The sequence below is a fragment of the Marmota monax genome, unplaced genomic scaffold, assembly GCF_021218885.2.
Source record: "Marmota monax isolate L192 unplaced genomic scaffold, Marmota_monax_Labrador192_F-V1.1 WCK01_AAM20220418_F8-fsc00120, whole genome shotgun sequence".
NCBI lineage: Eukaryota > Metazoa > Chordata > Mammalia > Rodentia > Sciuridae > Marmota > Marmota monax.
Genome location: NW_026694424.1, coordinates 1,531,856 through 1,651,218, shown reverse-complemented (window position 1 = coordinate 1,651,218; position 119,363 = coordinate 1,531,856). Strand labels below are relative to the sequence as shown.

Below are 119,363 nucleotides of genomic sequence, written 5' to 3'. Positions count from 1 at the left end.
AATTACAATTATTTTTTTCAGGAATTTGCTTAGAAGCAATTATTTATTACGTTTTTGCAGATGTGTTTACCTCCTTCCAAAGTGCTTTAAAAAGCTAATTGCCTGCTTTGCTATAATAGAAATGGCTGCCTCTTGTTTTAGCTCTATATTGGTTTTCCCCCCTATTCAATGGTTCCATGACAGATATCACTTTGCCATGATATAAATATTCTTTGTGTGAAGAGTTTTTCCATCTGTGGTGAGGAAGGAAATTTCCTTGGAAATCTGAAGTAAACAAGGACTTCATATCATATAACCCGATTACACTTTTTGTTGACCATCAACATGAGAAGAGTTAGAGGTATCATTGTTTAGCCATTTGGGGTCCAATAACTTTTATACCATAAGTTCTTTGTAGATCTATGATCTCATTTACTTTAAAAAATAATCAGAAACAGTAGTTAAAGAGTCGTCCTTTCCTTACTTTACAGCTGAGGAAATTGCTAAAAAACATTAATTGACATTTTCAAAGTAAAAAAAAAAAACAATGGCCACTGAGCCAGGCATGGCACTGCACACCTGTAATCCCAGAGACTCAGGAGGCTGAGGCAGGCAGATTGCAAGTTCAAAACCAGCCGAAGCAATTTAGCAGGTGTTAGGCAACTAAGTAAGGCCCTGTCTCTAAGTAAAATACGAAAAAGGGCTGGGGATGTGTCTCAGAGGTTGAGTGTCCTTGAGCTCAATCTCCAGTAACAACAACAACAAAAAAAATAGAATTGGTGACGGAGCTAATATGAGAAACAAATCTTCATACAGATAAAGGTTTATATGCTTGCAAATTTAAAATATATGGAAACTACAAAATTGCATATGAAGCTTATACATATAATAGAATTTTAAATGAAAATACATATATGTAAAGAAGAAATAGTGCCAGTAAAACACATTTTATGAAGTCACATATCTACTATGTCCTAGGTTTACAAAGATGAGCAGCCATGGTCCTCGCCACAGTGAAACTAATGATTTAATGAGAGAGAAAACTGCTTATCAAATAAAGACAAAAATATATAGCAACACATCGTGAAAAGGGTGAACAATAAACAAGATGCTGTGAATGGCATTTAATAGTATAAATGATGGAAGTTAATTAGGCTGAAAACAAATATGTTTAGGAATTAACAAGGTGAAGATGATGACGTATAAAGTCCTGGAAGATTTTTCTTTAATGTTTCTCTATACATCCTGAATCTCCAAATTTCCACAAAACACATATTACGTTGCTAGTCAGAAATAATGCACAGAAATTGTTTTGTATAACAACCTTGCTTGACATCAAATTCTGTCCTATCAGACCAACCCTCTCAGCACAAGCAACTCTAAAAGCTAAAATTAAAAAAAAAAAAATCCAAGAAAAAAAATATTTTAGCAACTAAGAAAATGAAAGAATAAAATCCATTAAGACAAATTTCCTGCCATTTTTCTTTTTAAAGAATGTTCTAATCTATAAGTAAAGTGGCTGAGAAGACTGTAAAAAGTGAAGTGTCAGGGGAGATAAAAATTTCTCAGAAAAACATTTGGTTGTAAAGCAATTCACCAAATATGATACAAGAAATAGATCATCTATATAAACCTGTTTCTATTAAATAGAATCTATATTTAATTAAGTCTTAAACTTTCTACCATCTGAAAGATGAAGAAACACTTCCAACTTTGGAAGCATAATCTTAATATTAAATGTTGACAAACCTTCTTCAAGAATGGAAAATTATAGGCTGTTATGGTTTGGATCTGAGGTGTTCCCCAAAAGCTAACCTGTGAAACAATGCAAGAAGGTTCAGGGGAAAAATTATTGGATTGACCCAATCAGTCTTGACCCAACCAATGGTTTAATCCTCCTGATAGGGATTAACTGAGTGGTAACTGAAGTGGTAGAGTCTGGCTGAAGGAGGTGGGGATTGGGGCATGGCTTTGGGTATATATTTGTATCTGTGGATTGAAGTCTCTCTCTCTCTGCTTTCTGATGTGTGCTGCTTCCTTCTGATATACTCTCCTGCCATGATGCTCCGTGTCACCTTGATCCCTGAGGAATGGAGCCAGCCTTCTGTGGACTAAGACCTCTGAAACCATGAGCCCTCAAATAAACTTTTCCTCCTCTACAATTTTGCTAGTTGGGTCTTTAAGTCACAGCAGCGAAAAAAACTGACTAAAATCTAGCCAATCTCTCATAAACACAGTCACAAAACCACTAAAGATACATTTGCAATTTAAACAGATATTCCCAAACTGAATTTATTCTCAAAAGGTAATGGTTGTTTGAAGAATATTCTAAAAATACCTGACCTTTCTTCTTCAAAATTGTCAATGTTTTGAATGACAATGAAAATTTAGGAAATTCCTCTCTATATTAAAAGAGATAAAGCATCATTGTAACTAAATGAAAAATGTGATCCTGAGCTGAACCTGGACTGGAGAGAAAAACAAATCAACAAAGATATGATAAAACAACTAGCAATATTGAAATATGAACAATATTGACTGTATAATAAGTGAAAACATTGTCAATTGTTAAAATTTCTAAAATGATTACTGTATTTGGATCAAGATTAGACTATGTATATAAGCTGTGAAATTCCTGCTATGGAATCTTTATTATTTTGCATGCCTCTATTAAAAGAAAAAAATACTAAAAATTTAGTTATAGACCTAATTGGCTTTTATTTGTGATTCATGTATAGTGTCAGCCCCCACTGCATACAGCAGAATGAGACCTGCCACTGGGCAATAAGCCGAAGGATCAGTTTTTCAAGTTGAAAACAAGAAAATAGAACAAGTTGGGGGGAAACCTGGTTAACATTAGGTTATTCCAGTTCATTTTTTTTTTTGTAAAGGATCAATCAAAAGGGACTTTCTTATTTATGCTGATGAAGGTAAATTGGAATCTCACAGTTTTCAGGAAAAAAAAAACTTGTCTGTTTTGCTATCTGCTTACTTAAAGTTTCCGTTTGATTGTGTGGCCTTTTGCATGAATGATACCATTTTGATTTGGTCTGGTCTGTTGGAGCCGTCTGCTAGAGCTCAGTCCAAAACAATAACCTTCCATAATTTTTATCACATCTAAGCTAAGAGAATATTGTTTTTATTAAAATAAACTACTTTCCATTCTACCTTCAACTTACCAATTAGAAAATTTGGAGATCATAAGATTACACAAGAACAATTAGGCATATATCATGATGCCAAGAAAAGGTTTGTGAGACCTTCTTTTCAATGTGGCACCATGTGAAGGTAGCCCATCCTAGCCATTGTGAGAGTTTTGCATGGTGAGCTGGCACAAGGGCTTTTGCACCCACCCAGGCTGCTGTATAATGGTTGTTCCCTGCTGGTTTTCTTATGAATTACTCTGGAGAGAAAATTCATTTTTATTCAGGCATAGTTTCACTCAACCATCTAGTCTTTGTAGAATAATAAAAGCACAGTTTTTTGACTCTAATTCTCTAGCATTTTTTATTATGTTTTGTTTTATTGCCTTCTCTGGCATATATCACCCTGGTCCTGGGACCTAGAAGGTATAATCCCTAAATGTCAGCTATAGGAGAAGCCATAGAAACCAAAGCATTTGTTTATTACAGTAGTGCTCAAGGCAAGTTTGGTTTCAGTCTAAATGTAAATCTTTCTCTCACAGAAATATAAACTGTATTCTTTATATCTGGGATCCAAATAAATTAGAAGACTCATTTTACAACAGAAATTCAAAAGAACTTAAGCATGTTTAAAGTGCTTACGATGGGGAAGGAAGCTAGGGAAAGTATCTGGTTAAATACACATAGTTGAGAGATCAAATTTATATCCATTAAAAAGGCTTCATGAATTTCTACTGAACATAATAATTGGGCATATGACCTTATTTCATCCATCTCTCATTACAACGTGCAGAATAAAGTGTTATAAACCCAAGGTAACCAGTGAACAGAGGAATTCTCAGTATACATAACATTTCAACAATTTTGGAGAAATAGAAAGCAGCAGGAGAAATGGAACATGACTTACAACAGCAGAGGAAGCTAAATGCTGAAAGGCATTCAGCAGCAAGTACTAAAATGAGCCAGTTTTCACCTACAGAATCCTGTAGAGGCCAAGAACTCAAAGGACCAAGTTACCTCAAGTCAGTTACCTCCCCATCTTCTTCCAGCAGGAAATAGCTGGGAACATCAGATCCTCCTCAAAGAACCAAGAGCATCAGAAATGGTGAATAGGAAGATATTCATAAATGAACTATTTATCCTTTCCATTTATTTTTTTCTCCTTTTCATTTCTTTAAAATACATATGATAGTTTAAATCATATTCTCAACCTGTATGATTATCCCCAAGAAGACATTTTTAATTTTATTTTTTTTCCATATTTGTATTGGTGCATTACAGTTGTACATAATGATGGGGTTTGTTGTTATGTGTTAATACATGCATATCAATTTAAATTGGCCAACATCACTCCCCAGCAAGCCCCCATCCACCCACTGCCTTCCACCCCCTGGTTCCCTCCCTGTACTGATCTCCCTTTCCCAAGGAGACTTTTTAGAGAGTCTTTCCCCCTAACCACTCCACCTTCTCTCATGAAATATATCTTTATACTTAAAGTATATTGTGCATTTGTCTATATGTTGTCTCTATAGCTGGCTTTATACATTAAAACAAAAATGTATAGAGCCTACATTTTTTGTACAATGCAGGAGTTAGAATAACTTTTTCAATGTTGAAAGTTAAATTGGAAAAACTAAAAAACTATTATCATGTAACTTAATTTTGTAACTGCACGATTATTTCTGAGCAATTTTTAATGTCACTTATTTACTTACATATAGTAATGTTTAAGATCAATATTTAAAGTAGTAACATATAAATACAGTGACAGCTTCCCAAACGTAAGTTTTACAAAAGTATTATAATTTTAAAATTAAATGTCTCAAGAACTATTTTAGGGAACTTATTATTTAACTTTTGTTTCATAAGAGAATAACTTGTAATTATGAGTGGCTAGATATCCATTTGGTTATTGTTGACATTATTATACTAGAACTTGACTTATTGATGGACCAAATAACTTGTTGAGACTTGAATAATTCTTCTAAATAACTGTGGGATAACTCCCAATAAAACTATTTTTGTTTAATTCTCTAAACCTGTCACACACAAAAACATTAAGGATCAAGCACAAAACATCTCCAAGATATCTAGTGCTGACCAATAGACAGAAGTAAGTGAACTCTTGCAATATGCCTTCAAGATTAAACAAAAGAAAAAGCAATATGCTCAACATAGTTTTATAGCATTGACCTCATATCCATTTTGTGTATTTTCCAGGGACTCAATGTCTCTCTTGTAACACCTAAGAAAACTCAACAGGAGAAATTAAATTTTACAAAGTGAGATTATATAAAGTAGGGTTGAGCTTTACAGGAACACAAACATTATAATACCTAAGAATTTTTCACCACCAATTTCACAACCAATTTCTGTCCTCTTGAGGGAAGTACCATTCTTATGAATGCATTGCTTAAAGCAAAAGCTCTAACAATATATTGTAGAGTTTACATGACATCTGTAGCATAAATGCCTAAGATCAAAATAAATCCAAGTAGCAAGTATTAAGAAATATGAAGATAAGAAAAAGAAAGGAAGAAAACCAGCTGTAATGTGCAAGCAACTGGTGGACTGAAATAGTAGCTTTGGTTTGTTGCATGAATCTTGTGTTGCTATTTTTTAAAACCTTCATAAATTCATTAGTTTAAATAAAATTAATATTTTAATGAAACATTAAAATAAAACTACTGAGGATGCATATTAGATCCGTGTTCTTCTTTAATCTAGTTTATATAAAGACCTTATTTCTGATTTTATACAAAACATAATCAGTCTATTTGAGACCAATAAGCACGCCAGGATGTCTTGAGGTGACTTGGAGATACTGAAAGACAATAAAAAAGCAAAGTAGGCAAGTTCTACCAGAATGCAAAATACCTCTAATTCCTTTTCTACCAATTATTTATTGTGTTCCATTGACTAATTGCTTAAATGCCCAGGGCCTTAAATTCTATTTTATTAATAATATGTTACTTGCATAAAAATGGGGCCTAAACACCAAAGCTTTCTCTTCCTTTCTAGCAGGAAAAAAAATAATTCTATAACTCTCAGTCTAATCTGTCTCTCCCTACTTCTATTCCCTTTTTATCCAGTAGATCCCAGATCAAATGTTTGTCTTCCACCCTTTCCTGGCCTCTAATTCTAATTATACCCTTCACACTTTCTCACAGCACCCTATTATTTTTATGGCACACATCTAGCTTATAATGTATTTTTGGTATTTGTTTAATAAAATCAGATTTGCCTAGTATACTGTAAGCATGCTCTTGAGATCACGAATAATGTTTATTTTATTCACAATTAAATTCAGGTTTTATAATGAACCTAAAAACCAGACTTTTGAAATACTTCCTGTTTGAGGGTGGAAAATAGATTGAGTTCATTTTCAACTTTAAGATCAAATTTTCAAAGACAGATAAGAGAAAGTGGCTTTTATCCAGACATAAAAAGATCAACACAGCTAAATGAACAATTACATTTCTGCAAGCACTGGAAAAACATATCATCTTATATGTGAGATTAGAGAAAAATGTTTTTAAATAAAAAATTTTTAAAAGATGACATAAAAGTGGAAAGGTATCTGTTAGGGAAGGAGAATAGATCCAGGGAAGAGAGCATTAGAGAGGATAGTGGGCACATTATAATCATATATGGAAATGTCACAATGAAACCCATTTATTTGTACAATTAAGATGCACAAATAATTATAATAAAGAAGTCAGGAAACCTAATTCAACAGAAGTTGAATTTTTGTTACAAAATTGCTTCTTTCATCATTTATAAAAATACTCTTCATCGTGTTTAGTTATTTAAAAAACTGTCCTTCACAAACACTTTATAATGTGTTCCTTTTCTTTCATTTCCCTCTCTTCTTTGGCTATAGTCCTGGTTATTTGTAGAAGAATGATTTGTGAGAACTGCTGTCTTTCACTGCTGAATTAGATGTGCTGAACACAAGCTGTTAATGGGATTGTCAGACTTCCAAGCATTTGACTTAGACAATCTCCCTCCTTGAAAAACTTGAAAAGAAAAATGCTATTTCTTTGTGTAATCCACATCTCAAAGAGAAGGTCTGTTTTCTCTCTCACTGCTTTTCACCCTTAAATCACTTGTTAAAACTTGGAGTTGTTCTCATGCCCCAACCCAACACTATTTCCTTTGCCTCGCAGCCATAAACCTAGCTGAGACTCCAGTAATCTCTGACCTGAGCTGAAGTCTTCCTTCTTTCCTTGCTTCAGGTTTTGCCCTCTGCCCAGAAGATCACATTACTTGCTATCACCAGCTTCCAGTAGTTTTCCACAGCCTCAGAATTCAAAATAATAATAATAAAAAAAATCTTCCCTCAAAGCACTTTGTCAGAGGTATTTCAAAGACTCTGCATCTCCCTTCAATTGCTTTTATTGCTTCATTTATTAGCTACTCACAACCCAAAGAATGAACTGTTCAATACAGCTCTCTCCAAGTTCTCTCAACAGTCAGACCTGACCTTAGAATGGCCTTTCCTTCTCAGCCTCCTTTCATCCATAGTATAGACTGATCCTGGTGATCCTACCCGAAGGAACCTGACCTTATTTGGAAGCATGATTTTTAGCTCCCTCTTTCCATACTGCTCTAGGAGGTAAAGCATTTTTAGTAGATATTAATTTATCATATTAATTTCTGCAATTGCTGGTGGCAGCATGAAACTCATAGAGAGAAGGCAGTGTGCACCCTTGACGTAATTGTCTGCAGGGCTCAGGGTTGACATCAGCCCAGATAAATGGTCTAGATGAAGTGGACAGTATCCATTCCTGTTGAACAGTGCTATGTACAGTTGAGAAAGTGTTGGAATGTTTCTGAAATTATTTTTATATATATTTTTAAATCACAAAACTTATTTGTGGATTACTTGTTTTACAGTAGCACAAGTATAATAAAAATATTATAAGCAAAAAAAAAGATAATTTCACTCATGGAATGATGGGATATAAGGGAAAGAACTCCAGGGCTTCATGAGGGACATTTGCATTCTCTGGGGCCCCTGGTCTCAAATCTATATATTTTTTCAAGTCCCATCTCATTCTTTCTCTCTGTAGAATGGCCTTCTGCCTCTCCTTGCAAGTGGATTAATCAAGCTCTGTATTATGTTTATCTAGAGTCTGTGAGTCTCACTCATAAAATACAGTCCACCCACACCCAATCCAAACCCCTCATCCTTGTTGAAGGGACAGAATTGTGAGATCTGAAACCAACTAAGCAGATCCTGTAGGGTCAGATTTTCTGGGATCACACTGAACAGTTTTTCTCCAAGAAAGCAAAGGACTAAGAGAAACTAAAGGCAGAAAGAATAACCTATATTTTAAAAAGGCACAATATTTAAATAAATATTAAAGAAATGCTTCCAAAACATCATATAATTGGCTTAGATATTTTCTTATTTTCTGTCCTCTCACTCCAATAGATTATAAATTTCATAAAAGGAGGATTTTTTCCTACATTATTTTGTTTATTACTTCAGGACCTGTAACAGTGCCTTGTAGTAAATTTTTGTAGAATGAGTGAATACAAACCTCTGGACAATAATAATGGTAGTAATTATAGTGACTACCACCTAAAAACAAGGGAATGAGTGTCCAGGTGTACAAGAATGGTTTTAATTTCTGTGGTAGATTTTTGTAAACTTTCAGAACCTCTTGCTTTATTTTTCTATTGAACTATCACTTTTAAATGAAGTTCTTGAAAGAACTAACCAAAATTATTAATTTTTGAATATTCAGGGCTAGCATAATGCATAGCACATAATGTTTGAATATTTATGAACTAACTAAATGAACGAATCAAGATACTTTTACTCCTATGGCATTTTTAAAGCCATAAGGTGCTACCCATATTAGATATTAGACTGTTCTTGTCAACCTAGTGAAAGTTTAGAAAAATTATCTTGGTAACAATATTCACGATGCATAGGACAAAAGAAAATGAAGAAGTACAGTAGGACCAGTAGCAGTGGCATACACCTGTAATCCCAGTGGCTCAGGTGGCTGAGACAGGAGGATCCTGAGTTCAAAACCAGCCCCAGCAACTTGACAAGGTGCTAAGAAAATCAGTGAGACCCTTTCTCTAAAAAAAAATGAAAAAAAAAAAGAAAAATGAAAAAAAGGGATGGGGATGTGGTTCAGTGGGTAAGTGCCCTTGAGTTCAATCTTCAGTATGAAGATGAAGATGAAGAAGAAGAAGAAGAGGAGGAGGAGGAGGAGGAGGAGGAGGAGGAGGAAGAAGAAGCTGACCCTGGAGTATAGATAAGACCCATCTGACCTTAGTGAACATTTTTTCCTTGCTTCTACCAGAAGGCTCTAAGGTAGCATCTCTTCTAGGTTTCTCTATAAATCCTAGCTGGGGTAAAACTTGCATAGATTTGCCTTGTTTTGATTCTCAAACTAGATTTGAATTACTGTCTATGTTAGATCAGTTCTGAAACAGAAGGCTGCTATTCTTTGGATCTGGGAGGTTCCCTAAAGGCCTGTGTGTAAAAATCTTGGTCCCCAGGATAGCATTACTATGAGATGATAGAGTGGTTGAGTGAGATTTTTCAGGAGGTACTGACTGAGTCAGAGAGGTTATGCCTTTGAAAGGATTGTGGTCTTTTCCTTTACTTTCTCCCCAGCTTGTGATGTGATTGGTTTTGCTTCACCACATGCTCCTTCTATGATGAACTGCTTCACCACAGACCCAAGGCAATGGAATTAATTGATCATAAACTAGAACATTCAAAACTCTGAACCAAAATAAATCTCTCATTATAATTTACCTCAGGTATTTTATTATAGTAACAGAAAGAAGACTAACACAGAGCCTACATAGAAGTTTATTTTTAATTCCAATGAATTGTCAAAGGATTTATTACATCTAATATTATCATTTTGTTCAAAATTCAACAGATATACAAATAAAAGTAATTCTTTAAATAGTCTGCTGCCAAAACGATTGTTGTCTCTTATGCCAAGCCAACATGGTAAAAGTTGGCTAAGGGTATATGTGTTTAGACATATTGTAGAATTCAGCAATTTTCCTACAAAGTCATTATATGTATACAACTGAATTCAATAAATATTTGTACAATTTTGTGTTAATCAAATATGAAAATTAATATTATTTTGGCCTTATCATTAAGGAACTTTGAATCTATTAGATGGAGTAAAAGATAATAGGTAATATGCAATGATCATAATACTGGGAAATAATCAATGTTCTCCCAAAAGAAGCTATATAAATTTCAAGGATGGAAGAATCACATGGCATTTCATCTCAAGAGTGAAAGTACTTATGGATTATAAAAAAAAAAAATGTTTGAAAATGAAACCTTTGGAATGGAATGTGAAGAAGAGATATATAATTCACTAATATTTCAAAAATTGGAAAAACAAAAGAAAAATATTTAAGAAAGAGATATAATGGTAGGAGAAACTATAGCCAATTTTGAGGACCAACAAGTTATGTGCTTTTTCCCAGATGGTAGAGTATGCAAAAGAAAGGAGAAAAAAATAAGTCTAAAGAAGTTATCATAGAACCAAATTTCTAAGGGTTTCAAATAATTGATATTGGGATGCTGTTACTAATTTGGTGTCTTCCTTAAAAGAATAATGTTGAGATTTTGTGTAGGGTTTAACAACTTAGAGGTGATATACAAAGTGAATAAGCTGGAAAAGTAGGTTAGGAGGGGATGCAGGAGTCCAAAGGCTCAGATGGCAGTTAAGCCTCTGGTACAATCTTCAAGGTGTGAGTGAGTTCATAGGGGCTGGAGTGGGGCTGGAGTCACAGACATGGTAGTAAGACAGCAAAGATGAGGAATGCATAAACAAGGGCGACTCAGAAATAAACAAGATTTAGCATCTAAAAGGAGAAGAGAAATAGGGGGGGAAATGATACAATCACTGTGATACAGTTTGGATATTATTAATAAGCATTAGAAAACTGAGACCAGCAAACTAAGAAACAATCCACACAAAGGTGATTCATGAACCCATGGAAGTAGATGAAGTCACTAACTAAAGAAAAGAGACTGAAGTTAGAATCCCACATGGGTGTAAGGAAAGAATAATAGATGGAAGCCAAAGAGGAGTTTTCTCAGTGTTCAGATAACTGCAAGCCTTATATAGTGTCTAGGAAGCCAGTGGTGAATTGAGAAGATGTCATCCAGTTAAGCAATTAGGGAGTTAATGGTGATAATTAAGAGAGTTCATGTAGGCTGCTTATTCTTTTAACCCATATTGCAAAAAGTGAACTGAATGAGGAGTAGATAGCAAGACGTTAAATGCAGTTTATTTATTCTATTTAGAGTACACCTCTAATAATTTTAATAATAAAGAAAAAAGAGCATGGTAGCCTGAGGTCCAAAGCAGATTCTATTTCCTCCATATTTGACAGCATGCACAGTGTGTATATATACTGCCAGAAGTGAAATAGTTTAAATTTTCCATTTCACTTTATCTATTTGCTTATCAACTGACAAAGTACACTCTGTGGGTTTTTGAAATAAATGGGGTCATTAGCCTTGGTTCTAATGAGAATTGATAGTATTTTGTTGCTGTAATAAACAGTTGACATACAAATACTTAGCATGTGAAAAGGCCTTCAGATAGTCAGAAGCTTCCACTGTTTATTATCTTATATTTAGTGTTATTTTCTTGGCAGAAAATATCATTTGGATGTGATTCTATCATCATTAGAAGAGGAATACTGGCTTGTAACAGACTCCATATTCTCCTTCTGGAAAAAATGATAATTGCTCCATCTTAACTTTCCCTGTCCTGGCCCTAATATCCTTCTGCACTCTTTTGCTCCTTTACAATTATAGCCGTTTTCTACTGGCTGGTCACCAGCAAATTTCCATGTTATGAAACTATAGGGTATTTTGTTTGAAAGAGTATTCCATGTCACCAGCCAACACTACAGAAGCCCTGTGGTTGCTGAAACAGCTCAGCTGGAAAACTTCATAGCGTGCTTGTTTCTCAGCAACACATATCCAAACGTTGTTTAGAGAGCGTTTATATTCTTTGCACACCCAGGGGCAGAACTCAGCACAGTTGCATACAAGTATTGGATTCCTAGTGCTGAAGCCCACTCTTTAGTCCCAAATAAAATCACCCCTACTTCCCAAAGCCAACTGGACACTGTGGTTGTATTTATCAGACCAGAATAACGTTTTCTGTATAGGACCAGCTAGTAAATATTTCAGGCCTTGCAGGCTAAATATAGTGTCTGTTGCAACTATTCCACTCTGTTGTGGTCCAAAAGCAGATAGGCTATAACTAATTGTGAGACTTTAATCCAATATGACATTATTTATGAAAACAGGCAGCAGGCTAGATTTGACTCACTGATTTGTAGTTTACAAACCCCTGCTCTAGGAAAGGCCTCATGAATGGGATATATTATTTAACTATTCTTGGCACCCAAGATGGGGAAACCAAATACATCATTGAAAAGATGCAATATTCACAGCTGATTCCTGGTCAGTTCTAGTATTTGGATCAGACATTTGTACTCCCTGTCAAAAACTTTGCCATACCATCTTCCATTCTTTCTGCCTGTGCTTTTCCTGTGCAGTGGCGTACCACTATCTCATTTCTCAGTCCTTCCCATGGCTCAGGTTAATCAGCAGCCCCATTTAGACTCATTCTACTGGCTGCTGACTTTGCATCTCTCTAGTGGAAATTATATTTCATATTTGTTTCTGTGGGTGTATAGAAACATGTTTTCTAATGAACTTGTATCCAGCAATCTAACTAAATTCATTTATTAATTCTAAGGCTTGTCTTTCAGTTCTTGTGAATTTTTTTTCCTAAACAATCATATTGTTTACAAATAATAAATTTTAAATCTCAATAAGTATGCTATAATAAAAAACAATACATGTGTTAATTAAATGGTCACATGTCTTTTGGTGAAAGGAAGGAAAAGCAATTATTCTGTAAGGTTTTTTAAAATAGTTTCAAAGATTTATTTTTTCTGTGGTAGCAAGTTTTTGCAATAACCTTGAATGTGAATATCCAGGACCCTGTATGATATATCATGCTTAGGGTTTCAGGGTTAAGTCCTGACTGGAATATTCACTTACAAAGTCCAAGTTTCAACATAATGTTTATTTTGGCAATGCCCTGGGTTATCGTTGGTCTCTGGGATACACAGTGCTACTTTGTATTCGCTAGCAATTGGGAAAGGAACCTTGTTTGGATTATCATAGAAACCCGCTTCACTGTGCATACCTATTATTTCCTCAGTTATTTGCAGATTAAGACCCTGGACCTCACAAACTCTATTTAAAGGTGAGTGACCTGATTATTTCATTTTTAATCTTAATATTTCAAAATCACAGATCATGATTTTAACAAACTCTTCCATGTATGAAAGTACATCACTCAAATGTACTTTCGTTCAAACGAAGAAATTACTTGTCTTTCTTTCAAACCAAGAAATTCCTTTGTTTAAATCTAAAACAAAAAAAACACCAAATGTTCATTTTTTTAAAATGTCCTCTCAGAGGACATTTGAGATCGAGTTTCTCTGTGAGTTAAACTACAGCTAAAAGTGAAGCAAACACATTCTTTAACCAAGGTCAATCGTGTGCCTAGACTCCCTAGCCTACTCTAGCAATGGTAAATATAATTTTTTGAGCCCCTGGGGCATGTACAAAAATAAAAATAGGAAATAAGAGATTTGAAAAGTTTACAAGAAGATGGACAGGAAGAACCCACAATTGGGAATAAACCAAAGCATCCTTTGAAATGTGTCAGGTTAGATGTGCTGAACTGCCTTGTGGACACATGGCTCATGTGAGTCAAAGACACCAGAAGCTAACAGGCTAGAATAAGGAGGACCTTCTTCTGAACTAGAATTCTCTACTGCTCACAAAGCCAGTTTCATGGTTGAATGAGATAACTGAATTTTAGAGAGTTCAGGAGGGGACAACAGAAATGAGAAGACTGCAGAATTGCTGCTCTTCTCCCACAGCCCTGAAGCCGAAGATGATTCCTAACTCTCCCTCCAGTCACTTAACATCTGATTCCTGTTGTATGACAATTGTAAACAAGTGGGTAAAATGCCAGCATGAACACTAGCTACCTCCAAAATATCTAGAGATATTAGAAATTAATAAATAAGGAAACATGTGGTGAGCTGTTTAAACAAAAAAAAAAACTTTTATTTGAATAAAAATTTTCCTAACACAAAACAATTTTTATCCATAACTACAAAGTATTTTTAAATGAAAAGCTATAAATAGCTCTTCTTTTTCACCTCATCAAGAAAGTTTTAATGTTACCATCTTAATTTATAATGTTTTCCAAATTGCCTCAGAATACTTATAACTAAAGAAGAGATCAAAATATCTTACATAGGTTCTGTTCTTGCAGTTTTTGATGATAATTGAAATAAAATCTACCTATACCTTCAAGCTTTTGTAAATTAAAACAGATAATATCTGATGAAAACTGAGAACTGATAATTTCTTCCAGTTCCACTCCTGCCAGTCATTTCCATGCTGACCACACATAAGCAACAACAACAACAAACATGAGTTTAGATTTTCTTTTTTTTATGAATATATTCTTTTTAAAATTCTAATTAGTTATACATGACCGTAGAATGCATTTTGACTCATCATACATAAATAGAGTATAACTTCTCATTCTTCTGCTTGTACATGATATAGAGTAACACATGTAATGTAATCATATATGCACATAGGGTAATAATGTCCACTTTATTCTACATTCCTTCCTACCTCCATATCCCTTGGCCTCCCTTCACTCCCCCCTCTGTCTAATCCAAACATTTTTCTTCCCTAGCCACGCCCAACCTTATTGTGAATTAGGAGCCACATATCAGAGACAACATTCAGCCTTTGGATTTTTGGTTTTAGCTTATTTTGCTTAGCAGGATATTCTCCAGCTCCATCCATTTACCAGCAAATGCCATAATTTCATTCTTCCTTAAGGTTGAGTAGTATTCTATTGTGTATATATACCACATTTTCTTTTATCTTTTCATCTGTTGAAGGGCACCTAGGTTGGTTCCATAGGTTAGCTATTGTGAATTGTGCTGCTATAAGCATTGATGTGGCTGCATCACTGTAGTATGCTGATTGTGAGTCCTTTGGATACATGCTGAGGAGTGGGATAACTGGCTCAAATGGTGGTTTCATTCCAAGTTTTCTGAGGAATCTCTATACCTCTTTCCATAGTGGTGCACCAATTTGCAGTCCCACCAGCAATGTATGAGGGTACCTTTTCCCCCACATCCTTGCCAACATTAATTGTTGCTTACGTTCTTGATAATTGTCATTCTGACTGGAGTGAGATGAAATCTCAGTATAGTTTTGATTTGAATTTCTCTAATTTCTAGAGATATGGAACATTTTTTTTCCATATGTTTGTTTACCAATTGCATTTTTTTCTGTGAAGTGTCTATTCAGGTCCTTAGTCTATTTATTGATTGGGTTATTTATTTATTTATTTATTTATTTTGGGGTGTTAAGTTTTTTGTTTATTTTTTTAGTTCTTTGTATACCCTGGATATTAATGCTCTATCTGAGATGCATGTGGTAAATATTTTCTCCCATTCTGTAGGTTCTCTCTTCACATTATTGATTGCTTCCTTTTCTGTGAAGAAGCTTTTTAGTCTGATTCCATCCCACTTATTGATTCTTGATTTTACCTCTTGTGCTTTAGGGTCTTGTTAAGGAAGTCAGTTCCTAAGCTGACCTGCTAACAATCTAAGTCTACTTTTTTCTTCTGTTAGGCACAGGATCTCTTGTTTTAGTGTCTAAGTTCTTGATCCACTTCAAGTTGACTTTTGTGCAGGGTAAGAGAAAGGGGTTTAATTTTATTTTGCTACCCATGGATTTTCAGTTGTTCCAGCACCATTTATTGAAGAGGCTATCTTTTCTCTAATGTATTTTTTGATACCTATGTCTAGTATGAGATAACTGTATATATGTGGGTTTGTCTCTGTCTTCTATTCTGTACCATTGGTCTATGTGTCTGTTTTGATACCAATACCATACCACTTTTGTTACTTTGGCTCTGTACTATAGTTTAAGGTCTAGTATTGTGATGCCTCCTGCTTCACTGTTCTTGCTAAGTATTGCTTTGGCTATTCTGGGTCTATTATATTTCCAACTGAATTTTGTGATTGCTTTTTCTTGTTTTATGAAGAGTGTCATTGGGATTTTAATAGGGATTACATTAAATCTGTATAATGCTTTTGGTAGTTTGGAGAATGTTAATTCTGCTTATCTGAGATCATGAGAGATCTTTCTGTCTTTAAACATCTTCTTCAATTTCTTTATTTAGTGTTCTGTAATTTTTTTGTAGAGGTCTTTCACCTCTTTTGTTAGATTACCAAATATTTTTTAGGATATTGTGAATGGAATGGTTTTCCTAATTTCTTTTGCAGTGGACTCATCACTGATATGTAGAAGTGCATTTGATTTATAAGTGTTGATTTTATATCCTGCTACTTTGCTGAATTCATTTATTAGTTCTAGAAGTGTTTTGGTGGTTTTTTTTTGAATATTCTAAATATGGAATCATGTCATTGGCAAATAGTAATAGTTTGAGTTCTTCTTTTCCTATTCATATCCCTTTAATTTCTTTCTTCTGTGTAATTGCTCTGGCCAGACTTTCAAGAACAATGTTGAATAAAAGTAGTGAAAGAGGTCATCCTTGTCTTGTTCCAGTTCTTAGAGGAAATATTTTCAATTTTTTTCCATTTAGAATGATGTTGGCCTTGGGTTTAGCATATATAGCTTTTAAAATGTTGAGGTATATTTCTACTATCCCTAGTTTTTCTAGTGTTTTGAGAACAAAGGGGTGTTATATTTTGTCAAATGTTTTTTCTGCATTTATCGTTATGATCATCTGATTCTTGTCTTTGAGTCTATTGATGTGATGTATTACATTTATTGATTTCCATAGGTTGAACCAACCTTCCATCCCTGGGATTAATCCCATTTGAATCTTTTTGATATGTTTTTGAATGCAATTTGCCATAATTTTATTGAGAATTTTTGCATCTATGTTCATCAGGGATTTTGGTCTAAAGTTTTCTTCCCTTTATGTGTCCTTACCTGGTTTTGGTATCTGGTTTTGTTATCAGGATGATATCACTAGCTTCATAGAATGAGTTGAATAGTTTCCTCTTTTTCTATTTAATGGAATAATTTGAGGAATACTGGTGTTAATTCTTCTTTGAAGGTCTTGTAAAACTAAGCTAAGAATCTATCTAGTCCTTGGCTTTTCTTAATTGGTAGGCTTTTGATGGCATCTTTTATTTCATTGTTTGAAATTGATCTGTTTAAAGGGTGTATGACCTACTGATTCAATTTGAGTAGGTCATATGTCTCTAGAAATTTGTTGATATTACAAGATTTTCTTTTTTATTGGAGTATAGACTTTCAAAATAATTTCTGATTATCTTCTGTATTTCAGTAGTGTCTGTTTTCATATTTCATTTTTCAGCATGAATTTTTAGTAATTTGAATTTTTCTCTTTCTCTTCATTAGCATGGCTAAGAGTTTATCAATTTTATTTATCTTTTCAAAGAACCAACTTTTTGTCAATATTTAGAGTTGTTTGTTGTTGTTGTTGTTGTTGTTATAATTTCATTGATTTCAGCTCTGTATTTAATTATTCCCTGTATTTAATTATTCTACTGCTTTTGGTGTTGATTTGTTCTTTCTCTAGGGCTTTGAGATGTAATGTTAGGTCATTTATTTATTGACTTTCTATTCTTTTAATGGATGAGCTTAATGCAATAAATTTTCCTCTTAGCACTACCTTCACAGTATCTCAGAGATTTTGATATATTGTATCAGTATTCTCATTTACCTCTAAGTATTTTTTATTTCATCCCTGATTTCTTCTGCTATCCATTTGTTATTCAATAGCATATTATTTAGTCTCTAGGCATTAAAATAGCTTCTATTTTTAAAATTTTATCATATCTAATTTCATTCCACTATAATCTGATAGTATTCAGAGTATTCTCTCTCTCTCTCTCTCTCTCTCTCTCTCTCTCTCTCTCTCTCTCTCTCTCTTTGTATTTGCTAAGAATTGCTTTGTGGCATAAGATATGGTCTATCTTAGAGGATTCATGTGCTACTGAGAAGAAAGTGTATTCACTTGTTAATGGATGAAATAGTCTATATATGTCTGTTAAGTCTAAATTATTGATTATATTATTTAGTTCTGTAGTTTTTGTGTGTGTGTGTGGTTTTTATTTGGAGGATCTATCCAGTAGTGAGAGAAGTGTATTAATGTCCCCCAGGATTATTGTACTGTGGTCTTTTTGGTTCTTGAAATTGAGAAGGATTTGTTTGATTTATGTATACGCTCCATTGTTTGGAGCATAGATATGTATGATTGTTATGTCTTGCTGATGTATAATTCCCTTAAGCAGTATGAAATGTCCTTATGAGTAACTTTGGCTTAAAGTCTATTATATCTGATATTAGGATAAAGTGTTTATGGTATTGCTTGTTTAGTCAATCCATGTGAGTGATATGTTTTTTCCCGTCTTTTAACTTTCCCGTCTTTGCCTGCTTGGTTTCTTTTCAGAATCTCTATCTCTTCACTGAAGTATTCTTTTACCTCCTGAATTTTCTCTCCAATTTCACTCCTTACATGGTCCTTTACTTCACAGAGCAGTTCAAGTATGTACATTCTAAACTCCTTCTCTGACATTTTTTCCACTGTGGTGTCATTGGTCTCTATTGTTGGTGCATCTTGGTTGGTTTGGGACGATTTGTTCCTTTGTTTTTTCATGCTATATATAGCCATAAACCAAATAGCCCCTCCTACGACACCTACAGTATTGTCCCAATAAACAGAAATGAAGTGCTTAGTTATTGTCTATGATAAAATCAGTGAGTTTGCAAAAGGGTTTACAATTTCAGATGGTGGACAAAGAAAGAACAGGAGTGGTGTAGGATGGGATGTTTATGAGGAAGGAAGAGAGAGGATAGAAGTAAAAAATTATAAGAGTGAAAGAGGGAATAATTGAGGTTGATTTTTAGCAGGAAAAGAGAGAATCAAGGGAAACAGATACATGAGAGAAATATATATAAAATAAAAAAAAATTTAAGTTTAAAAATAAAAAGAAAAAGGTACAAATGAAAGAATGAAAAACAAAACTGAAATATAATATTCAGACATCCCATTTTAGATATTTCCTGTGAGTCTCCAAACTAAGTGATACTGTGTTATAAAGCTGCCTGCCAAGTGGTATCAGTTACAGCACAAATGATGATAAATTCTTACTGGGTCACCTTAAGTACAATTTCAGGACACAGTCTGTTCTTGACCAAAACATCAGGTGGCACATAACTGATGCATGAAAAATAGTTGATTTCAAAAACAGTAGAAATGTGAGCAAAAAGAAAAGAGAAAAGAAAGATCTTGATGAAAAATTGAACAGTGTGTTTCTATTGGAGTTCAAGTTTCTCAGCTTCCTTTTGCAGCAGTCAGGTGCTATTGTCATCTGTTCTGCAACAGGGCGGATCAAGGCTGGGTGCCGTGACCTGTGGGCAGGCCACAAAGCTGCAAGTGATGGGCCCAAGGAGAGATTGGAGACTCTGGAGAGCTGGAGGGACCTATTGGGTTCTGGACTGGACTCAGGGAGTGGTGGACCCTGTACTGGGAAGGGAGGGAGCAGGGGACAAGGCTGTACTGGGTCCTGGCCAAGTGCTGGCCCTAGGTGGGCCCCAGGAACCTGGTGGGTGCTGGACAGGCTGGCTGGGCAAGCTGGAGGCAAAATGCCCTAATACCCTCTTCGAACCTTCTGACTTCTACCCACTGTAACTAGTCCCTCAGTCCCCAGGAGCCTCTGGGATCATGGAGCTGGGGAGAGCCCAGCTTTCTCCTGCTTCTAATCTGTTTTCATATAGGGTGAAGCGCAAAATCATGGATGTGGGTTTCCAGTTCCCTTAGGCTCTGTCACCCTGCAGTCTCAGGATGGATCCTGGATCTCGAACCAGTGGAGAGGCTTTTTGGGTTTTTTGTTTTTTGTTATTTAATATGTATCTTATTAATGAGTAAAATAGTCTCTGGATAGGCTAAGGCAGACAGGCCCTTCAGAATCAGGAATTTTCTCTTTAGACCTTGGGGAGATGTGTTATTCCTGCTGTTTGAGTTCTGGGTAGCTGAGCTAAGAGAAATGCTGCCTCACGCTAATCCATCATCTTGAGAACCCTGGTACTCTCATTTGAGTTTAGGTTTTCTTACTGAAAACTTTTCTGTATGAGAAGAACTTAATTTCAACAATGGGGGTGGTAAAGGCAGGATATCTCTAATGGGTCTAATGTTTGACAGAGAAGCTTCACATTGTTTAGGACCCTCAGCTCCCAAGGGCCCTGATAAAAGCCAGTGAGAAAAAGAAAAAAAAAACACTCAATCTGGAACTCAGGTTAGGTATTTAGGACTCACACCATTCAGTCTCATCTCAACCTAGATTCTTTCTGGTGATTCTTGACCCAGTCATTCTGGGATGCTGAGAAAAAACAGGACGTGAGTTGTTTACTAGGAAACCACAATCAGCAGGTGAGTAGAGTGATCTTTAGAGGAGATTCTCATTTTTATTATTGAAAAAGCTTAGGGGTGTAGCAGTTTATCTATGAGTTGGATGAAAAAGCTTGGATAAAAAGCATGAATGGTACTGGGAAGGGAGGGAGTAGGGGACCAGGAGACTCACAAGAAAAATATATAGGTCCCTCCACCCTCCCCAGACAGTGATAATGGTTTCTATTTCTATGTACTGTCCAGCAGCACAGAATGGACACTTAAATATGTATGGATTCCATTTTAAATTGAAGGACATATTCAGCCATATGCCAATCGATTTGGTTACTTTTATTCCATCATTTTTCTCTCAGCTTGTAGAAGACTTCAAAAAGGGTACTGATTTATTAATAAGAAATGCTCTCATTTCTGAGCATATTGGCAAAACACTTCTTATCTACCCTTGATATCTTGTTTTAAACCAAGATTTATGAAATGATTAACCCCATTTTATTTTTATCAAAGTATCCTTTCATCACAATTCAGAAACATAAACTAATCCTGTTAAAATGCAATCAGAAGCTCAGCCTCTAAGACACTTGAGGGAGCTATATATCCGTAGGGCAATTTGGCAGTATTAATAATTTGAAATTTATAAATCACTTGACTGAACCATTCTATTGCTAGCGATATACTTGCTGGCTCCATGGACATACAATAAGTGTATGCCAAGATATAAGTACCAAGATACTGCAGCATGTGTACTGAATGCCCACAGAAAGGATAATGATTAAATCCAATACATCATCCATAAGGTATAAAATATCCTATCATCTCCTTTTATATATATATATATATATATATATATATATATCCTATAAAAAAGAGGAAACAGTGATTATATGTGTGCAGACCTGATGACAGGTATACAAGAACCCAGGTTTTATTTCCACAACCACACACACACACACACACACACACATACACATTTTATTCTGTTTATAATTTTCAAATCTAGAGATGGATTTCCATTTGGTTGCCATTTGGTTGCATTGTAAGGTGTGTCAATTTTCTTCATACATTTCTATATTTTCAAAATACAATAACCAATATCAAATAAAAAATAGACTAAATGAATTATGTCTTTTAAAAATAAATCTGAATCTTGAGAAACCTAATTTTCCATTTTGATCCATGATTACTACAAACTAGTGATAAACCAGTCTTGCTGCATGCTGTCACTCTTGCAGAAGCAACAGGTGACTCCTGGACAGACAAGTCCAACCCTAAGGGCTATGAAATATGCACAGTCTGCTAGAAATTTTTAGACTAGTATTATGCTGAAGTGGCAAGAAGAATAGGCCCAAATTGCATGATTCCAACCTGTTTCTAAAATTTATCCTGGACTTACTGAATTCAGCAAATATTTTTATTCAATATATGCTATGTTTGCTTTCATTCTTTGAAATGCTGAAATGAACAAAAGGAATAGGATAGACCATCGTGGTGTTTGCATTCTGTTGAGGGAAGATAAAAGGAAGAGGAGACATATTTAAACTTAACTAATAATGTATTAAATGTAAATAAAATTAAATATAAATCATGTACTATATTAGAAGCAGATGTATAACAGAAAATAAAGCAGTAAAGGTACATAGGAAACACTAGTAAAAATTGCTGTTTCAAATACCATGGTCAGAAATCAGATTTTATTTGTAAGAAGCAAAGTAACTAAAGCTGTATTTCTAAATATTTTGCAAATAAATAGCCTTATTTAATATCAAAACATATTTTTATACATATTTAATGAAATTCTGATCAAAATCCCAATGGCATTCCTCAAAACATATTTTTAATCTTTATTTGCTATAAATTGGGAAACTCTTCATTTTTTTAATGCATGACTAACAGTTGCTATTAAATTTGTAACACCTTTTTTAATAAGTAACATTTTTATATTTTTCTGTTATTTTACAAATTATGTAAAATAAATATGTACAGTTATACACCACCTGCTGTTTTGGTCAAGAATGGACTGTGTCCTGGAATTGTATTTAAGAGGAAACAGTAATTATATGTGTGCAGACCTGGTGACAGGTATACAAGAATATATCACCATTTATGCTACAACTGATACCACTTGACAGGAAGGTTTACAATACAATATCACTTAGTTTGGAGACTCACAGGAAATATCTAAAAATTTTTATTTATATATTAATGCATATTACCATACTGATCATATTACCCAGTCCATACTATTAGAAGTATGCAAATAATGAAAGTTAATTTTGATGATGTCATGAACAGAACAAAATTGTAAGATGGAATCTGTTGCAAATAATCATAATTCTTTAAAAAAATAAAATTGGCTTTAAAATCATGCCAATAGTTCCTCAATAACTACAGAAGCTAAATGTACAGGCTCATGAAATTATTGTATGTCACTCTTTTTGGTTTTATTTCCATATTTTACTGATGCACTATACTTAAAAATAATAATGGGATTTGTTGTTGCATATTTATACATGCACAAAATAAAACAATATAATTTGGTCACTATCACTCCCTAGTATTTCTCCATTCCTGCCCAGGCTCCCCACTCCTGATCTCCTTCTTCTACTCTACTGGTCCTCCTATCTTCATTCATCAACACACACCTTGATTTTCCTTTCTCTTCTCTAGTTTCCACATATGAGAGAAAACATATGACTCTTGACTTTCTGAGTATATTTTATTTCACTTAACATAATGCCTTCAAGGTCCATCCATTTTCCTGAAAATGATATAATGTTATTCTTTTTGTAGCCTAGTAAAATTCTATTGTGCATATATATACCACATTTCTTAATCTATTCTTCCATGGATGGTGGTTCCATTCCTAGTATTTTGAGGAAACTCTATAGTGATTTCCATAGTCACTGTACTAATTTACAATCCCACCAACAGTCTAAAATTGTTCCTTTTACTTTGCATTCCCTCCAGCATTTATTATATTTGTATTTTTTCCGTATTTTTATTGGTACATTATAGTTGTACATAATGGTGGGATTCGTTGTTACATATTCATAATATTCACAATATAACAATATGATTTGGCCAATATCATTCCCCAGAATTTCCCCTTTCCTTCTATTCTAACCCTAGGGTCCCTTTCCTCTACTGATTTTCCTTCCATTTTCATGAGACACCCACCCCAACACACATACATTTTGGTTTTCCTTTTCCCTCTCTAGTTTCCACATAAGAGAGAAAACAAATGACCCTTGGCATTCTGATTTTGGCTTGTTTCACTTAATCTAATAGTATCAAGTTCCATTCATTTTCCTACAAGTAGCAAAAATTCCTTTTTTCTTTTTGTCTCTTTTTTCAATGAACATAGAATCACTTGATTGTATTAATATTTAAATATAGCAACCGTAAAACATAACAAAGTTGTCACATACAATATCACATTAACATTTATATGAAATAGAAAATATTACAAAATAACATTAAATAATACAAGAACAAAAGCTAAGTAAGATTTTATTTAATGTGATGAATGTGTTTTCCTGTTCAAAAGCTCCTTCCAGTCAGGAGCACAGAAGATAACACTATTTACATACCTATCGCACCATTCAGCCCATTTCTTCCTTTGATTTTAACTGGGTTAAATTGAAAACTCCAGCTCACACTAATTAGTTCTCATGAATAGTAGTAATAGCAGAATACTCCTTCTACCTAGCAAAGGAATATCTTCTGAAATGCTGATAAACTTAGGGTCTCAGGAGTGGGGATATAGCTCAGTTGGTAGAGTGCTTGCCAAACATCCACAAGGATCTGGGTTCAATCCCCAGCACCACCAGGAAAAACAAAGCAAAACAAAACAAAAAACCTAAGGTTTCATAATTGTTTGCCAGTATATATGAAGAACTAAGCTGCAGTAATTCATTTTCTTCTCCAGACACTAAGTTTAGCCCAATTTTTGCTTCAGGGTTTCAAAAAGCAAATAGATCTTTTTTTAATATTTATTTTTAGTTGTAGTTACACAGAATACCTTTATTTTATTTGTCTATTTTTATATGGTGCTGAGGATTGAACCCAGGGCTTCACACATACTGGGCAAGTACTCTACCACTGAGCCATAACCCCAGACCCCAAAAAAAGCAAATAGATTTTTTACCAACTGTTTTCCCTCAGGGTCTCAAATTTCTCTACTGGAAATAAATGGTTGAAAGTTTGAGATAGAGAGGTAAGAAACAACAATATCTCTAATTTAATTTCTTTCAAATTTCTTTCCTTAACAATATTCTCTTCAATATGTTGTAAAAACCTTGGGAACACATAGTAGCTTTTAAGCCTTGCATGCCATAACGATGTCTTTTGGAATGTTTGGATATATTCAGCATGTTGAAATACATCGTTGTTTTCTCCTATAATTTTAAACTCACCTCATTAAAAATGTCAAAAATATCATTTGAGTATGACAATTTTATTACCCAAATATCATCTTCAAAAAATTTGCTAAATTATTATTTTGAGGGGGAGGTGGGTACCAGGAATTGAACCCAGAGTCTCCTAACCACTGAGCCATATCCCCATCCCTTTTTATATTTTATTTTGAGACAGGGTCTTACTAAGTTGCTAGGGCATGGCTAAGTTGCTGAGGCTGGCTTTGAACTTGCCATTCTTCTGCCTCAGACTCCTAAAATGATGGGATTACAGACAGTTCTGTATCTCATTCCTGAGTTCATAAACCCTGGTTAATATTTTCACTTGAGAAAACCAACAAACTTTGGGATGATGCAGTACATGCATATGATTAGTTCCAATTATGAACAAACTGTCTCAAGAAGCTAGCTATTCAGTGAGCTTCCTTTAATAACATTAACAGCATTTACTGCATTTTCCAATTCTACCTTGAGACTCTAGCGGAATTTCTCTGGATGCTAAAGTTTCATGACTTATGAAACAATGATTCCACACAGCACCATTATTAGTAACTCCCAGCAACTTTTTAATTGCTCTGCTATGTTTTCCAGTTATTCTTGCTGCTCTATCACTTGTAATTACTTTATAGTTTTTCCAGTTGAATTTATATTGACCCACAATGCGCTTTCATATTTCTGTATCAAATTCACTTGGATGTGAGTTTAAATTTAAAAGATACAAAAAAATCCTTCGTAAAATCTAACATAAACTAGAAGGGCTGTGTAACTTCCAATATCAGTGTTTCCATCCAGCTGGATTGCAAAATTTATACCAGATTGTAACCAAATAATAAGTGTTGTCTCTAAATGTACTGCAATAGTCCAATTTCCAAGAGATATTGTGTTATCACTAAGTACAGGTTTTTTGTTTGTTTTGTTTTGTTTTCAGGTTCCATTACTTCCCCTTACCTTCCTCTCCTCCATCCCCCTATTTCCTTTACTCTATTGACTTTTTGCTATTTTCCTACAGCTCTTAAAAAAAAGTATTATGAATGTACATAATGCTGAGACTCACTGTGGCATATTCATATTTGTTATTCCCTTTTCTTGTCTCTCCTCCCTCCCCACCACCCCCCTCTTTCTCTTCCACTGACCTTCTATTTTGATGGAATCCTCCCACCCCCACTAATTTTCTCTCTTTTCCTTTAGACTGTCTTCTGCATAGGCATAGTTTTTAATTTATCAGCTGAATTATCATCAAAATTATAATATACCAAACATGCTGGAAGGACAATTTTCTTCAACAGTTGTCTGAACCTTTTCTTGATTGGTAAGAAAATATGATGACAATAAGATCTTCTCCCCATTAGCAGTAGGCCAATGAAGAAAAATTGTGTTGATATCTTTATGTCTTTTTTCTTCCTTGGAAATATTCAAGAGGCTTATATCAAATGTTCAGTATGCTGAGTTTCTAAGTATCTTTTTAATTTTGAAGGTTTTAAACTTTCATTTGCAAGAATATTATTACAAATAACACACTGAGGTCTATCATTCTCAAAAGGTTTTTCACATTTGATAAAACCATATTTTAAGTAATCTTCATTATAATATTTTGTACTTACTTTTTCCTTTTTGAAATGTGATTCAAATGAAGTTGAAGTTGGAAGATTACAGTCAATATTTTGCTCAGTATTGTCAACTTTTATAATTACAGATCCAGAACACATTTTCTATATATTTCATTCATTATCCTCTTTCTTTTTATAAAGACATGATCCATTTTAACAGTAATTTATTCTAGTTTGCATAAAGTATAATAATTGCTGCTAACTCAAAGAAAGAAAAAATATAGGTACCATCTTTCCAAAAAATGAACTCGAAGTTTGCAAATGAACTGAGTTGACTATCTCAGATTTTTCATCTCGCTGAGAGTCATGTTAATATCAAGCTGTACTGCACAACAGTATACTTGCTGTGAACACTAAGTGACAGCTGCAAGCAAAGGTAGCAAATCATCCCTTTGCCAATATATATTCTACTCATCCTATCCCTTCCATCAAATACTTTTCTTGTACATTAAAATGTACCTCCAAATTCCTTGAAACATGCACAATTTAGGCCAAGGGTCTACACAAAACTTTTGGATATTTTATATTTTATTTTATTTTAAAAAGTTGTTCATTATGATTCACAGAATTGATTTCATGAGTCATTAATGGGCCATGCATACGCTGCAGTACAATGCAGTGTTTGTTACTATAATTCTGTAATATGTCTCCAGCATTGATTATTTTTTAGTTCTGAGAAGAATGCCATTGATATGTTCATGAGGATGGCATTAAATCTGTGTATTGCTTTCGGTAATGTGGCCATTTTAATATTAATTCATCCTATCCATGAACAGAAGAGGTCTTTTCTTATTATAGTGTATTTTGCAATTTCTTTCTTCAGTATTCTATAATTTTCATTGTAGAGCTTTTTCATATCCTTCATTAATTTTATTTCTGGTATTTTATTTTGTGGGTGGAAGGGTATTATTGTGAATAGGATTGTTTTCCTGATTTGATTTCAACAAATTTATTATAGGTGTATAAGAAAACTATTGATTTTTTGTATGCTGATTTTGTATCCTGTAAGTCTATAACACTCCTAAATGTCATTTCTAATTCGAAAAGCTAATTTTTATTGAATGATGAATCTAAGCTAAGGATTGTTCTAAGCTTTCTTATTTAATTCTAACAAAAACTTTCCAAAAGAGGTAAAAGTATTATGTTGTAGATAATGAAACTGAGACAAAAAGAAGTTAGGTTGATGGCATTACTCTTTTTGAAGTGAGTGTCACTATATTAATCCAGCAATATTGTGTATATTTATATCTATAAACATGTAATCTGCATATATATATACACATCTGTATGTGTATATATATGTATGTATGTATGAATCCTGTTGCATTTTGCTAGCTATATGAAGATCCAATTGGCAATATTTGGGGGCATACATGGTTTTGCAAATAATTGACAGATGCTCATGTGTCTAGAGCACATAGTAGGGAACCACTGGTAGAGGTTTTCATTGGCATATATGGATCAGACTCTCTTGTGGCCTGGATTGTAGAGCTCCAGGCAGCTTGATGCTCCATTAACACAATAATTAGTGTTGCTGGAAATTCAGTGAAGGAATGCATGTCACCCAAGAACCAGGAGTCTTGAAGTATTCTCATTCTGTCTCAATCCTTTTCCTCCTCCTTGCACCTCATTTTCATCTCCATAATGAGAAGGAGTTTGACTTACAGGTTTTGAAGATCCATTCCAGCTATAATTTCTGTGACTCCATGCATAGTGGAGACAGACAGCGAACTCTGTTTAGCAGGTTTTTAGGATGCACAAAAGTAGCCCACGCTACTTTCCCCAGTACCCCAAAAATCATAAAGCGGAAATGTAATTATGGGTACTTCCCACATAAAATGAGCAGTCACTTTGAGAAAAAAAAATAAGATTACATAAATCTCTAACATTTTATGGAATGGAATGAGTTACAGATATTTACTACATACTCTGTCTTGTATTCTACCACTATAGTTCAAAGAAAGTTAATATAATATACTGGATCTTATAGCCATGGTAATCTCCACCCCCAAAAATCTTTAAAATCAAACTTGTACTCATAAGCACATGAATTTGTATGTTCATTTGCCTTAAGGAAGGTAGAAAATGCAAATGTTTCCTAAAATTACATTTGAGTCTGTGACTTAGAATGACTTGTAGTGTTATCCCCAACAAATATTGAATATGTATTACATTATTCCACCTCAGGGCCTGGAGGCTCTCAAGACATGGCCAGACACTTCATCTTCTATTTCATCCTGCTGACTGCGCTGATTGACAGAGCACAATGCTGCTTCTGTGATCACTACCCATGGACTCAGTGGTCCATTTGCTCAAAAACCTGCAATTCTGGAACCCAGAGAAGGCAGAGGTAGGTGTGAGTTATGTAGTTTTTATGTCCTGGGAGACCTTGAGGATGGAGAGAACAGTATCAGAGGTGCCACACTAAGATATAGGGAAAAATATATCTCAAACAAGAGCTGATAAATTTGAATGGAATTTGAAATCTTTTGCACATAAAGTTAAAACAAAGCCTACTTTTTTCATATTTTTATTTGTACTTGTTTTTATTCTTCCATATTTTTATTAACGCATTATAGTTTTTCATAATGGCGGGATTTGTTGTTTACATGTTCTTAAATGCACACAATGTAACAATATAATTTGGCCCAACATCACACCCCATTTCTTCCCCCTTTCCCTCCCTCCTCCCTTCTCTTGGTTCTTTTCTTCTATTCTATTGATCTCCCTTCAATTTTCATGAAATCCCTCCTAAAACCTTTCTTCACCTTTTCTTCTCTAGCTTCCATATATGACAGAAAACATAACAACCCCCCGACTTTCTAGATTTAGCTTATTTTGCTTAACATAATGTTTTCAACTTTCATCCACCCTCCTGTAAATGACATCATTTCGTTTTCCTTTGTGGCTGAATAAAGCTCCCATCATGTATATACAACATTTTCCTTATTCATTCATCTGTTGATGGACACTTAGGCTGGTTCTACAGTTTGGCTATTGTGAATTGTGAGCAAAGCCTACTTTTGTTCTCTCTATAAAAACAAAGGACACCAAAAAAGTTAATTAAGAATCTGTGTGATATCTTCAGTTGACTGACTTACTCAGAATTGCTTCGCAAGCTTTTTTCAAACAAAATTTAACTCTGCTTGCTTACAGTGAGTAAGTTAATTACAAAGAATTTTCTACTCATTAAACTGAGCCTAACAGGACCTCAGTTGAGCAGCACTGATTGTTGGCATACACAAGATGGCAAGAAAACTGTTACTTGATAGGATGTAGTATTTAGTCTTTTCACCAATTCATATTACCCACCCCTCATAATTTCTGTAATTCTGCTAAATGTTTCTGTACCATGGAGATGCTCACATGACTTGAGAGAGAAGGGCATATGGTTAATCTGTTTTAACTATTATAACACATTTTACAGACTTATTTTAGAAAGCTATTTTTACATATGTAGTGTGAATCTCATGAAAAGTACCAATTGACTTCCAATAAATCATTCACTAAGTGTATGAAAAAAGATTTGCTTATAATACTCTTCTACTCAAGAGTCCTTCAGGACCTCTCTACCTACCCAATAAAGTACAATATATGCCGTGCCTCTCAATCACACACTCCTTCCTGGATGGTCATACAAGCTTCTCACTCTCTCTTTCAGCTCTAATTTTGTCATTCCCTCTGAATACCTTACGTCTTCTATCTGGGGAATTCACATACATTAATCAAGATGTCTCTCCTGTCACTTTGTATTTAGATCTTCAGCCTCACATTATCCTGACCCTGTCTGAATCATTGTACTTACACAGTTTGTTTTCACCTTTTAAGAAATATACAGGGATTTTCTTTCCTGTCTTCTTTCTTTTCTTTTCCTTCCAGTCCTTTCCAGGAGATCTATCAGGCCAGCTTCATGAATGTGACCAGTACAGTGGCACAGACCCCCAAGCTTAGAATGGCTTCATGCTTGGCTACATGATCTGTCATCACTGTCTTGAAATTCTTTGCTTTGGAACAAGATATCTCTCTCTCTTTTTTTTTTTTTTTTCATTTTGTACTGGGCCTCAAAAATTCTGGAGCTGATCTGAGTTCCTAGTGTGTAAACCATAAATATGCCAACCTGCCCAAATTCCCATGAAAACTTGCTCTTCTTTTATTCTCTGTAATGTTCAATGACATTTTTTTTACAGAGTTAGGGCCAAAGTGAATAACTCTAAGCAAATTTTTTCCTTATTGTTGCAGACAAATAGTAGTAAATAATTACTATTGGGATAACTCATGTGACCAGCTTTGTACCAAAGAGGAGACCAGGCTATGTAACTTGCAAACATGTCCTATCAACTGCCTCTTGGGAGATTATGGGCCGTGGTCAGACTGTGACCCATGTATTCAAAAACAAGTAAGTAACGCATAGACTCACCCAGGATATCTGAATCACAACCCCGGTAGTTCTCTGATCCCTGATAGGTTTAACAACATAGAAATACTAAATTGCTTCAGATTCTAAAAATAAACTGTTCCACTACCCCTGGGAGAATTTTTTCATTTAGCAGTTTATTTTTGGAGGGGGTGGAAGAAGGGATTCACTTTATATGCCTTGCTGTCTTATGAATACCAAAAGGAAATTCCACTTCCAGGATTGCTCTTATTTTTATGCATATCTGAATTGCACTGCCTTTGCCTTCTGAGAATTTTGAAAGAGAAATCAGGTACAGATTCCAATCCAATGCTTCAAACTAACCAGGGGTGAGAGGAATGAATCAAAAGCCTGACTTTTTGCTCTACCTCTAAATCACCTCTCCCCGTAGGAAAGTCCCCCATTATGTTTATTGTTCCCAGCTGCAATATTTACCCACCTCATGCTCATTCCTGTAAGGGCATTGACCCATATGAACCCAGTCAGGGTCATGTGTGCTGAGTATGCACATTTTAGAGAAGAAAATGAAACTCATGTATGGAGCACACATTCTCTGAGAAAAACTATTCTGGGTCCCTTACATGTACCACTTTATTCAAACTTCACATCACATAATATTTTTCTACCCATTTTATAGAAGAGTAAGTTATAGCTCATTAAGGGTTAAATAAGTTGCCCAAGAATATATACCATTAATTAATGAAGCAGCTACATTTTGAACTTGAACTTTTCCATTGTCAAAGTCAATACTTGTTAGTCTTGTCATATTTCTATCCTTCCCTGACTCTCCATTTTACTACTCACCATTTAAAATCCTTTTAAAGTGTGGAGATTGTGTCAACCTTAGTTTCCATGGTGACTTCCTTATGCAAAAAGAACCTCAAAATCCTTTCATATCTCTCACCTCACAAAGTCTTTGAGATATAGAAGGACTCTTGTTATTGCTTGGAAGAATTTACTGTGCTCAAGAGATGCTCAGTAAACATTTGATGTTGATGCAATTTAGAATTATTATTTCAGACTTAAAGGAAGCTTTAGAAATCATTTTGCCCCACTTCTACATTTTACACGTCGGGAAACTGAGGTCCAAGAAGGTAGTGGTTTCCCTAAATATGCACAATAATGAAACTGCAGGAATTGCTAATAAAACTTAAGAAACACCACCACAGGAAGAATCACCACTGTAATTGGAAATGCATTTAGATGCATTTTGACCTTCGCCCTGCCTTGAAGTTACTTACAGTTTTCTCCTTTCCTTTTAGACTAAAGTTAGATCTGTCTTGCGTCCTAGTCAATTTGAGGGACAACCATGTACAGAGCCCCTGGTGACCTTCCAACCATGCATTCCATCTAAGCTCTGCCAAATTGAAGAGACTGACTGCAAGAATAAATTCCGCTGTGACAGTGGTAATGTACTTTTGTAAAATGTTCAGTCGCCATAAAAAAAATGACCTGACTAAATCAAAGCTAGTACAACTGACTACTTGTTTACCAAGTAGTAGTGCTAAGGCCCCTACAGAGAGAAGAATGGGAAAAAAATAAAGGCACATTTTTTAAAAAATTGGCTATTAATAAACACGACTGTATATAAGAATAATTGAAAAGAGGTAACAGATTAAAAATATTAATAGTTTATTAAGACAATAATATTGAAATATGTTAGAGGGATGACTTGAAATGATGTAGCAAATTTTCTAGATTGACTCAAAGGAAATTCCAGAAGACAAGATGAAAATGATTTGAATGATGGTAACATTATCTATAAGTCCAATCCTCTTCACATGCATGAAATCTGATATCTAAGTATCATATTATAATCAAATCTGGACTATATTAATCTTATGTATTCTTTTGTTAATTAACAGCTCTTTAATGGTTACCATTTTGAATATTCTACATCAGATTTCTGCAAACTTTTCAGTAAAGGACCAGATGGCAAATATTTTAGATTTGTAGGCCATATGGTCTATCTTGCTACCCCTCTGCTCTGGCACTGTAGCACCAAAGCTGTCCTTGACAGTATATAAACAAATGAGCATGGCCATGCTCCATTAAAATTTTATACAGAAACAGGTCAGTGTTAGCACAGGAGCCCTCATTCACTGACCTCCTGTCTAAACAGTCAATGTGAAGTTACAACTAAATTAGATATCAGATGAATGAACTCTATATCATTTCTATGTACTCTGGGATCTACTGAAAAGTAAAGTATTTATAACAAGATAGCAAATTTCAAATTCCTTAGAAAATTTACCCAAGAGCTTGGAACTAACCCTCCCCCCACAACCCCCACCGCCTGCTTAATAGTCCCTGCCTCTTGCCTTTAGCTTTGCCAACATTTCTGGATGTCAGGCAGAAATTCTGATGTCACACTTTCCCTTTATGCTACCCCAATTCTGGGAAATGAGAGTGGGATTTGGGTAGGGAAATATACATCATGTCTACATGAATAAGGTCATGTCACAAATTGACTTGAAGAGAAAAAACAAACAAAATTTTAATGACAATGGCTGAGGGTGATACAGATGAGAGCATTACATCCAGAATATTAACCAGGTTTCAACTGCATGAATATTTCGGTGAAATTGGCACAGTTGCATTAAAATAGTTTGGAAATAATAATCTAGTTTATATATATTATTAAATTAAACTATAGTTATACAATAATGATAGAATAATTATGTTATCTTTTTAATTTTTTAGTTGTAGATGGACACAATGCCTTTATTTTATTTATTTATTTTTATGTGTTGCTGAGGATGGAACCCACTGCCTCACACTTGCTAGGCAAGCGCTCTACCACTGAACCACAATCCCAGCCCCAATAATTATATTGTACATCATGTACCATATTGAAACTTTCATACATGTTTCCAGATCATCCCACATTTTGGGATGATGCGACAAATTGAGTTAAAATCAAGATTTAGAACTGAAGTACAATTATTTGAAGCTGTAAAGATGGTTTTTGCAACAAATAACCAGGAAAGGCTCCTTTATTACAGTAGATGTTATGAAATTCATTACAAAAGAGTTTTGAATAAGCCAAAAATATTCACAAGCTTGAGACGGCTTTTGATTTATCCATGAATCACCAGGACACAATGACTGATTTCAGAAAAGTTAGCCGTATAAGTACAGCTAGTTTCCAATTCACCAGTTATATGTCCATAGACATTTTTGATGGAAAACACACACATACACACACACACATACACACACACAAATATACACACACAACTCCAAACCCTGCATTATTGCATGTCTGTAGTATTTGGTAAGCAGATAATACCCAGAGCTACCTGCTGCCCAGACCCATTTACCCAGAACTTTTAGATGTCCCCACAGTCCAGCCACTGACTGGTTAGCTCTCAGCACAAGTATGGTTGATATCCTTTCTGATTTAGGGATTCCATGGCTTTTTGTCTTTAACTATTCCATTGTAGGTGATATGCTGTTGTATGGTCCTTTTAAAAACCCACTAATGCCACTGGGAATGAGAATGAGGGTTTGGATGGACAATTGTTTGCCTGACTTGGGATGTTATTTGGCCCTCACTTAACAAGAATTAGTTAAAACTAATACTCTATATTAAACAGACTCACCTTGTTTTATTTCCTCCCTCATTATCACTGTACAGACTATCCCATGAGTCCCCAAGATTAAATATATTATTTTAATGTACACATGGATTTTGAGAATTCTTCATAAGACTAATTCCCATGCCCTGTGAGCACTTCTCTCTCAAAGCCCTAATTTTAAGCATCAAAGACTAGAGAATTTGCAACTGATCAAAAAAAAAAAAAAAAAAAAACAGTGCAAGTATAGCGGGTTTTCGATTGACCAGCAATATGTTCATAGCTATTGATAAAACAGAACAAAATAAAACAACCCTGGTATTGCAGTAACAGAAATCAGTTCAAGTAGGCAGGAAACACCTGAACAACATCTAAAAGATTGCATATTTCCAAGGGTCAGTATATACAGTAATCAACCCCTATCCACAGTTTCACTTTCATGGTTTTAATTTCCCATGGTCAACCACAGTCCAAAAATACTAAAGGAAAAATTAAAGAAATAAACAATTTTTAAATTTTAAATTGCACAATTACATTTTATTCTGAATAGAGTGATGAAATCTTGTGCCATTACATTTTGTCCTGTCTGGGACATGAATCTTCCCTCTGTCTAGTATATTCACACTGTATACACTACCCACCCATTACTTTCAGTTATCAGATCAACTACCAACTCGTGGAAATTCTTGTGTTTACTAAATCATTAATAATGTACTCCAAAGCTCTACAGTAGTGGTGGAAATTCAGATATGTCAAAGAGAAACCATAAAGGGCTTCCTTTAAGTGAAAAGGCAAAAGTTCCTGACTTAAAGAACATTTTAAAATAGTAAGCTGAGGTCGCTAAGATCTAGGATAAGACTGAATCTACTATCGATCAAATTATGAAGTAGGAAAAAGAAACGTGTGCTGATTTGGCTTTCAGACCTCAAATTGCCAAAGTTATCGTCACAGTGTGTGTTAGCTGTTTAGTTAAGATGTAAAAGGCACTTTAGTTAATGTATAGGATTTGACACTATCATAGTTAATATATAGGATTTGACACTATCAGAAATTTCAGGCATTAGCACAGAGTCTTGAAACCTAATTCTCACATATTAAGAAGGCTGTATGTGCACATGCTAGCTAAGATATACTAACTCTATGAATCCTGTAATATTAAAACTGCCCTTCCTCTTTCCCTGCCTATAAGATCTATTTGTGACTTAGAATATCGGTTCCTTTCTGTGTTGTATTCCACTGAGTTTCATTCTCAGCTATGTCCCACTAAGACTATATTACTGCTGTCACATATTCCTAAACATCACTCAAGAGGTATTGCCGCAGTCTGGCTGGGCAAACTAACCCGGGGGGTGACGAGCAACTTGTGAAGATTGATACAGTGGGAGCCGCTTTATTGCAGGACAGCAGAGGTATATATACATAACTAATTACACACAGCTTATCTTAATTAACATAAACTAAATACAGCAGTCAACCAATAAGGAATCCAATGATTACACACAGCTTAACTTAATTGACATAACCTAGACACAGTAGTCAGTCATTAAGGAATCTCTATCATCTTAATGGCTCGCTGGCGTTACTCAGAAACCACTCCTCCTAGCATACTGCCAGGCGCCATCTTGACTTGGTTGTGGTCCTCATCAAGGTATCATCTTTCTTTCATTCCTATACTTGCTAATTGGCCCCTTTCAATATCAAATGAATAGATTTGCTTGTATTCTCCTGTATCCTATGCCCTAAGTACAAAGCTAGGCTAATAACAAACATAACCTGCATGAGTATCCTGACTTCTTCTTAATAAAATATCATGCTTTTATAAGGTGAAACTATACCAAAAATTAGATTCTTCTTAAATTTGTAAGTGCCAGGTTCAAAAAATTTTAAATCCAATGTAGATTCATTTTTCAAATGGAATCATCTCTGTTTCAAATTAAATCATCCATTCTGTTCTTTCCTTTAAAGCAAATTAAAGATACATTGTTGTGTGTGTGTGTGTGTGTGTGTGTGTGCTTTTTAGACGCCTCTTCCAGGTTATAGCTTGAGATTGACAGAAATTCAGTTTCATCTACATTTTCATTTTTGTATGATTATGCTTCTTGCAGGTATAATTATAATAATGGTCTGGACACAATGCAAGATCTTGAATAATCAAAGGAAAATAATTATTTTCATTACACCCTACTTTTTATGTGAAGATTATTAAATAAAAGTCTTGAAACTAAGTGCTTTTTGAGGAACCCCAGCTATCCCACTCCTTGGTATTTATTAAAAAAAAAAAAAAAAAAACCTAAACCCAGAATACTATAGTGATATAGGCTATAGGCATACCAATGTTTATAGCAGCTCAGATCACAATAGCCCAGTCATGGAACCAGCCCACGTGCCCATCAACAGATAAATGGATAAAGAAAATGTGGTATATATTCAAAATGCAGTTTTATTCAGCCATAAAGAATGAAATTGTGGCATTTTCTTGTAAATGGATGAAACTGGAGAATATCATGCTAAGTAAAATAAGGCAGACCCAAAAGGTAAGGGTCCAGATATTTTCTCTCCTGTGTAGAAGCTAGACCAAAATGAGGGGGAAAAGATGCTCAAGGAATCCCATTAAAATAGAAGGAAGATCAAAGGAGTCGAGGAAGTGGGTTAAGGGGGAGGAAGAAACAGTGGGAAAAGAGAGACTCTGCAGAACAAAACTGGCCAAATTGTACTCTGTACATATATTAATATAACAGTAAATTCCACCTTTATGTATATCTGTAAATCACCAATTAAAAATAAATAAATACATAATAAATAAATGGGAGAACAGCGGAGTAGAGGATGAGGAATAGGAAGTTGGAAAAGGGGAGGGAAAAAAGGAGGCACTGGGAACTGAAATGCAGCAACATTTCATGCATATATTATTATATCAAAATGAACCCACTATTATGTGTAGCTATAATGTACAACTAAAAATGTTTTTTAAAGAGACAGGAACACATCCCAATTCATACCACTACGCCAAGCAGAAGTGTCATAAGAAAATTATAAAACAATATCCTTCTTGATTGTGGATAAAAAAAATCTTCAGAAAACTGGCTCTAACAACATATAAATCAATTAGACCTCAATATATCATGCTAGTAAAATAAGGAAAAATATTTCAAAAATTTGATTGAACAGAATACCCAATTTCCCTAACCATTTTAGTCAAAAGAGTAATGCATAGCTATAGTGAGATTCCAATCACCATTTAAACTAGTCAACCAGATAATCATGAGTAAGGCATTTAATTTTTGCCAGTGATACCAGTAACAATGATACACAAAGCAAGAGACTAAAGGATAGGAAAGGGGTTTATCCATCATTGTAGCCAAGGCATTTTAATTTGCACAATATGCAGTTACTCACTGATTTCAAGGATCTTTATGAAAGTCAGCAAGACAAAAAGGGAAGGGAATTATCTGAGTTCATGGAGTTTGTATTATTTGTCAAACTCACTCAGATAACTTGCTGCCTCAGCACTTACTTTGTTACCATGGCACTTAAATTGTCCAAAAATATAATTTCAGATGATAAGTTACATGTATAAAAACAATTATATACAGTAATTATATCTAGGAAAATATACAGTAAGTCTATTTTATCAAATAAATAACAATTTACAGTGAAATAGTGACTTATTTAAAACACACAGATCCCAAGTGTGCAGTTTGATTTTAACAAATGTGCACACATTTGTTTACGACCATATAAACAACCCCCAGTGAAGATTTTGAAAGTTTCCATATGCTCACAAAGTTCCCCTCTTCCTTCTAGTCAATGCCCCACCTTATTCTTGTTCTTGAAAATCACACGGGAATTATACAGCTTGACTCTTATGTGTGCCTTCTTTTGCTCAACATAAATCTTTAGAGATTCAGCCATGTTATTCTTGGTACCAGTAGAGTGAATGAGTGAGTGCATGTGTGTGTGTAAAATAATATTTTTTTCAATAAAAAGAAAGACTCAAGCCAGATGTGGTGGTGCACACCTGTAATCTCAGCAACTTGGGAGACTGAGGCAGAAGAATTGCAAGTTCAAGGTCAGCCTCAGAAGATTAGCAAGGCACTAAGTAACTTGGTGAAACCCTGTCTCAAAATAAATAAAAAGGGCTGAGGATGTGGCTTAATGGTAAAATACCCCTGGATACTAAAACAAAAGAAGCAAAAAACCAGGGGCCCAGCTTTACCATCTGAATGAAAAGAAAATTCTGAACCTACGGGAAATTCTATTTCTATAGAGCATGATCTCTACAGCAGGTTCACCATGATGAGACTGCAGAATTACTTTTCTTTTTAAAAATAATGAGAACTGTTGGCAACTAAATCATTCTATGGAGACTCGTATAGACTCAAAATCTAAGGGAAAATATCAGTATATCACTCCCTTTCCATACGTACTAAACTGTTATGAAAAGTAATAAAAACTTCTGTCACCCTTCCCTTGAAATGTAAAATGTTTGTGTCTCAACTTAATACACACTTTCTTAAATGTGAATGTGTTACAACACTGTTGTGTGCTTTCCTTGACCAGGGCGATGTATTGCCAGCAAGTTAGAATGCAATGGAGAAAATGACTGTGGAGATAATTCAGATGAAAGGGACTGTGGAATAACAAAGGCGGTATGCCCACGGAAGTATAATCCCATCCCCAGTGTAGAGTTGATGGGCGCTGGGTATGTAACATTTTTTTATCATTTGGGGGAAAGGTATCTCAGAACAAGTGAGCTACAGGCAGCAGTGCAACAGTGAGCCACATCATTAGCCATCTTCCTCATTAACTTCTTACAACTTCCACCAGCCCTGTCTGATACTGTGTTATCTATCATGTTCAGGCAGCATGTGGTCCCAATCCTTACTGCTAGGGTATAAAATAATTTGGAAATGTTATGGGTTCTTTTTCTTGTTCTAATTCACACACATGTCTCTGAAAGCCCTGTTATGGATCAGGTAGATTAGCTGGAGACAAGCCAGTCTAGGAGTCACCAGCATGGAATCTTCAGACTAGGTCTTGAATAGATAAGTAACCACTTAAAAATACTAGGAGTAAATTGAGAAGGAGGGTATCAGAAAAGTCTGAATGAAAAGAAAATTCTGAACCTATTGGAAATTCTATTTCTATGGAACATGATCTCTACAGCAGGTTCACCATGATGAGATTGCAGAATTATGAGTGAGTATGTTGAGGTCACTCACTCATAATTAGGAGAGAAGTATAGTCAGTCCTTTGGTATAAGAAGCAAGCCCAAGAATCAATAACAGGAGACAAAGGCAGAAAGAAAGGAGTTGGGGAAACATAGAAAATATGAAAGAAAAAAAAAAGTAAAAGTAAAATTTTTATGAATATGACTAGGGATGCGTAGATAGGCCAATATAGTCTAAAGACAGAAGTTGAGACCATATGGTAATGTTTCAAATCTACCAAGTAGTAAATGGTGAAAACAGGATTCAAATCCAGACTTCAAAATTCAGGTTATTATTTCTTTCATTTCATGCTGATTCAGGAAAAAATCTGCTTAAAGACAGAAAAATACTGGGAAAATCTTCAAGAGACCACACAGCCCTGTGTTTGAATAGAGCCCAGAAATTCTAATTTTCCTGTTTCAGGAATATTCAGTCATGAAGGGCATTGGGAGTTTAGCAAGAATTTCCAAATTCATTAGGCTGAGCCAGTACTTTGGGATAGTTTAGGAGATAAAAGAGAAATCAGGGGAAACAGAAGAGTTGAGCCTTCGTTTGAATCATTAAAAAAAAAAAAAAATCAGTAAGGCCAGTCTCCAGTGCCCTCCATTCCCCCTTTCCATTTGGGCTGAGGGCGGGCAGGCTGCTATCAGCATCTATTGCTTCATACTGGACTTTAAAAATTTAAGTCTTCACTTATGTTTCCAGAGTTGCATAATATGAAATCTTGAGACCTGAAGAACAAACAGCCACAATTGTAAATACAACCTCATTTGATTTAGAATAAAAGCCGGAAGCCATTGACCAAACTCAGAGGCACCAGTAAAGGAAAGATATTAGTATGGAAGTAAGAGGAGCTGGGTTGTAGGCCTGGTGTTCCAGTAACTCACTACATTACAGCCAAGTTACTTAACATCTCTGGGCCTCAGTTTTCTCATCTGTATTTTGGAAGGTTACAAACTGATTTGAGTTTCTATTCTAAGAGTTTCTAATTACTGCTGAATTCACTGAGAGCACTTCAACATACCTTTTTTTTGTTTGTTTTTTTAATCAATGTGTAGAAATGATTTCCTTCTTTTCCTTTCTCTGGAAGAAATCCTCAGCCAAAAACTCCTACTAATAATCACATTTTCTAATATTCTTACTGGTGAAAGGAGACATTACAAACTTACCTCTTGTTCTGTGGGTCTAGACTCTGCAGTTACAGATGGGAAGAACCACATGCTATGTGTACTTTGGCAGGAGGACTGTGTGGCCTTCTGCCAACCTGAGAAGTTGTCCCAAGGATTCTCAGAAATGAGCAAAAACTGCTGGCTCAGGGACAGCCAGTCCTCTCCTTGCTCTGCAGGGACTGAGAATTAAGAGTTGCTTAACTGTAATTTCTTTCTCATCTGCTGGCCTTAGAATCTTTGCCTCCTCTCCTGCCCTGCCCCCGCACATTTCAATCCACAAAAGATATCCTAATGTGGCTGTTCCTTTTATACAATGACATCACTCCAAGAAAAATTTTAACAAAATATACCAAAATCCCTACATTGCCAACATTAGTCACCAGGTCCTACATCTGAATTAAGAATCTGGCAATAATAGTATGCTGTTTGTTTTTTTATCAGGCTCATTCAAGGTGCAAATATAAATGTACACATATTCGTGTGTATGTGTATGTGTAAATATGCATGTTTATATATGTATAATTTTTAGTTTATATATTTTTAATTAGTAGTAGAACCCTTGCCTAACATTTGTAAGGCCCTGTATTCAATCCCCAGCTCAGACAAAAATAAAAACTAAAAAAGTTACAAAGTAAACAGGCAAAGAAAATTAAATAAAAGCACTTGAGAAAGTAAAGGTATTACATATCACTATGTATTTGAAACATGAAAATATTTAAAGTCAACAGAAACATCTCAGAGGGGAGGGCAAGAGTGAAGCTAAAAACTGTTCCATAGTTAGCTCCCCAAAGATTCCGTGGGCAGGCCCTGATGGAGCCTCCTTCATCAGAATCCTATCTCCAGACTCTCTGCAGGTGGCTGCTAGCTTCATAGATTCCCCCCAACCTGGGAGCCACTTTCCTCAAATAACAAACAGAAGTGCATAGTATGAGGTCTTATAAGACCAAGAGTTCTTTTTTCCACATCAATTCCTCTTAACTTAGAAAATGCAAAAAATGAGTCTCAAGCACACTTGTGTCTGTCATGTGAATTTAAGCAGTTTGGAAAGTTCTTCCCAGATCAACTTCTCATACTTTCTCCTTCAAACACCCAGTGATAGAAATTCAAATATGAATGGAAGCACATCTCATGTTGTGCTTGCAGTTCCTGAATTGTGAGGTGCATCTTGAAGAACACAAAAGAATCGTTCCTTTTTTTAAAAAAAAATTAATTTATAATGCACATATTATACAATTCAGCCACTTAAAGTATAAAATTCAATAGTGCTTAGTGTAATCAAAGACATATGTAACTATCACAATATTATTTTAGAATATTTTCATACCTGTATTCATCCACACACACGTGCCCCTAAAAAAAACCCTCTGCACCTGTTTTCCAAAATGGTTGCATCATTTTACATTCACACTAGTTATGCTTGATTGAAATCTATTTCTCCAAATCTCCACCACAGTTCGTTTTCATCCATCTTTTTGATTACAGCCATGTAATCAAAATGCTGTGAAATGCTACCTCACATTGTGGTTTTGATTTGTATTTCTTGAATAACTAATAACATTGAGCATCTTTTCATGTACTCTTTGACAATTTACATGTCTTCTTTAAAGAAATATTCAGTTTTCTGATCCCTTACCGAATTTTTAACTGAATAATTTGATTTTTTATTATTGGTTTCTAAGAGATTTTATCTATTTTGAATACAAGATACTCAGCAGACATATGATTTTACGAATACTTTCTCCCACTGTGAGTTGTCTTTTCACTTTCTTAAAGGTGTCTTTGGAGCACAAAAACATTCAATTCTGATAAAGTTCAATATATTAATTTCTTCTTTTGTAGTATGTGCATTTAGTGTCATATCTGAGAAGGCCTTCTTCAATCTAAATTCACAAAGATTTAATCCTATGTTTACTTCTAAGAATTCTGTAGCTTTAACTCTAAAATTTGAGTTTCTGGTCTAGTTTGAATGAATTTTCCATATCATATGAGAAAGGGTTCCAACTTCATTTATGACTTGATATGACTTTCAAGCTGTCCCACCACTCTTTGTTAAAAATCAGTTTCACCTCATCAAGTTTTCTTGGCACTCTTGTTGAAAATCAACTGACTAAACATGTGGATTTATTTCTGGACTCTTAATTCTTCCCCATTGATTAATATGTCTGTCTTGACGCTAGTACCACACTCTCATGATTACTCTGGCTTTAAAGCAATCTTTCTACCAGGAAATGTGTTTCCTCAAAATTTGTCCTTCTTTCTCAAGATTGTTTTGGCTTTCTTGGATCTCCTATATTTTCAGTTGAATTTTAAGATTAGCTTATCAATTTTTAGAAAATAAAGGCAATTTGGATTTTGATAGGTAATATTTTGAATCTGTAAGTCAATATGGGAAGAACCTCCATTTTAACTAAAATCTTTTATCCCATGAATATGCAATGTCTTTCTATTTATTGAAATCCTATTTAGTATCTTTCAACAGTTTTTCATACTTTTAAGTATATAGATTTTAGGTTACATTTTAAAAATACATCCCTAGGATTTTATTTCTTTTAGATACTATTATAAATAGATTTTTTTTCTTAATTTTATTATTGGCATGTTCATCACTATTATATAGAAATATATTTGATTTTTTTAATATTCAATATTTTGAATAGTAATTCTGCTTATTTATGATGTTTATTGTGGAATTTCAGTACACACATACACTGTGTATTAATCAGATCTGGGTAATTGGCCTGTCTATCATCTCAGACATATAACATTTTTTTAGGCTAGGAACACTCAAAATCTTCTCTACTATTTTGAAATATTCAATTAGTTGTTGCGAACCATAGTTACCATATTGTGTTATAGAACATTAAAAGCTATTTCTTCTATACCACCATACTCCTGGACTCATTAACCATCCTTTCTCCATCCCTCTGTCCTCCTAGGCTCTGGTGACAGCTATTCTAGTTTCTCCTTCTTTGACATCAACTTTAGCAATCCCCATACAAATTAGAACACGTGGCATTTGCCTTTCTGTGCCTGCTTATTTTGCTTAACATAATAGCCTCCAGTTCCACCCATGTTTCTGCAAATGACAGAATTTTACTCTTGTGGCTGAATAATATTCCCTTGTGCAAATGTACCATATTTTCTTTGTTCATTCATCGGTCAGTAGACACATGAGTTGATTCTATATATTTGCTATTATGAATGGGACTCCAATAAACATGTGACTGCAGTATTTCTTTGACACACTATTTCAATTCCTTTAAATATATGCTCCACAATGGGATTGATTTATGATGTGATAGTTCTATTTCTAGTTTTTTCAGGAACCTCCATATTGTTTTTCATAGTGGTTGTGCTAATGTACATTCCCATGAACAACATATATGAGTTCTCCTTTCTCTATAGCCTTGCCAGCATTTGTTATTTTTGTCTTTTTTTATAATCGCCATTAGAACTAGATTAAAATGATATCTCATTGTGGTTTTTATTTTAAGAACTTTAAATTCTTTGTGTGTGTGTGTGTGTTTACATCAATGTGATTATATTAGTTGAGAATTCACAAGCACTTTTATCAGCCAATTATTTATTTATTTATTTATTTTTATATTTATTTTTTTTTTAGTTTTTGGGTGGATACAATATCTTTATTTGTTTTATGTGGTGCTGAGGATCGAACCCAATGCTTCATGAATGCTAGGCAAGCGCTCTACCACTGAGCCACAACCCCAGCCCCAATAATTTATTTTTAACATTATTTTACAACTTCAAAAATTATCCCTGCATTTCTTGGGTAGAATGGTGCTATTAGTTGATTAGAATAAGTGTCTAAATAATTGATTGAATTTTTTACTTTGAATCCAAATGTGTAATAGAAGATCACAAAAGTCTCACCTAGTGACCTAACTTCTTGATGTCTTCCCAACCAGGTGAGTCTGTCTTTTCTCACCTCTGTAAGGTAGTTATGGAAGATAATATTGCAGCCTCTGAGAGGGGTGAAATCTGTTAGTTTCATTTTGCCTTTTGAGTTACTACTATAGATGTACAAAATAAATAGACATGTAGGTGGTAGATGACCTTCTTGAGTCCTCTCAAGTACCCCACCACCACCAGAACAGACAGGTGTACCTATGGATCAGGAAGGAGGGAGGCCGGGAGGAATATTCCTCTGCTACATGGAATTTCCCAAAGGTATTCTCTAACTATGTTATATGCTCTGTGGAATACAAGGTCATCTCATCAAATGTATTTGAAAACAGAAAATTCATATTTTTAAAGGCTTTGGCATGACAGTTAGAAGATATATTTATCACTACATAATACAACATTACTAAACTTTTTGACAAAAACTATTTATTTACAGAATGCATATTACAATCTCTATGAAAATTAGTAGCATCTTGAAGAAGTTTTTCATCTACCAAAAAGAACTTCTTAAATGTGTGATTGAGTTAAACTTCTTAAATTTGTGCTGAGTTAATTAACCTCTTTGTGCCTCAATTCTTCATCTGTAAAATGATTGTAATAATCGTATATGTATATGTATATCATATGGTTATAATACATATTAAATGAGTTAATATTTGCAAAGCAATTACTATAAGCATTTGTTAAATAAATCTTAAATATTATAATGAGCAATTGATAATAATAATAATTTATTCTAATTTCATTACCATGTTGATATTACTATCTCATTACTACCTCTCTATAAGAATTCCTTTATTGTAGTGTACTTAAGGGAGTGGCCCCAAGTGATACTCATTATTTTATAGTCTAATTACAAAGTTTGCACTGGCTTTTTAAGGCATAAAAAATTATGAATTCAGTTTTTATTTTATATTGAAAATCTAGAAAAAAGAGAATTTTATTTAGTCATGGGACAGAGTTTGGGCTTTTATCCCTCTTTGGATGCTTCACCATAGATTAGAAAAAAATGGGTTTTTCTTCCAGTCATTTGTCATGAGTCAAAATTGTTCAGGAAAAGAAATTTCTTTCATATATCCAAGGTAAATTTTAAAGATTGGTTTACATCTATTGAATTTTTGAAAATTACTTTGTTTCTAGGTTTCATTTTCTGGCAGGAGAGCCCAGAGGAGAAGTCCTCGATAACTCTTTCACTGGAGGAATATGTAAGACTGTCAAAAGCAGTAGAGCAAGTAATCCATACCGTGTTCCGGCCAATCTGGAAAGTGTCAACTTTAAGGTATGCTAGTCTATCATGGTGGCAGCTCCACCACCATGATTATAAACTAAAATTATAATGAAAAATTAGTGAGAAATGAACAGAATAGAAAGGTAGTGAACAATTTTAAATTGCCTATTATGTGTGTGTATTTAATTGTTCCATAACCCAATGAGGTTAGTGTTATGGTAAATTTACAGATGAAAATAACCTAAGACATCTAAACTTAAAAAAAACTATAGAAAGAAGTGGATTAGAGGGCCAAGTCCAGGTTTCCCTGATTAAAATTCATCTTTTCTCCAATAAACATAGACCTCTAGCATATCTCACATAGATAAAAGGCTCAATTTATTCCGAATTTTCTCATATCATAGCTAGTTTTCTTCTATAACAATGACATTTAGACATAAGAAAGTGTTGGGAACCCAAGAAAAATCAGGAGTAATCCAAGTATGATAAACTAATTCTGCTTACCTTCCTTTCTATTGTATTAGTTGGTTTGGTTGTTTTTGCTTGTTTTTCAAAGTAGCAATGAGCTACTGCCTGTTGCAACTGCCTGTTCTCAGAATCTACCCCAGTGCTTCACATGTAAATGCTCCATACTTTTTATGCTAAGGTGAGCAAACTACTTAACTTGTGTTAAGTGAGACAGAAAATACATGATTTTAATTGTGAAATCCATGCATATAAATGTGACATAGTGGAGAAAGTTTCAAAAGATCCAACTATAGTTTTTGACAGTATGCGTTCACCAAGCAGTCATTCAACCCTTCCTTTAAAGAGACCTTCTTATACATGTAAATATAGGCATTTTTAAATTTGATACACTCAATTTAAAATCATCTAATATACATAAATGAATTTTGGGAAGGTGTGGGGCTCTACTGTCATATTTAAATACCTCTGGGAAGACGAATGATACTACTATTAAGATGCATTATATTCAACAGGATTTGCAGACAGAGATAAAAAGTAAACATTTATATATAATGTTACTCTACTGGAAGAATCTTTCTAGTTCCTAAACAACCAGCTCATAAGCTCACTTTCAAAATACAACATTTTTTTTAATGCACCTACCTGCTATTTCTTGCACCTCCTTTCAAAAGTGGCCCTGGATTTCTCTATTCCCTTTACAAAGTAGCATACCCATTATCTACACTGTCTGTTCCTTCTTCTCTTCCCCACATCTGTTTGATCAATGACTTCTGTTAATTTTCCTCCTCAATATCTTTGCAACACAATCTTTGTAAAAGATGGGCACTCTGAATATTTCACTCATTTACTTCATATTTATTAAGAACTCATAATATTATAATATACAAATTCTTGCCTTTAGAATAAAATCCAAATACTTTTGGAGGGCATACAAAATTTGGCTCCAATGTCCCAGTCTAATTTTTCACTATTGCTCATGTGTAGACCCTCCTGCCCCACCATAATACATACAGTCAGATTTTCTCTGAGCTTTTGTTCAAGATGCCCAGTGCTCCCTGTTGACACACTAACATCTTTTTCTTTGGTGTGTCATATATTTTCTTCTTGAGAGCAATTTGTAAAACCAAATATTTGTAATCTGAGTTTTTTAAAGAGATATTAAGAAAATGTAAGCAATGACATATTTAAATAAAATAATTTCATTTCTATGTTATTAACTAAGAGCTTTACTTTGTGAACACTTTAAATGTGAATTAGCATACACTACAATATCTGAAAGTCACACTGAACTCTTGACTATATTTTACTGGTAACTATACTCTTTTGCAGCTGTGTTATTTTGTCTTAACTAATTTTGCAAGTTATTTAATGGTGACAAGTGGTTTATCTCTCAGTGCCTCTTACTTAATATTAAGTATTTCAAAACAAGATTTTTCCATTGCAAATCAGACAAGTATATTTAACATTAAGAAGTACTCTTCAATTTTGAAATTTTAGAAATTCATCTATTATCTCTTCATACCTGCATAATCATAATAGTTTTACTTCTTCTTGAGAAATTCACTTTTCTACCCTTAGCTCAAGTGGGTCCTACCAGGTATTTTTTTCCTCTTACTCCTACTTCAAACCAAGTAATACTATTAATCACCCACCGGGCAGAACCAATTGATCAACAGTCTTCCATTTCAGAAACATGGCCAGTAGAGTACTGAAGTTCAAGATCTCAATAAAGCAAAGAGCACACAGGTAGAATGAAAGCAGGATCAGACAGAATCTCTCCCCACTTTTGCTAGTTATTATTTTTCTGAAAGGTACCTTAAGTTACACTGAACACTGAATCAAAGGCACAGACTAAAACTAGCCTTCATTGTTTATCATGAAGTCCCAGTTTAGGCACTGTTTCAGGAAATATTGCTCCTCTAGATCTTATATTTATCTGTGGAATCTGATTGGCAGCACAACACATACCACATTGCATTAAGTGTTTGTGGTTATCACTCTCCCTAACTAAATGATTACTCCCTGAATGTAAGCACTAACATTATTCCTTGTCCTCTATGAGTCTTCAACGAATGCACGTTGAATGCACAAATGAATGAGTGATCATTGCATTTGATATTCACAAGCAGCTTTAACATTTCCCATGTTATACTTTACTTCATATGGATCATTTCTCAGGTACAAACTGAAGAAGATGACCTGAAGACAGATTTCTACAGGGATTTAATTGATTTTGAAAAAAATGAAAAACAACAAGCCTTATCATCAGGGGCAAAGGAGAATTCTTTTTATGTACCAATTTTTTATTCCTCACAAAAAAGTACAAATGTCCAACATAACTCAGGCTTCAAACAAGCCATTCAGGCCTCCAAAGCAAAGGTAATACAAATCTTTTCTTATCTGTTCATTCTTTCTTGAAAAATTAACACCAATGAAAGTAATCAGGTGCAAAAAGGGGAGAGTTTATATATCCTAACAGTTGAATTTCTAACACACACCTCAATAGATGTCCTTTTTGTTTTGCTTTGTAAATACCACTTTAAAAGTTACAGAAGATATAGCTATCTATGATAGATAGATGATAGATAGATAGATAGATAGATAGATAAATGCTTCCTTTTAACATTTGATTGTGTTTTTGTTTTCTATTTTCTTCATTATGTCATTATAGATGTGTTTCTTATAAATCACATGTAAGAAAACTTTGTCTTTTTGTGGAACATAAAAATCTCAAGCCTTTATTAGGGAAATTCAGCCAAGGTACATTAGTGTACTCGCTGAAACATTTGATCATACTCTTTCCATTTTTAATTTTTTTTCATCTCACTGTGTTTGAACACAGTGTATATATTTTAGTTTTCTTACTTTTTCTGTTTTTTCAAATTTTTATCTATTCCCATTTGTCCTGTTGGTCATTTTAGAACTTCTACTGTACTTTTAAGTTCTGGGATACTGACCCCACCCTTTTTTAAGTATGTTTTTACTATATTATTTGCTTATATTTTTATGCAGTGCCTAGGACCTAACCCAGCACCTAGCGTGTGCTAGGCAAGGGCTCTACTGCTAAGCTACAACCCCAGCCTCCTAACTCTTTTCTTGAGGGTACATTTGCTTTCTTATTCATAGGCTTCCAATACCATAGCTTTATTGAAGTAGTTAAAAACCTTCACATTCTAAGCTGTTCCTAGAGATTGTTTTGTATTTTTTTAAATATTATGTGTATTAGTTTGTGTTTAATTCTGGTTCGTTTATAAAGATTTCTCATATAATGCAATGTGCCTAACAATAATCTATATTTTATATTTGTGTAATATATAATATATGTATCTATGTATGTGCCACCATTTCCTTTACTCTCATCTTCTCTTTCCTGAGATCTCTATTCTCATTCAGTTGCCATTTTTTTAGTGTTTTCCTCAAATAGGATACACGTGAGGTTTATTTCCTAAGTCCTTATATATCTAAAATTATTTGCCTTTTCCCTGAGCAATGAAGATACAGAATATACTGGTTGTATCATAGTCCTCTTCTCTTGACAGTAGATGATATTCCATGGTCTTCTGATTTCCATTGTTGTATAGGAAAATAATATGAAAAGCTGATTTTTTGTTGTTATTTTCACTGTCTGGAAATTTATGAGAATTTATTTTTTACACTTAGAATTTAGGGTATGTCTACGTATTAGATTTTTCCTATTTTCCTTGCCAAAAGCTTTTTACAAAATACTTTCAATGTATAAGGAAATCTTTGTTAATCTTACTTCATCTATTTCACTTTCTCCATTATGGCATGTGAAATCTCTTAAGTATATCCTGCAACTCTTAAATTTTATAGGAAACAGGTTTCTGTTAGGAATTTTCATACATTTGCAAAGGTCTTTTAAAATAGTGTCATTCTCCACTACAACCACCATTCTGAGTAGCATTTGTTTTTTCCCAAGAGATGAATTAGGAGAGTGAGCTTTGAATTTTAGAACCTGGTAGTGAGGAGGGAAAAGGATAGGTACTAACACTGGCGCCAATAAGACCAGCAACTGGAGGGACCATTATATGGCTCCTGCTACCTTTACCATAGAGTCCCTCATACTTTATCATTGACACATTTATCTACTTATATCAAAATGGGACCTTATATCACCTCACAGATAATTTTCCTAAGCATTCCATTTATCTTCAAAGAAACCCTAAGAGGTAATCAGAATAGATATCATATTACATTTTGGTAGAAGAATAAGTTGAAGTATATGTATTTATTTTTAATTCAATAAACACTTATTAAATACCTACTTGTGGAAGACAGTGCACTTCAGTAAAGACGCTGTGTGCCTAGGGGTGTAGCTCAGTGGTAGAATGTATGTTTAACATGTGTCACGCCCTGGGTTCAATCCCTAGAAAAAGCACCACCCCCAAAAAGAAGCTAACTGACTTTCAGTGATCTTGGCAGTCAGTAAATGTCAGAGTTGGGAACTGAACTCAGTTATTCTGACTTTTATCCATTGTTCTTATACATTACATTACATTTCAATATATTTGATAATCATTCATTTATTTATTCTTAATTTTAACAAACTGTGGAAAGAATACAGCCCTGGTGATAGGCATGTAGAAAATGAGAATAAAATAGATTCCATTAATAACATATTGTTCCTTTAGTTTCAAATGGACTATGGTTATATACTTCCTCCAAATTTAGCTAAACTTATTAGTAAGACAAGTGAGTGCCAGTATCACCAGGAAGTGGAAATACACATCTCTATGAGCTTCTTTTAATCTACTGATTTGGAATATCTGAGGCTGCACATGTCTGGTCCTTTGTCTTTTCTTTTTTTAAATCTCTGATACAGCATTCAGGACTCAAAGTAACTACCTACAAGTAGATCCAAAAATGGGAGGGAAATGGAGATGCAAAAGAGACACAGATGTAGGTATCAGTCCTGACATTAAGACATGTTCACTGAGTTGGTTTATAAATGTTTTAAACATTCTAAAGAACAGGTGTAAAACCCTCATTTGTATATAAACAGGCATTTTTTGATCCCTAAGAATTTTCTCCCAAGCAGAAACATGCAGGGTCATTTGCAGTATCAAGTCAGAACATATGAAACTACTGTCATTCAACAATTTTGTCTTACAAAATTGTCACCCAAAATCATGACTGCTATCTTCAATTAGGTCTGACTAGAATAAGGAAATCTTAGTCTAGATGAAAATGCTACTGCAACTCCTCTCCATCTTCAAGCAGTGAAATCAGCATGCCATGCACTTGAAATTTAATCCAAGCCCTTCATTTGATCTTAATGCTTTATTTTATTGGATGAAACCAATGACATTTTTGCCGGGGGGAGGTGAGCAAAGAATCTATTAAAAAAAAATAACAATCAGCTCTGTAAGATCCAGGGCTTTTCTGATTTACAAAATTGAAACTACATAGATATGACTAAAATGCAGTAAGATCTCACAAATGATTAAATGCATGTTTTTAATAAACTGCCATAATAGTATTCTTTAGTCTAAAATAGCCAGTTCCAGCTATCCCATATTGGTGAGAAGAATAGTATGCCTGTGCTTGTGCTAAGTTTAATTTGTATTTTCTATCATTCCATTTTTTTAAAAAATGGAAATATTGAACCTCCCATAACAGGCATTTCAGATACCCAGGGAGATTATATACTTCTCTCTAAAAGCAAAAGCCCCTCTAACTGTCGAAAACTATGGTTCTATCACAAAATTCAAGTGTTAAAGTTAAAAATAGAATTAATGGGTACTTACTAAAATGTGAGCTCCACAAGGGCACAATCTTTGGTTACCTTGTGCCTTCTACATCCATAGTATTTGATGGCTGAAAAATAAATTAATGGAAGGCAAAAAGGTAAGAAGGAGAAAGGAAAAATCAAAGAGAGGAAAATGAACCCTGAGTCTTTTGATCCTTGTGATTTTCTTTCTTTTGCTTTCACAGTCATTTGGTGCCATAATTATAGTATACAGAAAGATGGCTGCTTAATAATTACCAGTCATAGTTCTTTTGTTAAAATATGGTCATTCATTCTGTTACTATTATTCAAACATTACAATGTGTTATAATTGAAAGACCAAATAAAGTATCTATTTTTTTTAATAAGCTAGTATATGTGAGTATTCTCATAGGCCTCAATGGCCATTTAGGACAATATAAAGAAAAGAGATTTTATTTATTTATTTATTTATTTATTTATTTATTAATTACCGGGGATTGAACGCAGGAGCGCTTAACCACTGAGCCACATCCCTAATTCTTTTTATTTATTTTGAGACAAGGTGAGGCTAAGTTGCTTTGGGAACTTGCTACATTGCTGAGGCTGGTTTCTAAATTGTAATCCTCCTGGAGTCCTCAGGAGTCAGGAGTCCCTAGGATTACAAGCATGCCCCACCGTACCTGGCAAGAAATGAGATTTTAAGTGTTATAACAACCATCTAATCCTAATTAACCTAACAAAAAAAGAAATGATGAAACAAACAAAAATCCACATCTATTTTTGCCTATGGGTGGAGGATACAGAATATAAAAAAAAATTTTGTTTCAAATTCACCCCTAAATCATTTGGAATCACAGCATTTTATCATTGAAAGGAAGTGTAAAGTATTCCTTGGGGCACTGCCCTCATCTTGTCACTGGACAACAAAAGTTTAGAAAATTTAAATGCTTTTTTCCAGTTAGTGATGAAGCTACACAGTTGCCAAACTCCACTTGAATCTTTATACAATCATTTTTCAATTGTTTGCATTAGTAAGGCATTCTAAATAAAAACTCAGTGGGGATGCAGCCATGGTGGGCAATCAAGAGAGAAAGATTGATCATTTCTTTTTTGGTACAGAACATAGGCCTCAGTCACATAGTTCCCATTATTGAGATAATCTCATCTGTTTAGTGCTCTGAACATCTCAGGAAAAGGTACTGGAACATAAAATGAAAATTATAATTGTGTATGAGAGAATATGCAATAGAGTTAAAATTGTTTTCATATTGTGGTAGGAAACAAGCTTAATGATAAATTAATGGCACCTAAAAGCTTTAATTACCTTTGATCTTCCTTTTATTTTTATTTCTTAACTTTTTTTAATTTCATTTAGGATTCTAGTTTTGTTAGGATCCATAAAGTGATAAAGGTCTTAAACTTCACAATGAAAGCAGAGGATCTGCAGCTTTCTGACGTCTTTTTGAAAGCCCTTAACCATCTGCCTTTAGAATACAACTCTGCTCTATACAGCCAGATATTTGAGAACTTTGGGACACACTACTTCTCCTCCGGCTCCCTGGGAGGTGTGTATGACCTCCTCTACCAGTTTAGCGGTGAAGAGCTGAAGAACTCAGGTATGTTTCCCTCAGCCGCCCCCTCCCCTTTTTAAAGTGGTAGGATGGCATGCAATCCATTTTTTTCTCCTACTCTGCTGTTTGAATAATTCTTCTTTGACTTTATTTAGACCTGCTTTATTTCCAGAATGATATGAAGAACAATAAAAAGTTCATACTCAGATAAATTAAAAATAGAGAATTGTACCAAAAAATAAGTATGCCTAGTCTCTGTGACTGGGCATTGTATTTGTCTCTGAATTTTCTGACATCTCAAAGCATCATAAGCTACACAGCAGAAGATAAATAAAAGGGAGAGGTTTTCCAATACCACAAGGAAAACAAAGGTTGTCTTGTAACTCCACTCTGAAGATAATTTACTTATAGCATTTTTATTGCAGATAATTATATAGAGCAACATTTATAGCGAATTCAATAGCAATCATTTATTTTTAATGATTTTAAGTAAAAGTCAAGGGCATAAAGTGGAAGAACAATAAGGAAACTGAAAAGGGACTGAGTTACTACAGGCCCGTACATACTACTAATGATAGAACATGAAACCAAATTTAAAGTTATTTTATTTGAGGAAAGGTTACAACTTCATATCTTGAGGTTTGGAGCAGACATTTTTGTGCTTGCATATAAAATAACAACATAAACCACGCCTCTTTCTTAAATATTATCTGAAATTGTCAATATTAATTATCATTATAGTTTAAGTTCCTTTGGATTATTATTTTTTTCTAGCTCCTGTGTGAAATGACCAAGGGTCCTTGTGATGACTATCATGTTTCTCTTAAGAACAAAACTGGGGGCCTGGGATCGTGGCTCAGTGGTGGAGTGCTTGCCTAGCATGTGTGAGGCGCTAGGTTCAATTGTCATGTACCACATATAAAAATTAAAAAAAAAATAAAGGTCCATTGACAACTAAAGAAAAAAAGGTTTTCTTAAAAAAAAAAAAAGAATAAAATTGGGAAACTATGATAGCCAGACCTGAACTCATCAATTCCCCTAAATAAATCAAAATTATTCATCATTAAACTTTTATCAAAAAAAAAACCCAGAAATTTATTTTAAAGTACAGTAACAGGCTAGCCCTTGGGTCAATACAATTTTAGTCCCTCTGTTCTTATATCTCACTGTGGCAACTACTAATGTTTAATATGGCTTCCCTGAGTCCCTCCAAATCTTAAGGTACTTCATAATCTATTTCCTAAGAAAAATACTGGGAAAAATATCTTTCAGAAGGATTTTTAATAAGAAGGTTTTAATAAATTTTTATCTGACATGTTTACTAAAATCCAAACTATTCATGCTAAGTTTATTTAACTATTATATTATTATTATAATATTATTTTATTTAACTATTATACTGTCTGCCCCTCGAGTTCCATTTCTTTATTCATTCTGCTGTAGCCAAGCTTACATAATGAATTTGATGTCTTCAGCCACTGCTATAGTATCAATGCTAATCCTGAGCAAAAAAGTCTGGGGCAAATCCTAGCGCCTTTTAGATGCTGTGGAGCCCAGACAATAATTTCCTGTTTGATGAGTATACTCACATATTCAAAGCAAAGCCTTTAAAAGCTTAGAGATCAGGTCAGTTAAAGAACTGTGTAGATCTCTAATCAACCACCTAATGTTTCAATAGGTTAAGACTGATAGGCTAAACTTTACAGCTAAAACACTCTCACCTTCCCTCTCTTTCTCTGTAAATAGAGATTGACTATTAGACATACATGATGAAGGAAAAAGAGAGTTTGAGGTGCATTGAGTCACTGAAATTAATGCTCATACATATTTATATACCCATGTACACACCAGATATGCATAGACACATGCTATACATAAATTCACACTATATATATTACTTATAGTGTGCATATGAACAGAATATGTATGTGTGTATATTTAATATACTTTACAACATTATATTCAATATTCTTAGATTCTGAATATTCTTATGTTCAGTAAATAGACATATTATACCTATACGTACATAGATGTTTCTAAGTCACAATAATAATGTGGCTGTGCAATTTTAATTGTAGTTAAAATGAAGCACATTCAAATAGAAACAAAGTTCAATAAAATGGAATTAAACAATGGGTGGGCTTGCTTGCTTCTGCAACATATATTCTGGTCTTCTCTCTTTTCTCTCTTCCTATTTCTTCACCCTTTACCTAGACATAATATGAAACTAGAGTATAGAATTAGTTTCTGTTATACTATATTCAATGAGCATTACACTCTTTGCCTTTGAGAAAGTTACTTGAAACTTGAATGAAATAAAACAAAATTGCTTTTTGTTTTCATTCCTTGATTTATTCCTCTATTATTCAGTGTCCCATAGTCATGTTAAAACCTTGAATAAAAGTTGACATTTCTTCAGTGTGCAAGGTGAAAAGAATTTCAGAAACACAGTGAAAACATTAAGCAATTAAAGTATCATACAAAATGGTAATTTAAAACTTTTGTTGGGAAGTCATCTTCTGCTCTGAATTTGAGGTGAAAAAGTATTCACACTACTATGTATTAGGATGATATTTTGACTAACCCTATTGACTTAGAGTACCTGAGGACCTGATAGAAATACTGATCCCTGTGTTGCAGCAGAGGGACACTTAGTGTGAAATTTGGATATTGGAAGCTCCTTGGTTAATTAATAGATAGAGGCCAGGCATCAAGGACAGGACATATGATGGGGAAGAAAAAGCTTGTGCAGAAATTTATTGATAAAGACCTAATATCTTTTTTTTTTTTTTTTTTTTTTTTTTTTTATTTTATTTTTTTTTATTGTTGGTTGTTCAAAACATTACATAGTTCTTGATATATCATCTTTCACACTTTGCTTCAAGTGAGTTATGAACTCCCATTTTTTAGCCCATATACAGATTGCAGAATCACATCAATTACACATCCATTGATTTACATATTGCCATACTTGACCTAATATCTTAATGATTCTGTTTTCAATGCCATAAGAAAGACTCAGACTTTGGCTTCTTTGGGATTCACAGATAGCCCTCAGGAAATAAAATTGAGTTTATAGTTTTTGTGTGTGTGTCATAGTTAATTAACTGGACATATAAAATTTAATTTTCACTTATAAATAATAAAAACCTAAAGAAAGGAACTGTGTGTTATGAAACTAAATTCCTAGCATGTCCCAAGGATTTTGCTGATCCACTTATAAAACAGTGCTACCACCAAGAAAAGGGAACTGTATTTATTTAGCCAGCTTCAAATAGTCATCTTTTTTGCTAGCATTGAACAGGCCAGGTAAACATGGGGGCTCCAAGCTAATAATTTTTTACTCCCAACTAGTAACACGTCTCTTCAAATATGTCAAATTGTCAAAAAAGAAAAGACCTGTGTAGAAAGCAGATCTAATTCACAATACCCAGCCTTATTTCTCAGAGATCTGTGCCTTCAGGTTTGCATTTCCCATCATGCCCAACTGGTGCCTCAATCTTTAAAAGTGCTCTTCCCTGTTTATTATAACCTACAACCCTAAATATCAGTATTTGAAAAAAAAATATGTTGCTTTAAGGTGCTTAAAATCTGATAGTAACAGTGATAACTCTCATGAACTTGTTTTTTGTAAGGCAACTTTCAACTAAATAAAAAAGCTGGATTCTAATTTTGATATTTCTGGCAGTGAGTCAGGAAGAGTGGAGAGCTGTTTTAAGAAAAAGACAGGCTTTAAGGTCCTGGGCAACAGTGAACAGAAACAGGGAGAAGCTAACACAACCCTATGAGGTGGGCTACAGTGTTCTCATGGATGCTTCCTATGGTCAGTGTTGCAGCAGGAGATGCAGGAACTTAATCATGGATTCCCTTCAAATTAGCCCAGATAGGTAGGAACCACTAGGTGAATAAATGTACTCAATCTGTTTCCTTGCACTGTATTCTACTCATACGTGGTATTGAGGTCACTGAGAGTGACTACAGACATTGCCGTGGGAGTGATTCAGATGGCAAAATATTCAATGGATGAGGACTGGGAGTTTGGAAAAGGACAAAAGCAATGAGAATTAAAGGTACCGTATAACCCAAGCCTTAGAGCATCAAGGATTTTACAAGACTTAAAAGATTGTAAAAAGTCATCCAGTAAAAGCAACTTTAAGAAACGAGGGAGATGTCAATCCCAGAGCCCACAACTAAAGGGGTGGAAATAAGGCAGTGTCGATCTCCCGCAGAGACCACAGGGAAACAGGATGGAATACAGGCTTGAATTCAGGAGAGCCAGGGAGGAGATGAAGAGTTCAGAGTTCAGGGAGTCAGAATTTCTGAGATTAAAATAAGAAATGTTGGGAGGTAGGAAAGAGTGAAAAGCTGAGTCCTGGAGAGGACGCATAGAAGATGAAAATGAGTGTTCAGGGAAGGAGAGATGTTTGGCATTTACATTTTAGGTCATGTATAGGTGAAATACGCTTAGGTCTCATGGAATCAGCTGTGACCCAGAAAGCAGGCCTTATAGTGGGGTTCAGAACAGAGCATGTCTAAATCTCTTGATTTTCAGGGCTACTCAATGGCCATGTGCAGAAGAAAAGATAGGCTTTAAGGTCCTGGGCAACAGTGAATAGAAACAGGGAGAAGCTAACACAACCCTATGGGGTGGGCTACAGTGTTCTCATAGATGCTTCCTAGGGTCAGTGCTGCAGCAGGAGATGCAGGAACTCAAAGACATGCTTTCTGTTCAGGATCATCTCTGGTCCTATGCAAGTCTGAATCAGTATATAACACTGTCTACTGGAATTAAGGACAGAGGCTTAGAGTGTCTCGCTCCAAAAGGGACCAGAGTTTCATATTCCTCTTCTGAATCCTCAATGGCACAGTCTAAGCGGGTTTTGTTTGTATTCCATTTTCTAGGGTTAACAGAGGAAGAAATCCGAAACTGTATCCATATTGAAAAGAAGAAGCGTATTCTTTTTGTTAAGAAAACAAAAGTAGAGAAGAAATGTACTACTAACAAGCTGTCAGAAAAATATGAAGGTAATGGTCCTTTCTTAGCCACTTGTCCAGTGTGTCCAGTGTAAGTACCATATTGCATATGACTGTGCTATCTTTAACATTTAACATTTCATTCACCTGCCTCACAGCCCTGTGTGTGTCAGGGGAAAGGTGCAAATAAAATAACATTAGCACTACTTAAAATATTTTCAAGTAGTGGCTAAAGTTTTCTTTATCTAATTCTTAAGCTGTTAAATTTGGGTGGAGAGGCTACTGGAGATTGAACTTAAGTGGCACTTGACCACTGAGTCACATCCCAGCCCTATTTTGTATTTTATTTAGAGACAGGGTCTCACTGAGTTGCTAAGGGCCTAAGTTGCTGAGACTGGTTTTTAACTCACAATTCTCTTGCCTCAGCCTCCTGAGCTGCTGGGATTGCGCCTGGCTAAAGCTGTTTAATTTAATGAACAATTTCTAAGTATCCCCATGGGTAGAATTCAGTATGAAGCTTTGTAAGGCGAAAGAGTAAGATCTGGACATTCTTATTAAGAAACTTACAGAGTAAGGATATATATAAATGACCATTAAAAATAGACTGATAAATGTTTAGAAGAGGTATTTTTTAAAGGCTATGAAAGTACATTGGGCTGAAGAAGATGGGCAGATGGAAATCCTGAGATTAAAATATATCAGGTCTTGTGACAAGAACTATTTGGGGGCCGTGCATTGAAGGCAGAAGTTGACTTTGGCAAATGAAGAGGAAGAGAAAGAAAATCCAGGCCAACCTTTCAAAGAAAAAAGACACTAGTCAGGTTTTGCAGAATGATCTTCCTCTTTCCCAGTGTTCTAGCTACTGCCCTCTTACATCCTAATCCCCAACCCAGCTTTCCCTTCTGAGCTCCAGACACCAGCTGTTCACCAAGCAAATCTACCTGAACATCAGTATGTTCTTTCCCTTCTGAAGCTGTTCTCATCACTATATAGTGTTGCCTTAGTTTCACAGCCTATAGGGATTATTGTGAAGGCTTAACAGTACGACTAGCATAGGAACCAGCAAACTGTGCCTACCTCTTTTTCCCTCTCCTTCAACATTCCCAGGCTTGATGCATGGCGGTGCCATCCACCAGGTCAACCAAGCCAGGAATCTGGGAATCACCTTTGATTTTTTTCCTTCTTTCTAACCCCCATATTTAATAAGTAACCATGTACAATCGATTCTATCTCCTGAATACCTCTCAAAGTGTTCTCTTCTCTTTAATTCCATGTACATAACTCCATTCATTATATCCAATCTGGACTATCACAAAAGTCTCTAAAACTGGTCTCCTTGTTCTGAGTATTCCCTTCTTGCAGTCTATTCTACACATTTTTGTGAGAGGGATTTTCTCCAAGACAATTCTTATTCATGAAATCCTTATGCTTTAAATATGTCATGGTCCCATATAGCCTCAAGGATAAGCCCTCACATCTCTCTGCATAGCTCAACTTTATATCATCTCCTAAACACATCATGCTCTCGGCTATGCCTTGCCTCTATAAATAACTCTTTACTCTGTGCACAATTTTTTTATTCTCTTACTTTGCCTGACTGCCACTCATTTGTTCAGAACAAAGGAAAGGAAACAGGATCACAGAAACTCCCAGATTTGAAACTTACACTCTCATAAGGAATATGAGAGAAAAATAAAAATGTAATATTCATCACCAAAATAATAAATATATTATTCTAAATGCATAGAAATTCGGCTTGAATATAAGTAAAATGAGAAGAACTGTATTAACAATTACATTTGCATTCTAGCAAACAAAAAAGGAAAGAAAATGAAGGCAAAACGAAACAACATACAAAACAGACAAGTAATTTAGTAATATAAATCAAAGAATGGATACAGATTCTTTACTAGCTTATCATGAAATAGAATATTTTAATAAGAACATGAATTCGATAAGTCAAAAGCTCAAAGATAAAAATTTAAATGTGCAAATTAAAGGAAAAGGAAGACTTCAAAGTCAGGGTAAAAACATTGAGCAGCATTACCATTATCATTATAAATAAATTAGACACTGAATGGACAAAACATAGTAGTCTGAATATAAAATTAATAAAGTTAAACACATGTAAGAATTATCTAAAGAAATCACAATAAGTACAGAAAAAAATCAGTTATTATTAAAGAAAATCTAATGAAAATAGAATGACAAACCATGTAAGTTCATGTACAAATATGTAACAAATCCTACTAATATGTGTAATTATAATGCACCAATAAAAATTTTAATTTAAAAAATAATGAAAATATTAAAACATGCACACAACAATAATAGCAGCATTTTGTAAGAATCTATCCTGGGTGACACACACCTATAATCCCACCTACTTGGGAGGCTGAAGCGGGAGGATCGAAAGTTCAGTGCCAGCTTCAGCAACTTAACAAGATCCTGTTTCAAAACAAAAATAAAGAAAAGGACTATAGCTCTACAGTAGAGTACCTTGGATTCAATCACAAGTACCATAAAATAAAAGTCTTCAAAATAAATGAAGAAATTTTATATGTATAATTATGTCAGAGTTAACCCCCAATATTATGTATAACTATAAGACACTAATAAAAACATTGAAAAGACATATGGTTCACGTATGCAACTTCAAGGGAAAAAAAAACTGATTTTTTTTTACTAAATCCAAAGATTTAGAAAATGAATTCTACAAGTATCTGGGTTGAAAAACACAAGTTTTATACACAACAATGACAAAACCTGGTTGTCCTAGACTTCTCCATAACAACATTCTGCAACAAGGTATTGGAGAAATCCCACAGATTACTGAACAGGGGAAAGAAGTATCTTCATATGGAAAAATAACAGGAAGACGTTATCAAAACAGGAAAAAATTCTGGTAATATACATTCTTGAGTACTTACTGAAAAAAGAAAACTACTCAATGGCAAAATCATGCCACAAATAAAAAATGAAAAAGAACAATTGGAATAATTCACATGTTCAGATATGATTTTTTTATACAATGGAACTTAACGTCTTTCTCAAATGCCCATTTCTTCTAAGTAATAAAAAAATATATAAAAATGCCAATGTAATGTAACACAGTTATTCAGTGTTTCATTTTTCGATTTTCAGTCAAATATAAGATTCCCTCACCTTTCTCCTTTGCTGTTTCTCAGGGATATTCTGTGTGTGTGTTTATGTGTGTGTACATGTGCGTTCATGTGTATGTGTGTACATTTGTACATGCATTGGGGGAAGGGTATCCTAGCATCAGAGGAAAAATGAAACCTTTGTTAGCACAAAGCCCTTTGTCTTTGCTGCCCTCAGCTGATCTGTTATTTGCCTACCTTGGTCCTCATCATTAGACACTGGCACCCACCACCAATGCTAATGGTCCTGCCATACCCTTTGAATCTTCTTCACATCAACCAACATCATGCCCCTTTGTCTAAAACCCTCTCTCAAGATTTCCTCATCTTCTTTAAGATTTAGGCAACTCCTAACTCTTTCCTGAACACATAATTGTGAGAGCCTTTAAAGCAACTCAGGGGACCATTTGCTTGGGCACCATGTGGGATATAAAATGTTCTCTACAAGTCTCACCATTCTCATTCTACTCATAGAGAAGATTTAGATACAAACGACTATGCATTGCTATCAAATTTCTCTTGTATTACCATCCCTCCCAAGACTGCTCAGTGCAATAGAATCCCAGGTCTAAGCTAAGAAATTCGTCACGTCTAAATTTTCATTATACCATATCTAACATTCTCCATTTTCCCTTCCACTCAAAAATCTATTTTTTTCCTTTTGAGAAAGAAAGGGGTTCTTATGTCATTGTTCATTTTTTCATTCTATGATTGGTATTATAAATTATATGGTTTGAATCCTAGCAGGTTTGGCTCTTGGTATTTAAGTTAAAGTTTTAAGAATTCCAAGAATTATTTTCTCTTTCAACAGCCTGGTTCTTGACTTTGAAAACCATGGCCTTCAGGTCTATAATTTCTGCTAGATTCAAAAGTATACTTGAGAGTTCAGAAGAAAGGTTTTTTATTCTTTTTTTCTGTCAATCTTCTCTATTTTGAGGCTGTACTGTTGAAAAACCCACGATGTGGCTTTAATTATGAGAGGAATGGCAGAGATAGAGCTTAAAAAAACATAGAAAGCTTATTGACAATAAGACTGGGATCCTAATTAGAATAAGATGTACTTCATGTTAGTATAAATATGTCAAATTATACTCTACTGTCATGTGTAACAAAAAAGAACAAAAAATAAATAAATAAATTGCTGAAGACCAAAAAATTAAGGAAACAGACAAAAGTTAATACCAAGACTTTAATCCAATAAATAAAAAAAGAATGTAGGAGTGAAGAAACAGTGGGCAAACATGAGTCAAGGAAGACTGAATCATTTAATATATAAAACTAACATTAAACAAGGGGAATGAGGATTTTATTTTTCTGAATTGCTTAAATATTTAATATGCTCAAAATGCAATATTTATTTCAAAACAAACAAGTCTATAAATTATTAACTTATCAGGCAGTCCAAGGAGCCATTCTGTTTACCACCTGTTGTTATTCATGATTAAAGTAGCTACACTTCTTTTTAATCTCACTGCAACCCCTATTCACAGTATCATAGCACTCATTGCACTCTTTACTTCCTATTTCCTTCATTAAGATGTGAACAAATTTAGGACAGTGATATAGTCTTTATGTCCACCATGCCTAACACATTATAAATGTTTAATCAATGTATTTATTTTTATTGTTGGATACAGAATAGTGGGATTCGTTATGCCAAATTTATATGTGCACATAGCATGATTTGATCAATCTCATCTCCCATTAATCAATGTATTTCTATAAACATGAAAAATTGAAAGAAATGATGCACAAATGATCAACATTTAGTAAGTTCCAATTATGTTCCAGGCACCACTCTAATTGCTTTGTGTGTGTGAACTTTTCATCCTCTCAGTGACCCCAGGAGACTGCTTCAGTTATTACCTTATAGATGAGGAAACAGAAGCACAGAGAGGCAAAGGCTGAATACATAAGTGAATAAATGAATATTTCAATTTAGTTTGAGCATAAACTTGTGAAATAAATCAAGGAAAGCAGTTTTTTTCTGTATTAAGCAGGACTGTATGCCTTGGTTAAATATTTGGACTTAATCCTATTTAAATATTCTCACTGTAACACTTAGGATCTTCAGGAAGGTAATAGGTGTGAAGTGTGAAAAGGGAGTTGTTGCATCTTTAAATTTGAAAACTCCCAGTGTAAAAAATAGTTAAAGAGAACTCCTCTAAGTTTTTAAAATCATGAAGAACACTATGATTTTCTTTTTTCAATAAGCCTATATGGTATGCAGTTACCACACCTCCTTTCCCCAAAATAAGGCCTTACCAAGAAATTTAGATTTAGTATTGGGCCAAACACTCTGGTGAATTCAGTAGCAAAACAGTAAAAATTACTAAGTATGGAAGTAAATTCTCCTTTACAGATTATTTCTAGTTGTGATGGATTAAGTACATTGCATTTCTATTAAATTTACAAGACAGACTATATAAATTCAAATTTTGGCTCCACTATTGATTAACAATGTAACCAACATCAAGACCCTTCTTTGCTTTGCTTTGGGTTTTTGACATATAAAATGAAACTAATAGTATTTATTTAATCTATGTTTCATGAGAACTTAACAATCTATATAAAATGATAAGAATAAATCCTGTCTTGTACTAAATACTGAGCTCGTATAAGTTATCCTTTGGCAGTTGTCCAGGTGACATATAGTAAAGACATGTTATGTAGGGAAATAGTAGAAATTTAGAAATAGGCAAAAATATTAAATAAGCCTGTCATGAAAGAAGATATTTAAAGAGCAAACATGAAAAGAACATATCAGGAGTTGAAATAAATTTAAATCCCATAAGATACTACCTCATACAAATGGTGAAATTTTTAATTTTTGTTTTGGCTTTTGCTTAAATTTTTTAAATTTTTTTCATGTTTTTATTGGTACATTATAATTATTTATAATAGTGTGATTCAGCATGGCATATTCATACCTACACATAACATAAATTTATTAGTCTCACTCACCAGTCCCTCCCCTTTCTCTTCTCCTCTCCTTCTTCCTGAACCTCTTGCTCTACTCTATTGATCTCCCTTCTATTATTATTATTATTAAGTAGTGCATTAAATTTATATATATATATACATATATATATGTATATATATAGAGAGAGAGTGGTATATTTGTACATAGGCATAGCATAATTTAGTAGATTTTTTTCCTTGGTACTTCCTCATGTCCCTCCCTTTCAGGTAAAAAAATTTAAATTGACAAATTTTGACAGAGTATAGAACCAATCACCCAAACTGCTGATAGAAATTTAAATTGATGAAACTATTTGGACACTGGAAGTGCTTACTGAAGTGGTAATTTTTATATATATAGACATAGCTATCAATAAACATTTTATATATATAAACATATTATATATATATATATTTATTTATTTATAAATAATAAATATATATAATATATATTTATAAATAAACATATTATATATATATTTTATATATATAAAATATTTATTGATAGCTATGTCTGTTTCTACACATGAATATATGTATATATAATGTATGTATTAATAATCTAGCAATTATACTGCTGTTTGTTCCCAATAGAAACATGCACAAATATGCTAAAAACGTAATGTACAAAAATATGCACAGTAACATTTTCGAATGTTAGTTTGAATACATATATGACTGGATACAACTCAAATATCTGATCAAAACTGGATATGACTCAAGTGTCTATATCAAGAATAAAATGGACAGGGATATGAATTAATGAATGCTATACACAATGTAGACAAAGTGAAAAATAACATCACAACAAAGTACACATTTTATACCTTTTCATTTGAAATTCAGAAACAGGCAAAACTAATGTACAAGGATATTGAAGCTGTGGGTTGGATTTGAGAATGAAATAACAGTTGACAGAAGCCTTTAAGGAGACTTCGAGGGTGCTGCTGGTGCTCTTGGTTAATGTGGGCAATGACTATGAAGGCATGTTCACTTTTAAAAAATTAATTGAGTTGCATACTTACCGTGATGTGCTTTTATGTGTGAAAATTATACTTCAGCAGAAAAGTTTACTTAAATATATGAGAGACAATACTAGATTAGAATCAGGACTACTTTGGAAACTGAATTGATAGAGAGGTATTGGGATGAGAAAATACCATATATGGAGCCTGGTTTTCAACTTGTTGAAATGAGAGGACACTGCAAAATTAGGGACAGACATAATAGTTTTCAAACTGGTGTGTCAATCTCCCACCGCTACCCAGTTGGCACAGTACTGCTAATGTACCTGAATCCTCTCCCTTCCCCATCACAAAACCTTTTATTGATTCTAGAGAATGTAGTGGTTTTGAAGCCTAGAGAATAAACCCAGTTTTCTTCATTTTCCATTCATATCTTCTTAATTCTGCCATTTTTCCTCTTCAAATTTAACTCAGACTGATGCCCATCTGCCTTCTCTTCAGAATATAGCACATCGACCAGATTTGGGCATGTGCCTGTGGTGTCCCAGGCTTTGAAGCCCACCATCTTCATAGCAAGTCTTACCTATGCCCCATGGTCATGACAGTCCTCTTTTCAGAGTGCCACCCTCCCTAACTGCCCAGATCATGGCATTCTTTCACCTTCTTAACTCCAGAATCATGAATTGCTTACACTACTCAGTAATACTTGGCAAAACTATTTGCATTATTGTTCTTTTGTTATGTTTTATATCTTTTCTTTCCATTTCTCCCTTCCTCCCCTTCCCGTCTCCCTCTATAAATGGAGAACTATGAGTCTGTGCTGGACATTTTCTCTTCCAGTTCCTTTAGGTCCACCCAGTTTTCTAGTAGTCTGATGACAATAATAGTATTGCCTCATATTGTCCTTACCTTCCTCTTTTCCCTCCTTCCTCATCCTTCATTTAAATTTTTTTTTATAGTTTTGCTAGTATATTTCTGTACCTATGCTGTCTCCTCATGGAGGGTCAATATTTTACATTTCTCTCAGTCTTCTGGCATATGGCAACTTCTCAACAACTTCTTGTTAATGCCATTTACCCCAAATCAATAGCATATTAAGGAAAAAGCATACACGGCAACACAGATTTGTCCATTTCTAGCTCTGAATTGTTTCACTTAAGCAATTGGACTCCAAATTTTTCAAATCCAAAATATTGTAGAAAGTTATTTTGAAATAATATACCTAATACATGTATAGATATATACTAACAAGTTGTATAAATTTATTATTCTAAAAATATAGAATGCCAAAAATATGCAAATGTATAAAAAAGTTACAGAAGACAGTTTAGATGAAATAAACAGAATTTTTTGTTGTTTTCCCCATAGTGGTGGCTACTTATGCTTAGACTAAGTCTTCCTATTAACAAGAAAGCCCTATTTCATATAACTCCTTGAAATTTTGACATGAACACAAGAAGTTTTCATTTGATATTTGTTCTCACTATAATTGCCTACTACTCAGATCCTACCCATATTGTTAAAATTGTCATTAGTTAATGGGAATTAATTTGAAATTTGTATTAAAAATCTGTGTGGTGTAGTTCCTCTAAAGAAACAGTGTCAACACTGTTTCAAACTCACTACTCATGGTGAGTTTGAACAGTTTTATTCACAAAATTTCCTTTTCCAGTATTTTTTATTTTTTTTTCCTTTTACATATAATGCTTTTAAGTTTAAAGTTTAAGTTTAAAGGCATTCTATCATTTTTTTTATCTGCAATTGAAAGTTTCCAATGTGGAAGGCAATTGATCAAATACCAGAGCTATGTGGTTATGTTATTTTAGGGGCCCATGTCTGTAAATCAAAAGCTGGAGGGTTGGCATCAAACCATAAAGGGAAAAGTACTCAAGAACTCTTGTTGTATTTGCATGCCAGTAATGCCTCTCCCTGAACATGTGTTCCAGGACAAAATATTTTCAGTTTCAATATATACATTTAAACTAATAGCTACTAATGTCTACTGCTCAGGGTTGTTGTGAGAATTATATACCACAATGTGTAGGAAGTCCCCGGCAGATACCATATGCTCAATAAGTAAGTGGTAGTGTTGGCACTGTTATTATCATGTCTCTATTGAAGTCTCTGTGGGAATGAGAATTGTTCTCTTGTTTTTCCACTTAGCTTTTCTTATTGGAGATGCTTGACTATACCATCTACTTCTCTGTCCTGTGCAAATTGACATTTCTTTAAAGAATAAATTTTCAATACAATTAAAGGGATAATTTTCTTGAACACCTTGTAGGTTCACTTTTGCAGGGAGCAGAAAAGTCCATATCTTTGGTCCAAGGTGGAAGGAGCAAATATTCAGCAGCTTTGGCCTGGGAGAAAGGGACCTCAGGTCCAGAGGAGAAAGTATTTTCTGAGTGGTTGGAATCAGTGAAGGAAAATCCTGCTGTGATTGACTTTGAGGTAAGATTAAAATGCATTGAAGGTAAGAGAGCTAAAGTAGTTCTCTAGTAATCAAATTTTACATTGTGCAATTCTTTTTCCATTTTCTTTTCAGATGATAAGGAAAATGTATTTCTTTAATATGTATGCACAATATGCTTTTTTAAAAAATGCACATCTAGTGCTTTTGCTATTCAAACAAGCATTCTGGTACAGTATTTAGAATTCCTAGCATCTATGAAACACTGGAAAAGGAAATTTTGTGAATAAAACTGTTCAAACTCACCATGAGTAGTACTCTTCATCTCACCCATGCATACAATAAATTTAGTTTCTATATCTTTCTGGCAACTCTTCATTTGATGAGTTCTTATAAATCTTTATTTATAATGATGTGGGATAAATGGGATTTTAGATCCATTTGACTTCCTGTTTCTATCACCATTGATTCAATTTACCAGTTTTGTATTTGCTGTAATTACATTAAAAGTTGATTTTTGTTATTTATGGAGTACTTTGCCCACATACCAGTCATATTCCATTTAGAATCAGTTTTGCTTTTAACAACCACATTTTAAAAGGCCTTCAAAGAGGCTATTATGCTTACTTCATTTAAATGAAGATAAAGGAACTCAATTATTATGAAAATGGAGCCATTTACATGCAGCATGAAAACATATTGAGCTCCAAAAGTTATGGTGGAAAAATGAGGCACGGCTACCCATCTGGGCACTTTTTAGTCATACAGTAACTTAAATGGCCATTTCTTTGGGATTTTAAAATGCTAATAAAATTAAAATAAGCACTGCCTTTCTTTTATTGTTGTTAGCTTCCTTATTTGTTACTGTAATTTTTCTATCCATCCCACTGGCAAGTTCCTCTCTTCATTTTCTCCTATTCCACATTTTCTCTTCTGGCTCCACCAAAAGCCAGTACTGTCCTTACCAATACAGAGAACAAGAAAAGCAGTCTTCAGCAGCCTCTCTAGATTTTTTTGCATGAATCAAACTTGATGAGGTTTCAGCAGAGCATTTGTGTGCTACATAGCCCTTGGTCAACCATCTCAGTACTTTGATCCTTAATGAATAACATGATGCAAGTCCAAGTAAGCAATGTATCACATATGGCTTCCTCCACAATAGAAGTGCAGAGAAGATGAGTTTCAGGTAGTTCACACCTGCCCTCAGGTAGAGGGCCTTTCTCTACTGGCTTAATGGGCAGCTCTTGTAGATTTTACAATAATACCTTTGAAGTCAGGATTTTCTCAGACCTTGCCTCTCATTCCATGAGAACTGGACAGTGATGGCAGTGTATTGTCAGACGGCATGTGACTAGATCTCCTCTCTCTTGGCTCTTCCTAGCTTGCTCCCATCATGGACTTAGTAAGAAACATTCCCTGTGCAGTGACTAAACGGAACAACCTCAGGAAAGCTTTTCAAGAATACACAGCCAAGTTTGACCCTTGCCAGTGTGCTCCATGCCCTAATAATGGCCGTCCCGTGCTCTCAGGGACCGAATGTCTGTGTGTGTGTCGGAGTGGCACCTATGGCAAGAACTGTGAGATACGGTCTCCAGATTATAAATCTAGTAAGTATCAGTAATTGATTGTGGGGTAGGCACCTTTTCCCCTCTAAAAGATATTCTAGGTTGGCCAATTAAGACAATATTTCTAGCAAATTCCACCTTTTATAAATGCATAAAGAAAATAAGCCTTCAAAAAATTAAGACTCTAAAGTCAAATGACTTCATATTAGTCTCAGCTACAACCTACCAGTTATGTGATGCTGGAAAATCTCCATGACATAATCTGTTCATCCATCAAATGAGGATAATCCTAGTATGTATCCAAGCATTAAAATGTATTTATTTATTTGTGTTTTATAATATATAACATAATACCTGTAACATTAAATAAATAAAAAGTAAAAATTATAAAATAAAATATGATAGTATTATCATAAACCTCTAATGAATCATAATATAAGAGGATGACATTGCAATATGGGATAGATTAAGTCACAACCAAAGTTTTCATGCAGAGCTAAGTAATGTTCAAAATTACCCCGAATTCTCCTTAGAAAGAGAATAATGCATGGGATTAAGAACATATCCTACTGCCTTTGAAAAATAATTTGATATATATTCTATTCAGAAAATGTTCATGTTTATACATATACACGTGTGTGTGTGTGTGTGTGTGTGTGTATATATATATATATTTACTCATCAGATTTTTTGCTGCTGTGGCTGAAGGATCTGACCAAAATAACTATAGAGGGGGAATAATTTATTTGAGGACTCATGGTTTCAGAGGTCTTAGTCCATAGAAGGCCTCCATTTTCTGAGGGCTCAAGATGAGGCTGAACATCATGGTGGAGTGTGTGGCAGAAGGAAGCAGTTCGTATCATGGTGATCAAGAAGCAGAGAGTGAGAGTCTGCCCATCAGATACAAATATATACTCCAAAGCCAGTCAGCAATTCCCATCTCCTCCAGCCACACCCTGCCACTTCAGTTAATCCCGTCAGGAATTAACTCACCTGTTAGGCTAAGGCTATATATTCAGTCATTTCTCTTCCAAACCTTCTTACATTGTCTCACACCTGAGCTTTTGGGGGATACCATATCGAACCATAACATTTATAGTGAAAATGATCCATAATTTCTGCCATTTTATTAAGACCTATGGGAACAGGAAGAGAAAATCAGGCCTTGTATCAGATCCCTGTCAGCAACTATTTCTTTTAATCCTTATTAGGATCCTGTAATATTCCACAAAGCTGGTCAGACTGGCCTTTCTTCAAGGCGCAAATTCTCTCAGATGCACCATGATTACAGGGGTGCTTTCCTTTCTTCCAGGTGCAGTGGATGGAAATTGGGGCTGCTGGTCTTCCTGGAGCATGTGCAATCCCACTTATAAGAGATCAAGAACCCGAGAGTGCAATAACCCTGCTCCTCAACAGGGAGGAAGGGGCTGTGAGGGAGAGGGGCGTCAAGAGGAGGACTGCACATTTTCAATAATGGAAAATATGTAAGGTTGGGTAAAAGGAAAGAGGATAGTGAAGTCATTTCCTTCACTAACACAGTTTGGATATTGATTATTCTGCTGCTAAGTAAAGAAATAATTCAGATTTTATCTATTTTTTTTAATTTTTTATTGTTGGTTGTTCAAAACATTACATAGTTCTTGATATATCATATTTCACACTTTGATTCAAGTGGGTTATGAGCTCCCATTTTTACCCCATATAGAGCTTGCAGAATCACATCAGTTACACATCCATTGATTTACATATTGCCATACTAGTGTCTGTTGTGTTCTGCTGCCTTTCCCATCCTCTACTATCCCCCCTCCCCTCCCCTCCCCTCCCCTCTTCTCTCTCTGCCCCCTCTACTGACATTCATTTGTCCCCCTTGTATTATTTTTCTCTTTCCCCTCACTTCCTCTTGTATGTACTTTTGTATAACTCTGAGGGTCTCCTTCCATTTCCATGCAATTTCCCTTCTCTCTCCCTTTCCCTCCCACCTCTCATCCCTGTTTAATGTTAATCTTCTTCTCATGCTCTTCGACCCTACTCTGTTCTTAGTTACTCTCCTTATATCAAAGAAGACATTTGGCATTTGTTTTTTAGGGATTGGCTAGCTTCACTTAGCATAATCTGCTCTAATGCCATCCATTTCCCTGTAAATTCTATGATTTTGTCATTTTTTAATGCAGAGTAATACTCCATTGTGTATAAATGCCACATTTTTTTAATCCATTCATCTATTGAAGGGCATCTAGGTTGGTTCCACAGTCTTGCTATTGTGAATTGTGCTGCTATGAACATCGATGTAGCAGTGTCCCTGTAGCATGCTCTTTTTAGGTCTTTAGGGAATAGACCTAGAAGGGGAATAGCTGGGTCAAATGGTGGCTCCATTCCCAGCTTTCCAAGAAATCTCCATACTGCTTTCCAAATTGGCTGCACCAATTTGCAGTCCCACCAGCAATGTCCAAGTGTACCCTTTTCCCCACAACCTCACCAGCACTTGTTGTTGTTTGACTTCATAATGGCTGCCAATCTTACTGGAGTGAGATGGTATCTTAGGGTGGTTTTGATTTGCATTTCTCTGACAGCTAGAGATGGTGAGCATTTTTTCATGTACTTGTTGATTGATTGTATGTCCTCCTCTGAGAAGTGTCTGTTCAGGTCCTTGGCCCATTTGTTGATTGGGTTGTTTGTTCTCTTATTGTCTAATTTTTTGAGTTCTTTGTATACTCTGGATATTAGGGCTCTATCTGAAGTGTGAGGAGTAAAGATTTGTTCCCAGGATGTAGGCTCTCTATTTACCTCTCTTATTGTTTCTTTTACTGAGAAAAAACTTTTTAGTTTGAGTAAGTCCCATTTGTTGATTCTAGTTATTAACTTTTGTGCTATGGGTGTCCTATTGAGGAATTTGGAGCCCGACCCCACCGACTGTAGATCGTAGCCAACTTTTTCTTCTATCAGACGTCGTGTCTCTGATTTGATATCAAGCTCCTTGATCCATTTTGAATTAACTTTTGTGCATGGCGAGAGAAAGGGATTCAGTTTCATTTTGTTGCATATGGATTTCCAGTTTTCCCAGCACCATTTGTTGAAGATGCTATCCTTCCTCCATTGCATGCTTTTAGCCCCTTTATCAAATATAAGGTAGTTGTAGTTTTGTGGATTGGTTTCTGTGTCCTCTATTCTGTACCATTGGTCCACCCGCCTGTTTTGGTACCAGTACCATGCTGTTTTTGTTACTATTGCTCTGTAGTATAGTTTGAAGTCTGGTATCGCTATACCGCCTGATTCACACTTCCTGCTTAGCATTGTTTTTGCTATTCTGGGTCTTTTATTTTTCCATATGAATTTCACGATTGCTTTCTCTATTTCTACAAGAAATGCCGTTGGGATTTTGATTGGCATTGCATTAAACCTATAGAGAACTTTTGGTACTATCGCCATTTTGATGATGTTAGTTCTGCCTATCCATGAACAGGGTATATTTTTCCATCTTCTAAGATCTTCTTCTATGTCTCTCTTTAGGGTTCTGTAGTTTTCATTGTATAAGTCTTTCACCTCTTTTGTTAGGTTGATTCCCAAGTATTTTTTTTTTTTGAGTGGTTGTCCTCATTTCCATTTCAGAGGATTTGTTGCTGATATACAGGAATGCCTTTGATTTATGCGTGTTGATTTTATATCCTGCCACTTTGCTGAATTCATTTATTAGCTCTAATAGTTTCTTTGGAGACCCTTTTGGGTCTGCTAGGTATAGAATCATGTCATCTGCAAATAGTGATAATTTAAGTTCTTCTTTTCCTATTTTGATGCCTTTAATTTCTTTCGTCTGTCTAATTGCTCTGGCCAGTGTTTCGAGAACTATGTTGAACAGAAGTGGTGAGAGAGGGCATCCCTGTCTTGTTCCAGATTTTAGAGGGAATGCCTTCAGTTTTTCTCCATTCAGAATGATGCTAGCCTGAGGCTTAGCATAGATTGCTTTTACAGTATTAAGGTATGTTCCTGTTATCCCTAGCTTTTCTAGAGTTTTGAACATAAAGGGATGCTGTACTTTGTCGAATGCTTTTTCCGCATCTATCGAGATGATCATATGGTTCTTATTTTTAAGTCTATTGATGTGGTGAATAACATTTATTGATTTCCGTATATTGAACCAGCCTTGCATCCCAGGGATGAATCCTACTTGATCATGGTGCACAATTTTTTTGATATGTTTTTGTATCCGATTTGCCAGAATTTTATTGAGGATTTTTGCATCTAGGTTCATTAGAGATATTGGTCTGTAGTTTTCTTTCTTTGAAGTGTCTTTGTCTGGTTTAGGTATCAGGGTGATGTTGGCCTCGTAGAATGAATTTGGAAGTTCTCCCTCCTTTTCTATTTCCTGAAGTAGCTTGAAAAGTATTGGTATTAGTTCCTCTTTAAAGGTTTTGTAAAACTCTGCTGTATACCCATCCGGTCCTGGGCTTTTCTTAGTTGGTATTCTTTTGATGGTTTCTTCTGTTTCCTCAATTGATATTGGTCTGTTTAGGTTGTCTATATCCTCCTGACTCAATCTGGGCAGATCATATGACTTAAGAAATTTATCAATGCCTTCACTATCTTCTAATTTATTGGAGTATAAGGATTCAAAATAATTTTTGATTATCTTCTGTATTTCTGAAGTGTCTGTTGTGATATTGCCTTTTTCATCCCGTATGCTAGTAATTTTAGTTCTCTCTCTTCTTCTCTTCGCTAGCATGGCTAAGGGTCTGTCGATTTTGTTTATTTTTTCAAAGAACCAACTTTTAGTTTTGTCAATTTTTTCAATTGTTTCTTTTGTTTCGATTTCATTAATTTCAGCTCTGATTTTAATTATTTCTTGCCTTCTACTTTTTTTGCTGTTGTTTTGCTCTTCTTTTTCTAGGATTTTGAGATGAAGTATGAGATCATTTATTTGTTGTTTTTTTCTTTTTTTAAGGAATGAACTCCAAGCAATGAATTTTCCTCTTAGAACTGCTTTCAATGTGTCCCATAGATTCCGATATGTTGTGTCTGTGTTTTCATTAATCTCTAAGAATTTTTTAATTTCCTCCTTGATGTCTTCTATAACCCATTGATCATTCAGTAACCTATTGTTCACTCTCCAACTGATGTATGCTTTTTCCTTCCTTCTTTTATCGTTGATTTTCAGTTTCATTCAATTATGATCAGATAGGATGCATGGTATTATCTTTACTCCTTTATATTGTCTAAGAGTTGCCCTGTGACATAATATATGATCTATTTTTGAGAAGGATCCATGTGCTGCTGAGAAAAAAGTGTAACTGCTTGATGTTGGGTGGTATATTCTATATATGTCAATTAAGTCTAGGTTATTAATTGTGTTATTGAGTTCTATAGTTTCCTTATTCAACTTTTGTTTGGAAGATCTGTCCACTGGCGAGAGAGGTGTGTAGAAGTCTCCCATGATTATTGTATGGTGGTCTATTAGACTCTTGAATTTGAGAAGAGTTTGTTTGATGAACATAGCTGCACCATTGTTTGGGGCATATATATTTATGATTGTTATGTCTTGTTGGTGTATGGTTCCCTTAAGAAGTATGTAGTGTCCCTCTTTATCCCTTTTGATTAACTTTGGCTTGAAATCTATTTTATTTGATATGAGTATGGACACTCCTGCTTGTTTCCGAAGTCCATATGAGTGATATGATTTTTCCCAACCTTTCACCTTCAGCCTATGTATGTCTTTTCCTATCAAATGCGTCTCCTGTAGGCAGCATATTGTTGGGTCTTGTTTTGTGATCCATTCTACTAGCCTGTGTCTCTTAATTGGTGAGTTTAAGCCATTAACATTTAGGGTTATTATTGAGATATGGGTTGTTCTTCCAGCCATATTTGTTTATTTATGTTACTAAACATGGTTTGTTTTCCTCTTTGATTATTTTTCCCCTTTTACTGTCCTACCTCCCACTGTTGGTTTTCATTGTTATTTTCCATTTCCTCTTCCTGTAATGCTTTGGCGAGGATGTTTTGAAGAGATGGTTTTCTAGCTACAAATTCTTTTAACTTTTGTTTATCGTGGAAGGTTTTAATTTCATCTTCCATCCTGAAGCTTAATTTCGCTGGAAACACAATTTTTGGTTGGAACCCATTTTCTTTCAGTGTTTGAAATATGTTATTCCAGGATCTTCTAGCTTTCAGAGTCTGTGTTGAAAGATCAGCTATTATCCTGATTGGCTTACCCCTAAATGTAATCTGCTTCCTTTCTCTTGTAGCTTTTAAAATTCTCTCCTTATTCTGTATGTTGGGCATCTTCATTATAATGTGTCTAGGTGTGGATCTCTTATGATTTTGTGCATTCGGCGTCCTGTAGGCTTCTAGGATTTGGGATTCTGTCTCATTCTTCAAGTCTGGGAAGTTTTCTCATATTATTTCATTGAATAGATTGCTCATTCCTTTGGTTTGAAACTCTGTCCCTTCCTGTATCCCAATGACTCTTAAATTTGGTCTCTTGATGTTATCCCATATTTCTTGGATGTTCTGCTCATGGTTTCTTAACAGTCTTGCTGAGCTGTCTATGTTCTTTTCCAGTTGAAATACTTTATCTTCATTGTCTGATGTTCTATCTTCTAAGTGTTCTACTCTGCTGGTAGTATTCTCAATTGAGTTTTTAAGTTTGTTTATTGCTTCCTGCATTTCTAGGATTTCTGTTTGTTTTTTATAACCTCTATCTCCCTGTATAGTTGATCTTTTGCTTCTTGGATTTGTTTATGTAATTCATTGTTGAAGTGATCTTTCATTGTCTGATTTTGCTGTCTGATGTCTTCCTTGAGGCTCCAGATCATCTGAAGCATGTATATCCTGAATTCTTTATCTGACATTCCATCTGCTGCAGCTATTACCTCTTCTAACGTTGAGTTGACCTGCATTGCTTGTGGTCCTTTCTTTCCTTGTCTCTTCATACTGTTTGCGTTCCTTTCTACTTGGTGAAACTGTTGTGCTATTGAATTTTCCCCCTATATATTTATATTGGTCTTGTATAGTTGCAAAGTCTCCCTCGCAGGCGCGGGCGGCGGCTCTGCCCCTCCTCCAATTGGGGCAATGTGCCTACCACGCCGGCAGGCTGCTGGGCCTGCTCTGCTGGTCGGTAGCAGGTCCACCTACCTTGCAGGCGCGGGCGGCGGCTCTGTCCCTCTGCGGGCCGCTAGGCTTGTTCTGTCGGTGGTCGCAGTTCTGCCTACTTTGCAGGCAGCGGCACTGCCCCTCTGCAGGCCTCTGGGGCTGTTCTGCCAGTGGGTTGCAGGTCCGCCTACCTTGCAGGCGCGGGGGGGGGGCGGCTCTACCCTTCCTCAGGCCACTGGGCCTGTTCTGTCTGTCGGTTGCAGGTCTGGCCTGTTCTGTTGGTGGTCACAGTTCCGTCTACCTTGCAGGCGCGGGGGAAGGGGTCGGCTCTGCCTCTCAGCAGGCCGCTGCGCCTGTTCTGCCGGTGGGTCGCAGGCCCGCCTACCTTGCAGGAGTGATTGGAAGCTCTGCCCCTCCGCGGGCCACTGGGCCTTTTCTGTCGGTGGTCACAGTTCCGCCTACCTGGCAGGCGTAGGGGGTGGGGGGCGGCTCTGCCCCTCAGAAGGCCGCTGGGCCTGTTCTGTGGGTGGTCACAATTCCGTCTACCTTGCCGGCGCAGGGGGAGGGGGCGGCTCTGCCTCTCAGCAGGCCGCTGCTCCTCTTCTGCCGGTGGGTCGCAGGCCCGCCTACCTTGCAGGAGTGATTGGAAGCTCTGCCCCTCCGCGGGCCACTGGGCCTTTTCTCTCAAATTTTATCTATGTCAACACAACTTATTAGTGAAGCATTGAATCTGCTGTCACCCTTGTCTCTGAGTAATATTTTCCATTCAATCTACATACATGTATGTAATCAGTGTGTAAATATATGTGAACATATACACACATTGTTTCCCCTTTTAGTGGGCAGCCATGTATCAGCGATGATGAAGAAATTAAAGAGGTAGATCTTCCTGAGCTAGAAGTAGACTCTGGATGTCTTCAGCCAGTTCTTCCAGAAAATGGATTTATCTGGGTAAGTATCTTGACCTTCAGTTTGTTTTGAAGTTAAAAAACAAAAACAAACTTGAAAAATGTGTATTTTCTTTTAAGTGGAGTTATTATTTTTCAATTTCTATAATCTTTGTAATATTTTTATGTAATCAAAGTAATATTTAGAATGCTTGACCACTCTTTCATCTTGAACTCACTGAAGATGTCTTCATGCCTGCTTATTTGATCAAAGGACAGTAGGTTGCTTGTGTTCCTTGGTACCACTTAGTCAAATGATAATGGTATATTTGTTGAATAGAGAATGGAACTTCTGCGTAATATAGGTTTGGATGACTTGTAACAATCTTCAACTAAGTCTGGTTGTTTATTTCTGAGTTTGAGAAAAATAATGCCTTCATTTAAGGTATGTCATCAAAAAAGATAAACTAGAGTTAGCCATAATCTATCATAGAAGTCCCTGTGTCTGTACTGTCTGATAAGGTGAGGAATCTGTAGAATCCTGAAGCAGTCAATACCATTGTAATGCACCTTTTAATTTAATCTGTTTTTATTAAGCCACAGAATGGTTTTATGCTTTTTCTGAAAATCAAATGCAGTCCTCAAACAGTCTGGCTTTAGATGTAAATCTTTCAGTAGATACATAATACTTAAAATTGATCACAGAAGGCATGGTCCCTATTCATTTTACATTTCTTAAACCTTTAAATTAGTGTTTTTCCAATTTTATCACATTTATGATTAAAGATCAGTAACCCTTGATTCTCCAAGCCTAGCACATAAATATCCATGGGCTATAGGCTGAGCTAATGTGTGTTTCCTGGTCACTTATGTTCTGTCTATGTGCAAAGTATCATGCCTGAAGATTTTAAAAGGAGGAAAATTATTGGAGGGAGGTAATTTTAGCTAGTGTTTATTCTAGAACAGAGGTTCTCAAATTCACCAAAGCACTGAAGAGATTGTTAGGTCACTGTCCCTTTCCCACAGTTTCTGATTCAGTAGGTCTTGGGTGAAGCCCCAAAGTTTCCATATCAAACACAGTACTGATGCTGTTAGGTCAGGAAGTCTCGCCTTGAGAATTAATCCATTAGAACAAGGGCCAGCGAACTATGCTCTAATGACCAAATCTGGCCTACTACTTTTTGAAAATAAAGTATTATTAGAACACAGTCACATTTATTTATTTATATACTGTCTATGACTACTTTCACAGAATAATGGCAGAGGTGAATACTTGTGACAGACACCTTATGGCTTGCAACTGACTATCCAGCTCTTTATAGAAAAGGTTTGCTGGTCCTGCTCTAAAACAGTATTGTCAAAATTACATTTGATCAGATCCAACTACCTAAATAACTTTTAATCCATTATAGCTTCACAGAAAAAAAAATGTTAAAACTGTTGACATCCTAATTTTAAAAACATGCAAAGTCTCTAAACAGTAATTTATGATTCTTATGACTCCATTATAAAATTAAATGTTATGTGTCTTAGTCAATTTTCTGTTGATATAACAGAATACTAAGAACTGAGTAATTTATAAAGAAAAGATATTTATTTAACTCACAATTCTGGAAGTTGGCAAGTTCAAAATTATGGCACCAACACTAATGAGGGCTTAGTGCTGTATCATAAGGTCATAACACAGATGAAGGGCAAGTGAGCATTCTGAGTCACAGAGGAAGGATGGAGCAGAACTTATCTTTTTATCAGGATAATGGCATTAATCTATTCATGAGGGCGACCAGCCCTCATGACCTAATTGTCTCTTAATACTGTCACAATGACACTTAAATATTCAACATGAGTTTAGAAGGGGACACTCAAACCACAGCAGTATGTTTTTATTTTCATTAATAAATTCACTCCTTGTTTTATTATAAAGGTTTGATCTCTATCTGCCAACAGTTTTTACTCAAAAGTAATACAACCTTACTTTTTCCTAATGAGCACTTATTTTGGATTTCCTAGTAGGAAAATTTCAGGGGCCACCCTGAACAGGAACTATGCACACATCTTGAAGTCCTCAGCAAAGAGGTATTGCACTCTGCAATGCAAGTGAACTTTACCTCTGCTCTGATAAGAAAGGTGCAGCTCTGGGAGTGGGCATCACCAGATGGGGTTGAGTTACACCCACCTGTTTGTTGTAATTCTACCTTTTGCCATTGTTTATTTGTTTGTTTGTTTTGTTTTGTTTTGTTTGGATAGAATGTTCCATGTATTAGCTCTCCCCATTAATAAAACCCAGGTTGGAGGCATGCTCCCTCTCTTTCTTACCTGCCTTGCCTCCTTCGTGGGAACTGGGTCAGAGGGACTGTCACAGAACCCAGATAAAAAGGTATTTCTCTGTGTGTGTGTCACTAATTCATGCCAGCCTAGTTCTCCTGGAGTGACCCTGGCTGATTTAGTCATATGTCACAACAGGAAAATGTTCCTTGTATGGATTCAGAGACAGACACACCTAACTCCAGGTTACAATAATCATGTTATTACGCATGGGGACATCTGTTCAGTGATCAAGACAAGTCCTATTCCTGTAGGCAAGTGACAGTGACTTTAGACAAAGTTTTCTTGTTTAGTCAGTCTAGCAGATGTGTGGTTTAAGCTTAATGGTTACAACATACACATGTAGATAATAGCTTTGTAAGAGAAATGGAAACAACAAATGTTCAAGACAATCATTTATTTTAGGAGAAATTCATGAAAAAATAGTGTGCAGTCTTTGAATAAGACACTGAAATCATTAATCCTATTCATCATTCCATTTTGCTTGGAAACAAAGACACATCTGCAATAATCAACAGTAGGACAGTTTTATATATCCAGGAAATTAGGACTCTTCCAGGGGACAAGTTAAATCATGTGCCCAAGTAATAGTAAACATTGACAACTGAGCCTTCACCTTCCTTCAGAACCCCAACTGCAGTTCTCAGAGAATAACTGACCAGGCAGTTCCTGGCACTCTCCTGCCTCTTAGTAAAGGGAGAGGATGTCGCATTACAAGTCCCCCCAGGAGGGATAGTGGTTGCATAGTTTCAAAGTTATTAAGGCCTGTGTAAGTATTTGGGAGACAGAGATCTGTAGAGTTGCCACCAAGAGTCAACATGGGGCTTATAAATGTGATAAACCTTATAAAACAGAGCTCTGTAGGTTGCCCCCAGCACTGAAAGGATGATATACCATAAGCTGTGGAAATCAAGGCAGTTTTCACAGAGGACGTTCTATTTGAGCTGATTCTTGAGAGAGAGGAAAAAATGTGTTTAGTGGAGAGAGAGGGGCAACTGAAGAAATAGAGGCACAGAAGAGAATTATGTTTGAAGAATGGTAGGTAATTGTGTCTCACTAGTAGCATGTAGATTTTATGGGATAAAAAAGTAGGTGAAAGTTAATATTCAAAACTTAGAAATATAAGATCCATTTTCATCTTGAAAATTTTATTCTTCCTTTTTTTTGGTGGTACTGGTTAAAGATTTTAGTAAGCCCTATCCCTACATGACAGTATTTGTACTTTAATTATCTATTAATTAGAAAAGTATATAATAACAAATGGGTTACTACAAGATGAATAACATTTTTAAATTATATGTAGGTGATGGAATAAATTATTTGTAGGTGATGGAATAGACAGAATTCAGGTTGACCTGAGATGTTTATATATGGTAATTTGTTGAATTAATAATTTGGGGGGTTCTGTTTTAATTCTAGAATGAAAAGAAACTGTACTCAGTTGGGGAAGAAATTGAGATTTCATGCCTTACTGGATTCAGAGCTGTTGGATACCAGTACTTCAGATGCCTACCAGACGGGACCTGGAGTCAAGGAGATATAGAATGCCAACGTGAGAACTGGGAAAACATTTTGTGTGACTATTCTGAATGTGTCCAATATAAATAGAAAAAAATCACACCCTCAGATCAGTACACTTTACTATTTTTTAGTAACTATGGTGAAAAGATTTAGTGAAGCAGTAAATGGAGCTCATTTGCTAAAATTAGATTTCAAAATGTCTCGTGTTTCAGTTCTTCTGCCCCTGCATATTAGCCTCATGCACAGAAAACTGTGAAGCATGCTCTTAAAAAGAAATACAGGAAGTCTGCAAACCATATCTAACTGCAGACATCTGTCTTGCCCTTGTGTACAAATTGATACAAATTGATGAGTCCCAAGAAGATGATACTTAGACTCTTTGTGTATCAGAAATGGGATTCCATGTGAGATGCAGTTTTCTCTGGGGCACAGTTCTTGGAGCACACTGACATCCTCTGCTGAGACAATGAATGAGCTTGTAGGTCCTGTGCACAGACATGCTACAGTAAACACTGATAATCAAAAATGCCCAAATGGGGACCCTATGCATTATTATGGGATATGTTGCATCAGAGTTAAGACTAGTGTCAATTATAATGTTCTACCTCTGTGCCACTCAAAACATGGTAACTCACTTTGGGGAAAACCCAAAAGATAGAAAAGGAAAGGAAATTGTTCTTTGAAAGTAAAAGGTCCCAGTGATGTACTAATGAAAGTTGGATATGTCTGGACTCAGTTTGATAGAAAGCAATCTCAGATACCAGGACTCACAGAAGTTTTTCAGAGAATTGTCTCAGGGGAAACAGCTAAACAAATCTCAGTCACATCACCTTTTGAGTCATAAACAACCTGCCTACAGTCGTTTGCATCGCTAACCACATCTGAAATGTTGCTCTCCCTGCAGGGGTAGAGTGTCTCAAGCCAGCTGTCCAAGAAGGCCTGACCCTTACACCATTCCAGAGAACATATAAAATTGGGGAATCCATTGAGCTAACCTGCCCCAAAGGTTTTGTGATTGCTGGGCCATCACGGTACACATGCCAGGGGGATTCCTGGACACCACCCATTTCAAACTCACTCGCCTGTGAAGAAGGTAAGTAGCAGCTCAGGATTCAGAATTCTGATAAGGCCAAGATCCCTGAGATTATATCTACAACAGTGCTATTACTTCATTGTGTTTTGGAGTCAGAAAGCAGAAGATTCCACTGGAAGGCTAGGTCATAGTCTACCCCACGTAGATGGTTTCAGGCAGCAAATAATAAGTAAGTGGTTGAGTGGATGTCTTCAAATTTTATAGGGTGAGTTCGAGTTTCTTCCAATATAAAACCTTAATATTTAGAAGAAGTTGAAGATCTCTCATAAAACAACATAAATTGAAGGCTAACTGAAATTTTTGTTCAAGAGGGGAGCCATAAAGAAGTAAGAAATACACTAAATTACGTACACATGTCACTATTAACCTAAAACAGAAATTTCCTAACGCTCTTCGAACAAAATGAACTTCATTTATCATTGTTTTAGCCAGCTTTTTCACTGCTATGACTAAAAAGACCTGAAAAAAACAATTAGAGGAGGAAAAGTTTATTGGGGGGGGGGGGTCATGATTTCAGAGGTCCACAAATGGCCAACTCCATTCCTCGGGGTCGGAGACGAGGCAGAACATCATAACAGAACAGTGTGGCAGAGAAAAACAGCTGGGGGACATGGCACCAGGAAGCAGACTGAGAATCTCCCCTCATGATGGACAAAATAAATACCCCAAAGGTATGCCCCCAATGTCCCACCTCCTCCAGCCACACCCCACATGCTTACAGTCACCACCCAGTTAATCCTTATCAAGAAATTAATGCACTGATCAGGGAAAGACTCTCATAACCCAATCATTTTTCCTGTAAACTTTATTGCAATGTCTTACACATGAGCCTTTGGGGGACACCTGATATCTAAACCATAACAATCATCTACGTTTTTTTTGTATCAACTTCTCTAAAACAAAGGTTTTTACCTCCAGATGGTGAACTTCTAAAAATCTGCTCCAGGCACATTCTTCAGACTATGGTCATTGAGCTAAAATGGGATCAGCATTGGTGGGTTTTCTTTCTTTCTTTCTTTTTTTTTAATCCTCTAGTCAGAATGGTTTTTGAATGTTTTCATCAAAAAAGAAATGACAACTATTTGGTGACATAGATTTATTCACTCCAATTTAAACATTACCCAGTGTATACATGTATCCAAACATCACATGAGATTGCATAAATGTGGACAATTTTTGTGTGTCAATTAATAAAAATTCTAATCAAAATAAGCAAAATTAATAAGAACTCTCCTAGCTAATCCAAATGTTCTACTAGAGGTGAGAACCATTATTTTGAAAAGAAAATTTTAAAACATTTTTAAAGCAAAATATTTAGAGAATGTTTTGAATTTTTGTATACCTTCTCCTAAATCTTTCAGTGGTTTCATCCACAACTAATTCAAAAGTGACTTTTGCAAATCTCTTTTATTTACTTGATCAAAAAATTCACCTTGGTTTTTATTTTAAAAATTCTGTTTCTCACCCTCTGCCAATTTATATATTGAATCAATTTATACAACGATATCTGGCATAAGTAGATTTGAAAACAAACAAAGCTGACTCTCAGGAAACACATAGATGTGTTGAAATCAAATAATGCACAATTTTAGAAGAGAAGGGCCCTCAATCCATGCAAGTTCAGTGTGAGATAGTCAGCTGGTATGGGGGCTGGGGATGTCTGCTCATGCTCTGTATCTGTATAAAGGAAGTGAATATCGTATCTTACATAATATTGACAGAAAGACTAAGGAAAGCAGTCAGAGAAAGAAAAAGACAGTGCAGCGGCTGGATGCTTAACCTACACAGGGATGAGCTAGAAATCCAAGAAAATTAATTAGAACTATAGAAATAAGATTAGACTCATTTGTTAGTGAAAAGCAGGGGACACTGTTGGATGGTCCAGCTTTGATGGAGACTGGATCTAACCACAAAATGGGGCCCGAGCAGTCATTTTGCTGGGAAGGTACAGTGAAAGGACCGAGTGTGAAAAACTTCTTTAGGAAAACAGAAGGAAGATGGGAAAAACAAGTTGTTTGGGCTTAGCAGGTTGTGCCCATCTCTTCTACCTCAGGACAGGATGGGATTTAGAAATCAAAGCTTTTTGAATTAGTGAGTTCCATGACAAACAGAGAACTTCCCCATCAACAGGAATCATCTTGCAAATGGGCGTTCCCTGGGCACCCTCTTACCACCAGGCTCCCCAAAGCAACGTTTCACTACGCAGGGTTTCTCATAGTTCAAAGCAATGATTTATCAACCACCTTTGCAGGACAACCTGGACTCAGGAGGTAAAGAGACTTTTAAGCTGTCACGTAGCCAGGAAAGATTATTGATTCTTTCAGTGTGAAAAAGGGTTTTACCCATGAAGAAGCAAGATGCTGCAGTTTCTTTTTCTTCCTTCTGAGAACCCAACACCTCCAGCAGCACCTCAGAAGATCCTCTTGCCCTCAGCACGTCAAAGATGAAAGAATTGCTCATTTCCAAGTTGCCCCTGTGCTGCACATGGTGGGCAGCTTAGAGCCAGCAGCAGCTTCAACGTGAGGCTGTGGGGAAGACCAAAGGCCCCTAGCATGTGGCCACTGACCATTTCAAACCAGCAGTGACAGAGCAGTGCTCTGGGCCACTCGACAGTTGGTTCTCTTTGGGGCCTTTTTCTGGCCTTTACAAAGGGCAAAGGAGCAAAACTCTATAAGAAACCAAAGAAGATCAATCCCATGTCATTGCAAATCCTAGTAGCTGCCACTTTCCAGAGCTACAGGCCTCTATGTTTATAAAGGTTCTGGGCCAGACTTCACCAGAGGGAATGAGGGTCTTAACAGAGGATAATAGTAAGAAATGGAAATAGCTGTGAAGAGGAAAACCTATGGATCTTTCCAATCTTTATTTTTGCCTAAACCCCTCTCCTTCCTTTTTCAGACCTTCCACCTAATAGGCTAAGAGGGGAGACTGTGGGTTGAGCCCACTGTTCTGTCCTGCAATCGATGACAATTTCTTCATACTGCCAGTTTTCCACCTTTGACAATTAATTGGTTCCCAAAGGCCATTCTAGTCCTGTGGGGGTCGAATTCATTAGATCCAGATCAAAGAAGGTGGTGATACCACCAATCACCGGTGATGACTTTTGCTCCCTCACGTGTTGAAGTATAACATTAGAGAAGCACACCGAGGCAAGCATATAAAGCAGGGTTTATTTTAAAACGGGAACATAGACTTCTCCCTGGAGGAAGAGGAGGGCCATAGCTGGTATCCTGGTATCCCAAGAAGTGCATACACGACCAGGCCCCGGGAAAGCTCAGCTGGATGGCCAAAAGGTGGAAAACAGGGGGCTCAAGGGGCCAGAAGCAGTGATCCAGTCAGGAAGGAATGGTAATTAACAACTCCCTGAGAAGAGGGACAATCCCTGGGACAGGTTACCTTAGCAACAGGGGCAGATTGTGATGGTGGAGGAAGGGCTCTGAAGGAATTAACATTTCAATGCCTCCATTCTCTGGATCTGACCCTTGCCTCTCTGCCTGTATAATTCTGGCTTCTTTGGTTTCATCCAACATGCTCAGGAGGTCAGTTTCAGGCCCAACAGAACCAGTCTAAAGGTTCTCTGGGTTGGCCTCAGTATAAACAAAGGTAACCAAGGTTTTCCCCTTGGTTTCCCCTAAAAGATACCATAAATTCAACAAATGTAGAGGAGGACTGTTCATTCGTCTCCTTTCTCTCCCTAAAACTAAGCATCATCTAAAATTTTGCATTCAGATAAGACGACAATGCCTAGTCTCTTATGTAAATCAGAAACCTAAGGATCATACTTGAAAGCCCTCACAACTTACCATAATATGTAATATCATTGGTTTTAACATGCTGTGTATAACTCAAATGCATCCATTTCTCTTCACTTCACCTAGGGCACCTTGACCCAAATTACCATCCCCTTCACCCAAATTACCATAATAGCCCCACGGATCCTCTAACATGCCTCTCTTGAATCCCCATGCCTCTCCAAATCTATTCTCTGCACAGAAGCCAGGATCCATTTCTTTTTCAAAACCCATACTTGACTTTTTTCACACCACCCCCTGCTTAAAACCCGATCAAAGACCTTCCACTGCTTAGCAAATGAAGAGAAAAAGGCCCTTGTTATACCATGCACAGCTGACCACATTCCTGCTTCTCAGGCCATTTCGTATTTCATGTTTTAGCTTTTCCGCACTTCAACCACAACAACCTGCCCTTCTTTCAGTTCCAGGAAAGTCACATGCTGCCTCCCTGGGGAGCACTTTCATACGTGATGTTCCTTCTGCTTCAAACAGTCTTCCTCCCTATTTGGCCATTCCTAACCTTTCCACTACGTCAATTTGCTTGATTATATGCTTTCTCTTTAATAGCCTTAATAATGGCTGCAATTCTACATGTATTATTGTGTTTGATCAATGTCCGCCTGCCCCACAAGACTGCAAATTCTGTGGGCACAGACCAGGTCAGGTTTTGCCCAACCCACTATCCCCAGAACCTAGCAGAGTGCTGGGAACATCACAGATGTTCAATGAGCACTTGAAAAACAAATGAACAAAAATTCCATCAATTTATTTTCTTTAGTTCTCTGAACTTCAGAGCATTTCTGGATGGGAAATGACTGTGTAGGTGAGCTGGAAAGGACATTTCAGCAGGAATATTTCATGACAACCTATTTGAAGAAGCTGAAATGAATGATTGAACTCTAGGAGATAAATGAGAACCCTTGGCCCTTGGTTTTTCTCCTAAATTCATGCTTATCAACGGGAATCCACACTGTGCACTGTTCTTTTCTCTCTTTTCTTTTGTTTCAGATATTCTGACAAAATTAAAAGGGCATTGTCAGCCAGGTCAAAAACAGTCAGGATCTGAATGCATTTGTATGTCTCCCGAAGAAGACTGTGGGTAAGTGGATTGTGTTGGCAAATTGGAAAAAAATTGTCTTTCTGGCTGGATGGAAAAGCTGAGCTCCTGACGCACACACATGAGGCATATTAATTTTCACATAACTGATGACCCTGTGCTCTATGGAACTGCTCCTTCCCCACTGGGCAGCAAATTTTAAAATTATTTCTCAGCCTATTTCCCTAAGTTTGCATAGCTTTTTTTTTTTAACAGTTTCACTTCAGTTTTAAATTACTCTTCTCCATTTTAAAATGCCAAACTCAACTATGCTAAAAAGCCTTCCTTTCCCCTACTAAGAACAGGAAAAGGTTGCAACTACAATAGCTTGAAGTAAATAGAGGAAGTGGTGTGATCATGGACCTCAAACACACAGACACACACACACACACACACACACACACATCTTTGCCACTTGATTATTTTTTCTTCATGCTGGGAATCATAAAGAAGAAAAATGACATGTCCTCACATGACTTCCATGACTGTCTCCTCTTTGTTGGTTAACTGCCTTTTCCATACTAAACAAAACTGGAGTGTCAACATTGCTCGTTAATTTAAGGGGTAGTTTGGGCTGAATTTAAAAGCAATCAAAGTAGCATTCACTGAAGATAAAAGATTGTTTCTTTATGTCACAAAATAAATGTAGAGATGGGTGGTCCAGAGCTGGCTTGGTGGTTCCCCCATTTTCCATAAGACAGAATTTCTTTTCTGTTCTCAGTTTTGCCATCCTTAAAATTATTTTACAGTCAAAACTGCTGGAACAGGAAGGGAGACCAAAATCAGAGTGCATTCTTTCTTTTTAAGTTTTCCCAGAAGACTTACCCTTTGCTTCTATCTCATTAACTTTTTCTTATTCCCAGAGCCACAGGCACCTGCAAGGAATGTCTTTCTTTAGTGGGACACATGACCATTCTGAGTAAAATTAGAGTTCAATTACTGAAGAGGTGAAAGAATGGATGCTTAGGTAGAAAGCCAAGACTCTGCCCAGTTGGGAATATTTCACGCTTTACTTTGGGCTCTAATATTCCTCTGGGCTCTCATATTCCTCCTATATACTTCAGATCTTTTTTTTGTGTGTGAGGATGCAAATGTTGTTTTTGGAGAGTCCAACAGGGTGCTTTTCTTTTTTCATTATTTTTTAATTTTTAAAAGATTGAAATTATTCATCAATTTTTTTAAATTTCTTAAATTCATTTTCTGTAGTTGTAGAAGGACAGCATGCCTTTATTTATTTTTATGTGGTGCTAAGGATCAAACCCAGTGTCTCACACATGCTAGGCAAGTGCTCTGCCACTGAGCCCCAGCCCCAGCCCCAACAGGGTGCTTTTCCATCTAACTCCATGACATAATTCAGCCCAAAGGTGACTCTGTCTACCCTCCTCCATGTGGCTTCTTGCCACTACAGTCTCCTCACCAGTAGATGGTCTTCTGGAAGATACACAGGACATTCACATTGTCTATTTAATCAGAGGAAGCTTCTTTCTTTTTCTGTGTGATACCAAATCCTGAGAATACAAGCTGTGTCCTGGAAATCCTATTTTAACTCTGATTTTCCTCTCCACCCACCTCCTATATACTTCAAATCTTTTTTTATGTGGGGTTTAAGGTGTTACAGGAGCCACAGCTTTTTGCTCTCAGTTTGGGGTTCTAGTTCCTGGGAACAGTCTTTCATATTGGCATGTTGACTTTAAGGTTGACATTGGACAAGAAACTCAAATTTGGAATAATCAAGGAGAACTTGATTTCTCAACAAGAGAAAAAAAAAAAAAAAACTGTGGCCACTTGTTACCTCTGGATGGTAACAGGCCCCATCTATCTATTCAGGAAGATGAAACAAGTTATATGGGGAACGATTTAAATGTTCATCCTCTTAATCACAGCACACGCTTGAAAAACAATATAATGTTCTAGAATCCATATTACATGTTCTAAGTTGATGTTTCAATTTAATGAGTAGTTTAGAATTCAGAGAAGCTACTCAAGGTCATGGGCTGGGTTGATCTGGGTGAACTTGAAAATGTCACCAGACACTGAGCTGGATATACATAGGTAGAGAAGAGAGATAACACAGTGCCGACTGAGCAGGGCTGGATGGCAGAAAAGGAAGAATTATCTTAGCAGTCAAGAAAACAATCAAAGCAACCATCAGGTGATAAAGAGATGTTTAGGAAAATGAGAAAATAATTTTAGAAAAGAAAGTTGTTTGAAGTCGAATTATGGAAGATCTTTATTACTGCATTCTTTTGATTAGCTTGAAGTCAATTTGGAGGAATACCAAGACTAAAAAAATGAATCCCAGGCAGCATGCAAGATGCAATGAGGGACTGAAAGTGGGGAAATTGGGCAAAAAAAAAATGAGGGAAGAAAACTGGGTGGTAAGTTTACGTATTAAATCGACTAAGTGCCATCTATGTTTTCGGATCTTCATATATAAATGCTTGCTTTCCTTCCTTGGGCAGTCATTACTCAGAAGATATCTGTGTGTTTGATATGGATTCCAGCCATTACTTGACTTCATCTGCTTGTAAGTTTTTGGCGGAGAAATGTTTAAATAATCAGAAACTCCATTTCCTGCATATTGGTACCTGCCAAGAGGGACCACAGTTAAAATGGAGACTTGAAAGGATAAAACTTGCATCCAATAGCACAAAGAAGGAACCCTGTGGCTATGACACGTGCTATGACTGGGAAAAATGTTCAGGTAAGCCATAGCCACAACTGTCCCTAGACATGCTCTCCCTGATGATGTATCTCAGACGGTATGGTGTATCTTGGTATTTACACTTCATCAATTTAAAACTAACCTTTCCTTAATTAAAAAAAATACATTTTGGGGGGGAAAATTTTTTTTGAACTTATTTTTATTTGTCCTAATTAGTAATACATGGCAGTAGAATGAATTTTTACATATCACACATAAATGGAGTATAACTTCTCATTCTTCTGGTTGTACATGATGTAAAATCTCACTGGTAGTGTAATCATATATGTACATATGGTAATAATGTTCAATTCATTCTACTATCCTTCCTCCTTATACCCCCTCCCCTCCCTTCACTCCCCTCAATATAATACAAAGTTCTTCTATTCTTACCTAGCCCCCACCCCTCAACTTATTGTGAATTGTCATCCACATATCAGAGAAAATATCCAGCTTTTAGTTCCTTGGGATTGGCTTATTTTGCTAAGCATGATATTCCCCACTTCCATCCATTTACTGGCAGATTCCAAAATTTCATTCTTCTTTAAGACTGAGTAATATTCCATTGTGTATATATACCACAATTTATTTAGCCATTTATCTGTTGAAGAGGGGGTGGGGAAACATGCTTGTAATTCCAGTGACTCAGGAGGATCTCAAGTTTGAGGCCAGTCTCAGAAACTTAGCAAGACTCTCAGCAATTTAGAGAGACCCTGTCTCAAAATAAAAACTAAAAAGACTAGGTATGTAACACAGTGGTTAAAGTGCCTTGGGTTCAATTCCAAATACAAAAAAAAATTAATGATTTAAACAGCACAAAACCATCATGATTAGAAATAATTACTGTAATGTGGATGTATATCTTTCCAATTTCTTTTCTATTCAAGTGAAATCAGTAAAACCTTAGATCCCAGTGAGAAGAGCATTTCTCTGATTTCATGCTTCAGGTCAGAATTGTCTAATTTTTTCTTGGATGGTTCAAACATACAAGGGGCCAACAGTGTAGTCCAGGAAGGACTAGGTTTCACATAGATAACAATTGCTAGATATATCTTCCAGTACCTGGAATCAGCCAAGGCTGGCAATGTTTTTCAAGTAGATACCCTGAGCAAACAGTAGTACATAGAGACCCCGGCTTGGTTTCTCTCCTATAGAAATTCTCCAACCCTCTGCTGCCTCTCTTTCCCACCATGCATGCAAATCAACCAAATGCCCCCAGAGCTGTGTGACTCATGCCTATGGTGCCACTTCCAGCCCAGAGGTAGATCCTCACTCCCAGAGAGCAACCAAGATTGCTCCTACTAACTGGTAGGGTCTTCTTGTTCACGATTACTTAATATTGGACTACTGGTATGGTGCTGACACACTAATTTGGGTGACTGATTATTTATATAGACAGATGCCCTCGTAAAAATTATCCCTGGGGCCTTGCACACCTCAGGGGTGACCCTGCACATAGTGCAAATTTTAAAAAATAAAATATAATTACTTTCTATGTGATATATAAATTGTTGCTGTTCACTTAATAGATCATAAAACAAATTTCTCGTCATCATCTGTTATTCTTCCATATAATTTTCGATTTCTGCAAAATGGGCATTCTGTGATTTATTTAACCAATTTTTGTTTTGATTCTTGAATTTCCCCCTGCATTTTTCTATTGTCAACAGTGCTATGATAGATAAATCTATCACAGAGAGAGATATATAACTTAAGATTATTTCCTTAGGATAAAACTCAGAAAATAGAATTTCTAAGTAAGTATTATTTTTAGGAATAAAGTTTTGACTGATTTAATGCATCAGCTTGCTTTCCAGAGATGATTTTACCATATTGTATTCCAATCTGAAACACATTATAGAGACTGTCCTCCCACACCTTCACCAAGTCTCAAAATCATGCTCCTATCTCTGCCAATTTAATTCTTAAGAAGAGGCACTAAATCTCCATTTTCCATAAGTACGTTGCTATTGGCAGTACATTTGTGAATTTCTTGGAAGTAGGATTTTCACAGCAGTACATCTGATGTAAGATGAAGTCTGACCCTGAAATAGCCCCAACTAAGCTTCATATAAAACACAAAGATGGTCAGAGATTAGGAATTAATAGAATTCAAATAGGCATCTAAATTTGCCTTGCAATACATTTTCAAAAATGTATCTCAAATCTGCAGGTAAAGTATCCAATGGGAACTTGCTGAATTGTTACATCTAACTTTTGCTAAAACCTCCTTAGTTTACAAGAAGAAATGCAGAAATCATAGGGTTCCTCTTGCTCTCTCTTTCATTTTCTGGCCCAATCAGCTCAGTCCCAAAAAGAAAAGAGGTATTACCCAAACCCAGTTCTTCCTGATCCATGTAAAGCTGTTCATCAAGATTCAACTTCTTTGACAGGCCAAAAGGTTGGCCCATGAGAGAGGGTACACACGAGTGGCACAGATGAACAGGCCATTTAATGGCCACAGGTCAGGAGGTGAATACCTGTAACTGCTGACCTTCATGCCACATCTGAACCAAACAATTTCACACAAAATACAGAAAAACAGAGCCCTGTATGTACATTGCCCAGTTGTAAACACTTTTAATTCATCTCATAGATTTAAAAACTCTATTATTCATATTTTGGGTGCTTGGTTAACACCATTACCCAATGCCAGCTCTCTCAGAAACAATCATTTGGGTAGAAAAAACCTGAAGGCATTTTGCAGCATTCTTCTTGTACTAACTCTAAGTTTTTTTTTCTCTGAAAAAATGTAACATAAAAATATCATTAAAAATATAAACAGAGGGCTGGGGATGTGGCTCAAGCGGTAGCGCGCTCGCCTGGCATGCGTGCGGCCCGGGTTCAATCCTCAGCACCACATACAAGCAAAGATATTGTGTCCGCCGAGAACTAAAAAATAAATATTAAAAAAAAATCTCTCTCTCTCTCTCTCTCTCTCTCAAATATATATATATATATATATATATATATATATATATATATATATATATATATATAAAATAAGAGGAATATGGATATCAGGGAGGATTTCCCAAATACCTGACCCATCTACCTGTTCATACTATGGTAGATGGGTCAGACATTTGGGAATGTGTTTAGGGTTAGTGTCCATTCTTCTTTGTTTGTTATGAAGAAAAGTCTTCATGAAACTCTTTTATTAAAAATAATTTCTTTTTTTTCTTTTGGCTATTTTTCCACAAATTTTTCTTTTCAAATCTGTCCAAACAAAAATTAACTAACAGCATACAACTTTCATCAAATATCTGCTGTACTATAACCCCTCTGTTATACCTGCATCTAAGTGCCCAAAGACTTCAGAAATCTAAGTTGGGGCGGGGGGGGGGGGCGGCAGTTGCTAAAAATTTTGAATACTTAACCAGTATTCCTCAAACTAGCAGGACATTTTGGGGCAACCAACCCAACACTTGTTCATTTCTTAATAAGAGATTTAAGTAATTTAAAATATATTTTAATCCCAAACATAATCAGAAAACTGAAAGCATTTTTCCCTAAAGATATGGTCTGTCTCTGCAGGGCTTCTTAAACTGGTGAACAAAAGTTAGTGTCACCAAGAATTCTGTTTGGAGTAGCACTAAAGAATAGCATCAATGTATAAGCTAATGCATTTACAAAGGAAGAGAAAGCTAGAAATGTGTTTTATACTCCACCTACTCATAGCAAGTTGGGATATTAGTAATTTTGAGTTGAATTGAATGTCACCTTGATTAAATGGTGTTCTTGATTACATTGTGCTCTTTGCTACTCTTTTCCTTCTCTATCTAAAATGAAATAAGAAACACTTTAGAATAGAACTTCAAAGTAACATAAAGTTCACTTTTCAAAAGTTAAAAGAAATGGCTTCCCCAGGGAGCTTATTTTTTATGAATATTAAATGTTCCGTTTAAATTTCAAAAATATCCACCAACAACCAACAGGAAAGGGAAATTCATTCAGCAAAAAATCCATTTAGCATCCAATATGTGGAAGTCACTGAACAAGGCCTGTTGAGTGGGCAGAAGATAAAGGACCCTTTGTACCTCTCAAATTGTTCACAGTAGTTGGAGGAGTAACATTGCACAGTAATTGCATGAATCACTTTAATGCACAGCAGCATGTGATAAGAGCTGTAGGAGAGAGAAATCTTCTGACCTGGGAGGGTTTCCTAAGCCTGGGAATGTGAAAACTGACTGTGCAAGGATTGATTAGTGGAAGTGGTAGGAAGGGCCCTTTGGTGTTGGTAGTCTGAAAAAAAAAAATATAGCAGATTAAGAGCATTTAAACTATGATCATACTAAAAGAAGGGTGACCATGGCCTTTCCAAAAGCTAAGAAAAACAATTTCCTTACCAGAGGTGGAATGGTACCTTGAACTTCTCTAAACTCTATTCCTTCCAATGATGGATGAGACTTTCCACAACTAGAATCTTCTCTAGTTGGTTGACAGAGAACATAGAAAGGAAATGCATTTTTGCACAAAATGTTTCCTACCAAGGGCAAGATGGCTGTACATATGGCACATGTAAGTAATTCTTCACTTCCTTTCCCTGTTTTCTCCTATGAGACGCAAAGGTAATAACTATCTTCTGCTTAATAGAAGATAGGTATTAAAGACAGCATTGCTGATACGCAGGCTGACTCCCTTAATGTGTTAACTTCAGTTTCAAAGACCCATAAAATATAATTCTTCTTATATACATATATCTGCACCCCAAATCCAGAATTTAAGATCAATTGTTCCAGCAGAATTAGTTGAGCATCTGTTTAACAGCTGAGTAGGACACCCAGGTGTATGATCAACCACTGAAGTTCTAAAAACAAAGCACTTAAAATTGTCTTGGGAAAAAGGACATATGAAAGCTAACAAGAAAATGTCAAATGTGGTACTGAAAAATGTATACTCTTAAAGTTAGTAGAGGAAAAGATGGGGTTGAGTGTTTGTGAATTGCTTCATAGAGGAGGTGAGACTTATAGAAAATGTACACTTGGGGGCGGGAATAGAAAAGAACACCTTAGTCTGGCAAAATAAGGTAGTGGTGTGAAGGAAAGGACAAACACTGGAATACTTTGGCACCTTGGACACTTGGGGACTTTTTTGTTTCTTTGTTTTTTAACTGAGATGGATTTAATCCACTTGGAATGGAGAAGGTTGAAACATTAATACTGGAGAGGGAAGATTAGGGGAAAATGTGAATGACCTTTGAAATTTGACTAAATCTATACCATGTAGAATGGAGCTAGTATAGTTTTTAGTCAATTAAATAAAGCATGCGAAGTGCTTGGTGAACACTAGCAGCTCCATGTGGGCGGTGATTGAGAGGGAAGTGCTAGAGATAGCTTAAATCCTGACTGGATATGAGCAGTGAAACCGGCAGAGGTCAGAGATAGCCCAACTCCTGAATCCTGCTTAGGGGTGCACCCTGCCATCTTGCATTCAGGCCTCTCCATTTAACCACTGTTGGGTCTTTTGGGTGACTGCCATTGTCTCAGCTTTCTCAGTCATTGCCACTAGGGAGTTCCCCCCCACTTGGGACAAGTAAACTAAGCCTTTGTGTTAGTTAGATTTTCTTTGCTGTGCTTGAGCTACCTGGTAAGAACAACCTGGAAGAGGAAAAGTTTAGTTGGGGCTCATGATTTCAGAAGTTCAGTCCATGATCAGCCGACTGATTCATTTGCTGTGGGTTTAAATGAGGCAGAACATCATGGCAGAGAGGTATAGCAGAGGAAAACTACCCAGCTCAGGGAAACCAGGAAGCAGAGAGAAGATAAGGATCCACGGACAAAATACAAACTCCCAAATCATGCCCTCAGCCACCTACCTCTTCCAACCACACTGTACCTGAATACAGTATAGCAGTATTTTCAAATTATTTATCCATCACATGATTGATCACAGTTAAGCTGCAGCTCTCATAATCTAGTCATTTCATCTGAACATTCCTCCATTTTGTCTCACCTGAGCTATCGGGGACACCTCATCTCCAAACCATAACACCCTTTAAATCCTGTGATAAGTCACACTGTCTCTCTCCCTTTCTCCCTCATCATAGCTTCCACTTCCAGTTGTGTCTGCCTCTTGCCCCCCAAGTGCTTCAAGGGTGGAAACCAAGTCTACTGTATCAAAATTGGATCCTCAACACGCGAGAAAACAGCGAACATCTGTGAAGTGGGAGCCGTGAGGTGTGCAGACAGGAAGGTGGAAATACTGCACCCTGGGAGGTGCTTGGCCTAGCACCATTACTTTCAGATTTGTACATAAACATAATCCCTAAAAAAGACATGTTCACATGGCCAGAAGTTACTGAAAAATTCTTTTGTGTTAGTTTTATATCATAAATCGCCTCTAATTCTCCTATTTTAGCCTCCTCTATTATGTTCCAATGCATGTCACCCTAGAGTGTACCCCTGAGTTATATTTCCACATCCATTTAATGAATTCTTTTGTTCAGGTTACTTAAAAATAATTGATTTTCTGAGGATCCTATGAAACGAAGCATCCTCACAATTAAAATAAGAACAAAAATCATGATTTTCATTTTGATGAATTAATAAACATTGAAATCTACAGAACCTGTAAAACACATTCTGGAAAACTAAGAACATCCACATATTCATTTAACAAATAACTTCTGAGTGACTGCATTGTGCCAAATACTGGTCAAGGTCTGGGGGAATCAGCATTATGTAGGCAAGACACCTCCCTACGTACGACTCACCTCCACATGGATTTAGAAATATCAAAAGCAAAACGAACATGTAAAATGTGTAGTAAGTTTGATGCTGAACATTACTGTGAAGGCAACAAAGCAGGCAAGAGTAGATCCCATTCTTAAGCCTCATCTTGTTCAAGGAATATTCCATAGCAGTAAACATCACTTTAAGCAAGATTGGACTCAAGTGGAAATCACCTTGTTGAAAGTAGTTAAAAATAAACTTCTGGAGTTTCATTCTTGAGGCAGGAGAAAAGAGATTCTCTTTGCTCCAGCTAAAATGTATCACAAAGCTTTTAAGCTAAAGTATCTGAAAATTGCAAATAAGCAAAGAAAATTGTCAGAGAATTTTGAAGGAATAATTTTTTAAGTAAGTCAAATCATTTTATTCAGCCACATGAAGTAGACACTGTTTCTTAGTCAGGGTGTCATTTTGAATTGGGAAAGAGAGGCATCGTTAGAACAGCAGTTCTCAAATATTAGGGTGCTTCAGAACCACCTAGAGGGTGCGTTAACACATATTCTGTGGGCTTGCTTCTGATTTCTGATCAGCAAGTCTGAATTGGGGCATAAGAATTGGTATTTCTAACAGCATCACAGGTGGTACTGCTGATGGCCATCAGGCAGTCACATTTTGCAAACCTCTGGTTTAGAGATGAGCCACTGGACAGCTGACCCTGAGTTTATAACTGATCTCAAAACCTCAGCTGGGGCTGGGGATGTGGCTCAAGCAGTGGCGCGCTTGCCTGGCATGCGAGCGGCCCGGGTTCGATCCTTGGCACCACATACAAACGAAGATGTTGTGTCCGCCAAATACTAAAAAATAAATATTAAAAAACTCCCTCTCCACCCAGAGTGAGTGGAAGCTGCCTTCCTCCTTCTACCACTCCCTGAAATTCCCCACCATGTGGAAGACATTCTTTTGTTTGGAGATGCAGCACTCCATTTTCTGCCTCCACCATCACACAGCCTCTTTGCCATCTTTCTTCTGTGAATGTCTGCCCAAATTCCATCGCCTTATATGTACATTAATCATATTGGATTAGACCCACTCTGATGACCTTGTCTTAACTTTATTGCATCTTCAAAGACCCTATTCTAAAATAAGGTCAAATTTACAGGTCCCAGGGGTAATGACTTCAGCATACTTTGGGGGGGATGATATTCAACTCTTATCACTGAGACTGGGAACAAAAATAATTCCTGTTTACAGCCCCTCATATAATCCAAGGGTTATACCAGCAATTACATTCATATTGTTTGATTAAAATAGTCACACTTGCTTTGCAGCATTTTATTATTTTACTTGTAGCAATCTTTCCATTTAATGTTGATTAGTTGGTCTTTTTTCAATTCCAGTTACTGTTGTCTCAAAGAAATTTTTGAGTGCACTAATCCATTAAAGTTTGCATTAGGCTAATTTGCATACCACTTACCAGCTGAATTTTTCACAGTCTGATATTAATATTAATATAGCAATTTAGTACAAAAGGTGTTAAGAGCTAGTGATAAAATTATCATCATGAAACAGAGAGCAAAACTGGAGCATATTAAATACATGGAATTTGGACCTAGACTCTCCAACTCTGTCCTAGAAGATTAAATAAATTCTAGATCAAAGGTAAAAGCTTTTTCCTCTTAGGCTGTTAGAGATGAATGCTAAGCATTCATGCTTGTAGCTTAAGTAACTGAAAATCAATTCATGTCTTTTTTAAATACAGATTTTAATTTTTGTTGGTTCTGCAACATACTGACAAAATAAGTGAACCCCTCCCATTTAAAGAACTTTATGAATAGCAGGTTATATATTTCAGATGTCCTGGGAGCAAAGACACAAGCTTGATTCTAAAACTACTATCTTAAAATTCTAGTGCTCAGGTGAGATGACACTCATATTTAACTAAGGTTTCTTCTACATGGCAATCTTCAGTAAAACTCACTAAATTTGAGAATACAATTTTGTTTTTTTGTTTTTTTTGTATAAAAACCCTTCAATTCCTATAACAAACACTGCTTAGTTTTGATGATTGAGCTCTTCTGTTGTCTCCAGAAGACTACCCACCGGCTACACCTAATCCACATCCCTTCCTAGACTCTAATTCTGAGTAACAAGAATCTGACGGATCATGATATTTCGGGTTGCTGTTGGATGCCAAACTTCCCTGAAGCTTGATTAATTGGATTCCAAATGGCTGGCTCTCTCTAAGGTCACCTTCATTCTTTCAGAATACATCATGAGTGGAATCAATGAGGCAAACAGCTTTTAACCAAACAAATGGCCTGCAAAATTATAGCTGTTTCCAGTCTGCTTTATGAAAGTGAGACAGGCCACTGCTACCCTATTTGTCTTCTTGACAAGCTCTGGCTGCATAGTTCCAGTTTCACATGTCCAATGTCAGTTAGTAGAGGTCCGTGTCACCAATCAAGGGACTCTGGGGCACAGATGGTGCACTGAAAGTCATGCTCATGGAGATTTATATAGGAAGATGTTCATCACAACATTATTTATAATACCAAACACTGACAGACCCCAAATATTCAAAAATGAATTAAGACCCTTCCTACAATGGGAAAATATGAGGCAAATAGTGTCTTTCTGAAAACATTTTAATGGGCATAATAAAAAGTTAAAAACCAGGATACAAAAGTATATGTGATTACAGCTGTGCAAATTATGTGTATAAATGCCTTTAAAAAGAATGACTGGTTAAAACAACATCTGTTGCTGAAATTTGAAGTGAATTTTATTTACTTATTTATATTTTTCTGTATGGTCTAATTTTCTCCAATCAGCAGGTAACTATTTTTAATTGGGACAAACAGTCACTTTGAACATTTTTCTCTTCCATTTAGGTAAGAACACTTAGTTCTACCCATGTACAGACAGTGGTGGGCTGTGTACAGCACACCTCCCTGTTCTGCCCTTGTCTACACAGGGAGTTTTTAGCCACGCTTGACAGCCTCACATGGTCATTCCTTCATTCACATGCACTTTCTGAATTTTTCTGTGAGTTAGGTCTCTAATCATACAAAGATTTGGGAGGCGTATGTAGTATAAAGGAAAGACTTTACAGGTCTACTTAAGCCAGTGTTGTACAAAGTGGAAGGCAGTGAACAGCACCTTAAAAACTACAGGTACAGGTAAATGCTGCAGTCTGGCTGGGCACAAATCTCGAGCCACTGAAGCAGGAACAAACTTTATTTTTGAACTCCACCAAAACACTTCACACACGCTCCCGGGGAATTCTCCTGAATGCCAAGCGGCTCGTCCAGGAACCCGCAGCCAGAAAATCTCCTCTGGAAATCCCTCCTCCTGCACTTCCCCAACCAATGGGAACTCTCCGGGAATCCCCGGGAATCCCCACAAGAACTCCAAAAGTAGCGGCCGAGGCGGATAGTAATGCCTCACCTGTCAACCAATACTATTGGCAAAATGCCAGGGGCCATTCTGACTCGGCTGTGGCTCTTAGCATCTCCCCCCTTCTGTTTAATTAAACAACAAGCAATGTGGCTTAGGGACTGTGCCTGTTAGGTTGTCCAATACAACATATGGTTCTTACCCATCATCGGATGAGCTGACCTCTAGGCGTCAGCTTCCTGTCTTAGGTTGGTACCACTGCAATTGGATCAAACCCGTCACTGACTACCAGTCCAGCATACAGCCATACTTGTGGATAGGCCTATGCACCAGTGGGGGGGGGGGTGAGGTTCTTTGCCTCACCTCTGTTGGCCCCCAAATTTGGCCTTTGCACCAGTGGGGGGTGAGGTTCTTTGCCTCACCTCTGTTGGCCCCCAAATTTTAGACCATCACTAGTAGAAGGGAGGAGGATACAGAAATGCCATGACACTAAGCCAATTGACGGCTCCTTTGAAAACTTGTACCACCGGTGACACTATCAGCAAAGATACTCCAGCATTACCACAATTCGCTGCACCAACAGATAGTTCACAATGTATACAAGTGATACATAGTCCAGGCAAGTTCTGCAAGCAGTTCAAAGCGGAGGAATCTATCAATAAGTCCATTTCCTCCCAAAGTAAATCTACTCCTTGATTGAGCATTACTTGTTGAGTTATTATTCATTGATGCATCAGTTTATACAGTTTGTTGTGATAACTATCGAAGAAGCTGTAGTTTGGTTTTATCATTGTCTTCACCGGCACTGGGATGAAGATAGGAATTCTGGCAATGATGCTAAAAAAAAAATATGTAACATTCCAACAGGTACTAAGAAAACAATTTTCTGAACAATTTACATTATCCTGAACAGAATTATTAAATATAATGAAAAGGAAAGGTGATAGTAAACAAACAGATCTGTTAACCTCCTTTTTTTTCACATATTAAAACAATCCTCAACAGCTGTTTACCCAATTTAAATTAAACCATTTAAATCACGTGAATAAAAAAAAATTTGGATCCATTTTTTCATGAGCGCTCCTCATATATGATATATGACATACGCACACACAGACATACAACACAAAACAGAAGTGTGCACACATAACATAATATATACAACACATAACATAATAGTAAAGGCCTTGTAGTTTTTCACAGGTGAAATTTCCATTGCAATGTTTAAAAACTCCACAGTCAAAAAATAAAACTGATCAGAAAAACATTAACCTAGGTCTATATGAGCTCAAAAATAAAATAGAACTTTATGATGTGGGAAAAGGCAATAATAAAATAGATATTGCAAAAAGCATCCTGGTTAATCACTGTTGCAGATGTAAGAATAGCCAAGCTGGAGCTCTGGATATCAGCAGTTATGGATTTGAGTCAAATCATCTTCTTTTTGGTCTGTAGAAATTGCTTTGGTTAGTCTCTCTGGAATCCAGATCGGCTGCTGTTCTCCCTGTGGAAACACACAAACAGAACCCCGACTCCAGACAATCACTGGGTCAGGACCTTTCCATTTTCCTGTTAGAATATCCTTCCAAAGTACCTTAGGCTTATGTACATTTTTTGGACACATATGCCTTTCCGCAGCACTAAGCCCTGATGAATCCAAATTTTAAAAGTTTAGAGTAAAAAGGGTTATTTTAAGTTTATCTTTGGGGGATATATACCACTTTCCAATTCCCTCTTTTTGCTTTAATAAGTACATTTTAATAGTTTGATGAGCTCTTTCAACTATGCCTTGTCCCTGTGGATTGTATGGGATTCCTGTTATATGAGTAATGCCAAATGATGAGCAAAATTGTTTAAAAGAGGTAGAGGTATAGCCAGGACCATTATCTGTTTTTAACTGTTTTGGAATGCCCACAGTGGCAAAATTTTGTAAGCAATGAGCTATAATATCTTTAGTTTTTTCTCTGGCATGAAGGGAGCCCATCAAAAATCCGGAAGACGTATCGACTGTAACATGTAAATATTTTAATTTTCCAAATTCTGGCACGTGTGTGATGTCCATCTACCAAATATGATTAGGTATCAATCCTCTAGGATTGACTCCAAGATTAACTTGTGGTAAAAAGGTCACACAATTTTGACATTGTTTTATTATTTGTCTAGCTTGTTCCTTAGTTATTTTAAAATGCTTTTGTAAAGTATTAGCATTGACATGGAACCTTTTATGAAAATTTGTAGCTTCTTCTAGTGTAGAGAAAATATGTATGTCATGTGTAGTTTTATCTGCTAAATCATTGCCCAAACTAAGGGCTCCAGGCAATCCTGTATGTGCTCTGATATCCTGTATGTCCTATAAAGAATGGATCTTTTCTGTCCCAGATTAGACTTTGTATAGTGAAAAACAAAGAGAAAACAGTAGAGGAAGGAGAAATCCTACCAGCATCTTCAAGGGATACTATAGCATTAACTATATACTGACTATCAGAAAATAAATTAAATACAGAATCTTTAAACATCACAAAAGCTTGTAAAACTGCATCAAGCTCTACCTTTTGAGCTGATTGTTTGGGTACTAAAAATGTAAAAGTTTGATCAGGGGTAACTACTGCTGCTGTACCATTATTTGACCCATCAGTGGATACATTTGGAGCATTCATGGTAGGGTTTTTTTTTTGTCATTTTTGGAAAAACTATAAGATGCAAAGACCAAAAAGACAACAAAGGATTAGATGGTAAGTGGTTATCAAATGAAACATTAGATTTACACATGATTGTTGCCCAAGTATTTAACTCATCAGCTAACTCATCAATTTGATCCATAGTATATGGAGTAATAATTTTATTGGGAGAAATTCCAAACACTCCCTTTGCTGCTTTTATTCCTTTGAGTATTAATTGTCCTACAGCCTCAGGATACCTAGTAAGAATAGTGTTAGGAGAATAAGATAAATGTATCCACAATAATGGACCTTCTTGCCAAAATACTCCTGTAGGAATATTTTTTGTTGGTAGTACAATAAATAATAAAGGTAAACTTATATCAATTCTATCCAAATGCATATTTTCCATATATGTTTCAATAATTTTTAATGCCTTTCTTGCTTCAGGCGTTAACATGCAGGGTGAATTTGGATCTGATGGACCTTTTAGGATATCAAATAAAGGTCCCAACTCTCCTGTTGGTATGCCTAGATAAGGCCTTAACCAATTTATGTCTCCTAATAACTTTTGAAAGTCGTTAAGTGATTTGAGTTGATCTACTCATATTTGAATTTTTGGTGGATGGACCATGGTTAAGGATAATAGAACTCCTAAATAATTAATTGGAAAATTTAATTGTACTTTATCTATTGCTATCTCTAGAGTATAATTTTGTAATAAATTTGTAAGTGTGGCATAACATTCTAGCAATATGTTTTTATCTTTGTGTGTTAACAATACATCATCCATATAGTGAAATATTTGTAGTTCAGGATTTTGATTTCTAAGTGGCTGGATTGCTTTGTTAACATAAATTTGACACATAGTTGGGCTGTTAGCCATCCCTTGAGGGAATACTTTCCATTCATATCTCTGATCAGGACCTTCATGATTCAGTGCAGGGATAGTAAATGCAAAACGTGGACTATCCTCAGGACAAATTGGAATTGAAAAAAAAAAACAGTCTTTAATATCTATAGCTAAAACGTGCCAGGTTTTTGGCAAAGCAGACAATTGAGGAATCCCTGATTGAGCAGGTCCCATAATAACCATCTCATTATTAATGGCTCTTAAATCTTGCAATAATCTCCATTTACCAGATTTCTTTTTAATGACAAAAATGGGAGTATTATAGGGAGATACGGAAGGTTGTATATGTCCCTCCGCTAATTGTTGTTTGACCAGGTCATGGGCTGCTTGTATCTTTTCTTTAGTCAGGGGCCACTGAGGAACCCATACTGGTCTTTCTGATTTCCAAGTAATTTTTATTGCCTCAGTGACCCCTTCTGAAAACCCAATCCATGTCTATTTATTGCTTGATCTATTTGAATTGGTTCTGCTATACCTTGTTCTTGTTCTCCTAATCTTTTTTTCTTTCCTGAAACCTTGTCTAGCCCTAATAGTGGGTGCATTTGGATTGATGTTATTTGTTAATATCAAACCTAATTGATCTAGGACATCTCGTCCCCATAAATTTATAGGAAGATGATCCAATACATATGGCTGTATAGTTCCTTCACATCCTACAGGATCCTTCCAATCTAATACCATTGTACTTCTATGGGGATTAGTTGCCACTCCTAGGCCTCGAAGCATTTGAGTGGCTTGTTGTAACGGCCAATGTTTTGGCCATTCTTGACGAGATATGATGCTAAGGTCTGCACCTGTATCTAGTAGCCCATTAAATTCATGTCCTTGAATATTTAGTTTTAGCATTGGGCGAGAATCTAAATTTAAAGACAGCATAGCCCACTCTACACCTGTGGAGCCTAATCCCCTGGAACCTCTTTCTATACTACTGCTGGAAAATTTATCATGTAGGCTGGGTATTATTAATAACTCTGCTATTCTATCTCCCGGTGAAATTACTGATATACCTCTTGGAGAACTAGCTATAATTTTTATTTCACCTTCATAATCAGGATCAATTACCCCAGGACTTATCATAAGTCCTTTTAGAGTAGAAGAACTGCGTCCTAACAATAAGCCTACTGTTCCTTGGGGAAGAGGTCCTTTTACTCCTGTGGGAATTATTTGAACTCCCATCTCTGGAGTTAGTACTGCTCTGGCAGAGGCGCAGATCTCCAAACCTGCGCTCCCTCTGGTTCGTCTGATGAGAGATCTGATGGATAATGTGTCATGAGTACTACCCTGATGGTGTTGCTGGGTTCCTCCATTGTGTTTCTGGGTTCCTCCAGTGCCCCGTATATTTGTGGTCGTGGGCCTTGGAGCATTGGGCCCCCCCGTCTGTTTTTTGGCAATGGAGCCCGATGCCTTTCTCCACGATATCATGGGTAAACACCTGGTCCTTGTCCATTTTTTGATAATGGAGTACCCTCTATGGTGGTTTGAGAACGGCATTCATTAGCCCAATGTCTCTCTACGGCATCGTGGGCAAATACCCGGTATTCTACTCCTTTGATACCTAGCCTTGTTAAACCCTCTTCCTATGGGGCAACTCCTTTTAAAATGTCCTGTTTGTTCACAATTGTAGCATGTTTTTGGCCTGGCATCTAAAGCCTGTTGTACTGCAGCTGCCAAGACTTGCCCTTGTTCATTAATGTCTCTACATAATTTAATATATGTGTTTAAATCTCCATGTTTCCATGGTCTAATGACCTCTCTGCACCAACGATTTGCTTGGTCATAAGCCAGTTGTTTAATTAATGGCATTGCTTGTTCTGTATCCCCAAAAACTCTGGTAGCTGTTTGAATAAGCCTATCTACAAATTCAGTGTAAGGTTCATTAGCTCCCTGTATTACCTTAGATAATTGACCTTGTAAATCTCCATGTCCTTGTGAAGTCTTCCATGCCCTAACTGCATCTGCAGCAATTTGTGCATATATAGCAGGATCATAATCAATTTTTTGCCATTGACGCTCATAAGATCCTTTTCCTAACAACATATCTAGATTTCTTTGAGGGTAACCAGCTGCTGCATTTCACCTAGCCATCTCCACTGGCAACCTTCCATAACAAATATTGTCCTCCATTTAGCACAGATTTACACATGCTAGACCAATTTGCTGGCATCATGTCCAAGTTGGTAATGGATTCGACCATGCTTACAGTGAAGGGTGCTTCACTGTTTTGAAATCTAGATCACGGTGAATTCGCTGCCCTCCTGCCTGCTCAAGTACAGGGCATGCTAATCTTTGAGGTCCTGTCTCAGGATCCCATCTATCAACTATGGGGGTTGAGGGCCATTCAGCTGTCTCCATAGGTGGAGCTGTTGGTTGAATTACGCCCTCTGGTGATAGAACGGTGTTAGTAGCAGCCTCCTGTTGTAGCTTTTTCCCTAATAGCTGTTTCTCCTCTAAGCTTTCTTCCTTTAAATTTTCTTCCTCTATCTGACTAGCTCAAGAGACCTTCTCTTTTGCTTGATCTAAAATGTCTTTCTCCATGGTCTGAACCTCTAACAATTTACTTAACACTCTTTCAGTTTGTTTTTTACTAATTTCTAATCTACTATAAAGATAACGCAACCCAACAAGATAACACAAAATACAACCGAAACAGAATGAAACAAAAACGGAACAAAAAATCGTTGTATCAATTTTCCTATTTTCTTGACATGTGCATTTGTGGTCTATTTCTATCTCTTCCTCAGGGCCGAACAACGTCAAACCTCGAGCCAACCATTTTTCCCAGTTTGCCTGAGAAAGTTCTAGGGATAGGCAGCTTGAAACAAAAACAAAACAAATCAAAACAAGAACACATTGTTTTTTGAAATGGTCACCCATTCTCTCACCTTCCCTTAGGGGCGAGCAATTTCACTTACCCCCGAGCTTCAGGCGTTCCCTGCACGGGCCGCCAAATGCCACAGTCTGGCTGGGTACAAATCACGAGCCACTGAAGCAGGAACAAACTTTATTTTTGAACTCCACCAAAACACTTCACACACGCTCATGGGGAATTCTCCCGAATGCCATGCGGCTCGTCCAGGAACCCACAGCCAGAAAATCTCCTCCGGAAATCCCTCCTCCTGCACTTCCCCAACCAATGGGAACTCTCTGGGAATCCCCATGAGAACTCCAAAGTAGCGTGAGAACTCCAAAGTAGTGGCCAAGGCGGATAGTAATGCCTCACCTGTCAACCAATACTATTGGCAAAATGCCAGGGGCCATTCTGACTTCGGCTGTGGCTCTCAGCAGGTAATATCTTCAGAGAATAAGTCTTAAAAACTAGACAGTTAATAAAATAAAATCAAGCCTAGATCCTCAAAGTCTGATAACAGTTGAAGGGACTGAGTAGCTGTTTAAACTTAGACAAACCTCTCCCACACTCATTTTTCTCAGGGTAAAATATCAGCTCACTCTATTTGTTCTGAGGTTTGGCTAGAGCGAAAGGAAAATAGATAGATAGATAGATAGATAGATAGATAGATAGATAGATAGATAAAACAACTACTACTCAAGAGCCTACAGTGAAATGTCCATTCAGTTACTTGGTATCATTATTAGCACCAATGAAAAAGAGTGGCTGGACTTCACACTCTATTTTCTGTAACATAACACTTTCACTTTGCCAGTCTTGCCATTTGAAGCCTGATGTGTTAAGGAGCCCATGGGCTTACTTACATCATTTAGGTGAAAGACATGGCTGCAATATTCAGAATCCATATCAAACTAAGGTGGTAAGATGTGCTTGTTCACTGTGCTAATGAACACATTCTCTGGGGGACAGATGGTGCAATGAAAATTATGCGCACAAAGATCAATACAGAAAGTTGTTCATCAAAACATTGCTTATAATATCAAATATCGGCAAACCCTAAATATCCAATATGAAGTTATGAACCCTTCATATGATGTTCTTGATAAAAAAAAAAAAAAACAGCAATAAATCTTTTAAATTCTCTATGGAGTAGGACATTGTTCATGCTGAATAAATAGAAATGACCCAATGTTTAAAATTTTTTTAAAAAAATTCTTAAAAACATAAAAATCTATGATCACAAAACATGTGTACAGAAAATTCATGAATTTAAAAGTAGGTAAAATTAGAGTCAGTTATTGGAAACACACCCCCAAGAATTATATGTTTATTATCCTCATCAATCCTTCCACAGTAGGTAAGAACACAGTAGATTTAGAAAAGTCTCCATTTTACCAAAACATGACCCTTAACATGAGAGTAAAGCCAAATCATGGTTCAAAGCCATGAGACAAGCAGCTGTTGTTACCCCTCATAAAACTGTATTTGTAATAACACCAGATTCTAGAGCAACACCCTGAGTGGGAAACATTTCCATTATTTTTTTTTTGTAGTTGTAAATGGACAGCATGCCTTTATTTTATTTGTTTATTTTTATGTGGTGCTGAGGATCAAACCCAGTGCCTCACACACGCTAGGCAAGCACTCTGCCACTGAGCTACAATCCCAGCCCAACATTTCCATTATTTATTACAAATGAAAACTAATAGTTGCTTTGGAACATGTCTCCCCTTGAATTGAAATGCAGGGATATACACTGACACATCTCTGCAGCCATCAAAAATACTGATGACTGGTACTGGTACTGGTACATCTCTCAGGAGACCTAGAAGGACCACACTTTCCAGCTCTCCCAAGGGTTGGGGATTTGGAATTAATGAAATTAATCTGGATCAATAAAAGGTGACAGAAGTACATGTGTTGGTTTTTCTTTTTTAAAGTATTGCGTGATTTTTTTTCTAATACCTTTATTTTATTTTTATGTGGCAATGAGGATCAAACCCAGTGCCTCAGATATGCCAGGCAAGTGCTCCACCACTGAGCCACAGCCTCAGCCCACATGTGTTGTTTCTTGATTGAACATGTGACTGCTGCCATGAAGATTCACCCAAAGCTCCCTGTCCCTGTGGCATATTTGACATGGTGGCTGCTCCATCAGCCTGAGTCCCTGAGTCACTAACATGAGCAGAGCTCCTAACACTCCTTTGAACTTTGGGGGGGGTATGTGGGATGAGCAAAAATAAACCTTTCTGGGGCTGGGGTTGTGGCTCAGTGGTAGACCACTTGCCTGGAACATGTGAGGCACTGGGTTTGATCCTCAGCACCACATAAAAGTAAATAGATAAAATAAGGTATTGTGTCCAGATAGATAGTTAGATAGATAGACGGTTAGATACACAGACAGACAGACCTTTCTTGCTTTAAGCCACTGAAATCTGGGGATGATTTATTTGTTACATCATTACCTAACCTACCTGTCTGTTGTTAACTGTGAGTATAACGAATTACATGGTGCCATTAGAAGCTGATCTCTTTAACTTCCCCAAATTGCATTCCAGAAAGCTTTTGCTTTTCTCTGGGTTTTACTGAGTATATGGGAGTTGATATTCCTTTGAACATGGACTAATTATCACTTATTTGGGGGTGGGGATAGATGAACAAATTAAAATTAGAAGGAAGAAGTTATTATGTTTAGTCTTTAGATGCATTCTAAATTGTATCCGTCACTTCAAAGAGAAATTGGTTAAAAGAAATTAAAGTTAAAACTACAAAATAAATCCTTCCAGATGGACTTTACCTGCTATCATGAAAGACAAACATAAATATGGAAAGAGTGAGCACTCTCCTAAGAAACTCTATTATATTTGAGTAATTTTTTGGAATCTTGGAAATGTTATTTTTAAAAGCATTTCAAAGTTAACTGAATCCATTTCATATTTCTTGATTACTAAATAATTCCCATTATGTTTCACACCAATGACTTGTCAAAACTGCATTTTGAGGAACTCCAGAAACTTATTAATGATGCAGATATACAAAATTGAAAACTTCATTCTAGTTTCTAATGCTGTGATATAACTTAAAATCTAATTTGAATACATTGTAACATACTATTTATCATTCCATCCTTTCAAAAATCTATTCATCTTTCTCTCAAAAGTCAGAATTTCAGGAGAGACTCATCCTATTCTCAACCCCAGAGCCAAGAAGTGGATCTCAACTGGCTGTTGTCAGTAAAGAGGGCCCCCTTCCTCTCTCTGACACATCTGTGAGTGCCCATGAGGCAGGTTGGCAGAAGGAGGCGAGGGGCACCTTCCAGAGTACTTCTGAGAACTTTCTCATTCTTGAAGAGTTCCCAGGAAGAAATGATCACTTCTCCTGAAAGTTGCCATACCTGAAAATGATGTTTGAGACAGCTGCAGGCCTCTTGTCACCATGACATGTCCCTGGTGTAAGCCAACACAGAGAGGAGACTCCAGCCAATCATAGAAAGAATAGGACCTTTGATGACATCACTGAGCTACTGAATTGACCAATTCTGGACTTTCTAGGCTTCCGGTCTTATTACCAAAAATAAATTCTCTATTGTTTAAACTATTTTTGAGCTGGATTTTCTGCTACTTGTAACCAAAGGTATTCTGATTCAGAAACAGTCATGTTAACATTTGTTTTCGTATTTGTGATAGATTGACAGAACAAGTTTTTCTCTTAAAATAGCTATAACTTGTATAAAAATAAGGATTGTTCCCCAACTGATTTGAAGATACTTATCTCACATCTAAAAAGGGGGAAATGAGTCTTCCAAAATTTGAACGTCATAGATGAAAAGTATAAATTTACAATAAATTACTTCAGTATGTCTTACAAAGGCAGCCACCTCTAAAACTTCCCCAATAAGCAATAATTAATGATAGGCACCCTGAACACTCAACACCGTATTTACTTCTATGAGGAGGGAGATCTAAAGGTTAGAAAATCACTACTAGGTTCCAGACTCATCATATAATTATTTTATTTAACCCTGAAAACATCTTTAAGAGGCATACTGTTATAGAGCTCATTTGGAGATGAGGAAACTGAAGATCAGAGACCAGTTACTTGACAAATGTCATACATTTTCTAAAAGGCAAAGACAGAATTCACACATGGTGGGTCCAACTCAAGGACTTCAGCTGACTGTATTAAAGTGACATTGATTTTAGAATTGTACCGTGCTTACTGTAGTGGTTACAAAGTTCATTGCAAAATATTTGGCACTTTTCCCTTTGAGATCTGGTTCTAAAATCCCTTCCCCTTAGATCTTGGCAACTTTGTGACTACTTTGACTAGTGGAACCTGACAAAAGTGAGACTATGTGACTTCAGAGCTTATTAAAAATAAGTCTTTGAAGTTTTCATCTTGCTCATAGAAATACTTGCTGTTGGTGTCCTGAGCAAGTAGAAGCCCATGCTAGAAGCCATGTAGAAGCCCAATGACCCTGAGGATACCACGCTGTGAAGAAATCAAAGGCATATAAGAAGCCACATGTATGGGGCTGGGGATGTGGCTCAAGCGGTAGCGTGCTCCCCTGGCATGCATGTGGCCCGGGTTCAATCCTCAGCACCACATACAAACAAAGATGTTGTGTCCGCCGAAAACTAAAAAAAAATAAATATTAAAAAAAAATTCTCTCCCTCTCTCTCTCTCTCTCTCTCTCTCTCTCTTTAAAAAAAAAAAAATCCACATGTAAAGACCCTGGCCAACAGTCACCATTTAGCCCCAAATTTTGAGAAATCCCAACCAAGACATGTGAATAAAGGAATCTTCAGACATTTCTAGATTCAGGTGTTTGAAATCTTCTGAGTTTGGAGTCCTCCCATTTGAAGCTCCTGATAGCAAGAACAGATAAGCCATTTCAACTGTTCTCACTCCTAATTCCTGATCCCCAGAATACATAAGTAATGGAAAGTAACTGTTGTTTTACATTATTAAGTGTGGATTTGTTTGTTACATTGTGATAATTAAGCAAAATCATTGTACAAGAGAATGTCTCTGTTCTCAAGGACATACACAACAAAATATCTAAGAATAAAACATACAATGTCCAGCTCTTATAATATATATAGAGAGAGCATTTGCAAGAGAATATAATTAGAAATTATATATATATATATATATATATATATATATATACATATATATACATACTTCCACAAACACAACATATGTATGTTTGTATGTGTGTATGGGTATGTGTGTAAGAGAGAGAGAGACAGAGACAGAGACAGAGATAGAGAATTGGTGAATCTGGGTAAAGTGTCTATGGGAGTTCCTTGTATTACTTTTGAGATTTTTCTATAAATTACAAAGTATTTAAAAATAAGCCTTCCACCATAACATGGATGAAATCATACCTAGAAAAAAACCATAGCTAACAACCCAAAGCAGTATCCAATTTTATGTTAATCCACATGGTACAGACTACATAATTCCATTTCTGTGCATCATTGTTCATCTGCAAGGGAGCTATTCAGAAGTAAAATAGAATTTCCATCTCACAGTGAGGAACAAGAATCACAAGAGCATTGTGACTATCTGGAATGCAGAACATATTCTGACATGTGCTTATTTTCTATATGAAAAACGGCTACAAGGCAAAACCACAACTTGTTTCCCAAAACACTAATTTGTATAATTATTTAAAAGGTAATAAATAGGCACCAAGAAACTGGGTCGATAAAATGTCTACCTTCGGGCTGGGAATATAGCTCAGTTGTAGAGTGCTTGCCTTGCATACATAAGGCCCTGGGTTCAATTCCCAGCACCACACACACACACACACACACACACACACAGAAGTCCATCTTCTACTCACAAGTGGCTCAGGGAAAACAAAAAATATACTTCTTTACATATCTATATATATATATATAGAGAGAGAGAGAGAATAATATAGAGTTAGGAACTATATATAGCTATGTGTATATGCACATATATATGGCGTGTATGTGTGTGTGTATGTGTGTGTGTGTGTGTGTGAGAGAGAGAGAGAGAGAGAGAGAGAATTGGTAACTCTTCAAAGACAGTCATCCATTGCTAAGACGTTTGCTCTTAAAATTTTAAAAACATAGATGACAACAGATTGGGAAAAATACAAAAAAAATGTTCTTTACAAACAGAATTGAACTCTGAGTAGAATTGTTTTGTGTTCCTTGCCTGGCTGCACAGGTAGGCTGACCACAGCTATCTATGCAACACTGCGTAGATTCATTGACCAAAACGTAGACACATTGACCATCACAGCTTCTACTAACAGAAGGTGAGCAGAGGTTAAAGTGGAGTTGTGGGATAAATTTTCTTTATTGGTTTTCTTCTTCTGGTCAATATGCCCATTTAACTCACAATTAGAAATCGCGTTTTCCATATAATTGTGACATTTTGCTCTTAGATATTAAAAAAAATACCTTTGGTCTTTGTAGGACTCTATTTCTTGCCTCCCTTATCAAAGAGAGAAAGTGAGTTCAAAGAAGGAGGGCAGAATCAGAGCCTGAGGCCCTCTGTCAATGAAAGGGCACCAAAATCAAGAGCCATGGAACATACTTTCACAGATCTATGGGCAAGAAAGTGAAGGGTAACAAAGGCTGGTGCTTTCTGGGTCAATTACAGAAACCATGTTTTGGCATCATAAAACTGACCACTGACTAGCGCCACAATATTTCTAATTGTGCCTTTGTTTTCACCTGGCTCGTTAGTTTTTTATTGCTCTTGTAACAAATTAGCAAACTTAATGGATTAAGCCAACACAATTTTATTATTTTTTGGTTCAGGGATGGAATCCTGAAGCAAAAAGTGGATCTCACTGGCTAAAACCAAGGCACCAACACAACTGTATTCTTACTAGGTTATGGGACAGTCCCTTACCTTGCCATTTCTGGCTCCTTGAGGCCACCGTATTCCTCAACTCAAGGGCCCCTTTCTTCATTTCAAAGCCAGTAATCATATTATTCCAACCTCTGATTCTGTCACATCCCCCTCCCTTTATGTTCTTTTTATTCTCACTTTCCATTATAAAGACCTGTGTGATTACACTGATCCCAAACAGATAATTCAGGATAACCTTCCTAGTTCAAAACCTTAACTTAATCACATCTGTAGAGTCTCTTCGGCAATATAAGGTAATATATTCTCAGGTTATGAAGATCAGTACAGGACTATCTTTGGGGAATCTGATTCTGTCTATCACATCTGCTATACTTCAGATATCATTAGCCTTGATGGATTTAAGATCCCCAAGAACTTGGAAGTTTTTCAGATTGAGTACAATCATTTTACAAAGTAGAAAAGCAAGATCATCCCTCCTAATACTAAATGTATCTAACATCTTTGTTTCTGATCTCATAAAACCAAAGCTGCCAAAATTATCTTTCTAACTCCTATGTAAGTTTCCATATGCATTCTTCTGTATTCTTTATTTCATAGTAGAAAACATGACAAACAGGATTTTAAAATATACAAGGGTCTAAACCTGTGTTCTATGAGTCTTAGAAGATTCTCATTAGTCCTGCGTCAGTGAGGTGTTGGCCCCTGAGACCATCAACTGTGACAAAGGAGTAAGTTCATGTGATGGCAGTAGCCTTCTGGGAGTATATGTGTGGCTAGCATGGGGTGGGGTGGGGTTTCCTTCCCTTGAGACCGGTTACCGTAACTCATATGGTGGTGCAATGGCACAGCCAAGTATAAACTTCCCATTGATCAATGAGGATCTTGAACTGAGATACTAATACCTCTTTCAGAAAAAGGAGACATTGTTCCAATACGAGATCTGGCAATGGTTCATGTGTTAGTTCACTTTCTATCACTATAACAAATATTCAAGATAATCACTTTATAAAGGGAAGAAAATTATTTTGGCTTATTTGGAGGTTTCAGTTTGTGACTGGCTTGGTTTGTTGCTTTTGAGCTTGTGGTGAGGCAGCACATCATGGCAGAAGTACATGGCACAGCAAAACCTGTTCGCCTCATGGATAGGAACCGAAAGAGAGACAGGAAGGAACAAGGGTCCCATGGAAACACCACCCCACTGTGACCCAAAATTTCCACCACCTCCCAATAGTATCACAGGCTGTGGAGGAGGACCAAACCCCTAACACATGGACCTATGTGGAACAATTATCCAAACCATTGCAGTTCATCAAACATGGTGGTTATCAAAATCTTCTGGAGTGCTTTTTCAATATATTGTTTCCCTAGTTCTACCTGATACTAACTAAAAATCTCAAGAACTTGAATAATAGCACACACTCAATAAAAACCTAGTCAAGAAAACTAACTATTCAAGGTCTGGGCTGAGGCAGGGAGTCTGTACTGCCTGCCAGCTCTGAAACCTTGAACATTGCCCCTAGTCCAAACTCTATCCTCGTATGTTTTCTTTTTTTAAATTGATTTTATTATTTTTTTAAATACACGACAACAGTGGAATGCATTACAATCCTTATTACACATATAGGAGCACAATTTTTTGTATCTCTGTATATAAAGTATGTTCACATCAATTTATACCATTATACATGTACTTTTTTGCATTACAAATTCTTACTACACATATATACCACAATTTTTCATATCTGTTTGTATTTAAGGTGTGTTGACACCCAATGCAAGTCTTCATACATGTACTTTGTATAATGATGACCATCATATTCCACAGTCCTTGCTAACCCCCTTCCCCCTCCCTTTCCCTTTTACCCATCTTCCTTATATAGAATTAATCTAATCCTCTCATGCTCTCCCTCCCTACCCTACTATGAGTCACCCCCCTTATATCAGAGAAAACATTCGGCATTTGTTTTTTTGGGGATTGGCTAACTTCACTTACCATTATCTTCTCCTACGCCATCCATTTACCTGCAAATGCCATAATTTTATTCTCTTTTATTTCGAGTAATATTCCATTGTGTATATATGCCTCATCTGTTTTCTTACACCTACTTTAAAGTCTCTACCCCTTTCCCATATAGGTGTCAGTATAACTATCACAAGGCTGTAGATATTTTTTCTAAAAATTTATTCCTTAACCATCCTTCCTAAATTTTCAAGTTTGATCAAATCCATTGGCCAATTCTAACTTTAAATTCTGAAATCATGATAGAAATTTGGACCTACTTTTTCTTCCATTATGTGCAAGGTCTCTGGTTTAATTCCTAGGTCTTTGATCCACTGGGAATTGAGTTTTGTGCATGGTAAGAGATAGAGGTTTAATTTCATTTTGTTTCATGTGGATTTCCAGTTTTCCTAGTACCGTTTGTTGAAGAGGCTATCTTTTCTCCAATGTACATTTTTGGCACCTTTGTCTAATATAAAATAACTTTAGTTATGTGGGTAAGTCTCTGTGTCCTCTATTCTGTACCATTGGTCTACCAATCTGTTTTCATACCAATACCATACTATTTTTGTTACTATTGCTCTGTAGTAGAGTTTAGGGTCTGGAATAACAATGCTACCAGCTTCACTCTTCTTGCTAAGGATTGCTTGGGCTATTCTGGGTCTCTTATTTTTCCAGATTAATTTCATGATTGCTTTTTCTATTTCTATTAGGAATGTCATTAGGATTTTGATTGGGATTGCTTTGAATCTGTATAGTGTTTTTGGTAGTATGGTCATTTTGACAATATTAATTCTGCCTATTCAAGGACAAGGTAAATCTCCATCTTTTAAAATCTTTTTTAATTTCTTTCTTTAGTGTGCTGTAGTTTAGACCTCAACTTCCTTAATAAGACTCCTATAGCACAAGAATTAAAACCAAGACTCAATAAATGGGATGGATTTAAACTAAAAAGCTTCTTCTCAAAAGAAACAATCAGTGAGGTGAATAAAGAGCCTACAGAATGAGAGAAAATCTTTATCAGAAGCACATCAGATAGAGCACAATTTCTAGGGTATATAAAGAACTCAAAAACCTTAACACCAAAAAAAAAAAAGTAACCCAATCAATAAATGAGCCAAGGACATGAACAGACACTTCTCAGAAGAGTATCAATCAACAAATATATGAAAAAAAAATGTTCATCATCTCTACCAATTAGAGAAATGCAAATCAAAACTACTCTAAGATTTCATCTCATTCCAGTCAGAATGGCAGCTATCAAGAATACAAACAACAATAAGTGTTGGTGAGGATGTGGGGGAAAAGGTACACTCATACACTGCTGGTGGGACTGCAAATAGATGCAGCCACTCTGGAAAGCAGTATGGAGATACCTTGGAAAACTGGGAAAGGAATCACCAATTGACCCAGCTATCCTACTCCTTGGCTTATATCCAAAGGACTTAAAAACAGCATACTATAGGAACATAGCCACATCAATGTTTATAGCAGCACAATTCACAATAGCTAAATTACGGAACCAACCCAGATGGCCTTCAGTAGATGACTGGATAGGGAAACTTTTGTATATATATAAACAATGGAACATTACTCTGCATTAAAAGAGAATAAAATTATGGCATTTTCAGGTAAATGGAAGGAGTTAGAGAATATAATGTTAAGTGAAGTAAGCCAATCTCAAAAAAAACAAAGGCCAAATGTTTTCTTTGATATGAGGATGCTGACTCACAATGGCGATGGAGCGGGGGGATGGGAGGAATGGAGGAACTTTAGATAGGGCAAAGGGGAGGGCGCAAGGGGATAGGAATGATGGTGGAATGAGTTAGACATCATTACCCTAAGTACATGTATGAAGACACAAATGGTGTGAAAATACTTTGTGTACAGTGACTTGAAAAACTGTGTTCTATATGTGTAATATGAGATGAATTGCATTCTGCCATTGTGTATAACAAATTAGAATATATAAATAATAAAAAAAATTTGGAATCAGAGAAATCCACACTTGCTTATTTAGAGAGTTGTTTCATTCCTGCTCATAACCTCCACACAGTTTATTTCTTTAAAATACTGAAGAATAAAGGAAAAATAAGAAGAAAAAAATGATGGACAGTAAATACAAGTACAAAGACAAATGGAGGTGTCATGTTAAGGGGTATGCAATTTGTACTGCAAGTTAGTAATCATCAAAAAAGGTGCCAAAGATCATATACCAACATTACCTCAAGTACTTCAAGTGAGCAGTCTGTTATTATTATGGTCTCCAACAAGATAATGACCCAACTCCAGAATGTAAATCAACACACTTCTGATGCTACAACAAAAATCTGACTACAGCAAGCTGTACAGTTAGTGATAACGTTAAAATATATTCTTTCACTGTCCTCTTGTCACATGAAAACCAGCAAAAACCTGTTCTATGACAGACATTTTAAGTATATTTGACCTAGTACTGAATTTATGTAGCAATAGTAACAATAACATATTTAACATTTCCTACTTGAAGATAGAGTTCAAAGCACTTGATATGGATTAATACACTGAAACCTGCTTACAACTCTATGAGATCGGTAATATTTTTCTCATTTTTTAAATTTAGAAATAATGTAGGTAATTTGCTCAAGGGAACAGAGGGATATGGAAAGTTATTTCTCTGATAAATCTAATGAAGTATTTTAGTAAAGAACCCAGGAAGTCTTGTTTTAAATAGATATTCAGGTTGTCAACTCTGAAAAGAATCCTTTAATGTGTTACAGTAGGGAATAGCTAATTTGAATTTTAGATTAGAAAGGTAGCTGTTAGTCTCATAGAAACAGCTGGTTTGGGGAAGGAAATATTGGGAGAAATCAAAGCCTCTTAGAAGACTCCTAAAATAAGCCCATGAGGATGAAGAGGGTCTTACTAAAGCTGGAGAAATAATTTTTTTTAAAAAAGCAGATATCAGAAATGTGCTGAAGACCAAATTTAGTTTAATAATTAAGTACCCCCATGGGCCACACACTGCAAAAAGCACTTCACATATGTAATCTTGACAGTAACTACAATCTATATGGACAGTTCTGTAGTACCTCACCTCAAAGCAGGAAATGACACCTGATCACATCCCAACCCAACATTACCGAGTCATATAGATTCTACTAAAGATTTTGCATGGCACAGAGTGCTCCGCCTTAATCCATGTAGTCTAGAGAGATTAAGAGACAATTCTCTCTTCACTTCTCTAACTCCATGAATGCTGCTGCCTCTGGGTGACAGCCAATCCCCTGCGCTCCTGTGCTCCTACATCTACAATGGCAATGGAAGAGGAATGCAGGGGGGCAACCTGCAACAGATTCTGAGTAGTGCCATGTTTTTATCCCCCAGGTCTGCGTTTCTAAATGTTAGAGACTCTCTTGCTATTTTCTTGGGCACAGTCTGGTTCCAGGCTACCTTTTCATCTCAGCCTTAGACTTTGTTTTCCATAGTTCAACATGGATCCACCATTACATTGTGA

General features: G+C 36.1%; 1 protein-coding gene across 4 annotated transcripts; it reads left to right on the top strand.

Moving 5' to 3' along the window:
• The first annotated feature begins 13,282 nt into the window (after window positions 1-13,282).
• On the top strand, window positions 13,283-97,047 carry C6 (complement C6). Of its 4 annotated transcripts, none has more exons than XM_058570733.1 (19): window positions 13,305-13,426; window positions 26,278-26,398; window positions 28,884-29,046; window positions 30,936-31,092; window positions 32,373-32,517; window positions 39,249-39,390; window positions 46,132-46,270; window positions 48,866-49,066; window positions 53,794-54,034; window positions 58,892-59,014; window positions 68,335-68,501; window positions 69,842-70,067; window positions 71,338-71,509; window positions 77,945-78,056; window positions 81,737-81,869; window positions 82,743-82,931; window positions 87,731-87,821; window positions 90,281-90,522; window positions 96,572-97,047. In XM_058570733.1, the coding sequence occupies exons 3-19, from the start codon at window positions 28,904-28,906 to the stop codon at window positions 96,751-96,753; spliced, it is 2,805 nt and encodes a 934-aa protein (XP_058426716.1). In that variant the 5' UTR covers window positions 13,305-13,426; window positions 26,278-26,398; window positions 28,884-28,903; the 3' UTR covers window positions 96,754-97,047. The 4 variants fall into 4 exon arrangements, with proteins under 4 accessions (XP_058426718.1, XP_046324245.1, XP_058426716.1 ...); XM_058570734.1 differs by lacking the exon at window positions 26,278-26,398 and adding an exon at window positions 24,839-24,890 and having other exon boundaries at window positions 13,321-13,426; XM_058570735.1 differs by lacking the exon at window positions 26,278-26,398 and having other exon boundaries at window positions 13,283-13,426; window positions 90,281-90,345.
• The last annotated feature ends 22,316 nt before the right edge of the window (window positions 97,048-119,363 follow it).

Coding starts and splice junctions, on each gene's coding strand:
- C6 (XM_046468289.2), top strand. CDS start 28,904: ATGGCCAGACACTTCATCTTCTATTTCATCCTGCTGACTGCGCTGATT. Junction 32,518..39,248: donor TAAATTCCGCTGTGACAGTG/GTAATGTACTTT, acceptor TTCCTTGACCAG/GGCGATGTATTGCCAGCAAG. Junction 81,870..82,742: donor AGGAGATATAGAATGCCAAC/GTGAGAACTGGG, acceptor CTCTCCCTGCAG/GGGTAGAGTGTCTCAAGCCA.